Consider the following 144179-nt stretch of genomic DNA (forward strand, 5'->3'; position numbering starts at 1 on the left):
CGCAGCAGTTTGGCTCCTCCTGAAGGCCCTATAACTGTCCTGAGAAGTTGTTTGCATGCACTTGCTGCCTTGACACTTGTTGATGTACGTGTGCCCTGCTCGAGCAGTAAAGGGGAGATCACATGCAGAGATGATTTTCTGTAGCTTCTCAGTCCGAGTAAAAATAAAATATCCTTGTCATATAGGAACCAAGTCTCTGGCTGGAAATTTCTACAACAGAACCAATTAGTCATTTCTATAAATATATACAGAGCCAATGAAGGAACCAGATGTCGCAGTAACACAAGTCACTGTCCGTGGTGCTGAATTCTCTACTTGTTGGGCTGGTACTGAATGAATAGGATAACCGGCCAACGTGTTTGTGTGCTTACACTGATTATATATCAGGGGGGCAAATATTTATAACATTGAGGGGAAAAATTAAAAAATATATATATAGTAAGGACAATATAATCATGATTTAATGTATCCCTTCTGCTGTTTAAAAAGCACAATGTCTGAATGACAAATATGTATTACTCTGCACATTTTAATAATTTCATTAATATTATGCAGTTTACCTATTTGCTATAATCATTCTGCTTTAAAGCAATTTTTAAAACTAGCTGTGAAATTGATGCTGTTGTTCTGTCTGTTGTTGCCCTGGTGCCTTAAGATGTTAGACGTCTGTCTAAACATGCGTGAGGGGACAGATGCACTAATCCATGGAGGCCTCTGATCAGAATAACTCATCCCAATATTATATTGAGCGAGATGGTTAATTCCGTTTTAATCTAGACTGGGTTCAGAGCCTCCGTTCTGCCGTTGATCTTTTGCATGCCCGCTATTACATGTATTAGTTTACTCTAAATTTTGATCCCATGTCAAACTAAAGCAAATTAGGTCCAATTTTGTGTTACTAACGTAGCACCCCCTTGTAAACAGCTGGCCACACCTCCCCTTAAACTACAATTAAATGTGGTATTATGGAATATTATTCAGCACTATATAACATAGAATACAAGTATTATGATATTATTAAAAAGTATGTCAAATATCCATGATGTAATCATTACAATATAAACATTATAATGTAATCAACACAACGTAATCAACTGAGTATGTATTTGCACCTTTTGTTAGTCTGAGATTCTGTTAGCTACTTTATATTAGTCCTGAATCTATGAATATTCACTTTTATTAACGTATATTTTATCACAATGCTAAAGGACAAATATATTATCAACCTTTTAGTTAGACAATGTGTAAAAGGCTGAAACTGCCTAGGTTTACTACTAAAGGAAGGGATTCGCCTGAGTTCACCCGAAGTTCACGGCTGAGCATTTTTTTAAAAACCCAAGTGGAGCTGCTCCAGCCACCATTATGTTCAGCCGAGAGACCAAACGGTAAAAGAAATGATGGACAAACTTATCACCTAGGGGTGTGGATTAAGGGAAAAAACAATTATTGTGAATGGCTGAAGGAATGATGATGCTTAAGTTACGAGATATTGTTAAATGATAAGAACTTGTATAAAAATTGGTGTAAAACAGTACTGGACACACTTTTACGTGTCCAGCCTTGGTTGTAACTTCTTTGTTGCAATAAAGACTGAATTCTGGATACTGCACAAGCGGACTTCTGATTTGGCGGGGAAGGAGAAAAAACCACGACAGTATATCCGAACAAGGGGGAATTAGGGCCCTAAAATTGAATTACACAGGTTTTATTTTATAAAACTAGAAATCTTTATTAAATACATTTAAAAGAAGGTCAGACAGGTTAGTCATTCGGCAAATCAAAGGCATTAAACAAAACAAACATACAAGGGACTTGCCAAGCTACCAGGTCCAAGCCAGTTCAACCGCTAAGATGAAACAATACCGCGCGTGAACAAATGCAGGCGCTCAGACCGCTACACGCACAAAAATAAATAAAAAACCAAACCCAATGCACTGTGACCTCAAACGATAATGATCACACTAGTGAATATTAAAAAGAAACTGGCCTCAAGCTTCACCGCACATCAAAGTCACCATTCAGGGAATTTAGCGTTGAAGACACCCTGCGGTTAAACAGGCTTAGCACAACCGCAACTAGCTAAGTGAGAGGGAGGGGAGAGAGACAAACAAAAAGGAAAACCCCCCAACCCGTCGCTCACAACAACCCTAGTGCTTATAACATACAGCCCACAGGCTGGAGGGCCAAACAAATGCAACGATACTATAAAATTTCAAACCGCAAACATCACGCAGACATATACTATAGAGAGCAGCTAGCGCACGACACAAAACACTAAAGAAACACGGGAAAAAAAGAAAAGACAATGTAAAGTCCTCACCTTCCCCCCGTTAACAATGGGCACATACCTCTAAACATAACATCACTTGCTCACTAGTTTTTGGTTGCGTCAGTACGGAATAGTTTAACCTACATAGGTAAACATACCTGTTGCGATTTCTGTAGCCAGCGTTCGGTGGACGCCGCTTCAGTAATCTACGCCCCCTCTCCGTCAGCAAACACACTACACCGCGGAACGCTGGTCAAGAATAAGGGTCAATCAAAACAGCCTTCGCTACTTTCAAACGCGAGTGTAGTACATACATACACACACACACACACACATATATATATATATATATATATATATATATATATATATATATATATATATATATACACACACACACATCCGTGAGAGAAGAACAGGGAAACAGACAAATGCCTAACTAATTAACCAGCAGGAGAATGGAAGTGACAAAATAAACACCAAAATATCCCCCTGCTACACTCATTTTGAAGTAATTGTGCAACAATTTTTTTCCCAGTCGCCATGCTTCGTCTTGCTTGTGCAGGTTATGCTTGCATTGAACTTACTTTGTAGACAATAAGATCCTGTCGGCATGAACTCTCTACTGTGTGGTAATTTAGAGAAATTACGCACGTTCCTTATCCCATCTGAATCGGTGACACTAACGCCGTCGGAATGTGATTTAGCGCAGAGTTTAGAATATTTACGGTTTCCGGCCCATGAAGGCAGTTTGAAATAAAACAAAACAAATACGTTACATTTTCTGGATGCGCACATTCTTGCTCTTGGCAAAATGACACAGAGTATTGAGATAAAGGAGTGTTACTCGATGAGATTTCGAATCCATCGCTCGTTGAACCTGGAGAACATGGATCCAGAAGGTAATTAATGATTAAATAATAAAGTTGTAGTTACCGGTATGTGACAAACGAAATGAACGTCTGCATTGGCCTAATGTTTGTTAGTTGATAAGTAGCTGATAAGTAAAACCTTTGATTTTCGATGTAAAATCACCGACCGGTTGAATAGTTCAACTTTTATCTACAGAAACGAATGTATTTTGTACTGCAAAGGTATACACTGGAGTTTTAAAATGAGAAAATGTAACGATGCGATAGGAAATACCCTTCGGTGTACTCCCCTTCTGTCTCGATTTCTTGCTCACCGTGTTTAATAAGAAAATAAAAAGGAAGATGACTATTAGTGACAAAAGTGTAGGAATAAATGTTTCATAATGCATAATACAGACACATTTAATATTAATTCACTTGGATATTTGTGAGAGTAAGCGTATTCATGGATGTTGTCTTTTTAGCTTCATGGGTAATTCTCACAATTTCATTTATCCGACAATCTGAAGCCCGTAGACTCATTTTAAACTTATTTTGTAGTACAGTGTTTATTCCGTTATTGTCAGAGCCCATGTTCTTATATATATCTCTCTGTGTTCCATTTTGTTGCAGTTCATGAGTTTGTGGAGGATAAGTTCATCTCCATGCTGGTCGTGAACTTTGAGAGCAGCTCACTGACCATGGAGAACTTGCAGTCTCTGGCCCTCAGTGTCCCATCATTTTATTGGCGACTCACTGGGGAGCAGTTGGATCCCAGTCTATTGCGCATAACACCTGCACGGCTGCAAGTATTACATCATGGTGCAGAGACTGGTGTCCAGCATGGGAATGGAGAATCACCAGCTGAGGAGAATGCCCATTACGGACAGGGGCTGCCGTCACCCAGCTCTGCAAGGGAGGCTTCCCCTGCAGCTCCAGCATCCACGACTGAGGATGCTGATGGACTCCTCGAGGCTCTCCCCTTGCTCTGGGGTGAAGATGAGCCCTCATCTGTGGCTTCTGACACTCAGCCTGGAAATGAGGTTGAGTCAGAGCATGGTGAACCCTCCAGCTCCACCTTCTGGATCCCTGCGGGCCCTAACACCATGTGGCAGCAGGTTGAGATTGAAGGCCAGACCTTCCTGCGCAAGCTGGATGAGCTCAGCATTCCCGAGGGACTTTGGAGCATCACGGACTACGCTGATGATCACACCATGGTCATGTCCGTGCATGTCTCCGTGCGTGTGCACAGTTCTCTGCGAACATGGGTTGTGAGGCAGGAGGAGAGCCCTCCTCACATGCCCGTTGGCACCAGTCAGAGGAAGCGCAAGGCCAAGCCCGACGACACCAGCGGCTCCAGCTCACCACCGCCACGCAAGAGGCCCATGCGCTTATGATTGCATTCCACGTTTTTACGCTGTGAGTTACATTTACAATTTAATCAGTTACTTGATAAATGACAAAAAGTAGTTACTGCGGTATATATTCCATACATTTGCTGAACTGGAGTTTTGTGCGTCCTTAAGTAATAACTGTAAGCATTCTTTAAGTATGAAAGAGTTTCGGACATTGTCACCTGAAGGCCCAGTGTCCCCATAATTATAACTTTATACTATATTTCTGCATGACTGAGTATTCAATGAGTACCTGGTACTCACATCTCATATTTACCATTTATATCAGTCTCCAAAGTGCTTAGAGAGTTAAGGCTGGTCTTGGTTAGTTCTTAGTGATTGAGCTTTTATTCTTCTGTAATACTCCACAAGTCCCTCACTCTACTCAATCTCAGTACTCTTTGGTAGTGAATGAGTCATTGTCACTAACTGCAACAGTTTATGGATAATCAATGGCAAACATAATGCAGACATATGACATACAGTGTGGTGTTTGCAGTAAGTTGGGCTTAGTGGAAAAAGCCCAATTACTAACCCTGACTTCTACTTCGCAGGCGGCACCAAGTCAAGTCCCGGCGGGCACGCTGCCAGAAGTCAAGTCCCGGCGGGCAGGCGGCCCCAGGTCGCGTCCCGGCGGGCAGGCGGCCCCAGGTCGCGTCCCGGCGGGCAGGCGGCCCCAGGTCGCGTCCCGGCGGGCAGGCGGCCCGAGGTCGCGTCCCGGCGGGCAGGCGGCCCCAAGTCAAGTCCCGGCGTGCAGGCGGCCCCAAGTCAAGTCCCGGCGGGCAGGCGGCCCCAAGTCAAGTCCCGGCTGGCAGGCGGCCCCAAGTCAAGTCCCGGCGGGCAGGCGGCCCCAAGTCAAGTCCCGGCGGGCACGCTGCCAGAAGTCAAGTCCCGGCGGGCAGGCGGCCCCAAGTCAAGTCCCGGCGGGCAGGCGGCCCCAAGTCAAGTCCCGGCGGGCAGGCGGCCCCAAGTCAAGTCCCGGCGGGCAAGCAGCTCCACCCGGCGGGCACGCTGCCAGAAGTCAAGTCCCGGCGGGCAGGCGGCTCCACCCGGCGGGCACGCTGCCAGAAGTCAAGTCTCGGCGGGCAGACGGCCCCAGGTCGCGTCCCGGCGGGCAGGCGGCCACAGGTCGCGTCCCGGCGGGCAGGCGGCCCCAGGTCGCGTCCCGGCGGGCAGGCGGCCCCAGGTCGCGTCCCGGCGGGCAGGCGGCCCCAGGTCGCGTCCCGGCGGGCAGGCGGCCCGAGGTCGCGTCCCGGCGGGCAGGCGGCCCGAGGTCGCGTCCCGGCGGGCAGGCGGCCCCAAGTCAAGTCCCGGCGTGCAGGAGGCCCCAAGTCAAGTCCCGGCGGGCAGGCGGCCCCAAGTCAAGTCCCGGCGGGCAGGCGGCCCCAAGTCAAGTCCCGGCGGGCAGGCGGCCCCAAGTCAAGTCCCGGCGGACACGCTGCCAGAAGTCAAGTCCCGGCGGGCACGCTGCCAGAAGTCAAGTCCCGGCGGGCAGGCGGCCCCAAGTCAAGTCCCGGCGGGCACGCTGCCAGAAGTCAAGTCCCTGCGGGCAGGCGGCCCCAAGTGAAGTCCCGGCGGGCAAGCGGCTCCACCCGGCGGGCACGCTGCCAGAAGTCAAGTCCCGGCGGGCAGGCGGCCCCAAGTCAAGTCCCGGCGGGCAGGCGGCTCCACCCGGCGGGCAGGCTGCCAGAAGTCAAGTCCCGGCGGGCAAGCGGCTCCACCCAGCGGGCACACTGCCAGAAGTCAAGTCCCGGTGGGCACGCTGCCAGAAGTCAAGTCCCTGCGGGCAAGCGGCTCCACCCGGCGGGCACGCTGCCAGAAGTCAAGTCCCGGCGGGCAGGCGGCCCCAAGTCAAGTCCTGGCGGGCACGCTGCCAGAAGTCAAGTCCCTGCGGGCAAGCGGCTCCACCCGGCGGGCACGCTGCCAGAAGTCAAGTCCCGACGGGCAGGCGGCCCCAAGTCAAGTCCTGGCGGGCAGGCGGCCCCAAGTCAAGTCCCGGCGGGCAGGCGGCCCCAAGTCAAGTCCCGGCGGGCAGGCGGCTCCACCCGGCGGGCACGCTGCCTGAAGTCAAGTCCCGGCGGGCACGCTGCCACAAGTCAAGTCCCGGCGGGCAGGCGGCCCCAAGTCAAGTCCCGGTGGGCAGGCGGCCCCAAGTCAAGTCCCGGCGGGCAGGCGGCCAGAAGTCAAGTCCCGGCGGGCAGGCGGCCAGAAGTCAAGTCCCGGCGGGCACGCTGCCAGAAGTCAAGTCCCGGCGGGCACGCTGCCAGAAGTCAAGTCCCGGCGGGCACGCTGCCAGAAGTCAAGTCCCGGCGGGCAGGCGGCCCCAAGTCAAGTCCCGGTGGGCAGGCGGCCCCAAGTCAAGTCCCGGCGGGCAGGCGGCCCCAAGTCAAGTCCCGGCGGGCAAGCGGCTCCACCCAGCGGGCACACTGCCAGAAGTCAAGTCCCGGCGTGCAGGAGGCCCCAAGTCAAGTCCCGGCGGGCACGCTGCCAGAAGTCAAGTCCCGGCGTGCAGGCGGCCCCAAGTCAAGTCTCGGCGGGCAGGCGGCCCCAAGTCATGTCCCGGCGGGCAGGCGGCCCCAAGTCAAGTCCCGGCGGGCACGCTGCCAGAAGTCAAGTCCCGGCGGGCACGCTGCCAGAAGTCAAGTCCCGGCGTGCAGGCGGCCCCAAGTCAAGTCCCGGCGTGCAGGCGGCCCCAAGTCATGTCCCGGCGGGCAGGCGGCCCCAAGTCAAGTCCCGGCGGGCACGCTGCCAGAAGTCAAGTCCCGGGCGGGCACGCTGCCAGAAGTCAAGTCCCGGGCGGGCACGCTGCCAGAAGTCAAGTCCCGGGCGGGCAGGCTGCCAGAAGTCAAGTCCCGGGCGGGCAGGCTGCCAGAAGTCAAGTCCCGGGCGGGCAGGCTGCCAGAAGTCAAGTCCCGGGCGGGCAGGCTGCCAGAAGTCAAGTCCCGGGCGGGCAGGCTGCCAGAAGTCAAGTCCCGGGCGGGCAGGCTGCCAGAAGTCAAGTCCCGGGCGGGCAGGCTGCCAGAAGTCAAGTCCCGGGCGGGCAGGCTGCCAGAAGTCAAGTCCCGGGCGGGCAGGCTGCCAGAAGTCAAGTCCCGGGCGGGCAGGCTGCCAGAAGTCAAGTCCTGGCGGGTAGGCGGCTCCACCCGGCAGGCACGCTGCCAGAAGTCAAGTCCCGGCGTGCAGGGGGCCCCAAGTCAAGTCCCGGCGGGCAGGCGGCCCCAAGTCAAATCCCGGCGGGCACGCTGCCAGAAGTCAAGTCCCGGCGGGCAGGCGGCCCCAAGTCAAGTCCCGGCGGTCAAGCGGCTCCACCCGGCGGGCACGCTGCCAGAAGTCAAGTCCCGGCGGGCAGGAGGCCCCAAGTCAAGTCCCGGCGGGCATGCGGCCCCAAGTCAAGTCCCGGCGGGCAGACGGCCCCAAGTCAAGTCCCGGCGGGCACGCTGGCAGAAGTCAAGTCCCGGCGGGCAGGCGGCCCCAAGTCAAGTCCCGGCGGGCAGGCGGCCCCAAGTCAAGTCCCGGCGGGCAGGCGGCCCCAAGTCAAATCCCGGCGGGCACGCTGGCAGAAGTCAAGTCCCGGCGGGCACGCTGGCAGAAGTCAAGTCCCGGCGGGCACGCTGGCAGAAGTCAAGTCCCGGCGGGCACGCTGGCAGAAGTCAAGTCCCAGCGGGCACGCTGGCAGAAGTCAAGTCCCGGCGGGCAGGCGGCCCCAAGTCAAGTCCCGGCGGGCACGCTGCCAGAAGTCAAGTCCCGGCGGGCACGCTGCCAGAAGTCAAGTCCCGGCGGGCACGCTGCCAGAAGTCAAGTCCCGGCGGGCACGCTGCCAGAAGTCAAGTCCCGGCGGGCAGGCTGCCAGATGTCAAGTCCCGGCGGGCAGGCGGCCCCAAGTCAAGTCCCGGCGGGCAGGCGGCCCCAAGTCAAGTCCCGGCGGGCAGGCGGCCCCAAGTCAAGTCCCGGCGGGCAGGCGGCCCCAAGTCAAGTCCCGGCTGGCAGGCGGCCCCAAGTCAAGTCCCGGCTGGCAGGCGGCCCCAAGTCAAGTCCCGGCGGGCACGCTGCCAGAAGCCAAGTCCCGGCGGGCACGCTGCCAGACGTCAAGTCCCGGCGGGCAGGCGGCCCCAAGTCAAGTCCCGGCGGGCAGGCTGCCAGAAGTCAAGTCCCGGCGGGCACGCTGCCAGAAGTCAAGTCCTGGCGGGCACGCTGCCAGAAGTCAAGCCCCGGGCGGGCAGGCTGCCAGAAGTCAAGCCCCGGGCGGGCAGGCTGCCAGAAGTCAAGCCCCGGGCGGGCAGGCTGCCAGAAGTCAAGCCCCGGGCGGGCAGGCTGCCAGAAGTCAAGTCCCGGCGGGCAGGCGGCCCCAAGTCAAGTCCCGGGCGGGCAGGCTGCCAGAAGTCAAGTCCCGGGCGGGCAGGCTGCCAGAAGTCAAGTCCCGGCGGGCACGCTGCCAGAAGTCAAGTCCCGGCGGGCACGCTGCCAGAAGTCAAGTCCCGGCGGGCACGCTGCCAGAAGTCAAGTCCCGGCGGGCAGGCGGCCCCAAGTCAAGTCCCGGCGGGCAGGCGGCCCCAAGTCAAGTCCCGGCGGGCAGGCGGCCCCAAGTCAAGTCCCGGCGGGCACGCTGGCAGAAGTCAAGTCCCGGCGGGCACGCTGGCAGAAGTCAAGTCCCGGCGGGCACGCTGGCAGAAGTCAAGTCCCGGCGGGCACGCTGCCTGAAGTCAAGCCCCGGCGGGCACGCTGCCAGAAGTCAAGCCCCGGGCGGGCAGGCTGCCAGAAGTCAAGTCCCGGCGGGCACGCTGCCAGAAGCATTTCCAGATTTAGACGGGTTTCCTCCCCGGGTTTCATTTATATATTATTATCACTGGTGGTTTATGTTCATACTGTTGACATTAGAGCTGCAACTACCGACAATTTTTCTATGAATTAATCCATCGACTATTTAACCAATTGGTTGATTCACTTAACGCAGTAATTCACTTGTAACAGGCGGGAGCTGATATGCAGGTGAGGGGAGCCAGAGATATTAAACACGGTTTTTTAAATTCGCTTATGGGAGCACCACATGCAGCTGTTTTGGTAGATAATGGAAGCAGGAAGTACTTTTTGTAAACTAAAAATTTATTGTGGGTAAACTTGGTATAAAGATGGTGGAGTGACAGTACTTTTATGTTGATTTAATGCCTGACGAGTTTATTAGCTATAGTTTCAACTTTTAGTCCAGTTTTTTTTCATTAGTTTCCATCTTTCAGTTTTATTTAGCAGTAATATCACTGGTCCCAAACAATCCCAATGCATACACACACACATACTGGTACTGTCAATCAATGTATAATAAGTCCAGCTGTTTTAGGTGAACCCCATAATGTCCTGTAATAAAGCTTGTAATGAGATATCCCTCTTGTTTCTCCTTTGCAATGTGGTTATGTATAAAAACATTCAGGAAGGAATCTTATCTGTATTCTTCACCTGATGTGGGTGTCACTATTTCAGTGATGGGTCTTTATGGTAAATATTTAGGTGTTTGTCACAAATACAGATGGATAGATAATAATTACATTAATTATTTAGGTAATACACAGAAGAAATGTGATTGAAAGGAGATTAATGTGATGTAACATAGACCGCCAGGCGTAATGTTCTCGCTGTCTGTATGGGACCATGTTGTTCTTACAAGTGACCCCATAGAAGCACATCTCCAGGTTTTTAATGTTTACAGTCTTCATATCTAGATCAGCATCATTGCTTAATTTCAAAATTGCACGTAGGAGCTGCACAGTGGTTAGACCTGTTGCCTGACATATGTGGGAGGAAGGTTCAAGTCATGTCTGTGGATCTTGCATGTTCTCCAGGTGTCATGGGATTTCTTCCGGTTTCCCCCCACAGTCTAAAAATATTCCAAGGTTAACTGGAGTTGCCAAATTACCCATGTCTGAGTGGTGTGTATGCCCTGTAACAGGTTGGCACCCCATCCTGGGTTATTCCGTGCTTTGTGCTCATAGCTTCCATGATAGGCTCCAGACCCCTTGTTACCTTACACAGGAAGTTCACCATTCCTGTCCAAAGCTTTGAGGAAGTTACAGGATCCCCGCGGATCTTTGAAAAGTATCAAAGTCTGTTTTTCCCCCCCTTTTTTTTTTCCCACGCACGTCACTGCCTATAGCACAGGGGGCAGTGTGTACCCGATAGGCCTATATGCACGCCATAGAAAATGAAGATATAGTGCTGCATGTGCATAGCTGGTGTGTAGCAGGTTTCCCTTAAAATGGTAGAAATGGTAAATGCAAATGATAAGTACTGTGGCTTGTTGAAAAAGACGACTAATGTCTAAAAAGCACAATACAACCTTTGTAAAAAAGTTATCAAACTGGCAGCAATGGGCTCTAAAGCCATCGATGCACATATCAAGGGAGAGAAGCACAAATATTTTGTCAATAGTCGGACAACTGTCCCCATTCAGTTTTTTACCAGTATTGGCATTGCAAGCACAACCTCTACAGATAGGCCTACACCCGTTTTGGCAGTGTCTCCGGATCCCACAACAAGTAATGCCTTCAGTACATTCTCCTCAACCGACACTGAAAGCAGAAGTGCTATGGGCTTTGCCAAAACATTCACTTGTGGTAGGGATATAACCGCTTTTCTTGCATGATTCGGACTCGCTCCATATATTAAAAGGGAGCTTCGTTGTCATGTTTGACGTAAGTATGAACAGGACCATCAAAAGAAAACAACTGGATGTGCATGTCAGGTATTGGGTAAATTATGAGAATGGCTCTCGAGTGCAGTCCTGGTATCTGGGATCACAGTACATGAGCCACTCCACCGCTGAAGACTTACTGGAGAAGTTTAAGGTAAGCCATTCAATAACATTTAAACTCATTAACGAACCCACTCTGAGACGACGAGCGAAGGAGAAGAAAGAGCAGTTGGTGGTCTTAAATGCAGATACTGCATAGACAAACAGGCGCACACATACACAAGCATACGTTCCCACCCTCATGCACACATAAACAAATATTTACACATTCACCAAACATAGAGAGATGTACACATACTCTCACTCCCCATATATACTCTATGTGGACCCCTATTTTTTCCTCTGGCGAGGAGACCAGAAGACCACCCCGGACCCTGCAGCAGCCGAGAAGCCCACCAGCCCAGACCCCGACCGGACGGCCAGCTCTTCCTCTCAGCCCCCAGCTCCAAATGTCGAACAGAGAACGGGGGTGTGAAAAGACCCTATGCCCCCCCTTCGCCCACTCAGATGTGGTGTTGGTGCATGTTCTAAAGTGCTTTTAAAACGGGAAGGGCATGGCGCTAACTACCCCCTGCCAACCAACAGCTGGTGTTAGCTCAGCCCCCCCGGCCCAGCCGGAACCCCAGCCCGGAGGCAGAGCGCCCCCAGAACCCCAAGCCCGCCCCGGATTCACCAAGGAGCAGCGCTGCTGCCAGGCCGGTAACCTACGTCCGCCGGCACAGGCTCCCCCAGCAGCTCCGCCTGCAGCCACCAGAAGGACCCCACCCAAGAGCCACCAAAGCCCCACCCAGGCCAGGATCGCAGTCGCAGTGCCGAACCCCCCAGCAACCCACCCCCAGGGAACCCCCAGACGGCCCGAGACAATATGCCCCCCACGTACAACGACAATGACCAAAGCGGGACAGAACCGTGACCCCCCACCCCCACTAGGTGATGGAGCTGATCAAAGGAGCACAGAGAGATTGATCTAGTGTGGCAGCAGAAGCTGTATCAAGACTAATATGGTTCAACAAACTGTCTCTATATTGGTCGATATTAAAATTATTTTTATTTTTCCAGTTCATAAGGACAGTCTTCTAGGCAGTGCATAAGGCGGTGAAAGCCATGTGGATTGTGTTAAAATCTGTACTGACGCCATCTAGGTCACCCAACAAGCAGACTGAAGGAGAGGCTGGAATGGTACATTTCAGACATTTTAAGTCTTCACAGATCCTGCGCCAGAACATCTGAGTAGGTGGACAGAACCAAAAAGCATGGATGTAACTGTCAGGTGTATCGCCTTGACAGTGTGAGCAGATGTTAGAAGACGTAAAACCCATCCTGAACATCCGATGCCCTGTATAGTGCACTCTATGCAGGATTTTGTATTGTATTAACTGTAAACTGGAATTTCTAATCAGTTTAAAGGTTTTTAAACATATCTTAGACCAGAAATTGTGGTCCCAGCTGACTGATAGATCTGCCTCCCATTTTGCAATGATTCATCCATTTTAGAAAGTGTCCTGTATATTTTAGACAGTAATTTGGGGGGTTTTAGATTAAGGAATTCTGCCACACTTTGTGGTATTTGTAATTTGATTTGATTAGACCTTAATTTTTTTTTACTATAGATTTAACTTGTTGATATTCTAAAAATCTATTCTTGCTAATCCCATATCGTTTAACTAATATGTCAAAGGGAATAAAGTCTATTCCTTCAAATATATGTTCCAAGTATTTAATACCTTTACAACTCCAATCTGGGAAGTTTATCAATTATTGTTTAGTAGTACGTCAGGGTTGTTCCAGATGGGAGTACGCTTGCATGGGATTAATGAAGACTGAGTCATTTTTAGAAACTCCCAGCACGCTGTCAGAAAAGAGCTGATACTGATGCTTTTGAAGCATTCCTGTCGTTTTGATGTTTGAGCTAATGAATGGTAGATCCGAAATCTCTATCTTATTGCATAGTGCCTGTTCTACGTCTGGCCAAGGCTCATCTAAGAGGGTATGTTTTAACCACCCTGAGATGTTTTGGAGCCTGTTGGCTAAGAAATAGTGGTGAAAATTAGGCCGATCTATTCCTCCTTTGTCCTTAGTCCTTTGCAGTGTTTCTAAGCTAATACGTGGGGGTTTATCTTTCCAGAGGAATTTAGAGATGGCGGAGTCCAGAGATCTAAACCAGTCAGGTGATGGTTTACTCGGGATCGTTGCAAATAAATTATTAGTTCTTGGCAAAGCCATCATTTTTATTGAGGTGACCCTTCCCATAAGTTATATGGGTACGGACTTCCACCTGACCAGATCATCCGCTACTTTATTTAAAAGTGGGAAATGGTTTAGTTTAGTTAAATCTGCCAGCCTAGGTGTAACATTAATACCTAAATATTTTATATCTCCAGATGGCAGTGGAGTGGGAGAATTATTCTGGAAGGAGCAATTAATTGGAAGAACTGTAGATTTTAACCAATTTATCGAATAATCTGAGACTCTTGAGAAAGAGTTTATTAATGCAATCACCTCAGAAAGAGTGGTTTGTGAATGCTGGAGAAAAAGTAACACGTCATCCACATAAAGACTCACCTTATGTTCTACATTCCTGCGTTTAATGCCTTTAATCACTGTAGCCTGTCTAATTGCTGCTGCTAGTGGTTCAATAAAAATCGCAGACACTGAGGGGGATAGAGGACATCCCTGCCTGGTGCCCCTCTTCAGACTGACCAAACATCCTCCAGTTTCTTTCGTCCTGACACATGCCGTTGGGGAACGATGTAATATTTTTAACCAGTTTATGAAAGAGTTTCCGAAACCAAATTTGCATAAAGCTGCAAATAAAAAATTCCAGTTACTGTAACTCTATCGAATGCTTTTTCTGCATCTAGAGACAATATTGTAATTTGAAGGTTTTTATTGCATGAATAGTCTATGTCTAGATTAAGTAATCTACGTGTATTTGTTGATGAGTGCCTCCTTTTATGAAACCAGTTTGGTCAGGATGAATTATGAGAGGGGTTAACTTCTCTATTCTTTTTGAGAGAGCTTTGCAGATTATTTTAAGGTCAACGTTTATAAGGGATATTGGACGATAGCTGGTAGATACTGTAGGATCTTTGCCTGGTTTTAGCAAGAGACTAATGTTGCCAGAATTCATATTTGGTGGTAGCCGACCATTTTCCCTGGTTTCTTGCAACATTCTGCAGAATGTTGATGCCAGAATTGTCCAGAATTCTTTATAGAATTCTGCTGGAAATCCATCTGGACCTGGAGCCGTTTTATTGGGCATACCGTTCAGGGCTTCCTGGAGTTCACCTGGTGTCAGCGGAGAATCCAGTGCCATCGCTTGATTGTCTGATAATTTCAGAAGGGTTATACTATCAAGAAACTGATCAATTTCGTCTTTAGATGCGTTTATCTGTGGTGAATATAAAGATTTGTAAAAGTCCCTGAAAGTGCTGTTTTTTTCTGTCAGAGTCATATACTGTATCCCCATTTCAGTCTTTAACAGCACATATAGTTGTTTTTTCCATATTTATTTTTAACTGATTAGCTAAAAATGACCTGATTTGTTACCATGTTCATAATTTTGCCAGCGAAGTTTTTCTATTAATAATTTCATTTAAATCTAGTTTTGCTTTGCGTATTTTATTCAGCATTTCCTGTTCCTGGGATGATATGTAGGCTTCTTCTAAGGATTTGATGGTTTCTTCTAATTCCTGGATACACTTGTTTTCTCTTTTCTTTTTATGTGATGAGAATGAGATTATTTTACCTCTCATCACAGCTTTGCCTGCTTCCCAGACAACAGATGCTGATGTTCCAGGCAGGTCATTATAGTCTAAATATAAAGCCCACTCTTTTTTAAAATAGTTAATAAAATTTCCATCTTTAAGCAATGATGTATTAAATCTCCAGTTTCTGCTTGGTGGAATGGCCTTCTTATTTATTAGGGTTAAAGATACAGGAGCATGATCGCTGACAGCTATAGGGTGTATCTCTGTGTCTGAAATGTCACTCAGCAGAGAGCTACTGACTAGGAAATAATCCAGATGAGAGTAAGAGTGATGGACATGTGAGAAGAAAGTATATTCCCTACGGGTGGGGTGAAGAGAACGCCATGCATCGCAAAGTCCGTAGTCGCTCATGTGCTGTTTAACTATATTTGTGGATTCCCAATTGCGCTGAGCAGCTGTACTGAGCCTGTCCATTTCTTTATTTAGTCCAAAGTTGAGGTCGCCCCCAAGAACAAGTGCGCAATCCAGGTGTTCAGAGAGTGTGGTAAAGAAAACGTGGAAGAATGAGGGGTTATCAACATTTGGACCATATATACTAACAATACATAACTTTTTGTTAAGTATAGATAATTTAATGATTATAAATCTACCCTGTGGATCTATAATTGTGTTGAGTACTGTGAAATTGACATTTTTATGTATTAGAATGGGGAGGCATGGTGGTGCAGTGGTTAGCACTGTTGCTTCGCACCTCTGGGACCCGGGTTCGAGTCTCCGCCTGGGTCACATGTGTGTGGAGTGAGCATGTTCTCCCCATGTCGTCGTGGGGTTTCCTCCAGGTACTCCGGTTTCCCTCCACAGTCCAAAAACATGCTGAGGCTATTTGGAGTTGCTAAATTGCCCTTAGGGTGAGAGTGAATAGTGTGTGAGTGTGCCCTGTGATGGGCTGGCCCCCCATCCTGGGTTGTTCTCTGCCTCGAGCCCATTGCTTCCGGGACCGGCTACGGACCCCCCACGACCCAGTAGGATAAGCGCTTTGGAAAATGGATGGATGGATGTATTAGAATTGCTACCCGTCTTTGCCTAAAGTTATAGCAGGCTGAGAACACATTAGGAAACTCAGGTGTTTTAAGTTCATCATTTGGCAGGTCTATGAGTCTTTTGTAATAAAACAACGTCTGCCTGTAGTTTTTTTATATTTTTAACCTCTTCTCTCTGGAGCCAGCTCCATGCCCATTCCTTGAGACAATCCTTAGTGTGTCCTTAGACATGTGTGTGTAGCTAATGTAGCACATGCAAATGAATGAGGTTTGAGCGAGCTTGTACGGGCTTGTGTGTGCCCTATGTGTCTGTGTGCGCTATGAGGTCGGAGTGGTTGTGTTGACGCTGACTGCATATGTACGTGGTTGTGCTGTGCAGATGCGTGATGATTGAGGGTTTTGTGTGTGACAGAGTAGAAAAGCAGGTGATCGGTGCAGTGAAAGAAGGGGGAAGTGAGAGAGACATACAAAGGGGCAAGTTGGTGAGGGTATACGTGAGGACAAGAGAGAAGCGGAAACATTGTTAGCACTGTAGCGCTGCGGAGACTGACGGTAATGTATTTGATATGACATCATGTTCAATTAGCAGATTAACATGTATAAGCTAGAGAGATGTTAATGGAAGACGATTAGAGGAAATAAGAAAAATATATAACGGGTTCTTATCTGGACTGGTGTTAATATAACCAGGGAGTGGTACTGGGGTCGCGGTACAGCTGCCCATCCACGTACAGCTGGTCTACGGCGATGACAACTCGGGAGCCCTTCTAAATAAAGTTGCGTCGGATTGGGAGCAGAACTTTGCGTCGCTCCAGGATTTCTGGGGAACTGGTCGTTTACGCCAAAGTCCGTTCCTTTCAGCTCCCTGCCGTGGCTCTTCACCTGCTCCTGCTTAAAATATCCAAATTTAGCCACAATAGGACGCGGTCTCAGTGCACCAGGCCTCTTGGCTCCCAGCCGATGGACTCTCTCAAAGCAGATGTTTTTCACAGTGTCCTCCGAAAGTTTCAGGTGGTTCTTGATAAAGGTTTTGACGGTAATTCTGGGATGCCTGAAAACACCAGGCCTGTAGATCGATGAGTCTCTTATTTTTTTATTTTCTTCATTTAGATGGGTCACATTTTCAGTTAGACACTTAACCGAGTCCCGTAGTGAGGCGTTTTCAGCAGCGAGTGTTTCCACCTGCTGCTGGTTGAATTCCAAAGATTCCCTCAGGGATTTGAATTCCTGATGTAGAATCTCGAGCAGAGCCAACCTCGCGTCGAAACTGGACAATCGTTTGTCGATTGAATCCAAGATGTCGGCAAAGTCTTTACCAGTCGGCGATGCTGTGCCAGGGGAGTCTGCCGGGCAACTTCTTTTGGAGGACGGCGTCTCGCTTTTGGCTGGAGAAGATGCGTTTGCGTTCTTCTTCATGACTATAATGTTGAAGTACCAGTCGATATATTCCACAAGAGATTCCAAATTCCCCTCGCTGTTCATTCAGATTTTCCACCAAGTCTCCGGCATCTGACGTCACCTACAGCATTTCCGCCTCTGACGTGCCCTCCAATGTACTCATACTTGTACTTGCAAGATCTCAATTCTGCATTACAGTAGCGTACATTGTCCTGGAGGATATGGGTGTGAGGCAAGGAACAACCCAGCATGGGCCACCAACATATCGCAGGGCACAGATACCAGTCACACCTACAGGCAATTTGGTAACTCCAATTAGCCTCAGTATGTTTTTGGACTCGGGGGGGAACCCCACAACAACACAGGAAAAACATGCAAACTTCACACGCATGGTGTTATGGCCGCAACTCAAACCCAGCTCCCAGAAGTGTGAGGCAATAATGCTAACCATTGCACCACCATGCTGGAAATAAGTGGAAATCCAACAAGTGAAACTGATTTATTAGGGTTAAGCTAACAGACACCCAGAAAAATTAAAATGTAAATCACTGCAGTGCCGTGCAAACCTGTGTGAACAGCCAATCAGATCAGCCTGCTCTGTAGCATGTACCTCCCTGTTTCCGGTCCCTTTGTCAGTTTCTCACTGGCTGATTCAAAACAAGTGGAACCACTATGATGTTCAAACCCTTTGCTCTTCTCATTTTCATTAGTAAGCTCCTGATCACCGTAACCAGTCTGCATTTGAGACATTTTTCCCACACCCCACTCTCACAATAAGCTGATAATAATACTAATAATACTACTGTAATAATAGTATTACAGTTGACTTACTCTTTAAAGCCAGATGGCAGTGCTCTCATACTGATGAATGGTTGCGTAGCCAAGTGCTAGAAAGCAAACAAACTGATTCACCACTTACTCTCATGTACATCAATTAAAACTGTTTGCTCCAAGATAAAAGATAAAAATACAAAAGTAATTTTTGCTGTCTAACCTCTGTTTACTGCATGACATTTCTGATTAACTGATAAGTAGAAGATACGTTTAATCTGTTGCTTGGTGGTAAGATGTTTCCAAAAGGAGAACCACAAAGAGCACAGTCATTTTCAAGGTTATTTCTCACTGGTCAGTGTGAAAGGCTGCATCATTAATATAACGCCGGGCTCAACACAGTGACTGTGTGGAATTAAAATTGGACATCGGTAGGCCCGGGAGGTTGGCATATTGGAACTGTGTGTGTCTTTAGGCCTTAGGCAAGAAGAGATTGTTTTGAATACTGTGTGACCTCGCTTCGAGATAGCTGCCTGCAGTAAGTTCCGCAGACCCTGAGGAAAGCTCGGGCCTTGGAGAGGCAGACAGCGGAACAAAGGGGGGGGAGAAACCACCTGCAGGGAGAGATTCAAAGCTACCCCAACTGGTGCACAGCGAGTTATAGCTTTATAGAATAGTTGTGGCAAACAATATATAGCAAGCTATGCGGTAGTGCAAATGTATAAGTAATTGTTAATCATACTAATCATATGTTAACCATGTATTGGCAGTGATTCAATGACAATACGTCAATACGTTAATCATTAATCAAAGGACAACTGAGTATTTACAGTGATTCAATGTCATGTAATCAATATCTATATTCATATCTCCAGTAGGAGCCTAGCAGTCGAGACATGTTCTGGTAGACTGAGTAGAATGGGTGGACTTTACCTTGCCACCAAGGTGAACCAATAGAATTCGAGAATTGTGTTTGTTATACGTTTAAGCTTGGTTCATTGGTGTGTTGTGACCAATCAGGATTTAGACACTGTGAAGTGGGAGTTATGGTATATCAACTGGTTGCTCGGAGAGCTAAAAAAGATCTTGGTACCGAATGCCACAGTGTGATGAGAGCGCTTTGCTGAGTTGCTGAAATAAAAGAGGTTTTCCTTTACCTCATCAAACTGAGAGGTCCGACTTTTATAATAAGTATATATAAGTGTTATATTCTAAATTTTTCTACCACAACTGCGCCTGCGCTGCACTGTAGATCGCAAGCCAGGCTGCAGACCATCAGCCCTGAAAGTTAAAACAGGACTCGTATGTGTGTCGTGTGTTGTTTACAGTTTTTCTCAATTGCTTTGGCACATTTTTCGAAACAGTCTTAACATTCTCTAAACTGTGAGTGCAAATGTCACAACTGTTTGCAGGAACTTCAAAACTTTATAGCATGTCTGCAAAATGTAGTTACTCACCCAAAACATTTAATTCATGCTTCAAAACCTAGTTTTTGTGTCAATAATTTGGCCAAGGCCACCAAAATCTAAAGTATTTTTGTCATTGTGTGAGCCACACTGGTCAAAATGTTTAGTTGTTTTTTCACCACAACAGTGAACCATGAAAATTAAGGGTTTAAACAAAAATCTCATATTTGTTGAGAAAAGTCAATAGTATGTAGAAAAGAAAAGAAAAAATCTATGAACATTTGTATTTGTACAGTGTTTATTTTTGTACTTCACGTGTATATACACAATACAAGTGTATTACTGTACATGTAAAGTAACTGACAAGAGTAACAAGATTTCACTTTACATTTCATATTTGTGTATTACCACAAATACACAAAAACAACAAATAACATTCTTGGGGAAAAAAAAATATATATATATATTCTTGGTGGACATCTTGTCGCTCACGTTGGTCAGGCCAAAGATTTTCATCAACATCACATCTGATGTTTTCCATTGCCACACACCATGGAAAAAATCTCCTTGAATGCCGCACCCATCCCCTGCAATGGTCAGCTGTGATGTCATCACATGCAGTATTCATGGCATCCAACAAAGACATCTGATTTTGTGGTCTATGATCATACACTTTCCACCTCCATGCTGAAAAAAACTCTTCTATTGGATTTAGGAACGGAGAGTATGGTGGAAGGAATTCCACTGTTATCCTTTCATGTGCAGCAAACCAGTCACTAACACTGTTGGTTCGGTGGAAGCTGACATTATCCCAGACAACAACATAATTAGGCAAATGTGGTCTAACCAAACCTCTTTCTTGTTCTGGAATCAGGTCTCTGTAAAGTGCATTTAGGAAGGCCAGGAGAAGTTGGGTATTATAGGGCCCAATGTGTGGAATATGTGTGCACACACCGTTCTCTGAAATGGCAGCACACATTGTAATATTGGCCCCACGTTGGCCTGGTGTGTCAATTGTGGCTCGGTGTCCAATGAGATTGCGACCACGTCTCCGGCCTTTGGACAGATTAAACCCAGCCTCGTCCACAAAAACAAGAATGTGGGTCGTTTCATGTAGTTCTAACTCCATAATTCTCTATGAAGGAACACAGGAAAAAATGTAACAGTAAACGTATTTTCTTATGGGTTTCTGAAACTTACAGTAAAGTAATACAGGCATCTTAGAAATACAGGAAAACTCACTAAGTGCACACCAGTGGTTTACCTGGACATACTGGTACCGCGATGCCTTGACTCTTTCACTGTTCCTCTCAAATGGCACCTTATAGAGCTGTTTCATAGTCATCTGATGTCTTTCTAAAACTCTGTCTATGGTGGAAATGCTGACAGAATTAATATTTGCAAAGACCTCATTGTCATTTATGATTGCACTTTGGATCTCTCTTAGCCTGATGGAATTGTTGGCTATGACCATGTTGCAAATTTCTTGTTCTTGCAGTTGGTTAAATACTGCTGCTCTGCCACCAGCGCGAGGTTGTCGTGCAGTTCTATAGAATGAACAAATAGACTTGCATTTACCTTTACAATATTGTTGTTTATACTGTTAAAATACTTTACATACTGTAAAACAAAAAAATACATATGTACCTGTTTTCCCTACGAAAGGTTTGCACAATTGATGACACTGTGGACCTGTTTACATTAGGCTGTACTCTTCGACCAGCCTCTTCCATTGTAAAACCATGATTTATGACATGATCCACAAGTGTGGCTCTGATTTCATCAGAGACTCTGACTCTTCTATTTCCACTTCTTCCTCGATTATTTCTTCCTCTACCACCACCACGTATTCTTACACGCCTTCCAATTGCTCTTCCACGAGCATGTTGCTGCAGTTCAGCGTTGTGAACGTCCTCCATTCTCAAAACATTCTACAGCAGTGATTGTGCTGTGGGCAATCTACATATATATACTCCCAAAGTTGATTGGTTAAGTGGTTAAATGGTTGAGTCATATTAGAGGTACTTTGCAATTAGATTGCGATTGCAATTACAGGGCATGTGCCAATGTAGCAGACATTACAAACAATGTCAATGTTAGATATATTTTAGAATATACATTCATGTATACTAATTATGATAATTGAATAGATCGTTTTGAATGTGATGGCTTACACAATAAAAAATGTCTGAGAAGTTCTGAAGTGTTTGACAGTGTAAGTGAGAATCGAGTCATCAGTTTTGATCAACAAGCCATTTGCAATTATTTGTTGTCCAAACTGCAGACAGTTGTATGTACTCTTTGCACACATGTGCCAAAACATTTGCAATTTGCTCAAATCAATAAGAAATTCCAATCTGATGTGAAAAAGATGCGAATTGTTCAGAGATCTGAACTTAATGTTTTGGGAAATAAAAAAATCATTTGAGAACTGAGCCAAAGCAATTGAGAAAAACTGTAATAAAAATTTACAGGACAGAACATACAGTAGTGGATTCAGTTTCCTTTGCTCTTACACTCAGATAAGGTCAGTTGTCAAGTCAAGCTTTTTACAATTGAAGCAGTTGGCCAAAATAAAGCCAATTCTTTCTAGGCAGCACTTTGAGACAGTAATCCACTCTTTTGTCACTACTAGTCTGGACCACTGTAACGCCCTCTATGTTGGGGTTAGAGGCTCCACTATTGTTCACCTCCAGAAGGTTCAAAATGCTGCCGCACATGGAAATATGAGCATGTCTCCCCCATTTTAGCCTCACTCCACTGGCTGCCCGTACATTTTAGGATTCATTTTAAAATTCTGTTATTTGCTTTTAAAGCCCTCAGTGGTCTTGCTCCACCTGACCTCTGTGAGCTGCTTCACCCTTACACCCCCACCCGCTCTCTCAGGTCAGCTGATCAGCTGTTCCTGACAGTTCCTAAGACTCAGCATGAGCTTAGAGGGGATCGAGCTTTTGCAGTCGCAGCTCCTAAAATGTGGAATGACTTGCCTTTTCACATTAGGGAGGCCTCTTCTCTGTCCGTTTTTAAATCTCTTCTTAAAACTCATCCTTTCTCTTTGGCCTTTGGCATGTTGTGAGATGTTGACTTTAATAGTAAATTTTATTTTAATCTTAGCCTTTTCTTTATTAATTAATGTAATTTTTTGTTTTTATTTTATTAATGGCCTTTTACTCTCATTTAATTTGTGTTCTGGTTTTTATTAAATTTATTTTACTTCGTTTTTAAGTATGTGAATGTTTTTATTTATTCCTCTGTGCAGCACTTTGGTCCATATGATTGTTTAAAGTGCTTTTCAAATAAAGCTGGATTGCACTGGATTAGAAGATGGCTCAACAAATCTCTTTCACAGTATGTAAAATTCGACAGAGGGGCGCAAGGTGACCTTCTGTCAGGGGCCCAGAATTTTTAGCTACACCTCTGTGTTACTGTGTTGATTTTGTTCTGTTGGGTGTTGGGTTTTTTCCCCTAAATATACGCTGAAAACCAACCAATCTCTGAACACAGAACAACACAGACAGCTGTGATGACTTTTTACTTGCTGCAAGGGAAGTCCGGTCCTGACTTCGAGGTGTCAGCCTCTCAGTCGAACTCAGCCAACTTCGAAAGAGTAACTCCCCTCGCAGTATCTTTTATTGAGGTACACAAACAGGATATCTAAATAACATTTTGCATTGTTTATCACCATGTATGGGGTGGAAATATTCAAGCGACAGTTCTTAAGAAGGGTGATTGCTAAATTAAGATCAAGCTGCTGCAGGGTGTTATGTCTAAGAAATGGCATCTAGCAAAATGACAATAGTAAAAGTACATATTTCTCGAACAGTGGGTGTCAGCAAGAGCCGGCCCACTTATTCATTACATCATAGTGGGGGATCTCATTACAGTCAAGGTCCCACCCAGAACCCAGCAGGGGCCAGCCAAGGATCAGCCAAGGACCAGCCAAGGTCCCATCATGGAAACTGGGGAAAATTCAAGCGGCTACATCTGTATATATTTATAGAGATGACTAATTGGCTCTGTTGTAGAAATTTCCAGCCAGAGACTTGGTTCCTATATGACAAGGATATTTTATTTTTACTCGGACTGAGAGGCTACAGAAAATCATCTCTACATGTGATCTCCCCTTTACTGCTCGAGCAGAGCACATGTACATCAACAAGTGTCAAGGCAGTAAGTGCATACAAACAACTTCTCAGGACAGTTATAGGGCCTTCAGGAGGAACCAAACTGCTGCCTCATTCAGAGATACCATTGTCTAAGACTTGCACTAAAACATTCTGAGCACTTGGGCATATTTAAACAAAGTAGTATGGCACCTGTGTCAGAATCCATCCCTGCCTTGTCCTGTTCACATGTCACTGGCCATCCTATTCTCTCCTCTGTCTTGTACCCCTTAGCCCATAGTGTGTTTGCCTGCTCATAGGGCCACCATGTGGCTTAACGGGTCAAGTGGTTCCTGACTCCCCTTTTAGTTGTGGGTTTTGAGGATATCACAGGGTCTGTGTTTTCATGATTGTCCCCCAGGCCACCATGCAGCTCAGCCCAGGATTCTCCACCCATTCTACCTTTACTCCTTCAGCCGCATACACGAGTCAGGCCTAGGTTATTCAAATTTCTTCCTGCCAAATTTACTGGACAGGAAGTGGACACTGCAAATGAATCTGTGAATACTCCAATACCTACATCTTTACAAGTTACATTAAGGGGTTTGGTACAGTAAATGGTTGTGAGGTGGGATTTCTTCTTGATGTCTGTTTGTAGCCCGTCCACCAGCAGCTGCTGCTGTATTTATCACACCAAGCAGGGAACGTATATTGCTAAGTTTTTCTTAGTTCAATTACACTTGACTAAGCTAATTAAGCTGGCTATGTTATTTACATTCAGAAGGATGCCGCCATATTGGGTTATACACAGATGCCACAATAGCTCACACTCACATTCCCTCTTCATTATTTTTCTAAATACACTCTATCCTGCCTTGTCACCTGCAACAAGATCTCACTCCCTGTATCGAGTAAAGTCTTTCTAATGGTTGAGCAGATTTCTGCTTCTCTCCTAACCATGGACATCCAAAGTAAGATGAAGCAAAATGTTAGGGAATTTGACAACACATGGTTACTCTTTTGGTAACAGTGACTTTGGTTTTATTTTGATAGATGTAAACCACATAATATGGTCTTAACCTTGTTTTCTGTCCTAAAAGCAAACTTTTGTGTTACAGGAGAAAAGTGCACAGCTGCTCAGATCAACCCCAGCTAATCAGCGCATATGGGAATCTTTTCAAAATACCATGTGAGTCTAAATACCATCTAAAGTAATATAAGCTCTTTAGATGACGCTCAAATAATCAATTCCCATCAACTTGGTGTCAGAACACAAACTCGGTGGCAAAACAGTGAAGCACAACAGACTAAGTTGTGAAAATGAAATCTGCATGTGATGAAAGGGCATGTGACAGTATCTCGATGATTATAATATCAGATCAAACGGAGTCGGCGGTATGGCCACACTGCTGGTCCCATGTCAGTAGGGTATAGCACACCCCTGGGCCCGGATACCACTAGGATGTCACTGGTGTACCACTGTGCTGTCAGAGTGTGGTGTGTCACTCCACAGCGTTGGCAGGATTGCTCTTCTCCCTGCGGCGCCACCATACGCACACGACGGTCATCTGTGGTACTGCAGAACTGAGATGTATCGCTGAACATGGTAGGACGCCAGTCGTCATCAGTCCATGCCTCCCAGTGACTACACCACTCCAATCGCAACAGTTTCTGTGCTATTGTGAACGGCAGCCTATGCATGGGACGGTGAACCTATAGTCCAGCTGATGCCAGTCATCGCGACACGATGATATAGGGTGTTGTAGAGAGTCCAGTAGCTGTGTCCATATATCAGGCGCAGGTGTCATGGGGATCTGTGATGCTTGGAGCACAATCCGACGATCCTTCCTTGGCGTGGTCTGTCTTGGATGACCAGAAACTTCACGACGTGTGTGGATGCCTCACGTGCCCATTGGTTTCAATATCAGGCGACTGTGATATCCGCATGGCCCACATGCAGTTGCACCATATGACCACCTGGCTTCATGCAAACCCGCAATGCAACCCAATCAAACTCCGTCAAGTGCTGTTAACACTGTCTAATGTGACTACGAGGCATCCTGTGTCTGGTAATTAAACATGCCAACTCCTTGCAATTCTAATCATTTACATATCCATCACTGGTCTGCACGTGTACCAAATTACATCTAAATTGGATAGTTCTGGGTTTTCAACTTTTTTTTCCCTGAGTGTATATGCCCTTCACTGATGAGAAATTCATCAACATCTAAGTCCTACATTCATGTACAATGCATATTAAATGAATATTTTGTCACTATTAGTCTTGATGTATCATTCTTTGAATGCACTCAATTGAATCCTGGACAGTGGTTCCACATGGTAAAAAAATGAATATTCTGAAAAGGAAACATCCTTCTTCGGTTGATACATTCATTTTGTATTCTGAGAAGGTTTTTCCCTTGATTGCCTTGTACAGTATGTCTAGTGTGTTTTTTGGTATGAATGTGGCATTAATCATACAATGAAAAAAACACTGACTTGTAGTGAACATGTAAAACAACAACATGCAGTGTCATCTATCCATTTTTCAAACCGCTTATCCTATTGGGTCACGGGGGGTCCGGAGGCAGGGAACAACCCAGGATGGGGGGCCAGCCCATCGCAGGGCTCACTCACACATGCACACCTATGGTTAATTTAGCGACTCCAATTAGTCTCAGCATGTTTTTGGACTGTGGGGGGAAACCGGAGTACCTGGAGGAAACCCCACGACGACATGGGGAGAACATGCAAACTCCGCACACATGTGATCCAGGCGGAGACACGAACCCGGGTCCCAGAGGTGTGAGGCAACAGTGCTAACCACTGCACCACCACGCCGCCCCCATGCAGTGTCATATATAACTGAAATAAGAAATGCTGGATTGCCTGAGTTGCATGCGTGTGTGTTTTTTAATATGGGCAACATGGTTCCCTGAGATGCCTCAGTGTTGCTCACCTCCATCTCTAACACACAGCCTCAGAAATGATTTTAAAACTACTGAAAGAAATAATTGGCTACACTGCAGCTCCACTGTTTTGTTCGGCACCCCTGCATGTCCTGCATTGTGTGGGGAAAAAAGTTGAAGGCTGTGTTACATACTGTAACACAGCTAGAATGCAAAAACACTTTATACTTCACATAAGATGGTGGACCTTATTGACAAAGGCAAATTTGTGTTGACCCCAGCAAGGCAGCTAGCGTACTTTGCATTTCTCACTTACCCGGATGTGACAATAAAGCGCTCCACTACAGTAAACCCTGCAGACAGCATTCCCCTGGAGGATGAGGGGCAGCCACATGAGTGTGTGGCAGAGTCTTTGGTTTACACTAAACTGAGAGCAGACTTGTGAGAGCTCTCCCACTGAAAATAGCGAGATGGTTTTGTTTGTGGATGGCTCATGTTGGAGAGATGGGGATGCCTTGAAGGCTGGGTTTGCTGTAGTCCAGGCACAGGGTGATGATTTTCACACTCTCGTTTCAGAGCACAACCCTGTTCCGCTCAATTAGCGGAGATAAAGGCTTTGACTACAGCGTGCCGGCGAGGACAACATAAGACAGTTACTGTCTACACAGACTCTGCATACGCACACGATGTATGCCATCTGTTTGGAGCAGTCTGGAAGCAAAGGGGCTTTCGCAAAAGTGACGGCTCCCCCATTCAGCATTATAATCAGATTTTGGAGTTGCTACACACAATGATGCGTCCCAAGCGTTTGGCTATTGTTAAGTGTCAGGCCCACCGCAAAGGTCGTGATTTTGTTATTCAAGGAAATGCAGCCTCTGATGCGGCAGCCAGGGCAGCTGCGCAGGTGAGTACTGCTGATCTTTTACCTATGGTGAGTACAGAGCAGGTTTCTGATCTGGTGGCCCTGCAGGAGCGGGCGGGCCCCTATGAGGCCTCAGTGTGGCTAAAAAGGGGGGCCTCTAAGGATGCTAATGGTCTGTATCGCAACCATGAGGGACTTTTGGCTGCACCTCTGTCTCTGGTGAACATTTTGATAACGGATGCGCATGGTCTTGACCATTGCGCAAGGGGGGAGGAGTTAAGGAAAATAACACAACAAGCTGCAAGCAATGATGGATGCAAGGTTGTCAGAATGTGAATATGAGGTGTGCATTAAGAACAATGTACGCAAAGCAATCACGACCCCAGTAGGGCACATTCCAGTGCCTGAGGGACCGTTCAGACACTTGTGGTGGACTATGTGGACATGGGAAAAACAGCATATGGAAAGCGATATATGCTTGTGATTGTGGACAGGTTCAGCAGATGGGTGGAGACAATACCGTCCAAGGACATGGGGGCGATGACAGTGGTGAAATTCCTGATCAGAGAGTCCGAGGTTTAGGATACCAACTGAAATAAGCTCTGATAATGGAGCTGCCTTTGTTGGGAAAGTTAAAAGTTAGTGGTTTAACAGCTGAGAATAAAACAAAAGTTGGCATGTGTGTGTGGAATTAAAATTGGACATCGGTAGGCCCGGGAGGTTGGCATATTGGGACTGTGTGTGTCTTTAGGCCTTAGGCAAGAAGAGATTGTTTTGAATACTGTGTGACCTCGCTTCGAGATAGCTGCCTGTAGTAAGTTCCGCAGACCCTGAGGAAAGCTCGGGCCTTGGAGAGGCAGACAGCGGAACAAAGGGGGGGGAGAAACCACCTGCAGGGAGAGATTCGAAGCTGCCCCAACTGGTGCACAGCGAGTTATAGCTTTATAGAATAGTTGTGGCAAACAATATATAGCAAGCTATGCGGTAGTGCAAATGTATAAGTAATTGTTAATCATACAAATCATATGTTAACCATGTATTGGCAGTGATTCAATGACAATACGTCAATACGTTAATCATTAATCAAAGGACAACTGAGTATTTACAGTGATTCAATGTCATGTAATCAATATCTATATTCATATCTCCAGTAGGAGCCTAGCAGTCGAGACATGTTCTGGTAGACTGAGTAGAATGGGTGGACTTTACCTTGCCACCAAGGTGAACCAATAGAATTCGAAAATTGTGTTTGTTATACGTTTAAGCTTGGTTCATTGGTGTGTTGTGACCAATTAGGATTTAGACACCCTTACTGTGAAGTGGGAGTTATGGTATATCAACTGGTTGCTCGGAGAGCTAAAAAAGATCTTGGTACCGAATGCCAGAGTGTGATGAGAGCGCTTTGCTGAGTTGCTGAAATAAAAGAGATTTTCCTTTACCTCATCAAACTGAGAGGTCCGACTTTTATTCTAAGTATTATATTCTAAATTTTTCTACCACATGTGTATCACCCTCAGTTGCAGGGTATGGTGGAGAGAGTGAATGGCACACTTAAGCAGAAGCTGAATAAGATTTGCGCCACCATGAAAATGAACTGGGTGGATGCCCTGTCAACAGCCTTGATGGCATATCGGATGGAAACGCACAGGTGATGCATTTGTCTCCGCATGAAATGCTGACTGGGAGACCTATGCCTGGATCGACTTGAGGGGGCGTATAAGGGACCCAGCCTAGATCAGCTGGGGGATGAATTAAAGTTGTACATGAGGACTTTAACCAAAATACACAAAACTATTTCCAAACAGGAAAAGGAGAAAGCACAGAAAGAAGACACAGACCAGGAGGAGCCAGTCATCTTTCACGGAGATAAAGTCTACCTGCGAGTGTTCTGGTGAAAGTGGCACGAGCCCCGACGAAAGGGACCCTTCAAGGTGACACGAGCCACAGCAACAGCGGTGCAGGTAGAAGGGAGTAATACGTGGTACCATTTGAACCACTGCACTAGAGTACCGCACGAAAGACAGAGTCACTGAAAACTACACAGAGGATGCAGTTGCCCTTGACTCAGATGGCCCTGATGGAGCTCCCAGAGGAGCTCCACAGCTTGGGGTGGAGTCAGTTTCAGGATCAGAGCAGAGTGAGGGCCAAGAGGGAGCATCGCAAGCAGACCAGCCACTCCAGACAGGACACAAAGCTGTGGGTTCTGGTACGGCTGACAGCAACGATGTTAGTGATGCTAATGATTTATCAGGCCCTTCAGGTCTGGGTGCACAGCAGGACCACAGGTCAGGTGAGCACAGGACAACTGACTTCACTGACTCAGCCTGGTCCTTTGATGCTGAATAACCTCTCAGATTACAGTGAGCGAAAGCGGAGAGAAATGGGGGGAGATATGGGAGTGAGGAGAGTGAGCAAATTTTAGAAGGATGCCCAGGATGAAGTAGACCTGTATGGGTTAGCAAAACGTACACTTGGAAATTGGTGGTATAAATGGGCTAAGTATACCGCCACTTCATTAGGGCAGGAGGGGTGTGTGTTGTGTGCAAGTCCTGACCCTTCAGTTAGGGTTGTCCCGTTCCCATACACTAATAAACAGTGTGAAGAATGGGAAATGGAGAGGAGTATGAGATTCTGGAAGAGTCTGTGTCAGGAGGGGCAGGCCCCTAAGAAAGTGCAGGCCCACATCTAACCAGACGGAGCGCATACCGTACTGCCCATATCAGCGTCTGATATATCAGGGAAATACTAAATATGCATAGAGGGTGGAAAAGCATTGTGGGCAGTTTAAGCCCTGGGAAGGAGGTCAGCAAGATATTATGGCGAACAAATTGAGTTTTTTTACAGCAAATTTTCCTCTCTTCATGTTGTCCCTACTGCGCAGATTAATCGTCCCATGTGCCTGCCAGCAAATATTGCTCCTTTACCTGCCGAATGCTGCCTAATTTTAATGCTGCAATTGAAAGGCTTCAAACATGATATGGGTGTGTGGGTTCTTACTAAAAAGTTATAATTCAAGTAGCCTCAATAACAGTCCATTTTGATGGCAGGTACCTGAAAGTACAACTCTGGAGGACCTTGAGAAGTGAAAGACACCTCTGCTTGACTTCATGGCCAATGCAGGTTGTCTGAGGCCTATCCGGTCAATAAGAGACGGGAATCTGCTGGAACATGACATTGTCACGTTTCAGGTCATCCACAGGGGTCAGGGTCCATTTCAGAGGTATTCTGTGTTCTGTTTACATGTACGTTAGTTAGGATCAGAATTTTATCCTTTGACCAACATGGATCAAGTTGCTATTATTTCTTTGAATATAAACTAATAAAGTAACCAGTAACACATTGATAATTAATAAGTGAGTTATAAACACTGTCTACATTCTGCGCCACCTGTTCTGCTTTGAGCCAATCACAATTACTGCTGACCAGATGGAAGATCTTTTCAGCATTCATCTGTCTCCAGAAGGTAGCAACAAGAGAGTTGCTGAGGAAATAGACTCTCCAGAAGGTAATGACCATCTCCAGGATGCAGAAGGTACTTTAATTGACCGTATAGTGTAGAAGTAAATGTTGTTTTTGTAAAACAAAATATACCTGTATAACAAAAAACACTGTAGCTAAAGTTAAATCCTCTTACTGGACAATCACCTATTTTAAATCGCTCTTCAGTTTTATCCGTTTTCCAAACCTCTTATCCTTCTGGGTCACGGGGGTCGGGAGCCCATCCCAGAAGCAATGGGCACGAGGCAGGGAACAACCCTGAATGGGGTCAAGCCCATTGCAGGGCACACTCACACACCATTCACTCACACATGCACACTTACGGGCAATTTAGCAACTCCAATTAGTCTCAGCATGTTTTTAGACTGTGGGGGAGAACCGGAAAACCCAGAGGAAACCGCACGACGACATGGGGAGAACATGCAAACTCCACACACATCTGACCCAGGCGGAGACTTGAACCCGGGTCGCAGAGGTGTGAGGCAACAGTGCTAACCACTGCACCAGCATGTCGCCCCATCCTATTAAGCTTATTGTTCAGAATTAAAAATGGGGTTATTAAGAAAGAGTAGCCTCCTATAAAATAGCCCAGCACTCCTCCCTCCAGGCCAAGAATATTTTCTTTATGGTCCAGTTCAAAATAATGTCATCTGCAGAAATACGGAGCACATGTAATTTATCTGTATTTTAGATGGTAGACGAGTGGCTGGGTGACGTCGTGGCTGGATGACTTGCAGTGTAGCTTGTTATCTGTGCGTTCTGGGCAGGCTGCTGACTTCTGATTACTTTTGGCATTTGGTTCAATGTTACGTCATTTCCAGGTGTGTCGGTGCCCAGTATGAAGCTAATCGCCGCATTATAGTTATGAAAAGAAGACAGAATAGCAAAGAAATTGAGGCAGAATTAATTCAACAAAGTATTAAAAATATTACTCAAGTAGATGAATCGCTTCTTGAGACTGAAGGCGACTGTATTTGCATGAACGAGCGTCGAAAAGAAATGCATTATTGTCGCGTTTAAATGAAATAGTAGTAAGTGTCACATTTGCGACGTATTACAGGAGGATGTTAATCTTAACTTTGACTGTAAAATATCATAATAAACAAGAAATGTGAGTTTTTAGTCTGCTTAAACAAGACTACCGATGTTACAGCGAGCGGACGCTGCTGCCGCGCAGGAGAAGCGAAGCGACATTGCCTTTAAAATGAGAGATTACATTCCGTGGCAGGAGGACAGTTTACAGCACGACACCGGCATTAGGCAGCAGGATGGGTGGGTTAGGTGATCTCCCAGACTGAAAGGGATTCTGGGGACTCAGGGGACAGTGTCGCCCTGAGGGACTGAGGGCCACGTCAGAGGGGGCCTGCTGTAGAGGGGCCCAGACAAGGGATGGCTGATGTAGAGGAGCCAGGTGTGGAGGTGCCACATATTGAGGAACCCTGGTGATCACACTACAGGGGGCCAAATGTTGGTGGGCCAAGAGGAAGTGGCTGGGGAGTAGAAAGCATAGATGTCTTGGAGGTGGGTAGACTACAGAGATTTATGCACCCCGGGATTCCCTCAAGTGCCTCTCAGATCTAGGATGGCCAATACTCGGTCCTCCCCAGGAGTGAGAGGATGCAGACTGGCTCCCCCCAGCTCTCCTCACCGGCTCCCTCCAAAGAGCTGTAGCCCTCCTTTTGGTGATGTCGACATCGTCCCTGCACTTCCCCCTCACACCCTCTGCCATGCGGCAGCAGACATGGCCCACAGAATGTATCAATTTTCTTTGATCTCTTGCTATATATTTTCCTGACATATATTTGTCTTTTGCCAATGTGCATTATGATATAGGAAACGTACCCCAGAGCAGGACTTTAGACTAAACCATTTTCAGTAAGGATAGGTGTGCTTGGGGTGAAAACACTTTAAATGAACTGTTGAGATTGATTCATTTTATCTGTACTTTTTTGAATATGAAGAATTATTTTAGTGGATATCTCCCTATTTTAATGCTAGAGGGAGCCCCCCCCCCAAATTTATGCCTGACCCACAAACCCACACACTGTCCACAGATGAGAACAGCGCAGACCCTGCACAGTCAGGTTTGGCAACTCCTTCCAATTTTATAGCCCAAACCAGGAGTAAAAGATGCAGAAAATCAGACCCTTCATAGAAAAATTTATGTTCAACGACACTCCATAATGCTGCTTAAAATGAAGCAATGCATGCACAAGTTAAAGCTCTTTTCGTTTTAATGAATGAGGAAAGAAATAGTTTTGGATAAAGAAATGAATTAGTCTTATTTTTTTCATGTGAGCATCCTCCTGCAGCATTGAAATCCGGTAAAGTGGCTGATGGATGGACTTGTATTAAATTTGGGAGGGTCTGAATGAAGCTCATTACCCCAAATTTTCTTAAATTGGCTTATATATTTACAACATGGTGACTGCAACAATAATACACTCACGACTGTGGTGTTCTACCTAGAGCACCACTAGAGGGAGCTCACACATTCTGTCGTACTTGCCACAGTAACAACGGTGATGTATAGGAACAGAGTTAGAAGCCGGTAATTTATATATAAAAAATGTCATTTCATTAATCTGACTGGGTAGGTCCAGCTGTCAATCCCACCCAGGCCTATCCACAGCTCCGCCTCTGCGTCAGTCCATCTCTTTGCAGTCCAAGTTGTACATCTACCAAACTTGGCAACAAATTGAGAACCGTTCTGTTTCGGTGGTTGTATTTAAGGAATGTCACATTAGTAAACATCTGGACATCTGAAATGGGCAGAGACAAAATCGGCAGTACAGGCAGTCCAATGTCTTTGAAACTCCTTTTTCCTTCAGCACCCTCTTACTGCAAAACCTCAATCCAAAGTTCTCCATGTTGTTCATCTCTGTGAAACTGCAACAGGAGAGCTCTCTCCACTGGTGTTCTAATTCACCAAGGGAACAGGAAAGGCCCTCTTTTGGTAGACTGCCTACTGCAGGCTCTCTTTCCCGGGGATGAATCATCTCCAGCTTACTCAAGTGACTCTGGAAGTCGCATTAGATACTGTGTCCGGAAGCAGTCCATGCTGCGCTTAGGAATGATGTCTCTTCTAGTGTAGAACTGACTGTGGAATTTACTGTAAATTCCTAGCAAAAAAAAAGCTGCCAGAAAAGTATTGCAAAATTGCTGTTAATCACTGTAAAACCCCCAGCTCCATGGGTGTCCCTACAGGTGGCTGCCCTTTGCTGCCAGGTTTGCTGTTACCTTTGTCTGTGCCCGTGTGTCAAGTAGAGCAAGATGGGGTAGGTGAAAAGAGAATTTCCCCAAGGGGAGTAACAAAGCATCTTCATTTCATTTAGAAAATAATTACAAAATGTCTTTTACAGGTTTTGTCCTATGTAAATTACAGCAATTGTCTTTTTTAAACAGAAAAATAACATTAACTGTAATCTAGTTTAAAATATTATATTGTATTCTATTCAAAATATAGAAGTTACCTAGCAACTGGAATTGGCAATAAATGCTATTAATACTCCACAATACTGAATGTTGTTGTAGAATGCTTTCCAAGTTAATTTTTGTATTTTACATTTGCAGCTATGCAATCTATGCATATTGTTAAGTGGTTTAAATGAGACTAAGACGAAAATGACAGCCTGAGACAGAGACCCACACAGAACAAACTCACATTAACTGGAATGACATTAACTTGAAAATTTCAGGATAATCTTCACACCCGTTAACCACTTGATGGAATTCAACTTAGTCAGAGTTGCAACAAAGTCAAGTATTTTTAAAACTGACCATATTCTAGGCTTAAAGGCCCAATTTGAAATCAGGACTGGACATAGAAATCTATTCAGAACAACATTACATTGTTAGAATAATGTTATATTTTTTGCTGGTCTGTGTTAATGTAATGCAACAACTCTGGTCTAATACCTCCCTGTCACTTTAATGCTGGATGTGTGTGCAATTTATAACAAGTTAGGCAAGCCACGGATTCAACCATTAAACTGCATTTTCATTCCACATTTTTTGACAGTTCTGTCCAAAATCATATTCCACCAAATCAGCCGTTACAAATTCCAATAACTTCAACCTTCAAATGTATTAAAGTTGATCTTTTTCAGTGTGTTCCTAAATCTTACGGTATAAGCAAAAGGTATAAATAAAAGATTAAGAACAATTTCCATTTGAATAGTGGAGAAGAGTCCTCATCTTTTGTACATGTCTCATGCTCAGAGTCCATCAATCGCCTGAGGAGAGAGGAGACGTGAGGATTGACTGAGTTGTTCTTCTCAGGCATCGTCCCACTTCTTTGGCTTGCAGTCTTCATGCTGCTGGTTGGATTGATTCCAATGAAACAGTTTAAACCGCAAAATCACATTAATAAAACTTACGCTGACCCTCACTGAAGCGGCCTGGTATCTGTTTCATACCTCACTTTACAACACACAGGACTTTTTTTTTTAATTTAAAGGCACAAGTTATTTTACGTCATGGCCAACCCACGTTTGCTAGTTTAATGGCAGAAAAATAGTCAAAGCCAGGCGCCTGGTCCACAAGGGTGTACTCAGTCACTGCTGTTTTTATGGTGTAAACATGCTATAAACTAATTTTTTCAAACATTTTCTTTAAGAGCTAGGGGCGCTAGGTGGATTGCTATTATAATGATGGATTTGCCAGGCAGAAGAAAAGAATGCTTCTCTGCAGAGATACAAAAAATCTGCTTGTGCACAATGTGAAAGCGTGCGAGCAGACCATCTACAACAGCAGCAGGATTACACCAAAGTAGAGGTCTGCATTCCTGTGGAACCCACGGCAATAAAGTGCAGTGCAGGACAAACTTTCATTTTTGAATGCAGGAGCAGGAGGGAAGTGACTGATATGTTCGCAGGGAAAAAGAATGAAACAAGTGTTTTTTGTTATCAAACAATTTTTTATTTGCGTGAGTAAATACAAAATTACACAACAAAGTATAGCACGTTATCACAACATTACATTGTCTGAAAGCACTTTACAGCATCCCCACCCAAAGCCCCCAGTGAGTAAGCCATAGGCGACAGTGGCAAGGAAAAACTCCCTAGAAGGAAGAAACCTTGGGAGGCACCAGACTCAAAGGGGAAGCCCAAACCTCCAGGGGCCGGCAGGGAGAGTCAAAAACACACACACCAGATAACTGCAACAGGTTCTTCTACATATCCTATACAGGGGCATGGTACAGTGATGCAGTGGTTAAAACTGTTAACTCACACCTCTGGGGACATTCATCCATTTTCTGAAACCGCTTCTCCTGTTCAGCGTTGCTCCAGCTGACAGCTTAAGCAATTCATCTGTATCTGAATGAGGAAAAACAACATACAGGCAATACAATGGAGCTGTCAGTCACTCCTGGCACATGGAATACAGTTCTGCACTGACACCTCCGCAATGAACAATTGCATTATAGCATAGGAAACTAGTTAACTTTCACATAAAATTTAGATATAATCAAAACAGAAGCCTGGAACAATTTTAAATTTTACTAAATGGCAATATACTGATTTTAGTCACCAAACAAACTTTACAGGACTTGCTTCACTACTTTTATTCGTGTTTCTTACAATACATCTGCCCTCTCCTGGTCTGGTGGAATATCATTGCTGTAGGCAGCACCGAGCGAAACCACCCGCATCCGCAGTAGAATGCAACATGAAAGCGCACGCGGAAAAGTGAAATATCACCTAGACTTTGCGGCACAGGAAACTAGCCGACTTGCACATGAAATTTAAATTTAACCAACACAGCACCCCACAACAATGTTCACTTTATTTAAAAGAAATGAACTAATTTACTCACTAGCAAGCGCAATAATGTACTTAAACGCGGAAAAGTTAAATGTCAACTACACTTTGCGCATAAAATTTAAATATAATTAACATAGTAGCCCGGAACAAAATCACTTTATTTAAAAGCAATATACTGACTTTACTCATCAAACATATTTTAATATACATGCAAATTTGACAAATACTAAATAATAAGATAAATTATCCGATAAAATGGGAGCAGAATGGCAACCCACCTTGGTGCAGAAAACAAGTGAAGCCGCGTCTTTCAAACCGGCAGCGTCCCACGTGCCGAGGAGTCAAATGTAATCAAGCAACACGGCCCACACAATTAAATAATAACATCATAATAATTATAGCTCTTTTATAATTATTCTATACATTATTCTATAATTAGATGAACAGACTTTTATAAGTTAAGTTGTACACCGAGAACAGTATACAACAGCATAAGCATATAACCCTTAAAGGTTTATTAATTAAAAATAACACATTCATCCTGCTTAACATAAAACAATGACTTAAAGAGACTTAATTGTGAAATGAACGCTACTGTCCGAGGGTATTTATCTCCACAAATTGCTATGGAACATAATGTCTTAAATACTCAGATTTTCAGAATGACAGAATCTTAACATTTTAAATTTTGTTTTGCGATACCGATACGTAGTGATATTGGTATGTGGAACAACGTTAAACTGTAGTTAGATTAAGTGCGTATTCACAATTTACCCGTTTGCCTTTTATCGTGACTGAGCACGATCCCCCACCCCAGCTGGTCTGCACTCCCCACATTGCAATTAACGATCCAGACCTCAGCGCTTTTGTTACCGTGGGACTTTGTTGCGTTGAAGAAAACATTAAAATGAAGTCTGAGGAATGTTACATGACACAGCTAAAATGCAAAAACTCTCTCTGGTGTAATTCACTGCATAAAACCAATAGTCTTAAGTGTGGCGCCTTCTTCATAACACTCCCTGACTTTTGTATTCGTGACCATGAGATACGGTGGCCTTTTCTTCCTTCATTTGACTAGTGTTCCTCCCTTTCCTCCCAGCCTTGGTTGGTGGTTCAGGCAGCATCACCTTCTTTTAATAGACCCAGGTGTATCCATCCATCCATTTTCCAAACCACTAATCATACTGGGTCGTGGGGGGTCCGGAGCCTATCCCAGAAGCAATGGGCACGAGGCAGGGAACAACCCAGGATGGGGGGCCGGCCCATTGCAGGGCACACTCACACACCATTCACTCACACATGCACACCTAGGGGCAATTTAGCAACTCCAATTAGCCTCAGCATGTTTTTGGACTGTGGGGGGGAAACCGGAGTACCCGGAGAAAACCCCACGACGATATGGAGAGAACATGCAAACTCTGCACACATGTGACCCAGGCGGAGACTCGAACCCGGGTCCCAGAGGTGTGAGGCGACAGTGCTAACCACTGCACCACCATGCCGCCCCATTTATAATGATGTAAATTTAAAAAAATAATATATATATATATATATATATATATATATATATATATATATATATATATATATATATATATATATATATATATATATATATATATCATTAAAAACAAAATATAATCCTGATTTAATGTATCCCTTCTGCTCTTAAAAAAAAGCACAATATGTCTGAAAGACAAATATGTCTATTACTCTACATGTTTTAATAATTTTGTTAATATTACCTAATTTGCTTATCTTTTTTTCTGTAATCACTCTGCATTAAAGCAATTTTTAAAACTAGCTGTGATACTGATGATTCTGTTGTTATTCTGACTGTTGTTGCCCTGGTGCCTTAGGATACGTCTGTCTAAACATAATTGAGAGGATGGATGCATTATTCTATGGAGGCCTCTGAAGAGAATAAATGATCCCAATATTATATTGAGAGAGATGGTTAAATCAGAGCTGGATAAGATTTTAACAACTCTGAGCTATTAGTTAAGTTCTTCCCAAACGAGCTTGATGGGCCGAATGGGCTCCTCTAATTTGTAAATTTCTTATGTTCTAAGATATACAGTACTGTGCAAAAGTCTTAGGCAGTCCAAAGAAATGTTTAAAGCTGTTTATCTGGGTAGCAAGTGTACTTTGGCTTAGAACAAATAACACAATTTAACATTAGAACGTGTAAATTAAGAGGAACACAATAAAAACTATTAATAATTTCTTCTCTTTTCTAAAAAGATACTGATATCTAGTCGGATGGCTAGATGAACACCGCTTCAGTTCCCAAACTTCTCCTCAGGGGCACCTCAGCCGTTCCATGATTTTGACAGATTGACTAGCTGTATGAGGTGTGCTAGTGGCCAAGTCAAAAAATACATGGCTGCACTGGACGGTCGCTACAAATACTAGGATGATGTTAGCAGAGGTTCTGAAATGGCTAAGCTGAGACACTTTGACAGGCATAATATCATAGTTTTACACCAACACGAGGACAATCTAAACATCGTTTTCTTTGCCTGCCTAAGATTTTTGCACAGTGCTGTACATGGAAGTCTCAATTCAACCCTATCCTTTCCTAAGTGCCATACTTCTGTTGAAAAAAGAAAATTACAGATTGGAAACCTTTTAATAAAGAAACTGTGATAGAAAATTCTTGATTATGCTAATCAGTAATCAATAATGGAATATAGATGATTATGCAAAATGCATTACCTAATCAGTAATTAACAATTGAGTTTACAATGTGTTGTTGATTTACACATAGTGGTTGAAACAATGTAATTTACTTGTCATTAATTGAATGTATCAAACAAGAATGCAAATCTGCTTAAGTAAGAAATTTCTATTTTCTATAGAGGAACTAACATGTTTGCCATATATTGCTTGTTCAGCAAGAGGCCCAGGTCAAAGCAAAGGCATGACCTGAGAAGTAAGCTGTTGCAGAAGATATTATAAAATGAATGCATGGTATTGGATAATATAAAATGTAGAAAAAGAGAACAACGAGTCCTAGAATAATATAGCAAAAGGAAAAGTCCCAAATAGATAGACTTGTTCTAAGCTGATAGGTGGACCTTGAAAACGTAGAAGAAACTGGTATCTCCAAATGGCCAAACTTTCTTTGAACTGCCTGGACCTTGAAAGGCAGAAGTAACTGGAACGTCCAAAAATCCGATTTGTCCTTGATTTGTCAGATGACTGTCGCATTTTAGGCCATAAAAGATGTATGCATTTGTTGCTCGGGGAGCAGAACACAAGACGCATGCTTGCTGAGTGTCTGTTCCCTGTGAGCTCATCAAATAATAAAGTTCTGTCAAACACTTAAACATCGGACTTCGAGAAATTTCTTCCACAAAACACTCTGTTCTCGTTAACAATTTTTCAGTTATAAATTCCATATTATACACTTTCTTTCCTCTTTCTTTCCATTGTACTGTCGTGGGTGTCTGGGGTTTTAGCCAGGAGATCGTTATCATCCTCCTGGCAATTACAAGAAGAACTCTCTGTAATACAACCTTATTTTCATGCACTATATTCTGTGGCATAATTCTTAGTATGAAACGAGCTGGTTCAAGTGGTAATTTTATGTTCAAACATTTTTTTTATCTCTTCCTGTATATTTTGCCAGTACTCTGACAGTTTTGGACAATCCCAAAAAATGTGGGTGTGGTCTCCTACCAGGTCACAACCCCTCCAATAAACCCCTGATTAGAGGTGTTGCCAAACGTAGAGGTGAGAAGGGGAGTCTTAAAGTATCTCATCTTAACTTTCCAATCAAATTCCCTCCATGTAGGACTGTTTGTTATTCTGTGTCCTTCTTTACATGAATGAGTCCAATCTTCATCGTTAATGATAGTATTCATCTCTAGTTCCCATTTCTCTTTATTAACACTGTTGACTCTTTTTGTAATATTTTATAAATATATGATATAATGTTCTTTTAACCAATCCTTTAATTGTTAATATAAACAATATATTTGTTGACTGTAGGTATCTAAAACAGTTGGGCACTGGGAGGCCACATTTGTTTCTAAGATGTTCGAAGGACATTAGATCTCCTCCATTACACAACTGATCCAACTGGTTAAACCCTTTTCTCCCCATGTCTTAAACCCTGTATCTAATTTAGATGGTAGAAAATCAACATCATGTGCAATTTTTATTTTTGATGAAGGGCGTCCCAGCCTCTCTCTCACTTTTCAGAGTGTTTCCTATCCAAATGTTATTGATTTTATTTACTTTCCATGTATCTTGATTAAAAATAATTGCTATGTGTCACGCTGGCTCTCCGGGGTTAAAGCGGGCGAGCAGGCGAGCGGGCAGGAAACAAGCGAGGTAGCCAGAACTCAGGGAAAATGGGGGATTTATTTAAGGGAACTGGGGAAGGAGACATCAGACACTGACTAACATCAATGACAGACAAGGGGTTAATGCAAAACAGGGACTTAAATACACGGAACAAGGCAGCAGGAAACAAGACACGACTGGGCACAATCAGGGAATCACACGTGGGTAATTAGGGGGCGTGGCACACACGAGGAGCGGACGGAGCGGGCGTCACACTATGTCAAGCGGCAAATTTGGGCAGATTGTTCTGTTCCCACCCACTGACCCTCCCTGTCCTGGGTTATCCATACCACTACTGACATAAGTTGGGCTGCCAAGTAATAATTTTTTAAATTAGGTAAGTCCAGACCCTCATTCTCTTTTGGGTTTAATAGTCTTTTCAGTTCAATCCTGGGTCTTTTGTTTTGCCAGGTAAATTTGGATAACCATTTATTGAGCGTTTTGAATGTGGATATAGGGACCCCTATGGGCAGGGACTGGAACATAAAGAGAAGCCTAGGTAGTATGTGTCATGATCCGGCTCGTCGGCTCCTCGTGTGCCCCCTGATTACCCGCGTGTGCTTCCCTGATTGTTTCCAGCCTTGTCTGATTACTTTGCTTAGTCTTGTCCTGTTTTAAGTCCTGGTCTTGCCAGTTACCCTTGTCTGTCATTGTGGATTGTTGTTAGTCCCTGTCAAATTTTCCCGAAACCTCGTCCACTTAATAAATCCCCTTTATTCCCCGTACCTTGCCTGCCTTGCCAGTTTCCGGCACGATCGCCGCTACAGATATTTCCTGATCGTGACAGTATGTTCATTCTAATGCTCTCCACTCTACCCAATAAGGATAGAGGGAGGATTTCCCATCTTTGGAGATAATTCTTTATTTCACATAGTAATTTACCATAATTAGTCTTGTATAAGTATGATATACCAGGATCCCTAGGTATCTAAAGCCATAACTGTGGAATCGAAACTTAATATTTGAGAGCTTTAATGCAAAAACATTCTCTGTAGTATAAGTGTGGGTAGGTTACTGTAAAATTTGGACGAATCTTAAACTTAAAGCAACAGTAAGGTGTAGCGATCAGGGAGTTCAGTATAGGACTAAACATGCAAGGGAAGAAGTAGATAATTAGTGAAACTTTTGACTGGACTGGAGATCTGAGGAGTCATCTAAAGATATATGACACAGCAGATATTTTTGTCTGCTTTTCAGATGGTTGACGTGACATATTTTCCGACGTGCGCTCTCTGTCCGCTGGTGGGAGTGTGCTCACCTGTCTGCATCGGGGCGGAAGTCCGCCATGCGCAATACAGAGAGCAGAGGAGAATAGTAAATGAGCGACCGTGTAGAGACAAAAATGACAAGCTTTTGTGTAAATAAGATAAATAGCATAAGGCTATTTAGTTTGTTTAAGAAAAGGACAACGTATAGACTTATTCTATAGGAAAAGTAACCTTAAGAACATAAGAAATTTACAAACGAGAGGAAGCCATCCGGCCCATCAAGCACTTTTGGGGAAAACGTACCTAACAGCTCAGAGTTGGTAAAATCTTATCTAGCTCTGATTTAAAGAAACCCAGGGTTTTAGCTTGCGCTACACTAGTAGGAAGACTATCCCATACTCTAACTACACGCTGTGTAAAGAAGTGCTTCCTCAAATTCGCTTTAAAATGTTCTCCCGCTAAATTCCACTTGTGGCCACGAGTTGTAGTATGTCATGTCACCGCCATCCAGACCTGTTAGAATCTTATATACCTGGATCATGCCCCAACTTAGTCTCCTTTGCTCGAGGCTGAACAGATTCAGCTCAACTAACCTGTCCTCATAAGACATTCCTCTAAGACCAGGAATCATTCTCGTAGCCCTACGTTGCAACTTTTCCAAGGCAGCAATGTCCTTCTTAAGGTATGGTGACCAAACATGCACAAAATATTCTAGGTGGGGTCTTACCAGGGAATTATATAATCGTAGCATCACTTCCTTTGACTTAAACTCCACACACCTAGAGTTGTAACCCAACATTCTATTTAACTTTTTTATTGCTTCCCCACACTGGCGAGAGTGGGACATGGAAGCATCAACATACACACTGAGATCTTTCTCATAATCAGCTACCTTTATTTCAGTGGAACCCGTAAAATATCTGTACTGTATATTTCTGCTATATTTCTGGATGTGGCAGTGTGTGAGGAGATGGAGACTCTGATAAAGTATCATAAGGCTAATAAGAACACAGCAAGGCGTAACAAGAAAAGGAGTGAGCAACTGGAGGTTCTGAGGTTATAGCAAAGGGAGAGGCCTGGAGAAAAGAGCAGAAAGTGATGAGAGAGTGATGAGTGAGAATCAGGCAGGAGTCAAAGGTAAAACAGAGCAGGAGGAATTACGACTTCCTCAGTATCAGGGACTGTATCTGTTAGTAGAAGGGCCACCTCTGATATTTAAGGGCCACTTTCCAGTAATAGAGGGCAAGATAAAGTTCAGAGGGGAAGAAACAGAAGGATGAAGAAAGTTGTTTATATGGGTACAGGGAAGTGAGCGACCTGCGGCGGCAGACCGTGAAGGAAGGACTGCGAGGGAGTGATATAATAATAGAAGGCCAGGCATGTGGGTTTAAGAAAAAGGGGAGTGATATAAAGGTGGGGTACGGAGCAAGTGGTAGGGCTGCAGAAGGGCTGATGCATCTGATGGACAGCCCTAACTCCCCATGTAGAGGATGGAGTCAGTTTCAGGAGAAGGAGATAGAAACGGATAGTGAGGAAGGAGTAGAGGAGGATAATGCAGATCATAGAACAGTGGGAAGCAGGAGGGCTGTGAGACCCCCGATAGGGACACTCTGATGCTCCCCCTGGTGGTGAAAGGAGCACAGACACAGTATGTGCCATGGGCAGAACAGTCCTGGCAGACGGAGCTTGAAAATGGATGAAAGTATTTGAGGAGGAAACTATGGGACGGCTCTTGGTGATGGGGGATATAAAAGCGGTTCAGGCTTGTGTCCTGGGGGTAGACGGAATGGAGAGAATGCTGGCAGTGGTGACAGGGACTCCGTGATTGAGTGTGGCTGAAATGAAGGTGGAGCCCGTAAAGGAGGGGGAGAGCCCAGCTGCCTATCTGCAAGCCCAAGAAAAGCGGTGGAGCAGTGAGGCAGAGCAGGACCTACAGGATTTGGTGTTCAGCGGTCTGTACCGGAGGGCTCTGCAGGACACGCTCCCGAAGCCAGTGAGAAGCAGGCTAAGGCAAGTGGTGGGACTTATTACTATTCCTGAGGAGCAGCTGATCCACGCTATTGACTTGTACAGAGAGGAGGAGGACTCTGCTGAAGAGCATGAGAGGGAGCTGACGAAGAAATTGAGTCAGTCACTGCCAAAAAAACAAGGCCACTAATTGGCCTCCGGTCCCTAATTAGAACAGAGTGAGTAGATACAATGGATGGGGGTTTCCTCAGAGGGCACCCATTTACTCACAAATTTGATGATCCTAGACCCCTGGGAGACTGGGAAACAGGCTGATTCAGCTGGTGTGCTGGAGCTGTGATCAGCATAGACACACCTGTCCAACCTGCATGTTCCAGAATCTTCTTTAGTAGATGTTCAGATAGGGGCCAAAAATGTAAATATGTCTAAACTAACATCAGAGCATATCCCAGTGAATTTGTTAGGCAGAGATGCTGTGTGTCAGCTGCAGATAGACATAAAATGTACGAAGGGGGAGTAGAGGTACTCAGTGGACAGTTCACCCTTCTGCAACAAAGGTTGTTGTCCAGCAGGGATAGTATAGCTTATACGGATTAGAAGAAGTTATTGGAAAGGTTTGGGAAATCCTAGAATAGTGGGGACCATTTATACAGGAACAATATAGCAATGTGCTAAATTGGAAATAGGATAAATACAGTTGTTAGTTGTGATGGGAGATTTCAGTGATCCTGGAGTGAGGGATGAGTGGGATCGGCTGATAGATCCGCTGCCTGACCGAGAGAAAGACGGGATGCGCATGACGGCAGACTGGATAATATTAGGCCCTGAGGGAGTAGCCATTCAGATATGGAGGACGAGAGTAGTGGGAGAATGGTACAACACACCAGAGGAGGAGCCCCCCTTAGCAGTGGCTTTTAATCAGCCCACGCTGGATCTGGGAGAAATGATGGGGCGAGCAAAGCAGGTGGTTTGGGTGCCGACAGAACATGGAGGAGTGCAGGCAGCAGCAGGAGAGAAGCTGGTAAGGAGTCAGTCGAGTGCAGAGAGTGTAGGAGATTTCAGAGGTTTGTGGTTGTGGAGCATGATAGGAGTGCAGTGTGAAGGGAAATAAAGGACAGAGGAATGTTGGCAGGAGATGGAAGTGCCTGAGGAGGTGTGGTTCCGCTTTGGAACCCCGCCCCTCCCATCTGTGGTCAACCTTCCCCTTCTCAGTCTCTTATTTCTGGCCAGACGCGAGATCTTCATGGTTTATGCAGCGTGCAAGCGTTTTTCCCCTCCTTGTGTTCCTGTCTTCCTGTGTACCGATCTCTGCTTCGCCTCCTTGGCTCCGAGTCATGCCTGGCGCGCTTACTGCCATCTACGATCAGCCGACCTGGATTACCGACAGCGTCTGCCGTTTCAGCCCTCTGACAGCCGACGCCGGACCCCCGGTTACATAGGATGGATGGATGGATTCGAGCTTGTATTTGAAATAGAAACATCGCAGCGGTTCTCAGGCAACAGCTGGACATATTTATTTTTCAGCTTGGAGTTGTCTGGCTTTAAACGATTACATTGAAGCAGAGGTACTTGTTTTTGGTAAAAGCAAGAAATATAAGTTTTGTGTGTCTGTACTCTGGTCTTTACTCCCTGCACACATTGATGGCACGGAAGGACAGTCACTGCAGTCACCTATTCTCACAGACTGACTTTCTCCTTTAAGTGCTGATAATGCAGAAGAAGATGGATCATTGGCTTGCTTGCTTAATAACCACAAGCACCCATATTACAGAATGAATGAGACTGAAGTGGATGGAAGGCCACATCATTCTGTCTGCAGTGAAAGAAATAATAGGAGTTGGAATTGATTATGATTATGGAGAAAATGGCTGGCTATGGTGAGAAAGCTGTGGAAATTTGTGCCAATTCACATCGGTGAGGGCATAAAGGGTAATTTCTTTCAGTATGGGACGAATTCGCATATTTGTGCGAGGAAGGTAACAAAAGTTCACTAAAGTACACAATATTAAATTTGAATGTCTTTAATTAAAATGTTATGTACAGTATAACACTGCACCTTTTAACACTTTGCATGTCTGGCAGTGAAGGTCACATTCAGTTTGCTGAATGTATTCTCTGTCTTAAATGGTCGGTCTATTTTTCCTTCTGCTGGATGATGTACCCAATTTTCTAATAAACAAAGAGTATAATGAACAAGTTGATGTTCTGTGTGTCTGATACCTGTACGTGTTTGGCAAAGCAGTATATAGTTACTGCCTACATTTTTGGCTGTGCATGTGTGATTTTGATGGGAATATTATATTTTTATATCTGTGTGTAGATTTTTTCAGCAATAATTGAGTTTATCCTTCTGTACAGTATTTAAGGTTTTGGTAATTCATGATTTATTTGTATTTGTGCAGTGTGCAGTTACCAGGTTATAAATAAACAAATAAATAAATGTGACATCAGAAGAGATGTACAATCACAGTAAAATGTGTGAAAGTAATGGAATGTGAAAATTGTTTGTGCGTATAAGTCTCCACATGTATAAAACGGTTGTATACCATAAGGAAAAGGAGCAATGGATGAATTACATAAAGTGCTTACTGTCCAAAACGAAAATGAGTCATGTTTGGCGTAACATAAATATTCAGAATTCAAGAATTATATGTCTTTGGAATCAAGAGAACTATCAGCTAACTTCACCAAGTCACCATATGGATGCAAAATCAAAGATTTCTGCCTGGCACTAAGCATGTATTCCTCTGTCACGTCACCGGTGGGAAGTAGGACCCAAATGCAAGCTGTAGGGCAGAATCCCCTTCGTGGGGAGTTTTATTGACCACCAGGTTTGGGCACAGAGACGCAAACAGACAAGGACAACTGGAGAAGATAGGACTGGGCACTTTACCAGACTAAGGAATGGGAAAACACAAGGAAGCTGATAGTGACTGACAGAAGGGGAGGAACATGGGGTGAGACTAATAGACACCAAGCGTGGCTCATCAGGGAGGAGAACTGGAGGGTAAGGTTGACTAAATGGGCAAGACATGACAGTAAACGCCCCCCTCCCAATCCTGTGCCCTCCGGGTACAAGGGCATCATTAAGGGGACACACAGACCAGGGCAAAACCAAGGACAACAGGGGAGACTAACCCCCAGGACACAACTCATGACAGGCCAGGTAATCCAACAGGGATGCTGACTATGGACCAAAAGACAGACAGTGGGTGTCAGTGGGTAAGTGGGAACAAAGGACACAGTAGAAGGAGACAAAAGGGAGGGATTGGGCATCAAAAGGACCAAAGACGACACAGGGACAGACAAGGCAGGACACAACCAGACAAGAGAGGCAAGCAACGGAACCAGTGCAACAATAATATGGCCAGGAGAGGGGAACCTAAAGCGGGAAGCAAGAGTGACTGGAGTGGGGGCTGGAACAGTGAAATCAGGCTAAGAGGTGAAACCAGGGAGAGCCACGGGGAAGCAAGACTACAGACCAAAGACTGAGGTATTAGGAGGGGCAAGACACTAGGTAGCATGGGAGGTAAAGTGAACAGTTCAGGGCCTCTGATGGGCTCCGGGGTGCCGCAGAAGGGTCACGGCCAGGGGGGCCTTTGGAATCCTGTCTGGGTCTGTAGAAACTCTACTCGTCTGTGGCAGCCGAGGGAAGAACAGCATCGGTAGACGGCGAGGGGTTGGCAGAGTCGGAGGGTGTCGAGGGGCAGGCAGGACAGGAACTGGACCAAACCAGGGACCCTGCAAAACAAAAACACAGGCCAGTACCAGCGCCATGAGGAGACCGGAGGTGGTTCCTTTTGGGAACCATTGGATGGGATAACCTGAAAGACCATCTTGGACCAAGCCTGGATCAGGAGGCAGGTCTGGGTAGCATAACCTCGTTTTTTCCTCCTGGACCTCAGCCCACGACTGGATTTCCGTTGACCCTGCCGTTGTCGCGGCGATAGCCTCCTCGGCTGGGGAAACTTTGGCCACGGGGCTGACACCACGGAGTGGGACTCAGGGCAAGACCTGGAGGCTCCCACTCCATGTCCTCCGGGGGAATGTCCTCCAGGTCAGCCCCCTCTGGGCTGGCATTGTCCGGAGAGTCTGATGACAGGCTGGTGATGCCTTAATCCAGGCTGGCTGTGCCTTAATCCATACTAAATGTAATTAAACATAATGAAATTTAAAAGAATAAAATGGTAATTAGAGGAAAATTTAACGTGTAAGTTTTAAAAAATGGGCTTTTCCTTTTATCCAGATGTCTGCAAGCGCTGTGACTCTGTGATGAATGGTGACGTATGAGATCCTGAGACTGGGCGACGCTTCCAAGGATGGGTGGCAGGTGGCATTTCCCAGGAATTACAGGCTGGAGATGCCTGAGGAGCTCTCCTGGAGGGAAGACAGAAAGAGAAGAAGGGAACAAGCAGAGGCTGTGGGGAGAAAAAGACTGCAGAACCAGTTAAAGTTGTACAGCTGGATGGTACAAATGCCCTCAAGTCTTGGTCCACGAGGGTTCCTGTTTTTAATTTACAAAAAAACAATAAATTAATTTAAAATAAATCTTAAGGCTTATCATTTACATCTGTCTAGTAGTTAAAACACATACAATCGATTAACTTACCTGGTGATTTTGGAACTTCCGACTCCAAAGCAAAATAATACAGATTACAAGTAAATGCATCATTCTACTTGGGGAAAAGGGATAAATTAAATAAAGGGTTAACTTTGGAATCTAAATCAAAAACAGCAATATCATATCAAGGGTCTTCAATACCTTTTTCCTGTGTCTGCTCCCTTTACATGTAGATACTGATATAAACACGTACCTATAAAATATATTATGTTTAGTTTATAAGCTTATTTCATTATAACAAACAAGCACAATCCATAAGTGCACTAGGCCTAACACATGGTTCAGAAGCCTCCTACCCCACCTTACACCAGCCACATGGACACCATCTGTCCAACTGGGCAACCTCAGCGTCTTGTGCCTCCTGAAACGCCACCTCAGTTTCTTCTTCTTCCTCACATCCTTCTTCCTGAATGGTTTCCAGCCATGATCTGCCTCCTTGTGACACAATAGATCCCAAAGCATTCCCTCTACTTTTCTCTCCTTCTCCCTTAACCTCCTCCACATTCACTCCTACCTCACATCCATTCTCCTCACCTCCATTTACCATATGCATTCCATTCATACCAGCCTCCGCCCCCTCCATCTCACCATTGGAGGCCCCTTTCTGATACCTCCACATTTTCCCAAGTAGCCCTTCCCAATCCCTCCTTATCCCCCCCAACCTGGACAGTGGGGGTGTCAACAACAACAACAAATTTATTTTTATATAGCGCATTATCACAACATTACATTGTCTCAAAGCGCTTTACAGTATCCTCACCCAAAGCCCCCAGTGAGTAAGCCATAGGCGACAGTGGCAAGGAAAAACTCCCTAGAAGGAAGAAACCTTGAGAGGGACCAGACTCAAAGGGGAAGCCCATCCTCCAGGGGCCGGCAGGGATAGTCAAATAGAGAGAGGAGAGCAAGGAAGATAAGCCAATGCCGAAGCCGAGTCTTCTTCCAATTGTCAGGCAACCAGAGGTAAGGCAGCGGGTCATACACGGAAGAACAGAACGGCGAGCTGGATGCAGGGACGTCACTGGTGGTGGTCGGGTGTGCTGGATATCTTGATAGATTGAGGTCTCCAGGCATCACCCCCAGGAGGAGTAGGGGAAATAAAATGTACAATTAGGCATAGTAGAGGAGGCTATTGGCAGTGCTAAAAGCTAGGTGAGTACAATATGAAGTGCAATCTGCAAGCTCCGGCAGATATGGCTATGGCAGCATCAGTAGGAGGGAGAGGCAAGTGGGAATGCCGGCATGGGGAGTCCCTGAAATGTCAGCACTCCAGTTCCACAAGAGATTGCAAAGCTAGAGTGACAGCACTGACAATCCAGTTCATCCAAAGCCAATGGCACCGATCCCCACCCAGCTCTACACCTCACACTACAGGTCTGACTGGGAGTGAAGAGTTAGCTAGGGCTAGAACTAGTGTCCCTATACGCTAAACTAAACAGGTGTGTTTTTAGTCTGGACTTGAATATTGAGAGTGAACCTGAAACCCGCACATCCGGTGGAAGACCATTCCACAGCAGAGGAGCTTTGTAGGAGAAAGCTCTGCAGCCTGCCGTAGCTCTTTCTACCCTAGGCACTAACAGATATCCCATGGCTTGAGAGCGAAGCAAGCGTGGAGGGTTGTATGTGGTCAGCAGTTCACTAAGGTATTCTGGTGCAAGGCCATTTAGTGCTTTATAAGTTAATAGCAGTATTTTATAGTCAATTCGAGACTTAACTGGCAGCCAATGAAGAGAGGATAAGACCGGTGTAATATGATCAAATTTTTTAGTGTTTGTTAGAACTCTGGCTGCAGCATTCTGTACCATCTGAAGTTTATGCAAGGATCCAGACGAGCAACCCGATAGGAGGGCATTACAGTAATCCAGTCTGGAACTTACGAAGGCATGTATTAGTTTTTCTGCATCATTAAGTGAGAGCATCTTACGAAGCTTGGCTATGTTCCGTAGATGATAAAATGCAGTTCTAGTAATACTTCTTATGTGAGCATCAAAGCATAGATCTGAATCGACAAGAACGCCAAGATTTCTAACTACCATGTTAGGTTGTGTAGGAAGGTTACCAACGTTGAGGTGGCGGAACTTATTTCTAGCAGCCTTGGGACCAATTACCAGAACTTCTGTTTTGCGTGAGCACTCCTCCACACTGTCTCCCCAGTCGATCACCTTGTCACACAGGTTCCAGGCATCCCAGTACTGGGTGTTGATCCAGGCAACCGCTGTCTGAATTTGCTTTCTGAGGAGTAAATGATAGATAGTTAACCAGATATTTACAGTGATAATTAAATGAATAAAGACCAGACAGATCTTCAACCATACAGAAAATACAGTTGCTATAATTATTATAATCATGGGCGTAAACTTTACTTCTGTCATTATTATTGTAGCATGGAGACTGTGTCATTATGCTTATTTTCAAAGTTTTTCTCAGGTTCAGTGACAAAGCAGATTTTTCTTCAAAACTATTTATTGCATTTTTTGTTATGTTGTTTACGGTCAAGCCATCAACATTCAATAAAATTTAAACATGACTATTATTGTGAAAAAGATATAAAAAAAGTAATGTTTTGTATCAAAATCAACAATTAAATAATCAATTTACAGTAACTGTTCTATGCAAAAAAAAAAACATCTGCAATTTAAAGCAAACTTACATTAATGAATAGACACTAAACAAAAGTACCAAATGTGTTTTTCCTGGTATCACTGGGCCCCACACTCTTACCATATGTTGTTTATGTTAAAGTTGTCCAGCTCGTCTTTCTGCATATTGCAGACTAATAGACTGTGAAGTCTGTCTTGACCCATAGTAGCCCTTAGCTATGTTTTTAGTCTGCGCAATGCACTGAAGCTCCTCTCAGCTTCACATGAGGACACTGGAACCACCAACAAAATTCTGACAAGGACCTCAATCTGGTCAAACAAGCCTGAAGGGCCAGTGCTTTGGACAGGATCTTAGTCCGTATTCAATAAGCCTTTAGGTGAAAGGAGGTGTAAGAATGAGGATCTTTCCCCTTTTTTAGCATGAGAAATATTAGCTTGGGCAAGAGGTTCAGGTTGTTGAACATGTCCAATAGGAGAGAGGACAACTGGGGCCATAACTTTTTATAGAACTCTGAAGGAAAGCCATCGGGTCTGGGACATTAACCACTTTGCGAAGCAGCCGCCATGGTGGTCAGTTCAGTTACAGTGATAGTGACATCTAAATCATTCACAGCCACACATTCCTATGAAGGAATGGCTAAATCCCTAAAGAAACTATTGAACTCTAGACAACAAGTGAGAGGAGAAAAGCTTGAATGCATTATTCATTTCTAGAGGATTTGCTCGTAATAATGAGACCTTGTTTGCATCAGTAGTTCAGCAGTATGTTGAGACACTAGAAATTCATACTCTGCTTGTATCGTTAGGTGCTCCTTATAAACATCAGCAGATGGGGAGAAACATATCAATTGTCAAGATCTGCTTCACGCTGTGTTAAATATGCCATCTTCTCCTTCCACAGCTCTCTATTATTGCTTACATATCAGATAATCTGCCCACTGGTATCAGTCTGCAAGGTTTCCAGCGATATGGAAACAAATACATCTGGAGATTTATTTAAAGAAAGAAAATTGGCAATTTGTTGTGAAATAAAATCAACAAAGAAAGCAACTGAGTGTTGAACCGTCAAGGACACCATGTTCTAACAAAATTTTCGAGGAGACTGGAGCATGATCTGAGAAAGCTATTTTATCATAGCTACTTAGATATTGAGCAAGAAGTCTTATCAACTAAGAAATAGTCAATTTGGGTAAACGTGTGATGAATCTGAGAGAAAAAAACTATACTCTTTTCGAGTGGGATTAAAGAATTGTGAAAACACCTGACACATTAAATTCTTTGGTAAAAGAATTTATCATTTCGACAGATTTTGAAGGCAGAGCTATCTTGGGGGATGGATGATCTAATTTTGGATTAAAGCGACAATTTAAATCACTCCCCAAGATAAGGTGATATTTAGAGGTATCAGGTACCAGTGAGAACAGACGCTTAAAGAAAATATCATCGCAATTAGGAGCACATGCGTTAACCAATAGTACAGGTGTAATGAACAATAAACTAGTAATTATGACAGATCTCCCATTTGGATCGGGAATCCACATCAGATATGCAAAGAACAAAGGGAATAGATGTATGCAACAATATTGCTACGTCCCTTGCTCTACAGCAGAAAGACTGTAGAATGATAGATGTGATCTGCCCATCCACACCTGTCGTCTGATGGTTTAAAATGAGTTTCTTGAAAGAGCATCATACGAGCCCTTCAGTGATAAAGGTATTGCAGTATTTCACAGTGTTTGATAGGATTATTAAGGCTGTTATAGTTAAAACTAAGCAATTTACAATAGTATCCCCCTACACCTCCCTGGTGAGTCCCAGGTTAATCATTACTAAGGCGTACTCCTAACTGAAGTCTGCTATGAAAATTTGGGTTGAAGGCTGTGGCGCAATATGTTAGACTGACTGAAATAAAGCAGAGAAAACGTAATATAAAGAAGTAAGGAAAATTAAAGGTTAAAATGCACGGTAATTTCTTGTCATATCGCCGCAAATGCACATAAAGTACGTACGAATTCACACTGTTACAACAACCGATTGCTGCACATATCGCTTTTAAAGGTGAATGCGTACTTGCTTACCAGTTATATCCATCCCTGCGTATATAGCTAACAGAATGTCAAACACCATTGCTGTGCTCTAGAACTTGCAAAGTAACTTGCTTGCCTGCTAGTGGCACTCCAGTACATTTCTAAAAGCCTGCTCAGGCAGTGCCATCTTGTGGTTTGTCATATGTAGAAGCCTCAACAAGCCAAAAATCAGCTACTTTTTTTTCCAAAGGACAAAATTAATTTGTATCAGCTAAATGTATGAGTTTTTATAGCCACCGAGCTTATCTTATTGGAAGACAAAGCAGGACATTCACGTATCATGTAATTAATTTAAGAAAGCGGTATTTTGCCTCATTACGCGTGTATTTAAGCTGCAGTGTGGTGGAAGCTTATTACCTTTGAATAACATTCCTTTAAATATTATGCCTCAGCTCCATTTGCTTGAATAAAATAACGCTTCCTATTGTACTGAACATTCGCTATACAATTTGTTTTTATGAAACTTTCTTTAACATTTAAAAGAAACGTAGAACTTTCTACATCTGAACTACATAGCACGTCTTCGACATTCCCCGGTTAAATGGACGTTACGCAAGAGTTATGACGTAATACGCACGTAGCGTAATACAACTCATTAGCCAATTTCAACGTACGTACTATTACATTAATGTTAAGCGGACAGTGGGAGTAGTTTCCATAGAAACAACGTAAATATTCTTTACCGTTTGCAGCACAGCAAACTCTACGAATGAAAATGGCGCTCAATTGAGCAGTTTGTTAGCTCTCCAAAATTTCCTTTTATTCTTCAAATTATATTATGCTACTTTGATTATTTACTCTTTTATACTATACTAATGTAGTACATGTCGATAAAATTATTGCATGTTTTTAATGTCATTAAAACTTGTGGTCTTTATTTTTATTGGGGGTGCTCTTATATCGAAGTGATGATGATAGACAGCTATTTGGTTAGTAAAATCTTCCCAAACTTCAAAAAATGTCACTGATCCCTAAAACGGCGGTGTAATTTGCCGGGGTGTCCACGATAAAATATGCGGAATGGTGGGAGATTGGCTATGCGAACGGAAATCCGGCACTAAACAATACAGACAGTTTTCTTTTTAATACGGCGCGAACCCGTAATAAACAGGACGGTAGGCACAGCCCGCCCCCCCCCCTGAGCACTGAGCGCGGACTGTACCGGTACACTGACCGGGGGCTGGGAACCCTTACGGTAATGGATGGTAAAATGTTTACCTAAAATGTTTAAGTAATTTGGGGCATTGCTTTCGTAATAAGGTAAATGCTTCAAGCTGACTATTGCATTTTTAAAAAAACAATGTTGCACAGAATTTAAAAAATACTCTTAGTTTCATCAGTGTTAACACAGTTCTCAGTAGCATTCATCTGGGTTTTCACTTGTGGAGCGCTGTTGTTTCCTATTCCATGTTAGTTATAATCGCCAGCACAGTTTTTTTTTTTTTCTGTAAACCCCACAATTTCCATTTTCCAAACCGCTTATCTTACTGGGTCTCGGGGTGTCCGGAGCCTATCCTGAAAGCAATAAACCCCACAATTATTCATTATAATCCATCCATCCATCCACTTTCCAAACCGCTTATCCTACGGAAGCAATAAACCCCACAATTACTCATTATAATCATGGGCGTAAATCGCGGAGGGGACGGAGGGAACATGCCCCCCCACCCCCATCCGAGAGTTGTCCCCCCCCCAATAAATTATTTAAAAAAACGCACTCTCTATTATGAAAAATATATATACGTATACCTAAAATAATTGTGTAAGTAGAAAATAAAACAAACCCAAATAATGCATTTAGAAACAGTTGCGTCCCCCCCCATTCCTCACAGTGGTTTGGCCCGCTGCCTGCTTTCTCAGTTCATCTCACCTACTCTACACACACGAGTCAGGTGTGTGGCTGCGGATCTATTAACGTTGAATTCCAGTAAGTAGGGTATTTTATTCACTTTAAATAAAGAGATTATCTTTAATGTAGTTAATGCATACTCATTCATAAATTAGTTTCGGCAAAAAAGCTGATTACCGATGTAATTTCCCATGAATTTGATATATTAGCGACTAAAATATTACTTGTGTAGTTAACGTTCGCTTGTTTACAATAACTTGTTCCATAGTGCACTGCAACTAACGCGCCAAAGCAGTTTCCAATGCATTGTTTTATTTGTGACGACCTGGCATAATATTAACTTAACATTAACGGCCACAGTTAGCATATTGTTTAGCTGTGCATTTACTAAATGAGCACTGTGCTACGTCCAAACTGACCCCACTGTATTTTTTTGTATAATCAGTTTCTATTCTGTTCTTAAGTGTCTTAATTCATTTTAAATACAAATTGAAACTTTTTTTAATTCCTTGTTTTTATTGTTGTGATTATTTTATGTTAGTTTTACTTTCTTTGTGTAAAGCACTTTGAATTACCATTGTGTATGAAATGTGCTACAGCATAAACTCGCCTTGCCTTGCAGTGTCATAGACTAGGTAAAATGACAGAGAAAAGGAAAATGGACATAGGAACATTTTTCAGTGCACCTAAACGCCAAGTAACGAAACGAAAAGTTCACATATTATGGCAATTTGGCTTTAAGAATGGGTACTTATGACTACTAATGTCACAATATCAATCGCAGGCAAAGGAGACAGAAATTATTGAGGGACAGGTAGAGCAGGGTCATTCAGATGTACAGTGTCAGGTAAGTGTGTTGTGCTTTTATTGAAGGGATAAGGACAGAATTTTTTTTTGGATGAACAATTTCTTTAATGTTTTCTGAGTTGTGGCTGTTCAGTAGATGAACATCACAGGCTCACCAATTTACAGTATGATCTGTCAATTTAACAAGTGTAATGTAAACAAGTTGAGTATTATGAGTATGGAAAACATCTTTTCCTGCATTATTTCTGCTTTAGGAGTCAGTCTGTTCTGAGACAGTGAGAGTAGAGGAAGGGGCAGATTCAGAACCAGGGAGGGAGCCGGAGACAGCAGAACAAAGAGATGATATTGCCAGCAGCAGCACAGGGAGCACAGTTTTTAGTTTAGATCTCAGTGCCTGCACAACTACCTCCCCAGTGTATCGAAAAACAAATGTTTTCAAAGAAGTCATTGACATTTCAAGAGAAATCGTATCAAGACTTTCCATGGCTAAATTACAGTCCATCAGTGTAAGGGGTGTTATGTTTTTACTTCAGCAAAGGTGTTTCAAACCAGTCCTCTTTAGGTCATAGACCTGATGCCGCTTTCGTTAGTACAGGCTTTAGAAATTGGAAGAAAGCCACTGAAAAATGTACAGCACACCAGACCTCTCAAGCCCACCAACATTATGTGACTGTCACTTAGGGGTGGGAATCTTTAGGTACTTTGCGATCCGATCCAATTACGATTCTGGGATCCACGATCCGATTCCAAAACGATTCTTCATATACAGTACATTTTTTTTGCAAATATGCTTAATTCAAATTTAAAATTATATGTTTTTTGTTCATAGTTAGAATCTCTGTTTGACAGTATTTCAATTTTAAAAATGACAAAGTGGAATAAAGACTTGTATTGCTTTTATTTTAACAATTATATTCAGGATGAGCAATTACTAAGGACGATTGTAACAACAAATGGGTTGTTTTCAGTTTGTTTAGAACCTTTTAACAAAGGAAGGAATGTCTTTTATTTATTTTTGTTTAGAACCTTTAGAATTATCTTCAGAGCTGCAATGAATTATCTTTCAATCAGACTGCAAAAAATATCAACATACAAATTAAATAACTTAAATATCCAACATCTCACTATAGTTTATCTATTGTCGATAAGAGCAGTTGATAAGAGACTTCTTGCTCAATATCTGAGTAGCTATGATAAAATAGCTTTCTCAGATCATGCTCCAGTCTCCTCGAAAATTTTGTTAGAACATGGTGTCCTTGACGGTTCAACACTCAGATGCTTTCGTTGTTGATTTTATTTCACAACAAATTGCCAATTTTCTTTCTTTAAATAAATCTCCAGATGTATTTGTTTCCATATCGCTGGAAACCTTGCAGACCGATACTAGTGGGCAGATTATCTGATATGTAAGCAATAATAGAGAGCTGTGGAAGGAGAAGATGGCATATTTAACACAGCGTGAAGCAGATCTTGACAATTGATATGTTTCTCCCCATCTGCTGATGTTTATAAGGAGCACCTAACGATACAAGCAGAGTATGAATTTCTAGTGTCTCAACATACTGCTGAACTACTGATGCAAACAAGGTCTCATTATTACGAGCAAATCCTCTAGAAATGAATAATGCATTCAAGCTTTTCTCCTCTCACTTGTTGTCTAGAGTTCAATAGTTTCTTTAGGGATTTAGCCATTCCTTCATAGGAATGTGTGGCTGTGAATGATTTAGATGTCACTATCACTCTCACTGTAACTGAACTGACCACCATGGCGGCTGCTTCGCAAAGTGGTTAATGTCCCAGACCCGATGGCTTTCCTTCAGAGTTCTATAAAAAGTTATGGCCCCAGTTGTCCTCTCTCCTATTGGACATGTTCAACAACCTGAACCTCTTGCCCAAGCTAATATTTCTCATGCTTAAAAAGGGGAAAGATCCTCATTCTTACACCTCCTTTCACCTAAAGGCTTATTGAATACGGACTAAGATCCTGTCCAAAGCACTGGCCCTTCAGGCTTGTTTAACCAGATTGAGGTCCTTGTCAGAATTTTGTTGGTGGTTCCAGTGTCCTCATGTGAAGCTGAGAGGAGCTTCAGTGCATTGCGCAGACTAAAGACGTGGCTAAGGGCTACTATGGGCCACGATGGACTTAACAGTCTGTTAGTCTGAATATGCAGAAAGATGAGCTGGACAACTTTAACATAAACAACATATGCCAGGAGTTTGTGGGGCCCCGTGATACCAGGAAAAACACATTTGGTACTTTTGTTTAGTGTCCATTCATTAATGTAAGTTTGCTTTAAATTGCAGATGTTTTTTTTTTTTTGCATAGAACAGTTACTGTAAATTGGTTATTTAATTGTTGATTTTGATGCAAAACATTACTTATGTGATATCTTTTTCACAATAATAGTCATGTTTAAATTTTATTGTATGTTGATGGCTTGACCGTAAACAACATAACAAAAAATGCAATAAATAGTTTTGAAGAAAAATCTGCTTTGTCATTTAACCTGAGAAAAACTTTGAAAATAAGCATAATGACACAGTCTCCCTGCTACAATAGTAATGACAGAAGTAATGTTTTTCACTGTGAGGACAAATCTTCATAAGTACAATTTGACTGTATTATTTGTGTCCCCTTCAAAAATTGCTTATGAGAAATGTTATATTTATTGTCCCCCCCTACTGTTAAATGAAATTTACTCCCATGATTATAATAATTATAGCAACTGTTTTTTTTATGGTTGAAGATCTGTCTGGTCTTTATTCATTTAATTATCACTGTAAATAGTTGGTTAACTATCATTTACTCCTCAGAAAGCAAATTCAGACAGCGGTTGCCTGGATCAACACCCAGTACTGGGATGCCTGGAACCTGTGTGACAAGGTGATCGACTGGGGAGACAGTGTGGAGGAGTGCTCACGAGCGACACCCCCACTGTCCAGGTTGGGGGGGATAAGGAGGGATTGGGAAGGGCTACTTGGGAAAATGTGGAGGTATCAGAAAGGGGCGTCCAATGGTGAGATGGAGGGGGCGGAGGCTGGTATGAATGGAATGCATATGGTAAATGGAGGTGAGGAGAATGGATGTGAGGTAGGAGTGAATGTGGAGGAGGTTAAGGGAGAAGGAGAGAAAAGTAGAGGGAATGCTTTGGGATCTATTGTGTCACAAGGAGGCAGATCATGGCTGGAAACCATTCAGGAAGAAGGATGTGAGGAAGAAGAAGAAACTGAGGTGGCGTTTCAGGAGGCACAAGACGCTGAGGTTGCCCAGTTGGACAGATGGTGTCCATGTGGCTGGTGTAAGGTGGGGTAGGAGGCTTCTGAACCATGTGTTAGGCCTAGTGCACTTATGGATTGTGCTTGTTTGTTATAATGAAATAAGCTTATAAACTAAACATAATATATTTTATAGGTACGTGTTTATATCAGTATCTACATGTAAAGGGAGCAGACACAGGAAAAAGGTATTGAAGACCCTTGATATGATATTGCTGTTTTTGATTTAGATTCCAAAGTTAACCCTTTATTTAATTTATCCCTTTTCCCCAAGTAGAATGATGCATTTACTTGTAATCTGTATTATTTTGCTTTGGAGTCGGAAGTTCCAAAATCACCAGGTAAGTTAATCGATTGTATGTGTTTTAACTACTAGACAGATGTAAATGATAAGCCTTAAGATTTATTTTAAATTAATTTATTGTTTTTTTGTAAATTAAAAACAGGAACCCTCGTGGACCAAGACTTGAGGGCATTTGTACCATCCAGCTGTACAACTTTAACTGGTTCTGCAGTCTTTTTCTCCCCACAGCCTCTGCTTGTTCCCTTCTTCTCTTTCTGTCTTCCCTCCAGGAGAGCTCCTCAGGCATCTCCAGCCTGTAATTCCTGGGAAATGCCACCTGCCACCCATCCTTGGAAGCGTCGCCCAGTCTCAGGATCTCATACGTCACCATTCATCACAGAGTCACAGCGCTTGCAGACATCTGGATAAAAGGAAAAGCCCATTTTTTAAAACTTACACGTTAAATTTTCCTCTAATTACCATTTTATTCTTTTAAATTTCATTATGTTTAATTACATTTAGTATGGATTAAGGCACAGCCAGCCTGGATTAAGGCATCACCAGCCTGTCATCAGACTCTCCGGACAATGCCAGCCCAGAGGGGGCTGACCTGGAGGACATTCCCCCGGAGGACATGGAGTGGGAGCCTCCAGGTCTTGCCCTGAGTCCCACTCCGTGGTGTCAGCCCCGTGGCCAAAGTTTCCCCAGCCGAGGAGGCTATCGCCGCGACAACGGCAGGGTCAACGGAAATCCAGTCGTGGGCTGAGGTCCAGGAGGAAAAAACGAGGTTATGCTACCCAGACCTGCCTCCTGATCCAGGCTTGGTCCAAGATGGTCTTTCAGGTTATCCCATCCAATGGTTCCCAAAAGGAACCACCTCCGGTCTCCTCATGGCGCTGGTACTGGCCTGTGTTTTTGTTTTGCAGGGTCCCTGGTTTGGTCCAGTTCCTGTCCTGCCTGCCCCTCGACACCCTCCGACTCTGCCAACCCCTCGCCGTCTACCGATGCTGTTCTTCCCTCGGCTGCCACAGACGAGTAGAGTTTCTACAGACCCAGACAGGATTCCAAAGGCCCCCCTGGCCGTGACCCTTCTGCGGCACCCCGGAGCCCATCAGAGGCCCTGAACTGTTCACTTTACCTCCCATGCTACCTAGTGTCTTGCCCCTCCTAATACCTCAGTCTTTGGTCTGTAGTCTTGCTTCCCCGTGGCTCTCCCTGGTTTCACCTCTTAGCCTGATTTCACTGTTCCAGCCCCCACTCCAGTCACTCTTGCTTCCCGCTTTAGGTTCCCCTCTCCTGGCCATATTATTGTTGCACTGGTTCCGTTGCTTGCCTCTCTTGTCTGGTTGTGTCCTGCCTTGTCTGTCCCTGTGTCGTCTTTGGTCCTTTTGATGCCCAATCCCTCCCTTTTGTCTCCTTCTACTGTGTCCTTTGTTCCCACTTACCCACTGACACCCACTGTCTGTCTTTTGGTCCATAGTCAGCATCCCTGTTGGATTACCTGGCCTGTCATGAGTTGTGTCCTGGGGGTTAGTCTCCCCTGTTGTCCTTGGTTTTGCCCTGGTCTGTGTGTCCCCTTAATGATGCCCTTGTACCCGGAGGGCACAGGATTGGGAGGGGGGCGTTTACTGTCATGTCTTGCCCATTTAGTCAACCTTACCCTCCAGTTCTCCTCCCTGATGAGCCACGCTTGGTGTCTATTAGTCTCACCCCATGTTCCTCCCCTTCTGTCAGTCACTATCAGCTTCCTTGTGTTTTCCCATTCCTTAGTCTGGTAAAGTGCCCAGTCCTATCTTCTCCAGTTGTCCTTGTCTGTTTGCGTCTCTGTGCCCAAACCTGGTGGTCAATAAAACTCCCCACGAAGGGGATTCTGCCCTACAGCTTGCATTTGGGTCCTACTTCCCACCGGTGACGTGACAGAGGAATACATGCTTAGTGCCAGGCAGAAATCTTTGATTTTGCATCCATATGGTGACTTGGTGAAGTTAGCTGATAGTTCTCTTGATTCCAAAGACATATAATTCTTGAATTCTGAATATTTATGTTACGCCAAACATGACTCATTTTCGTTTTGGACAGTAAGCACTTTATGTAATTCATCCATTGCTCCTTTTCCTTATGGTATACAACCGTTTTATACATGTGGAGACTTATACGCACAAACAATTTTCACATTCCATTACTTTCACACATTTTACTGTGATTGTACATCTCTTCTGATGTCACATTTATTTATTTGTTTATTTATAACCTGGTAACTGCACACTGCACAAATACAAATAAATCATGAATTACCAAAACCTTAAATACTGTACAGAAGGATAAACTCAATTATTGCTGAAAAAATCTACACACAGATATAAAAATATAATATTCCCATCAAAATCACACATGCACAGCCAAAAATGTAGGCAGTAACTATATACTGCTTTGCCAAACACGTACAGGTATCAGACACACAGAACATCAACTTGTTCATTATACTCTTTGTTTATTAGAAAATTGGGTACATCATCCAGCAGAAGGAAAAATAGACCGACCATTTAAGACAGAGAATACATTCAGCAAACTGAATGTGACCTTCACTGCCAGACATGCAAAGTGTTAAAAGGTGCAGTGTTATACTGTACATAACATTTTAATTAAAGACATTCAAATTTAATATTGTGTACTTTAGTGAACTTTTGTTACCTTCCTCGCACAAATATGCGAATTCGTCCCATACTGAAAGAAATTACCCTTTATGCCCTCACCGATGTGAATTGGCACAAATTTCCACAGCTTTCTCACCATAGCCAGCCATTTTCTCCATAATCATAATCAATTCCAACTCCTATTATTTCTTTCACTGCAGACAGAATGATGTGGCCTTCCATCCACTTCAGTCTCATTCATTCTGTAATATGGGTGCTTGTGGTTATTAAGCAAGCAAGCCAATGATCCATCTTCTTCTGCATTATCAGCACTTAAAGGAGAAAGTCAGTCTGTGAGAATAGGTGACTGCAGTGACTGTCCTTCCGTGCCATCAATGTGTGCAGGGAGTAAAGACCAGAGTACAGACACACAAAACTTATATTTCTTGCTTTTACCAAAAACAAGTACCTCTGCTTCAATGTAATCGTTTAAAGCCAGACAACTCCAAGCTGAAAAATAAATATGTCCAGCTGTTGCCTGAGAACCGCTGCGATGTTTCTATTTCAAATACAAGCTCGAATCCATCCATCCATCCTATGTAACCGGGGGTCCGGCGTCGGCTGTCAGAGGGCTGAAACGGCAGACGCTGTCGGTAATCCAGGTCGGCTGATCGTAGATGGCAGTAAGCGCGCCAGGCATGACTCGGAGCCAAGGAGGCGAAGCAGAGATCGGTACACAGGAAGACAGGAACACAAGGAGGGGAAAAACGCTTGCACGCTGCATAAACCATGAAGATCTCGCGTCTGGCCAGAAATAAGAGACTGAGAAGGGGAAGGTTGACCACAGATGGGAGGGGCGGGGTTCCAAAGCGGAACCACACCTCCTCAGGCACTTCCATCTCCTGCCAACATTCCTCTGTCCTTTATTTCCCTTCACACTGCACTCCTATCATGCTCCACAACCACAAACCTCTGAAATCTCCTACACTCTCTGCACTCGACTGACTCCTTACCAGCTTCTCTCCTGCTGCTGCCTGCACTCCTCCATGTTCTGTCGGCACCCAAACCACCTGCTTTGCTCGCCCCATCATTTCTCCCAGATCCAGCGTGGGCTGATTAAAAGCCACTGCTAAGGGGGGCTCCTCCTCTGGTGTATTGTACCATTCTCCCACTACTCCCATCCTCCGTATCTGAATGGCTACTCCCTCAGGGCCTAATATTATCCAGTCTGCCGTCATGCGCATCCCGTCTTTCTCTCGGTCAGGCAGCGGATCTATCAGCCGATCCCACTCATCCCTCACTCCAGGATCACTGAAATCTCCCATCACAACTAACAACTGTATTTATCCTATTTCCAATTTAGCACATTGCTATATTGTTCCTGTATAAATGGTCCCCACTATTCTAGGATTTCCCAAACCTTTCCAATAACTTCTTCTAATCCGTATAAGCTATACTATCCCTGCTGGACAACAACCTTTGTTGCAGAAGGGTGAACTGTCCACTGAGTACCTCTACTCCCCCTTCGTACATTTTATGTCTATCTGCAGCTGACACACAGCATCTCTGCCTAACAAATTCACTGGGATATGCTCTGATGTTAGTTTAGACATATTTACATTTTTGGCCCCTATCTGAACATCTACTAAAGAAGATTCTGGAACATGCAGGTTGGACAGGTGTGTCTATGCTGATCACAGCTCCAGCACACCAGCTGAATCAGCCTGTTTCCCAGTCTCCCAGGGGTCTAGGATCATCAAATTTGTGAGTAAATGGGTGCCCTCTGAGGAAACCCCCATCCATTGTATCTACTCACTCTGTTCTAATTAGGGACCGGAGGCCAATTAGTGGCCTTGTTTTTTTGGCAGTGACTGACTCAATTTCTTCGTCAGCTCCCTCTCATGCTCTTCAGCAGAGTCCTCCTCCTCTCTGTACAAGTCAATAGCGTGGATCAGCTGCTCCTCAGGAATAGTAATAAGTCCCACCACTTGCCTTAGCCTGCTTCTCACTGGCTTCGGGAGCGTGTCCTGCAGAGCCCTCCGGTACAGACCGCTGAACACCAAATCCTGTAGGTCCTGCTCTGCCTCACTGCTCCACCGCTTTTCTTGGGCTTGCAGATAGGCAGCTGGGCTCTCCCCCTCCTTTACGGGCTCCACCTTCATTTCAGCCACACTCAATCACGGAGTCCCTGTCACCACTGCCAGCATTCTCTCCATTCCGTCTACCCCCAGGACACAAGCCTGAACCGCTTTTATATCCCCCATCACCAAGAGCCGTCCCATAGTTTCCTCCTCAAATACTTTCATCCATTTTCAAGCTCCGTCTGCCAGGACTGTTCTGCCCATGGCACATACTGTGTCTGTGCTCCTTTCACCACCAGGGGGAGCATCAGAGTGTCCCTATCGGGGGTCTCACAGCCCTCCTGCTTCCCACTGTTCTATGATCTGCATTATCCTCCTCTACTCCTTCCTCACTATCCGTTTCTATCTCCTTCTCCTGAAACTGACTCCATCCTCTACATGGGGAGTTAGGGCTGTCCATCAGATGCATCAGCCCTTCTGCAGCCCTACCACTTGCTCCGTACCCCACCTTTATATCACTCCCCTTTTTCTTAAACCCACATGCCTGGCCTTCTATTATTATATCACTCCCTCGCAGTCCTTCCTTCACGGTCTGCCGCCGCAGGTCGCTCACTTCCCTGTACCCATATAAACAACTTTCTTCATCCTTCTGTTTCTTCCCCTCTGAACTTTATCTTGCCCTCTATTACTGGAAAGTGGCCCTTAAATATCAGAGGTGGCCCTTCTACTAACAGATACAGTCCCTGATACTGAGGAAGTCGTAATTCCTCCTGCTCTGTTTTACCTTTGACTCCTGCCTGATTCTCACTCATCACTCTCTCATCACTTTCTGCTCTTTTCTCCAGGCCTCTCCCTTTGCTATAACCTCAGAACCTCCAGTTGCTCACTCCTTTTCTTGTTACGCCTTGCTGTGTTCTTATTAGCCTTATGATACTTTATCAGAGTCTCCATCTCCTCACACACTGCCACATCCAGAAATATAGCAGAAATATACAGTACAGATATTTTACGGGTTCCACTGAAATAAAGGTAGCTGATTATGAGAAAGATCTCAGTGTGTATGTTGATGCTTCCATGTCCCACTCTCGCCAGTGTGGGGAAGCAATAAAAAAGTTAAATAGAATGTTGGGTTACAACTCTAGGTGTGTGGAGTTTAAGTCAAAGGAAGTGATGCTACGATTATATAATTCCCTGGTAAGACCCCACCTAGAATATTTTGTGCATGTTTGGTCACCATACCTTAAGAAGGACATTGCTGCCTTGGAAAAGTTGCAACGTAGGGCTACGAGAATGATTCCTGGTCTTAGAGGAATGTCTTATGAGGACAGGTTAGTTGAGCTGAATCTGTTCAGCCTCGAGCAAAGGAGACTAAGTTGGGGCATGATCCAGGTATATAAGATTCTAACAGGTCTGGATGGCGGTGACATGACATACTACAACTCGTGGCCACAAGTGGAATTTAGCGGGAGAACATTTTAAAGCGAATTTGAGGAAGCACTTCTTTACACAGCGTGTAGTTAGAGTATGGGATAGTCTTCCTACTAGTGTAGCGCAAGCTAAAACCCTGGGTTTCTTTAAATCAGAGCTAGATAAGATTTTACCAACTCTGAGCTGTTAGGTACGTTTTCCCCAAAAGTGCTTGATGGGCCGGATGGCTTCCTCTCGTTTGTAAATTTCTTATGTTCTTAAGGTTACTTTTCCTATAGAATAAGTCTATACGTTGTCCTTTTCTTAAACAAACTAAATAGCCTTATGCTATTTATCTTATTTACACAAAAGCTTGTCATTTTTGTCTCTACACGGTCGCTCATTTACTATTCTCCTCTGCTCTCTGTATTGCGCATGGCGGACTTCCGCCCCGATGCAGACAGGTGAGCACACTCCCACCAGCGGACAGAGAGCGCACGTCGGAAAATATGTCACGTCAACCATCTGAAAAGCAGACAAAAATATCTGCTGTGTCATATATCTTTAGATGACTCCTCAGATCTCCAGTCCAGTCAAAAGTTTCACTAATTATCTACTTCTTCCCTTGCATATTTAGTCCTATACTGAACTCCCTGATCGCTACACCTTACTGTTGCTTTAAGTTTAAGATTCGTCCAAATTTTACAGTAACCTACCCACACTTATACTACAGAGAATGTTTTTGCATTAAAGCTCTCAAATATTAAGTTTCGATTCCACAGTTATGGCTTTAGATACCTAGGGATCCTGGTATATCATACTTATACAAGACTAATTATGGTAAATTACTATGTGAAATAAAGAATTATCTCCAAAGATGGGAAATCCTCCCTCTATCCTTATTGGGTAGAGTGGAGAGCATTAGAATGAACATACTGTCACGATCAGGAAATATCTGTAGCGGCGATCGTGCCGGAAACTGGCAAGGCAGGCAAGGTACGGGGAATAAAGGGGATTTATTAAGTGGACGAGGTTTCGGGAAAATTTGACAGGGACTAACAACAATCCACAATGACAGACAAGGGTAACTGGCAAGACCAGGACTTAAAACAGGACAAGACTAAGCAAAGTAATCAGACAAGGCTGGAAACAATCAGGGAAGCACACGCGGGTAATCAGGGGGCACACGAGGAGCCGACGAGCCGGATCATGACACATACTACCTAGGCTTCTCTTTATGTTCCAGTCCCTGCCCATAGGGGTCCCTATATCCACATTCAAAACGCTCAATAAATGGTTATCCAAATTTACCTGGCAAAACAAAAGACCCAGGATTGAACTGAAAAGACTATTAAACCCAAAAGAGAATGAGGGTCTGGACTTACCTAATTTAAAAAATTATTACTTGGCAGCCCAACTTATGTCAGTAGTGGTATGGATAACCCAGGACAGGGAGGGTCAGTGGGTGGGAACAGAACAATCTGCCCAAATTTGCCGCTTGACATAGTGTGACGCCCGCTCCGTCCGCTCCTCGTGTGTGCCACGCCCCCTAATTACCCACGTGTGATTCCCTGATTGTGCCCAGTCGTGTCTTGTTTCCTGCTGCCTTGTTCCGTGTATTTAAGTCCCTGTTTTGCATTAACCCCTTGTCTGTCATTGATGTTAGTCAGTGTCTGATGTCTCCTTCCCCAGTTCCCTTAAATAAATCCCCCATTTTCCCTGAGTTCTGGCTACCTCGCTTGTTTCCTGCCCGCTCGCCTGCTCGCCCGCTTTAACCCCGGAGAGCCAGCGTGACACATAGCAATTATTTTTAATCAAGATACATGGAAAGTAAATAAAATCAATAACATTTTGATAGGAAACACTCTGAAAAGTGAGAGAGAGGCTGGGACGCCCTTCATCAAAAATAAAAATTGCACATGATGTTGATTTTCTACCATCTAAATTAGATACAGGGTTTAAGACATGGGGAGAAAAGGGTTTAACCAGTTGGATCAGTTGTGTAATGGAGGAGATCTAATGTCCTTCGAACATCTTAGAAACAAATGTGGCCTCCCAGTGCCCAACTGTTTTAGATACCTACAGTCAACAAATATATTGTTTATATTAACAATTAAAGGATTGGTTAAAAGAACATTATATCATATATTTATAAAATATTACAAAAAGAGTCAACAGTGTTAATAAAGAGAAATGGGAACTAGAGATGAATACTATCATTAACGATGAAGATTGGACTCATTCATGTAAAGAAGGACACAGAATAACAAACAGTCCTACATGGAGGGAATTTGATTGGAAAGTTAAGATGAGATACTTTAAGACTCCCCTTCTCACCTCTACGTTTGGCAACACCTCTAATCAGGGGTTTATTGGAGGGGTTGTGACCTGGTAGGAGACCACACCCACATTTTTTGGGATTGTCCAAAACTGTCAGAGTACTGGCAAAATATACAGGAAGAGATAAAAAAAATGTTTGAACATAAAATTACCACTTGAACCAGCTCGTTTCATACTAAGAATTATGCCACAGAATATAGTGCATGAAAATAAGGTTGTATTACAGAGAGTTCTTCTTGTAATTGCCAGGAGGATGATAACGATCTCCTGGCTAAAACCCCAGCCACCCACGACAGTACAATGGAAAGAAAGAGGAAAGAAAGTGTATAATATGGAATTTATAACTGAAAAATTGTTAACGAGAACAGAGTGTTTTGTGGAAGAAATTTCTCGAAGTCCGATGTTTAAGTGTTTGACAGAACTTTATTATTTGATGAGCTCACAGGGAACAGACACTCAGCAAGCATGCGTCTTGTGTTCTGCTCCCCGAGCAACAAATGCATACATCTTTTATGGCCTAAAATGCGACAGTCATCTGACAAATCAAGGACAAATCGGATTTTTGGACGTTCCAGTTACTTCTGCCTTTCAAGGTCCAGGCAGTTCAAAGAAAGTTTGGCCATTTGGAGATACCAGTTTCTTCTACGTTTTCAAGGTCCACCTATCAGCTTAGAACAAGTCTATCTATTTGGGACTTTTCCTTTTGCTATATTATTCTAGGACTCGTTGTTCTCTTTTTCTACATTTTATATTATCCAATACCATGCATTCATTTTATAATATCTTCTGCAACAGCTTACTTCTCAGGTCATGCCTTTGCTTTGACCTGGGCCTCTTGCTGAACAAGCAATATATGGCAAACATGTTAGTTCCTCTATAGAAAATAGAAATTTCTTACTTAAGCAGATTTGCATTCTTGTTTGATACATTCAATTAATGACAAGTAAATTACATTGTTTCAACCACTATGTGTAAATCAACAACACATTGTAAACTCAATTGTTAATTACTGATTAGGTAATGCATTTTGCATAATCATCTATATTCCATTATTGATTACTGATTAGCATAATCAAGAATTTTCTATCACAGTTTCTTTATTAAAAGGTTTCCAATCTGTAATTTTCTTTTTTCAACAGAAGTATGGCACTTAGGAAAGGATAGGGTTGAATTGAGACTTCCATGTACAGCACTGTGCAAAAATCTTAGGCAGGCAAAGAAAACGATGTTTAGATTGTCCTCGTGTTGGTGTAAAACTATGATATTATGCCTGTCAAAGTGTCTCAGCTTAGCCATTTCAGAACCTCTGCTAACATCATCCTAGTATTTGTAGCGACCGTCCAGTGCAGCCATGTATTTTTTGACTTGGCCACTAGCACACCTCATACAGCTAGTCAATCTGTCAAAATCATGGAACGGCTGAGGTGCCCCTGAGGAGAAGTTTGGGAACTGAAGCGGTGTTCATCTAGCCATCCGACTAGATATCAGTATCTTTTTAGAAAAGAGAAGAAATTATTAATAGTTTTTATTGTGTTCCTCTTAATTTACACGTTCTAATGTTAAATTGTGTTATTTGTTCTAAGCCAAAGTACACTTGCTACCCAGATAAACAGCTTTAAACATTTCTTTGGACTGCCTAAGACTTTTGCACAGTACTGTATATCTTAGAACATAAGAAATTTACAAATTAGAGGAGCCCATTCGGCCCATCAAGCTCGTTTGGGAAGAACTTAACTAATAGCTCAGAGTTGTTAAAATCTTATCCAGCTCTGATTTAACCATCTCTCTCAATATAATATTGGGATCATTTATTCTCTTCAGAGGCCTCCATAGAATAATGCATCCATCCTCTCAATTATGTTTAGACAGACGTATCCTAAGGCACCAGGGCAACAACAGTCAGAATAACAACACAATCATCAGTATCACAGCTAGTTTTAAAAATTGCTTTAATGCAGAGTGATTACAGAAAAAAAGATAAGCAAATTAGGTAATATTAACAAAATTATTAAAACATGTAGAGTAATAGACATATTTGTCTTTCAGACATATTGTGCTTTTTTTTAAGAGCAGAAGGGATACATTAAATCAGGATTATATTTTGTTTTTAATGATATATATATATATATATATATATATATATATATATATATATATATATATATATATATATATATATATATATATATATATATATAATTTTTTTAAATTTACATCATTATAAATGGGGCGGCATGGTGGTGCAGTGGTTAGCACTGTCGCCTCACACCTCTGGGACCCGGGTTCGAGTCTCCGCCTGGGTCACATGTGTGCAGAGTTTGCATGTTCTCTCCATATCGTCGTGGGGTTTTCTCCGGGTACTCCGGTTTCCCCCCCACAGTCCAAAAACATGCTGAGGCTAATTGGAGTTGCTAAATTGCCCCTAGGTGTGCATGTGTGAGTGAATGGTGTGTGAGTGTGCCCTGCAATGGGCCGGCCCCCCATCCTGGGTTGTTCCCTGCCTCGTGCCCATTGCTTCTGGGATAGGCTCCGGACCCCCCACGACCCAGTATGATTAGTGGTTTGGAAAATGGATGGATGGATACACCTGGGTCTATTAAAAGAAGGTGATGCTGCCTGAACCACCAACCAAGGCTGGGAGGAAAGGGAGGAACACTAGTCAAATGAAGGAAGAAAAGGCCACCGTATCTCATGGTCACGAATACAAAAGTCAGGGAGTGTTATGAAGAAGGCACCACACTTAAGACTATTGGTTTTATGCAGTGAATTACACCAGAGAGAGTTTTTGCATTTTAGCTGTGTCATGTAACATTCCTCAGACTTCATTTTAATGTTTTCTTCAACGCAACAAAGTCCCACGGTAACAAAAGCGCTGAGGTCTGGATCGTTAATTGCAATGTGGGGAGTGCAGACCAGCTGGGGTGGGGGATCGTGCTCAGTCACGATAAAAGGCAAACGGGTAAATTGTGAATACGCACTTAATCTAACTACAGTTTAACGTTGTTCCACATACCAATATCACTACGTATCGGTATCGCAAAACAAAATTTAAAATGTTAAGATTCTGTCATTCTGAAAATCTGAGTATTTAAGACATTATGTTCCATAGCAATTTGTGGAGATAAATACCCTCGGACAGTAGCGTTCATTTCACAATTAAGTCTCTTTAAGTCATTGTTTTATGTTAAGCAGGATGAATGTGTTATTTTTAATTAATAAACCTTTAAGGGTTATATGCTTATGCTGTTGTATACTGTTCTCGGTGTACAACTTAACTTATAAAAGTCTGTTCATCTAATTATAGAATAATGTATAGAATAATTATAAAAGAGCTATAATTATTATGATGTTATTATTTAATTGTGTGGGCCGTGTTGCTTGATTACATTTGACTCCTCGGCACGTGGGACGCTGCCGGTTTGAAAGACGCGGCTTCACTTGTTTTCTGCACCAAGGTGGGTTGCCATTCTGCTCCCATTTTATCGGATAATTTATCTTATTATTTAGTATTTGTCAAATTTGCATGTATATTAAAATATGTTTGATGAGTAAAGTCAGTATATTGCTTTTAAATAAAGTGATTTTGTTCCGGGCTACTATGTTAATTATATTTAAATTTTATGCGCAAAGTGTAGTTGACATTTAACTTTTCCGCGTTTAAGTACATTATTGCGCTTGCTAGTGAGTAAATTAGTTCATTTCTTTTAAATAAAGTGAACATTGTTGTGGGGTGCTGTGTTGGTTAAATTTAAATTTCATGTGCAAGTCGGCTAGTTTCCTGTGCCGCAAAGTCTAGGTGATATTTCACTTTTCCGCGTGCGCTTTCATGTTGCATTCTACTGCGGATGCGGGTGGTTTCGCTCGGTGCTGCCTACAGCAATGATATTCCACCAGACCAGGAGAGGGCAGATGTATTGTAAGAAACACGAATAAAAGTAGTGAAGCAAGTCCTGTAAAGTTTGTTTGGTGACTAAAATCAGTATATTGCCATTTAGTAAAATTTAAAATTGTTCCAGGCTTCTGTTTTGATTATATCTAAATTTTATGTGAAAGTTAACTAGTTTCCTATGCTATAATGCAATTGTTCATTGCGGAGGTGTCAGTGCAGAACTGTATTCCATGTGCCAGGAGTGACTGACAGCTCCATTGTATTGCCTGTATGTTGTTTTTCCTCATTCAGATACAGATGAATTGCAAAAGCTGTCAGCTGGAGCAACGCTGAACAGGAGAAGCGGTTTCAGAAAATGGATGAATGTCCCCAGAGGTGTGAGTTAACAGTTTTAACCACTGCATCACTGTACCATGCCCCTGTATAGGATATGTAGAAGAACCTGTTGCAGTTATCTGGTGTGTGTGTTTTTGACTCTCCCTGCCGGCCCCTGGAGGTTTGGGCTTCCCCTTTGAGTCTGGTGCCTCCCAAGGTTTCTTCCTTCTAGGGAGTTTTTCCTTGCCACTGTCGCCTATGGCTTACTCACTGGGGGCTTTGGGTGGGGATGCTGTAAAGTGCTTTCAGACAATGTAATGTTGTGATAACGTGCTATACTTTGTTGTGTAATTTTGTATTTACTCACGCAAATAAAAAATTGTTTGATAACAAAAAACACTTGTTTCATTCTTTTTCCCTGCGAACATATCAGTCACTTCCCTCCTGCTCCTGCATTCAAAAATGAAAGTTTGTCCTGCACTGCACTTTATTGCCGTGGGTTCCACAGGAATGCAGACCTCTACTTTGGTGTAATCCTGCTGCTGTTGTAGATGGTCTGCTCGCACGCTTTCACATTGTGCACAAGCAGATTTTTTGTATCTCTGCAGAGAAGCATTCTTTTCTTCTGCCTGGCAAATCCATCATTATAATAGCAATCCACCTAGCGCCCCTAGCTCTTAAAGAAAATGTTTGAAAAAATTAGTTTATAGCATGTTTACACCATAAAAACAGCAGTGACTGAGTACACCCTTGTGGACCAGGCGCCTGGCTTTGACTATTTTTCTGCCATTAAACTAGCAAACGTGGGTTGGCCATGACGTAAAATAACTTGTGCCTTTAAATTAAAAAAAAAAGTCCTGTGTGTTGTAAAGTGAGGTATGAAACAGATACCAGGCCGCTTCAGTGAGGGTCAGCGTAAGTTTTATTATTGTGATTTTGCGGTTTAAACTGTTTCATTGGAATCAATCCAACCAGCAGCATGAAGACTGCAAGCCAAAGAAGTGGGACGATGCCTGAGAAGAACAACTCAGTCAATCCTCACGTCTCCTCTCTCCTCAGGCGATTGATGGACTCTGAGCATGAGACATGTACAAAAGATGAGGACTCTTCTCCACTATTCAAATGGAAATTGTTCTTAATCTTTTATTTATACCTTTTGCTTATACCGTAAGATTTAGGAACACACTGAAAAAGATCAACTTTAATACATTTGAAGGTTGAAGTTATTGGAATTTGTAACGGCTGATTTGGTGGAATATGATTTTAGACAGAACTGTCAAAAAATGTGGAATGAAAATGCAGTTTAATGGTTGAATCCGTGGCTTGCCTAACTTGTTATAAATTGCACACACATCCAGCATTAAAGTGACAGGGAGGTATTAGACCAGAGTTGTTGCATTACATTAACACAGACCAGCAAAAAATATAACATTATTCTAACATTAATGTAATGTTGTTCTGAATAGATTTCTATGTCCAGTCCTGATTTCAAATTGGGCCTTTAAGCCTAGAATATGGTCAGTTTTAAAAATACTTGACTTTGTTGCAACTCTGACTAAGTTGAATTCCATCAAGTGGTTAACGGGTGTGAAGATTATCCTGAAATTTTCAAGTTAATGTCATTCCAGTTAATGTGAGTTTGTTCTGTGTGGGTCTCTGTCTCAGGCTGTCATTTTCGTCTTAGTCTCATTTAAACCACTTAACAATATGCATAGATTGCATAGCTGCAAATGTAAAATACAAAAATTAACTTGGAAAGCATTCTACAACAACATTCAGTATTGTGGAGTATTAATAGCATTTATTGCCAATTCCAGTTGCTAGGTAACTTCTATATTTTGAATAGAATACAATATAATATTTTAAACTAGATTACAGTTAATTGTTATTTTTCTGTTTAAAAAAGACAATTGCTGTAATTTACATAGGACAAAACCTGTAAAAGACATTTTGTAATTATTTTCTAAATGAAATGAAGATGCTTTGTTACTCCCCTTGGGGAAATTCTCTTTTCACCTACCCCATCTTGCTCTACTTGACACACGGGCACAGACAAAGGTAACAGCAAACCTGGCAGCAAAGGGCAGCCACCTGTAGGGACACCCATGGAGCTGGGGGTTTTACAGTGATTAACAGCAATTTTGCAATACTTTTCTGGCAGCTTTTTTTTTTGCTAGGAATTTACAGTAAATTCCACAGTCAGTTCTACACTAGAAGAGACATCATTCCTAAGCGCAGCATGGACTGCTTCCGGACACAGTATCTAATGCGACTTCCAGAGTCACTTGAGTAAGCTGGAGATGATTCATCCCCGGGAAAGAGAGCCTGCAGTAGGCAGTCTACCAAAAGAGGGCCTTTCCTGTTCCCTTGGTGAATTAGAACACCAGTGGAGAGAGCTCTCCTGTTGCAGTTTCACAGAGATGAACAACATGGAGAACTTTGGATTGAGGTTTTGCAGTAAGAGGGTGCTGAAGGAAAAAGGAGTTTCAAAGACATTGGACTGCCTGTACTGCCGATTTTGTCTCTGCCCATTTCAGATGTCCAGATGTTTACTAATGTGACATTCCTTAAATACAACCACCGAAACAGAACGGTTCTCAATTTGTTGCCAAGTTTGGTAGATGTACAACTTGGACTGCAAAGAGATGGACTGACGCAGAGGCGGAGCTGTGGATAGGCCTGGGTGGGATTGACAGCTGGACCTACCCAGTCAGATTAATGAAATGACATTTTTTATATATAAATTACCGGCTTCTAACTCTGTTCCTATACATCACTGTTGTTACTGTGGCAAGTACGACAGAATGTGTGAGCTCCCTCTAGTGGTGCTCTAGGTAGAACACCAGTCGTGAGTGTATTATTGTTGCAGTCACCATGTTGTAAATATATAAGCCAATTTAAGAAAATTTGGGGTAATGAGCTTCATTCAGACCCTCCCAAATTTAATACAAGTCCATCCATCAGCCACTTTACCGGATTTCAATGCTGCAGGAGGATGCTCACATGAAAAAAATAAGACTAATTCATTTCTTTATCCAAAACTATTTCTTTCCTCATTCATTAAAACGAAAAGAGCTTTAACTTGTGCATGCATTGCTTCATTTTAAGCAGCATTATGGAGTGTCGTTGAACATAAATTTTTCTATGAAGGGTCTGATTTTCTGCATCTTTTACTCCTGGTTTGGGCTATAAAATTGGAAGGAGTTGCCAAACCTGACTGTGCAGGGTCTGCGCTGTTCTCATCTGTGGACAGTGTGTGGGTTTGTGGGTCAGGCATAAATTTGGGGGGGGGGCTCCCTCTAGCATTAAAATAGGGAGATATCCACTAAAATAATTCTTCATATTCAAAAAAGTACAGATAAAATGAATCAATCTCAACAGTTCATTTAAAGTGTTTTCACCCCAAGCACACCTATCCTTACTGAAAATGGTTTAGTCTAAAGTCCTGCTCTGGGGTACGTTTCCTATATCATAATGCACATTGGCAAAAGACAAATATATGTCAGGAAACTATATAGCAAGAGATCAAAGAAAATTGATACATTCTGTGGGCCATGTCTGCTGCCGCATGGCAGAGGGTGTGAGGGGGAAGTGCAGGGACGATGTCAGCATCACCAAAAGGAGGGCTACAGCTCTTTGGAGGGAGCCGGTGAGGAGAGCTGGGGGGAGCCAGTCTGCATCCTCTCACTCCTGGGGAGGACCGAGTATTGGCCATCCTAGATCTGAGAGGCACTTGAGGGAATCCCGGGGTGCATAAATCTCTGTAGTCTACCCACCTCCAAGACATCTATGCTTTCTACTCCCCAGCCACTTCCTCTTGGCCCACCAACATTTGGCCCCCTGTAGTGTGATCACCAGGGTTCCTCAATATGTGGCACCTCCACACCTGGCTCCTCTACATCAGCCATCCCTTGTCTGGGCCCCTCTACAGCAGGCCCCCTCTGACGTGGCCCTCAGTCCCTCAGGGCGACACTGTCCCCTGAGTCCCCAGAATCCCTTTCAGTCTGGGAGATCACCTAACCCACCCATCCTGCTGCCTAATGCCGGTGTCGTGCTGTAAACTGTCCTCCTGCCACGGAATGTAATCTCTCATTTTAAAGGCAATGTCGCTTCGCTTCTCCTGCGCGGCAGCAGCGTCCGCTCGCTGTAACATCGGTAGTCTTGTTTAAGCAGACTAAAAACTCACATTTCTTGTTTATTATGATATTTTACAGTCAAAGTTAAGATTAACATCCTCCTGTAATACGTCGCAAATGTGACACTTACTACTATTTCATTTAAACGCGACAATAATGCATTTCTTTTCGACGCTCGTTCATGCAAATACAGTCGCCTTCAGTCTCAAGAAGCGATTCATCTACTTGAGTAATATTTTTAATACTTTGTTGAATTAATTCTGCCTCAATTTCTTTGCTATTCTGTCTTCTTTTCATAACTATAATGCGGCGATTAGCTTCATACTGGGCACCGACACACCTGGAAATGACGTAACATTGAACCAAATGCCAAAAGTAATCAGAAGTCAGCAGCCTGCCCAGAACGCACAGATAACAAGCTACACTGCAAGTCATCCAGCCACGACGTCACCCAGCCACTCGTCTACCATCTAAAATACAGATAAATTACATGTGCTCCGTATTTCTGCAGATGACATTATTTTGAACTGGACCATAAAGAAAATATTCTTGGCCTGGAGGGAGGAGTGCTGGGCTATTTTATAGGAGGCTACTCTTTCTTAATAACCCCATTTTTAATTCTGAACAATAAGCTTAATAGGATGGGGCGACATGCTGGTGCAGTGGTTAGCACTGTTGCCTCACACCTCTGCGACCCGGGTTCAAGTCTCCGCCTGGGTCAGATGTGTGTGGAGTTTGCATGTTCTCCCCATGTCGTCGTGCGGTTTCCTCTGGGTTTTCCGGTTCTCCCCCACAGTCTAAAAACATGCTGAGACTAATTGGAGTTGCTAAATTGCCCGTAAGTGTGCATGTGTGAGTGAATGGTGTGTGAGTGTGCCCTGCAATGGGCTTGACCCCATTCAGGGTTGTTCCCTGCCTCGTGCCCATTGCTTCTGGGATGGGCTCCCGACCCCCGTGACCCAGAAGGATAAGAGGTTTGGAAAACGGATAAAACTGAAGAGCGATTTAAAATAGGTGATTGTCCAGTAAGAGGATTTAACTTTAGCTACAGTGTTTTTTGTTATACAGGTATATTTTGTTTTACAAAAACAACATTTACTTCTACACTATACGGTCAATTAAAGTACCTTCTGCATCCTGGAGATGGTCATTACCTTCTGGAGAGTCTATTTCCTCAGCAACTCTCTTGTTGCTACCTTCTGGAGACAGATGAATGCTGAAAAGATCTTCCATCTGGTCAGCAGTAATTGTGATTGGCTCAAAGCAGAACAGGTGGCGCAGAATGTAGACAGTGTTTATAACTCACTTATTAATTATCAATGTGTTACTGGTTACTTTATTAGTTTATATTCAAAGAAATAATAGCAACTTGATCCATGTTGGTCAAAGGATAAAATTCTGATCCTAACTAACGTACATGTAAACAGAACACAGAATACCTCTGAAATGGACCCTGACCCCTGTGGATGACCTGAAACGTGACAATGTCATGTTCCAGCAGATTCCCGTCTCTTATTGACCGGATAGGCCTCAGACAACCTGCATTGGCCATGAAGTCAAGCAGAGGTGTCTTTCACTTCTCAAGGTCCTCCAGAGTTGTACTTTCAGGTACCTGCCATCAAAATGGACTGTTATTGAGGCTACTTGAATTATAACTTTTTAGTAAGAACCCACACACCCATATCATGTTTGAAGCCTTTCAATTGCAGCATTAAAATTAGGCAGCATTCGGCAGGTAAAGGAGCAATATTTGCTGGCAGGCACATGGGACGATTAATCTGCGCAGTAGGGACAACATGAAGAGAGGAAAATTTGCTGTAAAAAAACTCAATTTGTTCGCCATAATATCTTGCTGACCTCCTTCCCAGGGCTTAAACTGCCCACAATGCTTTTCCACCCTCTATGCATATTTAGTATTTCCCTGATATATCAGACGCTGATATGGGCAGTACGGTATGCGCTCCGTCTGGTTAGATGTGGGCCTGCACTTTCTTAGGGGCCTGCCCCTCCTGACACAGACTCTTCCAGAATCTCATACTCCTCTCCATTTCCCATTCTTCACACTGTTTATTAGTGTATGGGAACGGGACAACCCTAACTGAAGGGTCAGGACTTGCACACAACACACACCCCTCCTGCCCTAATGAAGTGGCGGTATACTTAGCCCATTTATACCACCAATTTCCAAGTGTACGTTTTGCTAACCCATACAGGTCTACTTCATCCTGGGCATCCTTCTAAAATTTGCTCACTCTCCTCACTCCCATATCTCCCCCCATTTCTCTCCGCTTTCGCTCACTGTAATCTGAGAGGTTATTCAGCATCAAAGGACCAGGCTGAGTCAGTGAAGTCAGTTGTCCTGTGCTCACCTGACCTGTGGTCCTGCTGTGCACCCAGACCTGAAGGGCCTGATAAATCATTAGCATCACTAACATCGTTGCTGTCAGCCGTACCAGAACCCACAGCTTCGTGTCCTGTCTGGAGTGGCTGGTCTGCTTGCGATGCTCCCTCTTGGCCCTCACTCTGCTCTGATCCTGAAACTGACTCCACCCCAAGCTGTGGAGCTCCTCTGGGAGCTCCATCAGGGCCATCTGAGTCAAGGGCAACTGCATCCTCTGTGTAGTTTTCAGTGACTCTGTCTTTCGTGCGGTACTCTAGTGCAGTGGTTCAAATGGTACCACGTATTACTCCCTTCTACCTGCACCGCTGTTGCTGTGGCTCGTGTCACCTTGAAGGGTCCCTTTCGTCGGGGCTCGTGCCACTTTCACCAGAACACTCGCAGGTAGACTTTATCTCCGTGAAAGATGACTGGCTCCTCCTGGTCTGTGTCTTCTTTCTGTGCTTTCTCCTTTTCCTGTTTGGAAATAGTTTTGTGTATTTTGGTTAAAGTCCTCATGTACAACTTTAATTCATCCCCCAGCTGATCTAGGCTGGGTCCCTTATACGCCCCCTCAAGTCGATCCAGGCATAGGTCTCCCAGTCAGCATTTCATGCGGAGACAAATGCATCACCTGTGCGTTTCCATCCGATATGCCATCAAGGCTGTTGACAGGGCATCCACCCAGTTCATTTTCATGGTGGCGCAAATCTTATTCAGCTTCTGCTTAAGTGTGCCATTCACTCTCTCCACCATACCCTGCAACTGAGGGTGATACACATGTGGTAGAAAAATTTTGAATATAATACTTAGAATAAAAGTCGGACCTCTCAGTTTGATGAGGTAAAGGAAAATCTCTTTTATTTCAGCAACTCAGCAAAGCGCTCTCATCACACTCTGGCATTCGGTACCAAGATCTTTTTTAGCTCTCCGAGCAACCAGTTGATATACCATAACTCCCACTTCACAGTAAGGGTGTCTAAATCCTGATTGGTCACAACACACCAATGAACCAAGCTTAAACGTATAACAAACACAATTTTCGAATTCTATTGGTTCACCTTGGTGGCAAGGTAAAGTCCACCCATTCTACTCAGTCTACCAGAACATGTCTCGACTGCTAGGCTCCTACTGGAGATATGAATATAGATATTGATTACATGACATTGAATCACTGTAAATACTCAGTTGTCCTTTGATTAATGATTAACGTATTGACGTATTGTCATTGAATCACTGCCAATACATGGTTAACATATGATTAGTATGATTAACAATTACTTATACATTTGCACTACCGCATAGCTTGCTATATATTGTTTGCCACAACTATTCTATAAAGCTATAACTCGCTGTGCACCAGTTGGGGCAGCTTCGAATCTCTCCCTGCAGGTGGTTTCTCCCCCCCCTTTGTTCCGCTGTCTGCCTCTCCAAGGCCCGAGCTTTCCTCAGGGTCTGCGGAACTTACTGCAGGCAGCTATCTCGAAGCGAGGTCACACAGTATTCAAAACAATCTCTTCTTGCCTAAGGCCTAAAGACACACACAGTCCCAATATGCCAACCTCCCGGGCCTACCGATGTCCAATTTTAATTCCACACACACATGCCAACTTTTGTTTTATTCTCAGCTGTTAAACCACTAACTTTTAACTTTCCCAACAAAGGCAGCTCCATTATCAGAGCTTATTTCAGTTGGTATCCTAAACCTCGGACTCTCTGATCAGGAATTTCACCACTGTCATCGCCCCCATGTCCTTGGACGGTATTGTCTCCACCCATCTGCTGAACCTGTCCACAATCACAAGCATATATCGCTTTCCATATGCTGTTTTTCCCATGTCCACATAGTCCACCACAAGTGTCTGAACGGTCCCTCAGGCACTGGAATGTGCCCTACTGGGGTCGTGATTGCTTTGCGTACATTGTTCTTAATGCACACCTCATATTCACATTCTGACAACCTTGCATCCATCATTGCTTGCAGCTTGTTGTGTTATTTTCCTTAACTCCTCCCCCCTTGCGCAATGGTCAAGACCATGCGCATCCGTTATCAAAATGTTCACCAGAGACAGAGGTGCAGCCAAAAGTCCCTCATGGTTGCGATACAGACCATTAGCATCCTTAGAGGCCCCCCTTTTTAGCCACACTGAGGCCTCATAGGGGCCCGCCCGCTCCTGCAGGGCCACCAGATCAGAAACCTGCTCTGTACTCACCATAGGTAAAAGATCAGCAGTACTCACCTGCGCAGCTGCCCTGGCTGCCGCATCAGAGGCTGCATTTCCTTGAATAACAAAATCACGACCTTTGCGGTGGGCCTGACACTTAACAATAGCCAAACGCTTGGGACGCATCATTGTGTGTAGCAACTCCAAAATCTGATTATAATGCTGAATGGGGGAGCCGTCACTTTTGCGAAAGCCCCTTTGCTTCCAGACTGCTCCAAACAGATGGCATACATCGTGTGCGTATGCAGAGTCTGTGTAGATAGTAACTGTCTTATGTTGTCCTCGCCGGCACGCTGTAGTCAAAGCCTTTATCTCCGCTAATTGAGCGGAACAGGGTTGTGCTCTGAAACGAGAGTGTGAAAATCATCACCCTGTGCCTGGACTACAGCAAACCCAGCCTTCAAGGCATCCCCATCTCTCCAACATGAGCCATCCACAAACAAAACCATCTCGCTATTTTCAGTGGGAGAGCTCTCACAAGTCTGCTCTCAGTTTAGTGTAAACCAAAGACTCTGCCACACACTCATGTGGCTGCCCCTCATCCTCCAGGGGAATGCTGTCTGCAGGGTTTACTGTAGTGGAGCGCTTTATTGTCACATCCGGGTAAGTGAGAAATGCAAAGTACGCTAGCTGCCTTGCTGGGGTCAACACAAATTTGTCTTTGTCAATAAGGTCCACCATCTTATGTGAAGTATAAAGTGTTTTTGCATTCTAGCTGTGTTACAGTATGTAACACAGCCTTCAACTTTTTTCCCCACACAATGCAGGACATGCAGGGGTGCCGAACAAAACAGTGGAGCTGCAGTGTAGCCAATTATTTCTTTCAGTAGTTTTAAAATCATTTCTGAGGCTGTGTGTTAGAGATGGAGGTGAGCAACACTGAGGCATCTCAGGGAACCATGTTGCCCATATTAAAAAACACACACGCATGCAACTCAGGAAATCCAGCATTTCTTATTTCAGTTATATATGACACTGCATGGGGGCGGCGTGGTGGTGCAGTGGTTAGCACTGTTGCCTCACACCTCTGGGACCCGGGTTCGTGTCTCCGCCTGGATCACATGTGTGCGGAGTTTGCATGTTCTCCCCATGTCGTCGTGGGGTTTCCTCCAGGTACTCCGGTTTCCCCCCACAGTCCAAAAACATGCTGAGACTAATTGGAGTCGCTAAATTAACCATAGGTGTGCATGTGTGAGTGAGCCCTGCGATGGGCTGGCCCCCCATCCTGGGTTGTTCCCTGCCTCCGGACCCCCCGTGACCCAATAGGATAAGCGGTTTGAAAAATGGATAGATGACACTGCATGTTGTTGTTTTACATGTTCACTACAAGTCAGTGTTTTTTTCATTGTATGATTAATGCCACATTCATACCAAAAAACACACTAGACATACTGTACAAGGCAATCAAGGGAAAAACCTTCTCAGAATACAAAATGAATGTATCAACCGAAGAAGGATGTTTCCTTTTCAGAATATTCATTTTTTTACCATGTGGAACCACTGTCCAGGATTCAATTGAGTGCATTCAAAGAATGATACATCAAGACTAATAGTGACAAAATATTCATTTAATATGCATTGTACATGAATGTAGGACTTAGATGTTGATGAATTTCTCATCAGTGAAGGGCATATACACTCAGGGAAAAAAAAGTTGAAAACCCAGAACTATCCAATTTAGATGTAATTTGGTACACGTGCAGACCAGTGATGGATATGTAAATGATTAGAATTGCAAGGAGTTGGCATGTTTAATTACCAGACACAGGATGCCTCGTAGTCACATTAGACAGTGTTAACAGCACTTGACGGAGTTTGATTGGGTTGCATTGCGGGTTTGCATGAAGCCAGGTGGTCATATGGTGCAACTGCATGTGGGCCATGCGGATATCACAGTCGCCTGATATTGAAACCAATGGGCACGTGAGGCATCCACACACGTCGTGAAGTTTCTGGTCATCCAAGACAGACCACGCCAAGGAAGGATCGTCGGATTGTGCTCCAAGCATCACAGATCCCCATGACACCTGCGCCTGATATATGGACACAGCTACTGGACTCTCTACAACACCCTATATCATCGTGTCGCGATGACTGGCATCAGCTGGACTATAGGTTCACCGTCCCATGCATAGGCTGCCGTTCACAATAGCACAGAAACTGTTGCGATTGGAGTGGTGTAGTCACTGGGAGGCATGGACTGATGACGACTGGCGTCCTACCATGTTCAGCGATACATCTCAGTTCTGCAGTACCACAGATGACCGTCGTGTGCGTATGGTGGCGCCGCAGGGAGAAGAGCAATCCTGCCAACGCTGTGGAGTGACACACCACACTCTGACAGCACAGTGGTACACCAGTGACATCCTAGTGGTATCCGGGCCCAGGGGTGTGCTATACCCTACTGACATGGGACCAGCAGTGTGGCCATACCGCCAACTCCGTTTGATCTGATATTATAATCATCGAGATACTGTCACATGCCCTTTCATCACATGCAGATTTCATTTTCACAACTTAGTCTGTTGTGCTTCACTGTTTTGCCACCGAGTTTGTGTTCTGACACCAAGTTGATGGGAATTGATTATTTGAGCGTCATCTAAAGAGCTTATATTACTTTAGATGGTATTTAGACTCACATGGTATTTTGAAAAGATTCCCATATGCGCTGATTAGCTGGGGTTGATCTGAGCAGCTGTGCACTTTTCTCCTGTAACACAAAAGTTTGCTTTTAGGACAGAAAACAAGGTTAAGACCATATTATGTGGTTTACATCTATCAAAATAAAACCAAAGTCACTGTTACCAAAAGAGTAACCATGTGTTGTCAAATTCCCTAACATTTTGCTTCATCTTACTTTGGATGTCCATGGTTAGGAGAGAAGCAGAAATCTGCTCAACCATTAGAAAGACTTTACTCGATACAGGGAGTGAGATCTTGTTGCAGGTGACAAGGCAGGATAGAGTGTATTTAGAAAAATAATGAAGAGGGAATGTGAGTGTGAGCTATTGTGGCATCTGTGTATAACCCAATATGGCGGCATCCTTCTGAATGTAAATAACATAGCCAGCTTAATTAGCTTAGTCAAGTGTAATTGAACTAAGAAAAACTTAGCAATATACGTTCCCTGCTTGGTGTGATAAATACAGCAGCAGCTGCTGGTGGACGGGCTACAAACAGACATCAAGAAGAAATCCCACCTCACAACCATTTACTGTACCAAACCCCTTAATGTAACTTGTAAAGATGTAGGTATTGGAGTATTCACAGATTCATTTGCAGTGTCCACTTCCTGTCCAGTAAATTTGGCAGGAAGAAATTTGAATAACCTAGGCCTGACTCGTGTATGCGGCTGAAGGAGTAAAGGTAGAATGGGTGGAGAATCCTGGGCTGAGCTGCATGGTGGCCTGGGGGACAATCATGAAAACACAGACCCTGTGATATCCTCAAAACCCACAACTAAAAGGGGAGTCAGGAACCACTTGACCCGTTAAGCCACATGGTGGCCCTATGAGCAGGCAAACACACTATGGGCTAAGGGGTACAAGACAGAGGAGAGAATAGGATGGCCAGTGACATGTGAACAGGACAAGGCAGGGATGGATTCTGACACAGGTGCCATACTACTTTGTTTAAATATGCCCAAGTGCTCAGAATGTTTTAGTGCAAGTCTTAGACAATGGTATCTCTGAATGAGGCAGCAGTTTGGTTCCTCCTGAAGGCCCTATAACTGTCCTGAGAAGTTGTTTGTATGCACTTACTGCCTTGACACTTGTTGATGTACATGTGCTCTGCTCGAGCAGTAAAGGGGAGATCACATGTAGAGATGATTTTCTGTAGCCTCTCAGTCCGAGTAAAAATAAAATATCCTTGTCATATAGGAACCAAGTCTCTGGCTGGAAATTTCTACAACAGAGCCAATTAGTCATCTCTATAAATATATACAGATGTAGCCGCTTGAATTTTCCCCAGTTTCCATGATGGGACCTTGGCTGGTCCTTGGCTGATCCTTGGCTGGCCCCTGCTGGGTTCTGGGTGGGACCTTGACTGTAATGAGATCCCCCACTATGATGTAATGAATAAGTGGGCCGGCTCTTGCTGACACCCACTGTTCGAGAAATATGTACTTTTACTATTGTCATTTTGCTAGATGCCATTTCTTAGACATAACACCCTGCAGCAGCTTGATCTTAATTTAGCAATCACCCTTCTTAAGAACTGTCGCTTGAATATTTCCACCCCATACATGGTGATAAACAATGCAAAATGTTATTTAGATATCCTGTTTGTGTACCTCAATAAAAGATACTGCGAGGGGAGTTACTCTTTCGAAGTTGGCTGAGTTCGACTGAGAGGCTGACACCTCGAAGTCAGGACCGGACTTCCCTTGCAGCAAGTAAAAAGTCATCACAGCTGTCTGTGTTGTTCTGTGTTCAGAGATTGGTTGGTTTTCAGCGTATATTTAGGGGAAAAAACCCAACACCCAACAGAACAAAATCAACACAGTAACACAGAGGTGTAGCTAAAAATTCTGGGCCCCTGACAGAAGGTCACCTTGCGCCCCTCTGTCGAATTTTACATACTGTGAAAGAGATTTGTTGAGCCATCTTCTAATCCAGTGCAATCCAGCTTTATTTGAAAAGCACTTTAAACAATCATATGGACCAAAGTGCTGCACAGAGGAATAAATAAAAACATTCACATACTTAAAAACGAAGTAAAATAAATTTAATAAAAACCAGAACACAAATTAAATGAGAGTAAAAGGCCATTAATAAAATAAAAACAAAAAATTACATTAATTAATAAAGAAAAGGCTAAGATTAAAATAAAATTTACTATTAAAGTCAACATCTCACAACATGCCAAAGGCCAAAGAGAAAGGATGAGTTTTAAGAAGAGATTTAAAAACGGACAGAGAAGAGGCCTCCCTAATGTGAAAAGGCAAGTCATTCCACATTTTAGGAGCTGCGACTGCAAAAGCTCGATCCCCTCTAAGCTCATGCTGAGTCTTAGGAACTGTCAGGAACAGCTGATCAGCTGACCTGAGAGAGCGGGTGGGGGTGTAAGGGTGAAGCAGCTCACAGAGGTCAGGTGGAGCAAGACCACTGAGGGCTTTAAAAGCAAATAACAGAATTTTAAAATGAATCCTAAAATGTACGGGCAGCCAGTGGAGTGAGGCTAAAATGGGGGAGACATGCTCATATTTCCATGTGCGGCAGCATTTTGAACCTTCTGGAGGTGAACAATAGTGGAGCCTCTAACCCCAACATAGAGGGCGTTACAGTGGTCCAGACTAGTAGTGACAAAAGAGTGGATTACTGTCTCAAAGTGCTGCCTAGAAAGAATTGGCTTTATTTTGGCCAACTGCTTCAATTGTAAAAAGCTTGACTTGACAACTGACCTTATCTGAGTGTAAGAGCAAAGGAAACTGAATCCACTACTGTATGTTCTGTCCTGTAAATTTTTATTACAGTTTTTCTCAATTGCTTTGGCTCAGTTCTCAAATGATTTTTTTATTTCCCAAAACATTAAGTTCAGATCTCTGAACAATTCGCATCTTTTTCACATCAGATTGGAATTTCTTATTGATTTGAGCAAATTGCAAATGTTTTGGCACATGTGTGCAAAGAGTACATACAACTGTCTGCAGTTTGGACAACAAATAATTGCAAATGGCTTGTTGATCAAAACTGATGACTCGATTCTCACTTACACTGTCAAACACTTCAGAACTTCTCAGACATTTTTTATTGTGTAAGCCATCACATTCAAAACGATCTATTCAATTATCATAATTAGTATACATGAATGTATATTCTAAAATATATCTAACATTGACATTGTTTGTAATGTCTGCTACATTGGCACATGCCCTGTAATTGCAATCGCAATCTAATTGCAAAGTACCTCTAATATGACTCAACCATTTAACCACTTAACCAATCAACTTTGGGAGTATATATATGTAGATTGCCCACAGCACAATCACTGCTGTAGAATGTTTTGAGAATGGAGGACGTTCACAACGCTGAACTGCAGCAACATGCTCGTGGAAGAGCAATTGGAAGGCGTGTAAGAATACGTGGTGGTGGTAGAGGAAGAAATAATCGAGGAAGAGGTGGAAATAGAAGAGTCAGAGTCTCTGATGAAATCAGAGCCACACTTGTGGATCATGTCATAAATCATGGTTTTACAATGGAAGAGGCTGGTCGAAGAGTACAGCCTAATGTAAACAGGTCCACAGTGTCATCAATTGTGCAAACCTTTCGTAGGGAAAACAGGTACATATGTATTTTTTTGTTTTACAGTATGTAAAGTATTTTAACAGTATAAACAACAATATTGTAAAGGTAAATGCAAGTCTATTTGTTCATTCTATAGAACTGCACGACAACCTCGCGCTGGTGGCAGAGCAGCAGTATTTAACCAACTGCAAGAACAAGAAATTTGCAACATGGTCATAGCCAACAATTCCATCAGGCTAAGAGAGATCCAAAGTGCAATCATAAATGACAATGAGGTCTTTGCAAATATTAATTCTGTCAGCATTTCCACCATAGACAGAGTTTTAGAAAGACATCAGATGACTATGAAACAGCTCTATAAGGTGCCATTTGAGAGGAACAGTGAAAGAGTCAAGGCATCGCGGTACCAGTATGTCCAGGTAAACCACTGGTGTGCACTTAGTGAGTTTTCCTGTATTTCTAAGATGCCTGTATTACTTTACTGTAAGTTTCAGAAACCCATAAGAAAATACGTTTACTGTTACATTTTTTCCTGTGTTCCTTCATAGAGAATTATGGAGTTAGAACTACATGAAACGACCCACATTCTTGTTTTTGTGGACGAGGCTGGGTTTAATCTGTCCAAAGGCCGGAGACGTGGTCGCAATCTCATTGGACACCGAGCCACAATTGACACACCAGGCCAACGTGGGGCCAATATTACAATGTGTGCTGCCATTTCAGAGAACGGTGTGTGCACACATATTCCACACATTGGGCCCTATAATACCCAACTTCTCCTGGCCTTCCTAAATGCACTTTACAGAGACCTGATTCCAGAACAAGAAAGAGGTTTGGTTAGACCACATTTGCCTAATTATGTTGTTGTCTGGGATAATGTCAGCTTCCACCGAACCAACAGTGTTAGTGACTGGTTTGCTGCACATGAAAGGATAACAGTGGAATTCCTTCCACCATACTCTCCGTTCCTAAATCCAATAGAAGAGTTTTTTTCAGCATGGAGGTGGAAAGTGTATGATCATAGACCACAAAATCAGATGTCTTTGTTGGATGCCATGAATACTGCATGTGATGACATCACAGCTGACCATTGCAGGGGATGGGTGCGGCATTCAAGGAGATTTTTTCCACGGTGTGTGGCAATGGAAAACATCAGATGTGATGTTGATGAAAATCTTTGGCCTGACCAACGTGAGCGACAAGATGTCCACCAAGAATATATATATATATTTTTTTTTCCCCAAGAATGTTATTTGTTGTTTTTGTGTATTTGTGGTAATACACAAATATGAAATGTAAAGTGAAATCTTGTTACTCTTGTCAGTTACTTTACATGTACAGTAATACACTTGTATTGTGTATATACACGTGAAGTACAAAAATAAACACTGTACAAATACAAATGTTCATAGATTTTTTCTTTTCTTTTCTACATACTATTGACTTTTCTCAACAAATATGAGATTTTTGTTTAAACCCTTAATTTTCATGGTTCACTGTTGTGGTGAAAAAACAACTAAACATTTTGACCAGTGTGGCTCACACAATGACAAAAATACTTTAGATTTTGGTGGCCTTGGCCAAATTATTGACACAAAAACTAGGTTTTGAAGCATGAATTAAATGTTTTGGGTGAGTAACTACATTTTGCAGACATGCTATAAAGTTTTGAAGTTCCTGCAAACAGTTGTGACATTTGCACTCACAGTTTAGAGAATGTTAAGACTGTTTCGAAAAATGTGCCAAAGCAATTGAGAAAAACTGTAAACAACACACGACACACATACGAGTCCTGTTTTAACTTTCAGGGCTGATGGTCTGCAGCCTGGCTTGCGATCTACAGTGCAGCGCAGGCGCAGTTGTGGTAGAAAAATTTAGAATATAACACTTATATATACTTATTATAAAAGTCGGACCTCTCAGTTTGATGAGGTAAAGGAAAACCTCTTTTATTTCAGCAACTCAGCAAAGCGCTCTCATCACACTGTGGCATTCGGTACCAAGATCTTTTTTAGCTCTCCGAGCAACCAGTTGATATACCATAACTCCCACTTCACAGTAAGTGTCTAAATCCTGATTGGTCACAACACACCAATGAACCAAGCTTAAACGTATAACAAACACAATTCTCGAATTCTATTGGTTCACCTTGGTGGCAAGGTAAAGTCCACCCATTCTACTCAGTCTACCAGAACATGTCTCGACTGCTAGGCTCCTACTGGAGATATGAATATAGATATTGATTACATGACATTGAATCACTGTAAATACTCAGTTGTCCTTTGATTAATGATTAACGTATTGACGTATTGTCATTGAATCACTGCCAATACATGGTTAACATATGATTAGTATGATTAACAATTACTTATACATTTGCACTACCGCATAGCTTGCTATATATTGTTTGCCACAACTATTCTATAAAGCTATAACTCGCTGTGCACCAGTTGGGGCAGCTTCGAATCTCTCCCTGCAGGTGGTTTCTCCCCCCCCTTTGTTCCGCTGTCTGCCTCTCCAAGGCCCGAGCTTTCCTCAGGGTCTGCGGAACTTACTGCAGGCAGCTATCTCGAAGCGAGGTAACACAGTATTCAAAACAATCTCTTCTTGCCTAAGGCCTAAAGACACACACAGTTCCAATATGCCAACCTCCCGGGCCTACCGATGTCCAATTTTAATTCCACACAGTCACTGTGTTGAGCCCGGCGTTATATTAATGATGCAGCCTTTCACACTGACCAGTGAGAAATAACCTTGAAAATGACTGTGCTCTTTGTGGTTCTCCTTTTGGAAACATCTTACCACCAAGCAACAGATTAAACGTATCTTCTACTTATCAGTTAATCAGAAATGTCATGCAGTAAACAGAGGTTAGACAGCAAAAATTACTTTTGTATTTTTATCTTTTATCTTGGAGCAAACAGTTTTAATTGATGTACATGAGAGTAAGTGGTGAATCAGTTTGTTTGCTTTCTAGCACTTGGCTACGCAACCATTCATCAGTATGAGAGCACTGCCATCTGGCTTTAAAGAGTAAGTCAACTGTAATACTATTATTACAGTAGTATTATTAGTATTATTATCAGCTTATTGTGAGAGTGGGGTGTGGGAAAAATGTCTCAAATGCAGACTGGTTACGGTGATCAGGAGCTTACTAATGAAAATGAGAAGAGCAAAGGGTTTGAACATCATAGTGGTTCCACTTGTTTTGAATCAGCCAGTGAGAAACTGACAAAGGGACCGGAAACAGGGAGGTACATGCTACAGAGCAGGCTGATCTGATTGGCTGTTCACACAGGTTTGCACGGCACTGCAGTGATTTACATTTTAATTTTTCTGGGTGTCTGTTAGCTTAACCCTAATAAATCAGTTTCACTTGTTGGATTTCCACTTATTTCCAGCATGGTGGTGCAATGGTTAGCATTATTGCCTCACACTTCTGGGAGCTGGGTTTGAGTTGCGGCCATAACACCATGCGTGTGAAGTTTGCATGTTTTTCCTGTGTTGTTGTGGGGTTCCCCCCCGAGTCCAAAAACATACTGAGGCTAATTGGAGTTACCAAATTGCCTGTAGGTGTGACTGGTATCTGTGCCCTGCGATATGTTGGTGGCCCATGCTGGGTTGTTCCTTGCCTCACACCCATATCCTCCAGGACAATGTACGCTACTGTAATGCAGAATTGAGATCTTGCAAGTACAAGTATGAGTACATTGGAGGGCACGTCAGAGGCGGAAATGCTGTAGGTGACGTCAGATGCCGGAGACTTGGTGGAAAATCTGAATGAACAGCGAGGGGAATTTGGAATCTCTTGTGGAATATATCGACTGGTACTTCAACATTATAGTCATGAAGAAGAACGCAAACGCATCTTCTCCAGCCAAAAGCGAGACGCCGTCCTCCAAAAGAAGTTGCCCGGCAGACTCCCCTGGCACAGCATCGCCGACTGGTAAAGACTTTGCCGACATCTTGGATTCAATCGACAAACGATTGTCCAGTTTCGACGCGAGGTTGGCTCTGCTCGAGATTCTACATCAGGAATTCAAATCCCTGAGGGAATCTTTGGAATTCAACCAGCAGCAGGTGGAAACACTCGCTGCTGAAAACGCCTCACTACGGGACTCGGTTAAGTGTCTAACTGAAAATGTGACCCATCTAAATGAAGAAAATAAAAAAATAAGAGACTCATCGATCTACAGGCCTGGTGTTTTCAGGCATCCCAGAATTACCGTCAAAACCTTTATCAAGAACCACCTGAAACTTTCGGAGGACACTGTGAAAAACATCTGCTTTGAGAGAGTCCATCGGCTGGGAGCCAAGAGGCCTGGTGCACTGAGACCGCATCCTATTGTGGCTAAATTTGGATATTTTAAGCAGGAGCAGGTGAAGAGCCACGGCAGGGAGCTGAAAGGAACGGACTTTGGCGTAAACGACCAGTTCCCCAGAAATCCTGGAGCGACGCAAAGTTCTGCTCCCAATCCGACGCAACTTTATTTAGAAGGGCTGCCGAGTTGTCATCGCCGTAGACCAGCTGTACGTGGATGGGCAGCTGTACCGCGACCCCAGTACCACTCCCTGGTTATATTAACACCAGTCCAGATAAGAACCCGTTATATATTTTTCTTATTTCCTCTAATCGTCTTCCATTAACATCTCTCTAGCTTATACATGTTAATCTGCTAATTGAACATGATGTCATATCAAATACATTACCGTCAGTCTCCGCAGCGCTACAGTGCTAACAATGTTTCCGCTTCTCTCTTGTCCTCACGTATACCCTCACCAACTTGCCCCTTTGTATGTCTCTCTCACTTCCCCCTTCTTTCACTGCACCGATCACCTGCTTTTCTACTCTGTCACACACAAAACCCTCAATCATCACGCATCTGCACAGCACAACCACGTACATATGCAGTCAGCGTCAACACAACCACTCCGACCTCATAGCGCACACAGACACATAGGGCACACACAAGCCCGTACAAGCTCGCTCAAACCTCATTCATTTGCATGTGCTACATTAGCTACACACACATGTCTAAGGACACACTAAGGATTGTCTCAAGGAATGGGCATGGAGCTGGCTCCAGAGAGAAGAGGTTAAAAATATAAAAAAACTACAGGCAGACGTTGTTTTATTACAAAAGACTCATAGACCTGCCAAATGATGAACTTAAAACACCTGAGTTTCCTAATGTGTTCTCAGCCTGCTATAACTTTAGGCAAAGACGGGTAGCAATTCTAATACATCCATCCATCCATTTTCCAAAGCGCTTATCCTACTGGGTCGTGGGGGGTCCGTAGCCGGTCCCGGAAGCAATGGGCTCGAGGCAGAGAACAACCCAGGATGGGGGGCCAGCCCATCACAGGGCACACTCACACACTATTCACTCTCACCCTAAGGGCAATTTAGCAACTCCAAATAGCCTCAGCATGTTTTTGGACTGTGGAGGGAAACCGGAGTACCTGGAGGAAACCCCACGACGACATGGGGAGAACATGCTCACTCCACACACATGTGACCCAGGCGGAGACTCGAACCCGGGTCCCAGAGGTGCGAAGCAACAGTGCTAACCACTGCACCACCATGCCTCCCCATTCTAATACATAAAAATGTCAATTTCACAGTACTCAACACAATTATAGATCCACAGGGTAGATTTATAATCATTAAATTATCTATACTTAACAAAAAGTTATGTATTGTTAGTATATATGGTCCAAATGTTGATAACCCCTCATTCTTCCACGTTTTCTTTACCACACTCTCTGAACACCTGGATTGCGCACTTGTTCTTGGGGGCGACCTCAACTTTGGACTAAATAAAGAAATGGACAGGCTCAGTACAGCTGCTCAGCGCAATTGGGAATCCACAAATATAGTTAAACAGCACATGAGCGACTACGGACTTTGCGATGCATGGCGTTCTCTTCACCCCACCCGTAGGGAATATACTTTCTTCTCACATGTCCATCACTCTTACTCTCATCTGGATTATTTCCTAGTCAGTAGCTCTCTGCTGAGTGACATTTCAGACACAGAGATACACCCTATAGCTGTCAGCGATCATGCTCCTGTATCTTTAACCCTAATAAATAAGAAGGCCATTCCACCAAGCAGAAACTGGAGATTTAATACATCATTGCTTAAAGATGGAAATTTTATTAACTATTTTAAAAAAGAGTGGGCTTTATATTTAGACTATAATGACCTGCCTGGAACATCAGCATCTGTTGTCTGGGAAGCAGGCAAAGCTGTGATGAGAGGTAAAATAATCTCATTCTCATCACATAAAAAGAAAAGAGAAAACAAGTGTATCCAGGAATTAGAAGAAACCATCAAATCCTTAGAAGAAGCCTACATATCATCCCAGGAACAGGAAATGCTGAATAAAATACGCAAAGCAAAACTAGATTTAAATGAAATTATTAATAGAAAAACTTCGCTGGCAAAATTATGAACATGGTAACAAATCAGGTCATTTTTAGCTAATCAGTTAAAAATAAATATGGAAAAAACAACTATATGTGCTGTTAAAGACTGAAATGGGGATACAGTATATGACTCTGACAGAAAAAAACAGCACTTTCAGGGACTTTTACAAATCTTTATATTCACCACAGATAAACGCATCTAAAGACGAAATTGATCAGTTTCTTGATAGTATAACCCTTCTGAAATTATCAGACAATCAAGCGATGGCACTGGATTCTCCGCTGACACCAGGTGAACTCCAGGAAGCCCTGAACGGTATGCCCAATAAAACGGCTCCAGGTCCAGATGGATTTCCAGCAGAATTCTATAAAGAATTCTGGACAATTCTGGCATCAACATTCTGCAGAATGTTGCAAGAAACCAGGGAAAATGGTCGGCTACCACCAAATATGAATTCTGGCAACATTAGTCTCTTGCTAAAACCAGGCAAAGATCCTACAGTATCTACCAGCTATCGTCCAATATCCCTTATAAACGTTGACCTTAAAATAATCTGCAAAGCTCTCTCAAAAAGAATAGAGAAGTTAACCCCTCTCATAATTCATCCTGACCAAACTGGTTTCATAAAAGGAGGCACTCATCAACAAATACACGTAGATTACTTAATCTAGACATAGACTATTCATGCAATAAAAACCTTCAAATTACAATATTGTCTCTAGATGCAGAAAAAGCATTCGATAGAGTTACAGTAACTGGAATTTTTTATTTGCAGCTTTATGCAAATTTGGTTTCGGAAACTCTTTCATAAACTGGTTAAAAATATTACATCGTTCCCCAACGGCATGTGTCAGGACGAAAGAAACTGGAGGATGTTTGGTCAGTCTGAAGAGGGGCACCAGGCAGGGATGTCCTCTATCCCCCTCAGTGTCTGCGATTTTTATTGAACCACTAGCAGCAGCAATTAGACAGGCTACAGTGATTAAAGGCATTAAACGCAGGAATGTAGAACATAAGGTGAGTCTTTATGTGGATGACGTGTTACTTTTTCTCCAGCATTCACAAACCACTCTTTCTGAGGTGATTGCATTAATAAAATCTTTCTCAAGAGTCTCAGATTATTCGATAAATTGGTTAAAATCTACAGTTCTTCCAATTAATTGCTCCTTCCAGAATAATTCTCCCACTCCACTGCCATCTGGAGATATAAAATATTTAGGTATTAATGTTACACCTAGGCTGGCAGATTTAACTAAACTAAACCATTTCCCACTTTTAAATAAAGTAGCGGATGATCTGGTCAGGTGGAAGTCCGTACCCATATAACTTATGGGAAGGGTCACCTCAATAAAAATGATGGCTTTGCCAAGAACTAATAATTTATTTGCAACGATCCCGAGTAAACCATCACCTGACTGGTTTAGATCTCTGGACTCCGCCATCTCTAAATTCCTCTGGAAAGATAAACCCCCACGTATTAGCTTAGAAACACTGCAAAGGACTAAGGACAAAGGAGGAATAGATCGGCCTAATTTTCACCACTATTTCTTAGCCAACAGGCTCCAAAACATCTCAGGGTGGTTAAAACATACCCTCTTAGATGAGCCTTGGCCAGACGTAGAACAGGCACTATGCAATAAGATAGAGATTTCGGATCTACCATTCATTAGCTCAAACATCAAAACGACAGGAATGCTTCAAAAGCATCAGTATCAGCTCTTTTCTGACAGCGTGCTGGGAGTTTCTAAAAATGACTCAGTCTTCATTAATCCCATGCAAGCGTACTCCCATCTGGAACAACCCTGACGTACTACTAAACAATAATTGATAAACTTCCCAGATTGGAGTTGTAAAGGTATTAAATACTTGGAACATATATTTGAAGGAATAGACTTTATTCCCTTTGACATATTAGTTAAACGATATGGGATTAGCAAGAATAGATTTTTAGAATATCAACAAGTTAAATCTATAGTAAAAAAAAATTAAGGTCTAATCAAATCAAATTACAAATACCACAAAGTGTGGCAGAATTCCTTAATCTAAAACCCCCCAAATTACTGTCTAAAATATACAGGACACTTTCTAAAATGGATGAATCATTGCAAAATGGGAGGCAGATCTATCAGTCAGCTGGGACCACAATTTCTGGTCTAAGATATGTTTAAAAACCTTTAAACTGATTAGAAATTCCAGTTTACAGTTAATACAATACAAAATCCTGCATAGAGTGCACTATACAGGGCATCGGATGTTCAGGATGGGTTTTACGTCTTCTAACATCTGCTCACACTGTCAAGGCGATACACCTGACAGTTACATCCATGCTTTTTGGTTCTGTCCACCTACTCAGATGTTCTGGCGCAGGATCTGTGAAGACTTAAAATGTCTGAAATGTACCATTCCAGCCTCTCCTTCAGTCTGCTTGTTGGGTGACCTAGATGGCGTCAGTACAGATTTTAACACAATCCACATGGCTTTCACCGCCTTATGCACTGCCTAGAAGACTGTCCTTATGAACTGGAAAAATAAAAATAATTTTAATATCGACCAATATAGAGACAGTTTGTTGAACCATATTAGTCTTGATACAGCTTCTGCTGCCACACTAGATCAATCTCTCTGTGCTCCTTTGATCAGCTCCATCACCTAGTGGGGGTGGGGGGTCACGGTTCTGTCCCGCTTTGGTCATTGTCGTTGTACGTGGGGGGCATATTGTCTCGGGCCGTCTGGGGGTTCCCTGGGGGTGGGTTGCTGGGGGGTTCGGCACTGCGACTGCGATCCTGGCCTGGGTGGGGCTTTGGTGGCTCTTGGGTGGGGTCCTTCTGGTGGCTGCAGGCGGAGCTGCTGGGGGAGCCTGTGCCGGCGGACGTAGGTTACCGGCCTGGCAGCAGCGCTGCTCCTTGGTGAATCCGGGGCGGGCTTGGGGTTCTGGGGGCGCTCTGCCTCCGGGCTGGGGTTCCGGCTGGGCCGGGGGGGCTGAGCTAACACCAGCTGTTGGTTGGCAGGGGGTAGTTAGCGCCATGCCCTTCCCGTTTTAAAAGCACTTTAGAACATGCACCAACACCACATCTGAGTGGGCGAAGGGGGGGCATAGGGTCTTTTCACACCCCCGTTCTCTGTTCGACATTTGGAGCTGGGGGCTGAGAGGAAGAGCTGGCCGTCCGGTCGGGGTCTGGGCTGGTGGGCTTCTCGGCTGCTGCAGGGTCCGGGGTGGTCTTCTGGTCTCCTCGCCAGAGGAAAAAATAGGGGTCCACATAGAGTATATATGGGGAGTGAGAGTATGTGTACATCTCTCTATGTTGGGTGAATGTGTAAATATTTGTTTATGTGTGCATGAGGGTGGGAACGTATGCTTGTGTATGTGTGCGCCTGTTTGTCTATGCAGTATCTGCATTTAAGACCACCAACTGCTCTTTCTTCTCCTTCGCTCGTCGTCTCAGAGTGGGTTCGTTAATGAGTTTAAATGTTATTGAATGGCTTACCTTAAACTTCTCCAGTAAGTCTTCAGCGGTGGAGTGGCTCATGTACTGTGATCCCAGATACCAGGACTGCACTCGAGAGCCATTCTCATAATTTACCCAATACCTGACATGCACATCCAGTTGTTTTCTTTTGATGGTCCTGTTCATACTTACGTCAAACATGACAACGAAGCTCCCTTTTAATATATGGAGCGAGTCCGAATCATGCAAGAAAAGCGGTTATATCCCTACCACAAGTGAATGTTTTGGCAAAGCCCATAGCACTTCTGCTTTCAGTGTCGGTTGAGGAGAATGTACTGAAGGCATTACTTGTTGTGGGATCCGGAGACACTGCCAAAACGGGTGTAGGCCTATCTGTAGAGGTTGTGCTTGCAATGCCAATACTGGTAAAAAACTGAATGGGGACAGTTGTCCGACTATTGACAAAATATTTGTGCTTCTCTCCCTTGATATGTGCATCGATGGCTTTAGAGCCCATTGCTGCCAGTTTGATAACTTTTTTACAAAGGTTGTATTGTGCTTTTTAGACATTAGTCGTCTTTTTCAACAAGCCACAGTACTTATCATTTGCATTTACCATTTCTACCATTTTAAGGGAAACCTGCTACACACCAGCTATGCACATGCAGCACTATATCTTCATTTTCTATGGCGTGCATATAGGCCTATCGGGTACACACTGCCCCCTGTGCTATAGGCAGTGACGTGCGTGGGAAAAAAAAAAGGGGGGGAAAAACAGACTTTGATACTTTTCAAAGATCCGCGGGGATCCTGTAACTTCCTCAAAGCTTTGGACAGGAATGGTGAACTTCCTGTGTAAGGTAACAAGGGGTCTGGAGCCTATCATGGAAGCTATGAGCACAAAGCACGGAATAACCCAGGATGGGGTGCCAACCTGTTACAGGGCATACACACCACTCAGACATGGGTAATTTGGCAACTCCAGTTAACCTTGGAATATTTTTAGACTGTGGGGGGAAACCGGAAGAAATCCCATGACACCTGGAGAACATGCAAGATCCACAGACATGACTTGAACCTTCCTCCCACATATGTCAGGCAACAGGTCTAACCACTGTGCAGCTCCTACGTGCAATTTTGAAATTAAGCAATGATGCTGATCTAGATATGAAGACTGTAAACATTAAAAACCTGGAGATGTGCTTCTATGGGGTCACTTGTAAGAACAACATGGTCCCATACAGACAGCGAGAACATTACGCCTGGCGGTCTATGTTACATCACATTAATCTCCTTTCAATCACATTTCTTCTGTGTATTACCTAAATAATTAATGTAATTATTATCTATCCATCTGTATTTGTGACAAACACCTAAATATTTACCATAAAGACCCATCACTGAAATAGTGACACCCACATCAGGTGAAGAATACAGATAAGATTCCTTCCTGAATGTTTTTATACATAACCACATTGCAAAGGAGAAACAAGAGGGATATCTCATTACAAGCTTTATTACAGGACATTATGGGGTTCACCTAAAACAGCTGGACTTATTATACATTGATTGACAGTACCAGTATGTGTGTGTGTATGCATTGGGATTGTTTGGGACCAGTGATATTACTGCTAAATAAAACTGAAAGATGGAAACTAATGAAAAAAAACTGGACTAAAAGTTGAAACTATAGCTAATAAACTCGTCAGGCATTAAATCAACATAAAAGTACTGTCACTCCACCATCTTTATACCAAGTTTACCCACAATAAATTTTTAGTTTACAAAAAGTACTTCCTGCTTCCATTATCTACCAAAACAGCTGCATGTGGTGCTCCCATAAGCGAATTTAAAAAACCGTGTTTAATATCTCTGGCTCCCCTCACCTGCATATCAGCTCCCGCCTGTTACAAGTGAATTACTGCGTTAAGTGAATCAACCAATTGGTTAAATAGTCGATGGATTAATTCATAGAAAAATTGTCGGTAGTTGCAGCTCTAATGTCAACAGTATGAACATAAACCACCAGTGATAATAATATATAAATGAAACCCGGGGAGGAAACCCGTCTAAATCTGGAAATGCTTCTGGCAGCGTGCCCGCCAGGACTTGACTTCTGGCAGCCTGCCCGCCCGGGGCTTGACTTCTGGCAGCGTGCCCGCCGGGGCTTGACTTCAGGCAGCGTGCCCGCCGGGACTTGACTTCTGCCAGCGTGCCCGCCGGGACTTGACTTCTGCCAGCGTGCCCGCCGGGACTTGACTTCTGCCAGCGTGCCCGCCGGGACTTGACTTGGGGCCGCCTGCCCGCCGGGACTTGACTTGGGGCCGCCTGCCCGCCGGGACTTGACTTGGGGCCGCCTGCCCGCCGGGACTTGACTTCTGGCAGCGTGCCCGCCGGGACTTGACTTCTGGCAGCGTGCCCGCCGGGACTTGACTTCTGGCAGCCTGCCCGCCCGGGACTTGACTTCTGGCAGCCTGCCCGCCCGGGACTTGACTTGGGGCCGCCTGCCCGCCGGGACTTGACTTCTGGCAGCCTGCCCGCTCGGGGCTTGACTTCTGGCAGCCTGCCCGCCCGGGGCTTGACTTCTGGCAGCCTGCCCGCCCGGGGCTTGACTTCTGGCAGCCTGCCCGCCCGGGGCTTGACTTCTGGCAGCCTGCCCGCCCGGGGCTTGACTTCTGGCAGCCTGCCCGCCGGGACTTGACTTCTGGCAGCGTGCCCGCCGGGACTTGACTTCTGGCAGCGTGCCCGCCGGGACTTGACTTCTGGCAGCGTGCCCGCCGGGACTTGACTTCTGGCAGCGTGCCCGCCGGGACTTGACTTCTGGCAGCGTGCCCGCCGGGACTTGACTTGGGGCCGCCTGCCCGCCGGGACTTGACGTCTGGCAGCGTGCCCGCCGGGACTTGGCTTCTGGCAGCGTGCCCGCCGGGACTTGACTTGGGGCCGCCTGCCAGCCGGGACTTGACTTGGGGCCGCCTGCCAGCCGGGACTTGACTTGGGGCCGCCTGCCAGCCGGGACTTGACTTGGGGCCTCCTGCCCGCCGGGACTTGACTTGGGGCCGCCTGCCCGCCGGGACTTGACTTGGGGCCGCCTGCCCGCCGGGACTTGACTTGGGGCCGCCTGCCCGCAGGGACTTGACATCTGGCAGCGTGCCCGCCGGGACTTGACTTCTGGCAGCGTGCCCGCCGGGACTTGACTTCTGGCAGCGTGCCCGGCGGGACTTGACTTCTGGCAGCGTGCCCGCCGGGACTTGACTTCTGGCAGCGTGCCCGCCGGGACTTGACTTGGGGCCGCCTGCCCGCCGGGACTTGACTTCTGCCAGCGTGCCCGCCGGGACTTGACTTCTGCCAGCGTGCCCGCCGGGACTTGACTTCTGCCAGCGTGCCCGCCGGGACTTGACTTCTGCCAGCGTGCCCGCCGGGACTTGACTTCTGCCAGCGTGCCCGCCGGGACTTGACTTCTGCCAGCGTGCCCGCCGGGACTTGACTTCTGCCAGCGTGCCCGCCGGGATTTGACTTGGGGCCGCCTGCCCGCCGGGACTTGACTTGGGGCCGCCTGCCCGCCGGGACTTGACTTGGGGCCGCCTGCCCGCCGGGACTTGACTTCTGCCAGCGTGCCCGCCGGGACTTGACTTGGGGCCGTCTGCCCGCCGGGACTTGACTTGGGGCCGCATGCCCGCCGGGACTTGACTTGGGGCCTCCTGCCCGCCGGGACTTGACTTCTGGCAGCGTGCCCGCCGGGTGGAGCCGCTTGACCGCCGGGACTTGACTTGGGGCCGCCTGCCCGCCGGGACTTGACTTCTGGCAGCGTGCCCGCCGGGATTTGACTTGGGGCCGCCTGCCCGCCGGGACTTGACTTGGGGCCCCCTGCACGCCGGGACTTGACTTCTGGCAGCGTGCCTGCCGGGTGGAGCCGCCTACCCGCCGGGACTTGACTTCTGGCAGCCTGCCCGCCCGGGACTTGACTTCTGGCAGCCTGCCCGCCCGGGACTTGACTTCTGGCAGCCTGCCCGCCCGGGACTTGACTTCTGGCAGCCTGCCCGCCCAGGACTTGACTTCTGGCAGCGTGCCCGCCCGGGACTTGACTTCTGGCAGCGTGCCCGCCCGGGACTTGACTTCTGGCAGCGTGCCCGCCGGGACTTGACTTCTGGCAGCGTGCCCGCCGGGACTTGACTTGGGGCCGCCTGCCCGCCGGGACATGACTTGGGGCCGCCTGCACGCCGGGACTTGACTTGGGGCCGCCTGCACGCCGGGACTTGAGTTCTGGCAGCGTGCCCGCCGGGACTTGACTTCTGGCAGCGTGCCCGCCGGGACTTGACTTGGGGCCGCCTGCCCGCCGGGACATGACTTGGGGCCGCCTGCCCGCCGAGACTTGACTTGGGGCCGCCTGCACGCCGGGACTTGACTTCTGGCAGCGTGCCCGCCGGGACTTGACTTGGGGCCTCCTGCACGCCGGGACTTGACTTCTGGCAGTGTGCCCGCTGGGTGGAGCCGCTTGCCCGCCGGGACTTGACTTGGGGCCGCCTGCCCGCCGGGACTTGACTTGGGGCCGCCTGCCCGCCGGGACTTGACTTGGGGCCGCCTGCCCGCCGGGACTTGACTTCTGGCAGCGTGCCCGCCGGGACTTGACTTCTGGCAGCGTGCCCGCCGGGACTTGACTTCTGGCAGCGTGCCCGCCGGGACTTGACTTCTGGCCGCCTGCCCGCCGGGACTTGACTTCTGGCCGCCTGCCCGCCGGGACTTGACTTGGGGCCGCCTGCCCGCCGGGACTTGACTTGGGGCCGCCTGCCCGCCGGGACTTGACTTGTGGCAGCGTGCCCGCCGGGACTTGACTTCTGGCAGCGTGCCCGCCGGGTGGAGCCGCCTGCCCGCCGGGACTTGACTTGGGGCCGCCTGCCCGCCGGGACTTGACTTGGGGCCGCCTGCCCGCCAGGACTTGACTTGGGGCCGCCTGCCCGCCGGGACTTGACTTCTGGCAGCGTGCCCGCCGGGTGGAGCCGCTTGCCCGCAGGGACTTGACTTCTGGCAGCGTGCCCGCCAGGACTTGACTTGGGGCCGCCTGCCCGCCGGGACTTGACTTCTGGCAGCGTGCCCGCCGGGTGGAGCCGCTTGCCCGCAGGGACTTGACTTCTGGCAGCGTGCCCACCGGGACTTGACTTCTGGCAGTGTGCCCGCTGGGTGGAGCCGCTTGCCCGCCGGGACTTGACTTCTGGCAGCCTGCCCGCCGGGTGGAGCCGCCTGCCCGCCGGGACTTGACTTGGGGCCGCCTGCCCGCCGGGACTTGACTTCTGGCAGCGTGCCCGCCGGGTGGAGCCGCTTGCCCGCCGGGACTTCACTTGGGGCCGCCTGCCCGCAGGGACTTGACTTCTGGCAGCGTGCCCGCCGGGACTTGACTTGGGGCCGCCTGCCCGCCGGGACTTGACTTGGGGCCGCCTGCCCGCCGGGACTTGACTTCTGGCAGCGTGCCCGCCGGGACTTGACTTCTGGCAGCGTGTCCGCCGGGACTTGACTTGGGGCCGCCTGCCCGCCGGGACTTGACTTGGGGCCGTCTGCCCGCCGGGACTTGACTTGGGGCCGCCTGCCCGCCGGGACTTGACTTCTGCCAGCGTGCCCGCCGGGATTTGACTTGGGGCCGCCTGCCCGCCGGGACTTGACTTGGGGCCGCCTGCCCGCCGGGACTTGACTTGGGGCCGCCTGCCCGCCGGGACTTGACTTCTGCCAGCGTGCCCGCCGGGACTTGACTTGGGGCCGTCTGCCCGCCGGGACTTGACTTGGGGCCGCATGCCCGCCGGGACTTGACTTGGGGCCTCCTGCCCGCCGGGACTTGACTTCTGGCAGCGTGCCCGCCGGGTGGAGCCGCTTGACCGCCGGGACTTGACTTGGGGCCGCCTGCCCGCCGGGACTTGACTTCTGGCAGCGTGCCCGCCGGGATTTGACTTGGGGCCGCCTGCCCGCCGGGACTTGACTTGGGGCCCCCTGCACGCCGGGACTTGACTTCTGGCAGCGTGCCTGCCGGGTGGAGCCGCCTACCCGCCGGGACTTGACTTCTGGCAGCCTGCCCGCCCGGGACTTGACTTCTGGCAGCCTGCCCGCCCGGGACTTGACTTCTGGCAGCCTGCCCGCCCGGGACTTGACTTCTGGCAGCCTGCCCGCCCGGGACTTGACTTCTGGCAGCGTGCCCGCCCGGGACTTGACTTCTGGCAGCGTGCCCGCCCGGGACTTGACTTCTGGCAGCGTGCCCGCCGGGACTTGACTTCTGGCAGCGTGCCCGCCGGGACTTGACTTGGGGCCGCCTGCCCGCCGGGACATGACTTGGGGCCGCCTGCACGCCGGGACTTGACTTGGGGCCGCCTGCACGCCGGGACTTGAGTTCTGGCAGCGTGCCCGCCGGGACTTGACTTCTGGCAGCGTGCCCGCCGGGACTTGACTTGGGGCCGCCTGCCCGCCGGGACATGACTTGGGGCCGCCTGCCCGCCGAGACTTGACTTGGGGCCGCCTGCACGCCGGGACTTGACTTCTGGCAGCGTGCCCGCCGGGACTTGACTTGGGGCCTCCTGCACGCCGGGACTTGACTTCTGGCAGTGTGCCCGCTGGGTGGAGCCGCTTGCCCGCCGGGACTTGACTTGGGGCCGCCTGCCCGCCGGGACTTGACTTCTGGCAGCGTGCCCGCCGGGACTTGACTTCTGGCAGCGTGCCCGCCGGGACTTGACTTCTGGCAGCGTGCCCGCCGGGACTTGACTTCTGGCAGCGTGCCCGCCGGGACTTGACTTCTGGCCGCCTGCCCGCCGGGACTTGACTTCTGGCCGCCTGCCCGCCGGGACTTGACTTGGGGCCGCCTGCCCGCCGGGACTTGACTTGGGGCCGCCTGCCCGCCGGGACTTGACTTGTGGCAGCGTGCCCGCCGGGACTTGACTTCTGGCAGCGTGCCCGCCGGGTGGAGCCGCCTGCCCGCCGGGACTTGACTTGGGGCCGCCTGCCCGCCGGGACTTGACTTGGGGCCGCCTGCCCGCCAGGACTTGACTTGGGGCCGCCTGCCCGCCGGGACTTGACTTCTGGCAGCGTGCCCGCCGGGTGGAGCCGCTTGCCCGCAGGGACTTGACTTCTGGCAGCGTGCCCGCCAGGACTTGACTTGGGGCCGCCTGCCCGCCGGGACTTGACTTCTGGCAGCGTGCCCGCCGGGTGGAGCCGCTTGCCCGCAGGGACTTGACTTCTGGCAGCGTGCCCACCGGGACTTGACTTCTGGCAGTGTGCCCGCTGGGTGGAGCCGCTTGCCCGCCGGGACTTGACTTCTGGCAGCCTGCCCGCCGGGTGGAGCCGCCTGCCCGCCGGGACTTGACTTGGGGCCGCCTGCCCGCCGGGACTTGACTTCTGGCAGCGTGCCCGCCGGGTGGAGCCGCTTGCCCGCCGGGACTTCACTTGGGGCCGCCTGCCCGCAGGGACTTGACTTCTGGCAGCGTGCCCGCCGGGACTTGACTTGGGGCCGCCTGCCCGCCGGGACTTGACTTGGGGCCGCCTGCCCGCCGGGACTTGACTTCTGGCAGCGTGCCCGCCGGGACTTGACTTCTGGCAGCGTGTCCGCCGGGACTTGACTTGGGGCCGCCTGCCCGCCGGGACTTGACTTGGGGCCGCCTGCCCGCCGGGACTTGACTTGGGGCCTCCTGCACGCCGGGACTTGACTTGGGGCCGCCTGCCCGCCGGGACGCGACCTCGGGCCGCCTGCCCGCCGGGACGCGACCTCGGGCCGCCTGCCCGCCGGGACGCGACCTGGGGCCGCCTGCCCGCCGGGACGCGACCTGGGGCCGCCTGCCCGCCGGGACGCGACCTGGGGCCGCCTGCCCGCCGGGACGCGACCTGGGGCCGCCTGCCCGCCGGGACTTGACTTCTGGCAGCGTGCCCGCCGGGTGGAGCCGCCTGCCCGCCGGGACTTGACTTGGGGCCGCCTGCCCGCCGGGACTTGACTTCTGGCAGCGTGCCCGCCGGGTGGAGCCGCTTGCCCGCCGGGACTTGACTTGGGGCCGCCTGCCCGCCGGGACTTGACTTGGGGCCGCCTGCCCGCCGGGACTTGACTTGGGGCCGCCTGCCCGCCGGGACTTGACTTCTGGCAGCGTGCCCGCCGGGACTTGACTTGGGGCCGCCTGCCCTCCGGGACTTGACTTGGGGCCGCCTGCCAGCCGGGACTTGACTTGGGGCCGCCTGCCCGCCGGGACTTGACTTGGGGCCGCCTGCACGCCGGGACTTGACTTGGGGCCGCCTGCCCGCCGGGACGCGACCTCGGGCCGCCTGCCCGCCGGGACGCGACCTGGGGCCGCCTGCCCGCCGGGACGCGACCTGGGGCCGCCTGCCCGCCGGGACGCGACCTGGGGCCGCCTGCCCGCCGGGACGCGACCTGGGGCCGCCTGCCCGCCGGGACGCGACCTGGGGCCGCCTGCCCGCCGGGACTTGACTTCTGGCAGCGTGCCCGCCGGGACTTGACTTGGTGCCGCCTGCGAAGTAGAAGTCAGGGTTAGTAATTGGGCTTTTTCCACTAAGCCCAACTTACTGCAAACACCACACTGTATGTCATATGTCTGCATTATGTTTGCCATTGATTATCCATAAACTGTTGCAGTTAGTGACAATGACTCATTCACTACCAAAGAGTACTGAGATTGAGTAGAGTGAGGGACTTGGGGAGTATTACAGAAGAATAAAAGCTCAATCACTAAGAACTAACCAAGACCAGCCTTAACTCTCTAAGCACTTTGGAGACTGATATAAATGGTAAATATGAGATGTGAGTACCAGGTACTCATTGAATACTCAGTCATGCAGAAATATAGTATAAAGTTATAATTATGGGGACACTGGGCCTTCAGGTGACAATGTCCGAAACTCTTTCATACTTAAAGAATGCTTACAGTTATTACTTAAGGACGCACAAAACTCCAGTTCAGCAAATGTATGGAATATATACCGCAGTAACTACTTTTTGTCATTTATCAAGTAACTGATTAAATTGTAAATGTAACTCACAGCGTAAAAACGTGGAATGCAATCATAAGCGCATGGGCCTCTTGCGTGGCGGTGGTGAGCTGGAGCCGCTGGTGTCGTCGGGCTTGGCCTTGCGCTTCCTCTGACTGGTGCCAACGGGCATGTGAGGAGGGCTCTCCTCCTGCCTCACAACCCATGTTCGCAGAGAACTGTGCACACGCACGGAGACATGCACGGACATGACCATGGTGTGATCATCAGCGTAGTCCGTGATGCTCCAAAGTCCCTCGGGAATGCTGAGCTCATCCAGCTTGCGCAGGAAGGTCTGGCCTTCAATCTCAACCTGCTGCCACATGGTGTTAGGGCCCGCAGGGATCCAGAAGGTGGAGCTGGAGGGTTCACCATGCTCTGACTCAACCTCATTTCCAGGCTGAGTGTCAGAAGCCACAGATGAGGGCTCATCTTCACCCCAGAGCAAGGGGAGAGCCTCGAGGAGTCCATCAGCATCCTCAGTCGTGGATGCTGGAGCTGCAGGGGAAGCCTCCCTTGCAGAGCTGGGTGACGGCAGCCCCTGTCCGTAATGGGCATTCTCCTCAGCTGGTGATTCTCCATTCCCATGCTGGACACCAGTCTCTGCACCATGATGTAATACTTGCAGCCGTGCAGGTGTTATGCGCAATAGACTGGGATCCAACTGCTCCCCAGTGAGTCGCCAATAAAATGATGGGACACTGAGGGCCAGAGACTGCAAGTTCTCCATGGTCAGTGAGCTGCTCTCAAAGTTCACGACCAGCATGGAGATGAACTTATCCTCCACAAACTCATGAACTGCAACAAAATGGAACACAGAGAGATATATATAAGAACATGGGCTCTGACAATAACGGAATAAACACTGTACTACAAAATAAGTTTAAAATGAGTCTACGGGCTTCAGATTGTCGGATAAATGAAATTGTGAGAATTACCCATGAAGCTAAAAAGACAACATCCATGAATACGCTTACTCTCACAAATATCCAAGTGAATTAATATTAAATGTGTCTGTATTATGCATTATGAAACATTTATTCCTACACTTTTGTCACTAATAGTCATCTTCCTTTTTATTTTCTTATTAAACACGGTGAGCAAGAAATCGAGACAGAAGGGGAGTACACCGAAGGGTATTTCCTATCGCATCGTTACATTTTCTCATTTTAAAACTCCAGTGTATACCTTTGCAGTACAAAATACATTCGTTTCTGTAGATAAAAGTTGAACTATTCAACCGGTCGGTGATTTTACATCGAAAATCAAAGGTTTTACTTATCAGCTACTTATCAACTAACAAACATTAGGCCAATGCAGACGTTCATTTCGTTTGTCACATACCGGTAACTACAACTTTATTATTTAATCATTAATTACCTTCTGGATCCATGTTCTCCAGGTTCAACGAGCGATGGATTCGAAATCTCATCGAGTAACACTCCTTTATCTCAATACTCTGTGTCATTTTGCCAAGAGCAAGAATGTGCGCATCCAGAAAATGTAACGTATTTGTTTTGTTTTATTTCAAACTGCCTTCATGGGCCGGAAACCGTAAATATTCTAAACTCTGCGCTAAATCACATTCCGACGGCGTTAGTGTCACCGATTCAGATGGGATAAGGAACGTGCGTAATTTCTCTAAATTACCACACAGTAGAGAGTTCATGCCGACAGGATCTTATTGTCTACAAAGTAAGTTCAATGCAAGCATAACCTGCACAAGCAAGACGAAGCATGGCGACTGGGAAAAAAATTGTTGCACAATTACTTCAAAATGAGTGTAGCAGGGGGATATTTTGGTGTTTATTTTGTCACTTCCATTCTCCTGCTGGTTAATTAGTTAGGCATTTGTCTGTTTCCCTGTTCTTCTCTCACGGATGTGTGTGTGTGTATATATATATATATATATATATATGTGTGTGTGTGTGTATGTACTACACTCGCGTTTGAAAGTAGCGAAGGCTGTTTTGATTGACCCTTATTCTTGACCAGCGTTCCGCGGTGTAGTGTGTTTGCTGACGGAGAGGGGGCGTAGATTACTGAAGCGGCGTCCACCGAACGCTGGCTACAGAAATCGCAACAGGTATGTTTACCTATGTAGGTTAAACTATTCCGTACTGACGCAACCAAAAACTAGTGAGCAAGTGATGTTATGTTTAGAGGTATGTGCCCATTGTTAACGGGGGGAAGGTGAGGACTTTACATTGTCTTTTCTTTTTTTCCCGTGTTTCTTTAGTGTTTTGTGTCGTGCGCTAGCTGCTCTCTATAGTATATGTCTGCGTGATGTTTGCGGTTTGAAATTTTATAGTATCGTTGCATTTGTTTGGCCCTCCAGCCTGTGGGCTGTATGTTATAAGCACTAGGGTTGTTGTGAGCGACGGGTTGGGGGGTTTTCCTTTTTGTTTGTCTCTCTCCCCTCCCTCTCACTTAGCTAGTTGCGGTTGTGCTAAGCCTGTTTAACCGCAGGGTGTCTTCAACGCTAAATTCCCTGAATGGTGACTTTGATGTGCGGTGAAGCTTGAGGCCAGTTTCTTTTTAATATTCACTAGTGTGATCATTATCGTTTGAGGTCACAGTGCATTGGGTTTGGTTTTTTATTTATTTTTGTGCGTGTAGCGGTCTGAGCGCCTGCATTTGTTCACGCGCGGTATTGTTTCATCTTAGCGGTTGAACTGGCTTGGACCTGGTAGCTTGGCAAGTCCCTTGTATGTTTGTTTTGTTTAATGCCTTTGATTTGCCGAATGACTAACCTGTCTGACCTTCTTTTAAATGTATTTAATAAAGATTTCTAGTTTTATAAAATAAAACCTGTGTAATTCAATTTTAGGGCCCTAATTCCCCCTTGTTCGGATATACTGTCGTGGTTTTTTCTCCTTCCCCGCCAAATCAGAAGTCCGCTTGTGCAGTATCCAGAATTCAGTCTTTATTGCAACAAAGAAGTTACAACCAAGGCTGGACACGTAAAAGTGTGTCCAGTACTGTTTTACACCAATTTTTATACAAGTTCTTATCATTTAACAATATCTCGTAACTTAAGCATCATCATTCCTTCAGCCATTCACAATAATTGTTTTTTCCCTTAATCCACACCCCTAGGTGATAAGTTTGTCCATCATTTCTTTTACCGTTTGGTCTCTCGGCTGAACATAATGGTGGCTGGAGCAGCTCCACTTGGGTTTTTAAAAAAATGCTCAGCCGTGAACTTCGGGTGAACTCAGGCGAATCCCTTCCTTTAGTAGTAAACCTAGGCAGTTTCAGCCTTTTACACATTGTCTAACTAAAAGGTTGATAATATATTTGTCCTTTAGCATTGTGATAAAATATACGTTAATAAAAGTGAATATTCATAGATTCAGGACTAATATAAAGTAGCTAACAGAATCTCAGACTAACAAAAGGTGCAAATACATACTCAGTTGATTACGTTGTGTTGATTACATTATAATGTTTATATTGTAATGATTACATCATGGATATTTGACATACTTTTTAATAATATCATAATACTTGTATTCTATGTTATATAGTGCTGAATAATATTCCATAATACCACATTTAATTGTAGTTTAAGGGGAGGTGTGGCCAGCTGTTTACAAGGGGGTGCTACGTTAGTAACACAAAATTGGACCTAATTTGCTTTAGTTTGACATGGGATCAAAATTTAGAGTAAACTAATACATGTAATAGCGGGCATGCAAAAGATCAACGGCAGAACGGAGGCTCTGAACCCAGTCTAGATTAAAACGGAATTAACCATCTCGCTCAATATAATATTGGGATGAGTTATTCTGATCAGAGGCCTCCATGGATTAGTGCATCTGTCCCCTCACGCATGTTTAGACAGACGTCTAACATCTTAAGGCACCAGGGCAACAACAGACAGAACAACAGCATCAATTTCACAGCTAGTTTTAAAAATTGCTTTAAAGCAGAATGATTATAGCAAATAGGTAAACTGCATAATATTAATGAAATTATTAAAATGTGCAGAGTAATACATATTTGTCATTCAGACATTGTGCTTTTTAAACAGCAGAAGGGATACATTAAATCATGATTATATTGTCCTTACTATATATATTTTTTAATTTTTCCCCTCAATGTTATAAATATTTGCCCCCCTGATATATAATCAGTGTAAGCACACAAACACGTTGGCCGGTTATCCTATTCATTCAGTACCAGCCCAACAAGTAGAGAATTCAGCACCACGGACAGTGACTTGTGTTACTGCGACATCTGGTTCCTTCATTGGCTCTGTATATATTTATAGAAATGACTAATTGGTTCTGTTGTAGAAATTTCCAGCCAGAGACTTGGTTCCTATATGACAAGGATATTTTATTTTTACTCGGACTGAGAAGCTACAGAAAATCATCTCTGCATGTGATCTCCCCTTTACTGCTCGAGCAGGGCACACGTACATCAACAAGTGTCAAGGCAGCAAGTGCATGCAAACAACTTCTCAGGACAGTTATAGGGCCTTCAGGAGGAGCCAAACTGCTGCGTCATTCAGTGATACCTTGTCTAAGGCACTAAAACATTCTAAGCACTTGGGCATATTTAAACAAAGTAGTATGGCACCTGTGTCAGAATCCATCCCTGCCTTGTCCTGTTCACATGTCACTGGCCATCCTATTCTCTCCTCTGTCTTCTACCCCTTAGCCCGTAGTGTGTTTGCCTGCTCATAGGGCCACCATGTGGCTTAACGGGCCAAGTGGTTGGCCACCGTTCCTGACTACCCTTTTGGTTGTGGGTTTTGAGGATATCAGAGGGTCTGTGTTTTAATGATTGTCCCCCAGGCCACCATGCAGCTCAGCCCAGGATTCTCCACCCATTCTACCTTTACTCCTTCAGCCGCATACATGAGTCAGACCTATAGGTTATTCAAATTTCGTCCTGTCAAATTTACTGGACAGGAAGTGGACACTGCAAATGAATCTGTGAATACTCCAATACCTACATCTTCACAAGTTACATTAATGGGTTTGGTACAGTAAATGGCTGTGAGGTGGGATTTCTTCTTGATGTCTGTTTGTAGCCCGTCCACCAGCAGCTGCTGCTGTATTTATCACACCAAGCAGGGAAAGTATATTGCTAAATTTTCCTTAGTTCAATTACGCTTGATTAAGCTAATTAAGCCGGCTATGTTATTTACATTCAGAAGGATGCCGCCATATTGGGTTATACACAGATGCCACGATAGCTCACACTCACATTCCCTCTTCATTATTTTTCTAAACACACTCCATCCTGCCTTGTCACCTGCAACAAGATCTCACTCCCTGTATCAAGTAAAGTCTTTCTAATGATTGAGCAGATTTCTGCTTCTCTCCTAACCATGGGCATCCAAAGTAAGATGAAGCAAAATGTTAGGAAATTTGACAACACATGGTTACTCTTTTGGTAACAGTGACCTTGGTTTTATTTTGATAGATGTAAACCACATAATTTGGTCTTAACCTTGTTTTCTGTCCTAAAAGCAAACTTTTGTGTTACAGGAGAAATGTGCACAGCTGCTCGGATCAACCCCAGCTAATCAGCGCATATGGGAATCTTTTCAAAATACCATGTGAGTCTTATGCAATTTACCCAGGTAATATAAGCTCTTTAGATGACGCTCAAATAATCATTTCCCATCAACTTAGTGTCAGAACACAAACTCGGTGGCAAAAAAAGTGAAGCACAACAGACTAAGTTGTGAAAATGAAATCTGCATGTGATGAAAGGGCATGTGACTGTATCACGATGATTATAATATCAGAGCATACGGACCACGGAGTTGGTGGTATGGCCACACTGCTGGTCCCATGTCAGTAGGGTATAGCACACCCTTGGGCCCGGATACCACTAGGATGTCACTGGTGTACCACTGTGCCGTCAGAGTGTGGTGTGTCACTCCACAGCGTTGGCAGGATTGCTCTTCTCCCTGCGGCGCCACCATACGCACACGACGGTCATCTGTGGTACTGCAGAACTGAGATGTATCGCTGAACATGGTAGGACGCCAGTCGTCATCAGTCCATGCCTCCCAGTGACTACACCACTCCAATCGCAACAGTTTCTGTGCTATTGTGAACGGCAGCCTATGCATGGGACGGTGAACCCGTAGTCCAGCTGATGCCAGTCATCGCGACACGATGATATAGGGTGTTGTAGAGAGTCCAGTAGCTGTGTCCATATATCAGGCGCAGGTGTCATGGGGATCTGTGATGCTTGGAGCACAATCCGACGATCCTTCCTTGGCGTGGTCTGTCTTGGATGACCAGAAACTTCACGACGTGTGTGGATGCCTCACGTGCCCATTGGTTTCAATATCAGGCCACTGTGATATCCGCATGGCCCACATGCAATTGCACCATATGACCACCTGGCTTCATGCAAACCCGCAATGCAACCCTATCAAACTCCGTCAAGTGCCGGTAACCCTAATGTGACTACGAGGCATCCTGTGTCTGGTGATTAAACATGCCAACTCCTTGCAATTCTAATCATTTACATATCCATCACTGGTCTGCACGTGTACCAAATTACATCTAAATTGGAGAGTTCTGGGTTTTCAACTTGTATATGCCCTTCACTGATGAGAAATTCATCAACATCTAAGTCCTACATTCATGTACAATGCATATTAAATTAATATTTTGTCACTATTAGTCTTGATGTATCATTCTTTGAATGCACTCAATTGAATCATGGACAGTGGTTCCACATGGAAAAAAATGAATATTCTGAAAAGGAAACGTCCTTCTTCGGTTGATACATTCACTTTGTTTTCGGAGAAGGTTTTTCCCTTGACTGCCTTGTACAGTACGTCTAGTGTGTTTTTTTGGTATGAATGTGGCATTAATCATACAATGAAAAAAACACTGACTTGTAGTGAACATGTAAAACAACAACATGCAGTGTCATCCATCCATCCATTTTCCAAACCGCTTATCCTATTGGGTCGCGGGGGGTCCGGAGGCAGGGAACAACCCAGGATGGGGGGCCAGCCCATCGCAGGACTCAATCACACACCATTCACTCACACATGCACACCTATGGGCAATTTAGCGACTCCAATTAGCCTCAGCATGTTTTTGGACTGTGGGGGGAAACCGGAGTACCCGGAGGAAACCCCACGACGACATGGGGAGAACATGCAAACTCCGCACACATGTGACCCAGGCGGAGACTCGAACCCGGGTCCCAGAGGTGTGAGGCAACAGTGCTAACCACTGCACCACCCCGCCGCTCCTCATGCAGTGTCATATATAACTGAAATAAGAAATGCTGGATTGCCTGAGTTGCATGCGTGTGTGTTTTTTAATATGGGCAACATGGTTCCCTGAGATGCCTCAGTGTTGCTCACCTCCATCTCTAACACACAGCCACACAAATGATTTTAAAACTACTGAAAGAAATAATTGGCTACACTGCAGCTCCACTGTTTTGTTTGGCACCCCTGCATGTTCTGCATTGCGTGGGGAAAAAAGTTGAAGGCTGTGTTACATACTGTAACACAGCTAGAATGCAAAAACACTTTATACTTCACATAAGGTGGTGGACGTTATTGACAAAGGCAAATTTGTGTTGACCCCAGCAAGGCAGCTAGCGTACTTTGCATTTCTCTCTTACCCGGATGTGACAATAAAGTGCTGCACTACAGTAAACCCTGCAGACACACATGAGTGTGTGGCAGAGTCTTTGGTTTACACTAAACTGAGAGCAGACTTGGAGAGCTCTCCCATTGAAAATAGCGAGATGGTTTTGTTTGTGGATGGCTCATGTTGGAGAGATGGGGATGCCTTGAAGGCTGGGTTTGCTGTAGTCCAGGCACAGGGTGATGATTTTCACACTCTCGTTTCAGAGCACAACCCTGTTCTGGTCAATTAGCAGAGATAAAGGCTTTGACTACAGCGTGCCGGCGAGGACAACATAAGACAGTTACTATCTACACAGACTCTGCATACACACATGATGTATGCCATCAGTTTGGAGCAGTCTGGAAGCAAAGGGGGTTTCGCAAAAGTGACGGCTCCCCCATTCAGCATTATAATCAGATTTTGTAGTTGCTACACACAATGATGCGTCCCAAGCGTTTGGCTATTGTTAAGTGTCAGGCCCACCGCAAAGGTCGTGATTTTGTTATTCAAGGAAATGCAGTCTCTGATGCGGCAGCCAGGCCAACATTTTGATAACGGATGCGCATGGTCTTGACCATTGCACAAGGGGGGTGGTGTTACAGAAAATTACAGAACAAGGTTTCTGGACACCATAGCTGCAAGCAATGACGGATGCAAGGTTGTCAGAATATGAGGTGTGCATTAAGAACAATTTACGCAAAGCAATCACGGCCCCAGTAGGGCACATTCCAGTGCCTGAGGGACCGTTCAGACACTTGGTGATGGACTATGTGGACATGGGAAAAACAGCATATGGAAAGCGATATATGCTTGTGATTGTGGACAGGTTCAGCAGATGGGTGGAGACAATACCGTCCAAGGACATGGGGGCGATGACAGTGGTGAAATTCCTGATCAGAGAGTCCGAGGTTTGGGATACCAACTGAAATAAGCTCTGATAATGGAGCTGCCTTTGTGGGGAAAGTTAAAAGTTAGTGGTTTAACAGCTGAGAATAAAACAAAAGTTGGCATGTGTGTATCACCCTCAGATGCAGGGTATGGTGGAGAGAGTGAATGGCACACTTAAGCAGAAGCTGAATAAAATTTGCGCCGCCATGAAAATGAACTGGGTGGATGCCCTGTCAACAGCCTTGATGACATATCGGATGGAAACGCACAGGTGATGCATTTGTCTCCGCATGAAATGCTGACAGGGAGACCTATGCCTGGATCGACTTGGAGGGGGCGTATAAGGGACCCAGCCTAGATCAGCTGGGGGATGAATTAAAGTTGTACATGAGGACTTTAACCAAAATACACAAAACTATTTCCAAACAGGAAAAGGAGAAAGCACAGAAAGAAGACACAGACCAGGAGGAGCCAGTCATCTTTCCAGGAGATAAAGTCTACCTGCGAGTGTTCCGGTGAAAGTGGCACTAGCCCCGACGAGAGGGACCCTTCAAGGTGACACGAGCCACAGCAACAGCGGTGCAGGTAGAAGGGAGTAATATGTGGTACCATTTGAACCACTGCACTAGAGTACCGCACGAAAGACAGAGTCACTGAAAACAACACAGAGGATGCAGTTGCCCTTGACTCAGATGGCCCTGATGGAGCTCCCAGAGGAGCTCCACAGCTTGGGGTGGAGTCAGTTTCAGGATCAGAGCAGAGTGAGGGTCAAGAGGGAGCATCGCAAGCAGACCAGCCACTCCAGACAGGACACGAAGCTGTGGGTTCTGGTACGGCTGACAGCAACGATGTTAGTGATGCTAATGATTTATCAGGCCCTTCAGGTCTGGGTGCACAGCAGGACCACAGGTCAGGTGAGCACAGGACAACTGACTTCACTGACTCAGCCTGGTCCTTTGATGCTGAATAACCTCTCAGATTACAGTGAGCGAAAGCGGAGAGAAATGGGGGGAGATATGGGAGTGAGGAGAGTGAGTAAATTTTAGAAGGATGCCCAGGATGAAGTAGACCTGTATGGGTTAGCAAAACGTACACTTGGAAATTGGTGATATAAATGGGCTAAGTATACCGCCACTTCATTAGGGCAGGAGGGGTGTGTGTTGTGTGCAAGTCCTGACCCTTCAGTTAGGGTTGTCCCGTTCCCATACACTAATAAACAGTGTGAAGAATGGGAAATGGAGAGGATTATGAGATTCTGGAAGAGTCTGTGTCAGGAGGGGCAGGCCCCTAAGAAAGTGCAGGCCCACATCTAACCAGACGGAGCGCATACCGTACTGCCCATATCAGCGTCTGATATATCAGGGAAATACTAAATATGCATAGAGGGTGGAAAAGCATTGTGGGCAGTTTAAGCCCTGGGAAGGAGGTCAGCAAGATATTATGGCGAACAAATTGAGTTTTTTTACAGCAAATTTTCCTCTCTTCATGTTGTCCCTACTGCGCAGATTAATCGTCCCATGTGCCTGCCAGCAAATATTGCTCCTTTACCTGCCGAATGCTGCCTAATTTTAATGCTGCAATTGAAAGGCTTCAAACATGATATGGGTGTGTGGGTTCTTACTAAAAAGTTATAATTCAAGTAGCCTCAATAACAGTCCATTTTGATGGCAGGTACCTGAAAGTACAACTCTGGAGGACCTTGAGAAGTGAAAGACACCTCTGCTTGACTTCATGGCCAATGCAGGTTGTCTGAGGCCTATCCGGTCAATAAGAGACGGGAATCTGCTGGAACATGACATTGTCACGTTTCAGGTCATCCACAGGGGTCAGGGTCCATTTCAGAGGTATTCTGTGTTCTGTTTACATGTACGTTAGTTAGGATCAGAATTTTATCCTTTGACCATCATGGTTCAAGTTGCTATTATTTCTTTGAATATAAACTAATAAAGTAACCAGTAACACATTGATAATTAATAAGCGAGTTATAAACACTGTCTACATTCTGCGCCACCTGTTCTGCTTTGAGACAATCACAATGACTGCTGACCAGATGGAAGATCTTTTCAGCATTCATCTGTCTCCAGAAGGTAGCAACAAGAGAGTTGCTGAGGAAATAGACTCTCCAGAAGGTAATGACCATCTCCAGGATGCAGAAGGTACTTTAATTGACCGTATAGTGTAGAAGTAAATGTTGTTTTTGTAAAACAAAATATACCTGTATAACAAAAAACACTGTAGCTAAAGGTAAATCCTCTTACTGGACAATCACCTATTTTAAATCGCTCTTCAGTTTTATCCGTTTTCCAAACCTCTTATCCTTCTGGGTCACGGGGGTCGGGAGCCCATCCCAGAAGCAATGGGCACGAGGCAGGGAACAACCCTGAATGGGGTCAAGCCCATTGCAGGGCACACTCACACACCATTCACTCACACACGCACACTTACGGGCAATTTAGCAACTCCAATTAGTCTCAGCATGTTTTTAGACTGTGGGGGAGAACCGGAAAACCCAGAGGAAACCGCACGACGACATGGGGAGAACATGCAAACTCCACACACATCTGACCCAGGCGGAGACTTGAACCCGGGTCCCAGAGGTGTGACGCAACAGTGCTAACCACTGCACCAGCATGTCGCCCCATCCTATTAAGCTTATTGTTCAGAATTAAAAATGGGGTTATTAAGAAAGAGTAGCCTCCTATAAAATAGCCCAGCACTCCTCCCTCCAGGCCAAGAATATTTTCTTTATGGTCCAGTTCAAAATAATGTCATCTGCAGAAATACGGAGCACTTGTAATTTATCTGTATTTTAGATGGTAGACGAGTGGCTGGGTGACGTCGTGGCTGGACGACTTGCAGTGTAGCTTGTTATCTGTGCGTTCTGGACAGGCTGCTGACTTCTGATTACTTTTGGCATTTGGTTCAATGTTACGTCATTTCCAGGTGTGTCGGTGCCCAGTATGAAGCTAATCGCCGCATTATAGTTATGAAAAGAAGACAGAATAGCAAAGAAATTGAGGCAGAATTAATTCAACAAAGTATTAAAAATATTACTCAAGTAGATGAATCGCTTCTTGAGACTGAAGGCGACTGTATTTGCACGAACGAGCGTCGAAAAGAAATGCATTATTGTCGCGCAGGAGAACAAGACAACCGATGTTACAGCGAGCGGACGCTGCTGCCGCGCAGGAGAAGCGAAGCGACATTGCCTTTAAAATGAGAGATTACATTCCGTGGCAGGGGGACAGTTTACAGCACGACACCGGCATTAGGCAGCAGGATGGGTGGGTTAGGTGATCTCCCAGACTGAAAGGGATTCTGGGGACTCAGGGGACAGTGTCGCCCTGAGGGACTGAGGGCCACGTCAGAGGGGGCCTGCTGTAGAGGGGCCCAGACAAGGGATGGCTGATGTAGAGGAGCCAGGTGTGGAGGTGCCACATATTGAGGAACCCTGGTGATCACACTACAGGGGGCCAAATGTTGGTGGGCCAAGAGGAAGTGGCTGGGGAGTAGAAAGCATAGATGTCTTGGAGGTGGGTAGACTACAGAGATTTATGCACCCCGGGATTCCCTCAAGTGCCTCTCAGATCTAGGATGGCCAATACTCGGTCCTCCCCAGGAGTGAGAGGATGCAGACTGGCTCCCCCCAGCTCTCCTCACCGGCTCCCTCCAAAGAGCTGTAGCCCTCCTTTTGGTGATGCCGACATCGTCCCTGCACTTCCCCCTCACACCCTCTGCCATGCGGCAGCAGACATGGCCCACAGAATGTATCAATTTTCTTTGATCTCTTGCTATATAGTTTCCTGACATATATTTGTCTTTTGCCAATGTGCATTATGATATAGGAAACGTACCCCAGAGCAGGACTTTAGACTAAACCATTTTCAGTAAGGATAGGTGTGCTTGGGGTGAAAACACTTTAAATGAACTGTTGAGATTGATTCATTTTATCTGTACTTTTTTGAATATGAAGAATTATTTTAGTGGATATCTCCCTATTTTAATGCTAGAGGGAGCCCCCCCCCCCAAATTTATGCCTGACCCACAAACCCACACACTGTCCACAGATGAGAACAGCGCAGACCCTGCACAGTCAGGTTTGGCAACTCCTTCCAATTTTATAGCCCAAACCAGGAGTAAAAGATGCAGAAAATCAGACCCTTCATAGAAAAATTTATGTTCAACGACACTCCATAATGCTGCTTAAAATGAAGCAATGCACGCACAAGTTAAAGCTCTTTTCGTTTTAATGAATGAGGAGTTTTGGATAAAGAAATGAATTAGGCTTATTTTTTTCATGTGAGCATCCTCCTGCAGCATTTAAATACGGTAAAGTGGCTGATGGATGGACTTGTATTAAATTTGGGAGGGTCTGAATGAAGCTCATTACCCCAAATTTTCTTAAATTGGCTTATATATTTACAACATGGTGACTGCAACAATAATACACCCACGACTGTGGTGTTCTACCTAGAGCACCACTAGAGGGAGCTCACACATTCTGTCGTACTTGCCACAGTAACAACAGTGATGTATAGGAACAGAGTTAGAAGCCGGTAATTTATATATAAAAAATGTCATTTCATTAATCTGACTGGGTAGGTCCAGCTGTCAATCCCACCCAGGCCTATCCTCAGCTCCGCCTCTGCGTCAGTCCATCTCTTTGCAGTCCAAGTTGTACATCTACCAAACTTGGCAACAAATTTGCAACGGTTCTGTTTCGGTGGTTGTATTTAAGGAATGTCACATTAGTAAACATCTGGACATCTGAAATGGGCAGAGACAAAATCGGCAGTACAGGCAGACCAATGTCTTTGAAACTCCTTTTTCCTTCAGCACCCTCTTACTGCAAAACCTCAATCCAAAGTTCTCCATGTTGTTCATCTCTGTGAAACTGCAACAGGAGAGCTCTCTCCACTGGTGTTCTAATTCACCAAGGGAACAGGAAAGGCCCTCTTTTGGTAGACTGCCTACTGCAGGCTCTCTTTCCCGGGGATGAATTATCTCCAGCTTACTCAAGTGACTCTGGAAGTCGCATTAGATACTGTGTCCAGAAGCAGTCCATGCTGCGCTTAGGAATGATGTCTCTTCTAGTGTAGAACTGACTGTGGAATTTACTGTAAATACCTAGCAAAAAAAAAAGCTGCCAGAAAAGTATTGCAAAATTGCTGTTAATCACTGTAAAACCCCCAGCTCCATGGGTGTCCCTACAGGTGGCTGCCCTTTGCTGCCAGGTTTGCTGTTACCTTTGTCTGTGCCCGTGTGTCAAGTAGAGCAAGATGGGGTAGGTGAAAAGAGAATTTCCCCAAGGGGAGTAACAAAGCATCTTCATTTCATTTAGAAAATAATTACAAAATGTCTTTTACAGGTTTTGTCCTATGTAAATTACAGCAATTGTCTTTTTTAAACAGAAAAATAACAATTAACTGTAATCTAGTTTAAAATATTATATTGTATTCTATTCAAAATATAGAAGTTACCTAGCAACTGGAATTGGCAATAAATGCTATTAATACTCCACAATACTGAATGTTGTTGTAGAATGCTTTCCAAGTTAATTTTTGTATTTTACATTTGCAGCTATGCAATCTATGCATATTGTTAAGTGGTTTAAATGAAACTAAGACGAAAATAACAGCCTGAGACAGAGACCCACACAGAACAAACTCACATTAACTGGAATGACATTAACTTGAAAATTTCAGGATAATCTTCACACCCGTTAACCACTTGATGGAATTCAACTTAGTCAGAGTTGCAACAAAGTCAAGTATTTTTAAAACTGACCATATTCTAGGCTTAAAGGCCCAATTTGAAATCAGGACTGGACATAGAAATCTATTCAGAACAACATTACATTAATGTTAGAATAATGTTATATTTTTTGCTGGTCTGTGTTAATGTAATGCAACAACTCTGGTCTAATACCTCCCTGTCACTTTAATGCTGGATGTGTGTGCAATTTATAACAAGTTAGGCAAGCCACGGATTCAACCATTAAACTGCATTTTCATTCCACATTTTTTGACAGTTCTGTCCAAAATCATATTCCACCAAATCAGCCGTTACAAATTCCAATAACTTCAACCTTCAAATGTATTAAAGTTGATCTTTTTCAGTGTGTTCCTAAATCTTACGGTATAAGCAAAAGGTATAAATAAAAGATTAAGAACAATTTCCATTTGAATAGTGGAGAAGAGTCCTCATCTTTTGTACATGTCTCATGCTCAGAGTCCATCAATCGCCTGAGGAGAGAGGAGACGTGAGGATTGACTGAGTTGTTCTTCTCAGGCATCGTCCCACTTCTTTGGCTTGCAGTCTTCATGCTGCTGGTTGGATTGATTCCAATGAAACAGTTTAAACCACAAAATCACATGAATAAAACTTACGCTGACCCTCACTGAAGCGGCCTGGTATCTGTTTCATACCTCACTTTACAACACACAGGACTTTTTTTTAAATTTAAAGGCACAAGTTATTTTACGTCATGGCCAACCCACGTTTGCTAGTTTAATGGCAGAAAAATAGTCAAAGCCAGGCGCCTGGTCCACAAGGGTTGTACTCAGTCACTGCTGTTTTTATGGTGTAAACATGCTATAAACTAATTTTTTCAAACATTTTCTTTAAGAGCTAGGGGCGCTAGGTGGATTGCTATTATAATGATGGATTTGCCAGGCAGAAGAAAAGAATGCTTCTCTGCAGAGATACAAAAAATCTGCTTGTGCACAATGTGAAAGCGTGCGAGCAGACCATCTACAACAGCAGCAGGATTACACCAAAGTAGAGGTCTGCATTCCTGTGGAACCCACGGCAATAAAGTGCAGTGCAGGACAAACTTTCATTTTTGAATGCAGGAGCAGGAGGGAAGTGACTGATATGTTCGCAGGGAAAAAGAATGAAACAAGTGTTTTTTGTCATCAAACAATTTTTTATTTGCGTGAGTAAATACAAAATTACACAGCAAAGTATAGCACGTTATCACAACATTACATTGTGTGAAAGCGCTTTACAGCATCCCCACCCAAAGCCCCCAGTGAGTAAGCCATAGGCGACAGTGGCAAGGAAAAACTCCCTAGAAGGAAGAAACCTTGGGAGGCACCAGACTCAAAGGGGAAGCCCAAACCTCCAGGGGCCGGCAGGGATAGTCAAAAACACACACACCAGATAACTGCAACAGGTTCTTCTACATATCCTATACATGGGCATGGTACAGTGATGCAGTGGTTAAAACTGTTAACTCACACCTCTGGGGACATTCATCCATTTTCTGAAACCGCTTCTCCTGTTCAGCGTTGCTCCAGCTGACAGCTTAAGCAATTCATCTGTATCTGAATGAGGAAAAACAACATACAGGCAATACAATGGAGCTGTCAGTCACTCCTGGCACATGGAATACAGTTCTGCACTGACACCTCCGCAATGAACAATTGCATTATAGCATAGGAAACTAGTTAACTTTCACATAAAATTTAGATATAATCAAAACAGAAGCCTGGAACAATTTTAAATTTTACTAAATGGCAATATACTGATTTTGGTCACCAAACAAACTTTACAGGACTTGCTTCACTACTTTTATTTGTGTTTCTTACAATACATCTGCCCTCTCCTGGTCTGGTGGAATATCATTGCTGTAGGCAGCACCGAGCGAAACCACCCGCATCCGCAGTAGAATGCAACATGAAAGCGCACGCGGAAAAGTGAAATATCACCTAGACTTTGCGGCACAGGAAACTAGCCGACTTGCACATGAAATTTAAATTTAACCAACACAGCACCCCACAACAATGTTCACTTTATTTAAAAGAAATGAACTAATTTACTCACTAGCAAGCGCAATAATGTACTTAAACGCAGGAAAGCGCACGCGGAAAAGTTAAATGTCAACTACACTTTGCGCATAAAATTTAAATATAATTAACATAGTAGCCCAGAACAAAATCACTTTATTTAAAAGCAATATACTGACTTTACTCATCAAACATATTTTAATATACATGCAAATTTGACAAATACTAAATAATAAGATAAATTATCCGATAAAATGGGAGCAGAATGGCAACCCACCTTGGTGCAGAAAACAAGTGAAGCCGCGTCTTTCAAACCGGCAGCGTCCCACGTGCCGAGGAGTCAAATGTAATCAAGCAACACGGCCCACACACATTAAATAATAACATCATAATAATTATAGTTCTTGTATAATTATTCTCTATATTATTCTATAATAAGATTTTAAAACAGACTTTTATAAGTTAAGTTGTATACCGAGAACAGTATGCGACAGCATAAGCATATAACTCTTAAGGGTTTATTAATTAAAAATCACACATTCATCCTGCTTAACATAAAACAATGACTTAAAGAGACTTAATTGTGAAATGAACGCTACTGTCCGAGGGTATTTATCTCCACAAATTGCTATGGAACATAATGTCTTAAATACTCAGATTTTCAGAATGACAGAATCTTAACATTTTAAATTTTGTTTTGCGATACCGATACGTAGTGATATTGGTATGTGGAACAACGTTAAACTGTAGTTAGATTAAGTGCGTATTCACAATTTACCCGTTTGCCTTTTATCGTGACTGAGCACGATCCCCCACCCCAGCTGGTCTGCACTCCCCACATTGCAATTAACGATCCAGACCTCAGCGCTTTTGTTACCGTGGGACTTTGTTGCGTTGAAGAAAACATTAAAATGAAGTCTGAGGAATGTTACATGACACAGCTAAAATGCAAAAACTCTCTCTGGTGTAATTCACTGCATAAAACCAATAGTCTTAAGTGTGGTGCCTTCTTCATAACACTCCCTGACTTTTGTATTCGTGACCATGAGATACGGTGGCCTTTTCTTCCTTCATTTGACTAGTGTTCCTCCCTTTCCTCCCAGCCTTGGTTGGTGGTTCAGGCAGCATCACCTTCTTTTAATAGACCCAGGTGTATCCATCCATCCATTTTCCAAACCACTAATCATACTGGGTCGTGGGGGGTCCGGAGCCTATCCCAGAAGCAATGGGCACGAGGCAGGGAACAACCCAGGATGGGGGGCCAGCCCATTGCAGGGCACACTCACACACCATTCACTCACACATGCACACCTAGGGGCAATTTAGCAACTCCAATTAGCCTCAGCATGTTTTTGGACTGTGGGGGGGAAACCGGAGTACCCGGAGAAAACCCCACGACGATATGGAGAGAACATGCAAACTCCACACACATGTGATCCAGGCAGAGACTCGAACCTGGGTCACCCAGGTGTCATTTATTTTGAAATTCGGTTCAAGTGCAGAAAATGTTCTAGCAGAAGTCTTGGACAATCTCTGAATTACACAGAAATCTGACTTCTTCTGAAGCTGTGAGAAATTGTTCTTCTGTAATTGTTGCATTGATATTTGTTGATGTGCGTGTGCCCTCCTTGAGCAGTAAAGGGGAGATCACATGCAGAGCTGATTTTCTGTAGTTTCTTAGTCTAAATAAAAATAAAATATTCTCTTCATATAGGCTGGACATTTCTAGAAAAGAGCCAATTAGTTATTTCTAGAAAAATATATGGAGCCAATGAAAGGACCTGACGTCATAGTAGCACAGATCACTGTCCGTGGTGCTGAATTTTCTACTTGTTGGGTTGGCGCTGAACAAATAGGATAACCGGCCACCGTGTCTGTGTGCCTCCACTGATTGGCCCCCTGACATATAATTATTTTTAAGACTGAAGGGGAGAAAGATCATACAGGAAATTAGTTAACAGTAATTAGCAATCACTTATAGTTCTCATTTATAATGATGTAAATTTAAAAAAATTATATATATATATATATATATATATATATATATATATATATATATATCATTAAAAACAAAATATAATCCTGATTTAATGTATCCCTTCTGCTCTTAAAAAAGCACAATATGTCTGAAAGACAAATATGTCTATTACTCTACATGTTTTAATAATTTTGTTAATATTACCTAATTTGCTTATCTTTTTTTCTGTAATCACTCTGCATTAAAGCAATTTTTAAAACTAGCTGTGAAATTGATGATTCTGTTGTTATTCTGACTGTTGTTGCCCTGGTGCCTTAGGATACGTCTGTCTAAACATAATTGAGAGGATGGATGCATTATTCTATGGAGGCCTCTGAAGAGAATAAATGATCCCAATATTATATTGAGAGAGATGGTTAAATCAGAGCTGGATAAGATTTTAACAACTCTGAGCTATTAGTTAAGTTCTTCCCAAACGAGCTTGATGGGCCGAATGGGCTCCTCTAATTTGTAAATTTCTTATGTTCTAAGATATACAGTACTGTGCAAAAGTCTTAGGCAGTCCAAAGAAATGTTTAAAGCTGTTTATCTGGGTAGCAAGTGTACTTTGGCTTAGAACAAATAACACAATTTAACATTAGAACGTGTAAATTAAGAGGAACACAATAAAAACTATTAATAATTTCTTCTCTTTTCTAAAAAGATACTGATATCTAGTCGGATGGCTAGATGAACACCGCTTCAGTTCCCAAACTTCTCCTCAGGGGCACCTCAGCCGTTCCATGATTTTGACAGATTGACTAGCTGTATGAGGTGTGCTAGTGGCCAAGTCAAAAAATACATGGCTGCACTGGACGGTCGCTACAAATACTAGGATGATGTTAGCAGAGGTTCTGAAATGGCTAAGCTGAGACACTTTGACAGGCATAATATCATAGTTTTACACCAACACGAGGACAATCTAAACATCGTTTTCTTTGCCTGCCTAAGATTTTTGCACAGTGCTGTACATGGAAGTCTCAATTCAACCCTATCCTTTCCTAAGTGCCACACTTCTGTTGAAAAAAGAAAATTACAGATTGGAAACCTTTTAATAAAGAAACTGTGATAGAAAATTCTTGATTATGCTAATCAGTAATCAATAATGGAATGTAGATGATTATGCAAAATGCATTACCTAATCAGTAATTAACAATTGAGTTTACAATGTGTTGTTGATTTACACATAGTGGTTGAAACAATGTAATTTACTTGTCATTAATTGAATGTATCAAACAAGAATGCAAATCTGCTTAAGTAAGAAATTTCTATTTTCTATAGAGGAACTAACATGTTTGCCATATATTGCTTGATCAGCAAGAGGCCCAGGTCAAAGCAAAGGCTTGACCTGAGAAGTAAGCTGTTGCAGAAGATATTATAAAATGAATGCATGGTATTGGATAATATAAAATGTAGAAAAAGAGAACAACGAGTCCTAGAATAATATAGCAAAAGGAAAAGTCCCAAATAGATAGACTTGTTCTAAGCTGATAGGTGGACCTTGAAAACGTAGAAGAAACTGGTATCTCCAAATGGCCAAACTTTCTTTGTACTGCCTGGACCTTGAAAGGCAGAAGTAACTGGAACGTCCAAAAATCCGATTTGTCCTTGATTTGTCAGATGACTGTCGCATTTTAGGCCATAAAAGATGTATGCATTTGTTGCTCGGGGAGCAGAACACAAGACGCATGCTTGCTGAGTGTCTGTTCCCTGTGAGCTCATCAAATAATAAAGTTCTGTCAAACACTTAAACATCGGACTTCGAGAAATTTCTTCCACAAAACACTCTGTTCTCGTTAACAATTTTTCAGTTATAAATTCCATATTATACACTTTCTTTCCTCTTTCTTTCCATTGTACTGTCGTGGGTGTCTGGGGTTTTAGCCAGGAGATCGTTATCATCCTCCTGGCAATTACAAGAAGAACTCTCTGTAATACAACCTTATTTTCATGCACTATATTCTGTGGCATAATTCCTAGTATGAAACGAGCTGGTTCAAGTGGTAATTTTATGTTCAAACATTTATTTTTTATCTCTTCCTGTATATTTTGCCAGTACTCTGACAATTCTGGATAATCCCAAAAAATGTGGGTGTGGTCTCCTACCAGGTCACAACCCCTCCAATAAACCCCTGATTTGAGGTGTTACCAAACGTAGAGGTGAGAAGGGGAGTCTTAAAGTATCTCATCTTAACTTTCCAATCAAATTCCCACCATGTAGGACTGTTTGTTATTCTGTGTCCTTCTTTACATGAATGAGTCCAATCTTCATCGTTAATGATAGTATTCATCTCTAGTTCTCATTTCTCTTTATTAACACTGTTGACTCCTTTTGCAATATTTTATAAATATATGATATAATGTTCTTTTTAACCAATCCTTTAATTGTTCATATAAACAATATATTTGTTGACTGTAGGTATCTAAAACAATCGGGCACTGGGAGGCCACATTTATTTCTAAGATGTTCGAAGGACATTAGATCTCCTCCATCACACAACTGATCCAACTGGTTAAACCTCTTTTCTCCCCATGTCTTAAACCCTGTATCTAATTTAGATGGTAGAAAAAATCAACATTCTGTGCAATTTTCATTGATCTTGATATTGATGAAGGGCGTCCCAGCCTCTCTCTCACTTTTCAGAGCGTTTCCTATCCAAATGTTATTGATTTTATTTACTTTCCGTGTATCTTGATTAAAAATAATTGCTATGTCCAGCGGCAAATTTGGGCAGATACTCTGTTCCATTACCACCCACTGACCCTCCCTGTCCTGGGTAATCCATACCACTACTGATATAAGTTGGGCTGCCAAGTAATATTTTTTTTAATTAGGCAAGTCAGGACCCGCATTCTCTTTTGGGTTTAATAGTCTTTTCAGTTCAATCCTGGGTCTTTTGTTTTGCCAGGTAAATTTGGATAACCATTTATTGAGCGTTTTGAATGTAGATATAGGGACCCCTATGGGCAGGGACTGGAACATAAAGAGAAGCCTAGGTGGTATGTTCATTCTAATGCTCTCCACTCTCCCCAATAAGGATAGAGGGAGGATTTCCCATCTTTGAGATAATTCTTTATTTCACATAGTAATTTACCATAATTAGTTTTGTATAAGTATGATATACCAGGATCCCTCGGTATCTAAAGCCATAACTGTGGAATCAAATTTAGTATTTGCGAGCTTTAATGCAAAAAACATTCTCTGTAATATAAGTGTGGGTAGGTTACTGTAAAATTTGGACAAATCTTAAACTTAAGATGTGTAAGGTGTAGTGAACAGGGAGTTCAGTATAGGACTAAACATGCAAGGGAAGAAGTAGATAATTAGTGAAACTTTTGACCGGACTGGAGATCTGAGGAGTCATACACAGATAAATGGCACAGCAGATATTTTTGTCTGCTTTTGAGATGGTTGACGTGACATATTTTCCGACGCGCGCTCTCTGTCCGCTGGTGGGAGTGTGCTCACCTGTCTGCATCGGGGCGGAAGTCCGCCATGCGCAATACAGAGAGCAGAGGAGAATTGTAAATACGCGACTGTGTAGACGAGACAAAAATGACAAGCATTTGTGTAAATAAGATAAATAGCATAAGGCTATTTCATTTGTTTAATAAAAGTACAATGTATAGACTTGTTCTATAGGAAAAGTAACCTTAAGAACATAAGAAATTTACTAACGAGAGGAAGCCATCCGGCCCATCAAGCACTTTTGGGAAAAACTTACCTAACAGCTCAGAGTTGGTAAAATCTTATCTAGCTCTGATTTAAAGAAACCCAGGGTTTTAGCTTGCGCTACACTAGTAGGAAGACTATTCCATACTCTAACTACACGCTGTGTAAAGAAGTGCTTCCTCAAATTCGTTTTAAAATGTTCTCCCGCTAAATTCTACTTGTGGCCACGAGTTCTAGTATGTCATGTCACTCACCATCCAGACCTGTTAGAATCTTATATAACTGGCTCATGCCCCCACTTAGTCTGAACAGATTCAGCTCAACTAACCTGTCCTCATAAGACATTCCGCTAAGACTGGGAATCATTCTCGTAGCCCTACGTTGCACCTTTTCCAAGGCAGCAATGTCCATCTTAAGGTATGGTGACCAAACCTGCACACAATATTCTAGGTGGGGTCTTACCAAGGAATTATACAATCATAGCATCACTTCCTTTGACTTAAACTCCACACACCTAGAGATGTAACCCAACATTCTATTTGCCTTTTTTATTGCTTCCCCACACTGGCGAGAGTGGGACATGGAAGCATCAACATACACACCGAGGTCTTTCTCATAATCAGCTACCTTTATTTCAGTGGAACCCATAAAATATCTGTACTTTATATTTCTGCCATATTTCTGGATGTGGCAGTGTGTGAGGAGATGGAGACTCTGATAAAGTATCATAAGGCTAATAAGAACACAGAAAGGTGTAACAAGAAAAGGAGTGAGCAACTGGAGGTTCTGAGGTTATGGCAAAGGGAGAGGCCTGGAGAAAAGAGCAGAAAGTGATGAGAGAGTGATGAGTGAGAATCAGGCAGGAGTCAAAGGTGAAACAGAGCAGGAGGAGTTACGACTTCCTCTGTATCAGGGACTGTATCTGTTAGTAGAAGGGCCACCTCTGATATTTAAGGGCCACTTTCCAGTAATAGAGGGCAAGGTAAAGTTCAGAGGGGAAGAAACAGAAGGATGAAGAAAGTTGTTTATATGGGTACAGGGAAGTGAGCGACCAGCGGCGGCAGACCGTGAAGGAAGGACTGCGAAGGAGTGATATAAAAATAGAAGGCCAGGCATGTGGGTTTAAGAAAAAAGGGGGTGATATAAAGGTGGGGTGCGGAGCAAGTGGTAGGGCTGCAGAAGGGCTGATGCATCTGATGGACAGCCCTAACCCTCCATGTAGAGGATGGAGTCAGTTTCAGGAGAAGGAGATAGAAACGGATAGTGAGGAAGGAGTAGAGGAGGATAATGCAGATCATAGAACAGTGGGAAGCAGGAGGGCTGTGAGACCCCCGATAGGGACACTCTGATGCTCCCCCTGGTGGCGAAAGGAGCACAGACACAGTATGTACCATGGGCAGAACAGTCCTGGCAGACGGAGCTTGAAAATGGATGAAAGTATTTGAGGAGGAAACTATGGGACGGCTCTTGGTGATGGGGGACATAAAAGCGGTTCAGGCTTGTGTCCTGGGGGTAGACGGAATGGAGAGAATGCTGGCAGTGGTGACAGGGACTAGGTGTGGCTGAAATGAAGGAGGAGCCCGTAAAGGAGGGGGAGAGCCCAGCTGCCTATCTGCAAGCCCAAGAAAAGCGGTGGAGCACTGAGACAGAGCAGGACCTACAGGATTCGGTGTTCAGAGGTCTGTACCGGAGGGCACTGCAGGACACGCTCCTGAAGCCAGTGAGAAGCAGGCTAAGGCAAGTGGTGGCGCTTATTACTATTCCTGAGAAGCAGCTGATCCACGCTATTGACTTGTACAGAGAGGAGGAGGACTCTGCTGAAGAGCATGAGAGGGAGCTGACGAAGAAATTGAGTCAGTCACCGCCAAAAAAACAAGGCCACTAATTGGCCTCCGGTTCCTAATTAGAACAGGTGAGTAGATACAATGGATGGGGGTTTCCTCAGAGGGTACCCATTTACTCACAAATTTGATGATCCTAGACCCTGGGGAGACTGGGGAACAGGCTGATTCAGCTGGTGTGCTGGAGCTGTGATCAGCATAGACACACCTGTCCAACCTGCATGTTCCAGAATCTTGCATGACAACAGACTGGATAATATTAGGCCCTGAGGGAGTAGCCATTCAGATACGGAGGACTGGTGGGAATGGTACAACACACCAGAGGAGGAGCCCCCCTTAGCAGTGGCTTTTAATCAGCCCACGCTAAATCTGGGAGAAATGATGGGGCGAGCAAAGCAGGTGGTTTGGGTGCCGACAGAACATGAAGGAGTGCAGGCAGCGGCAGGAGAGAAGCTGGTAAGGAGTCAGTCGAGTGCAGAGAGTGTAGGAGATTTCAGAGGTTTGTGGTTGTGGAGCATGATTGGAGTGCAGTGTGAAGGGAAATAAAGGACAGAGGAATATTGGCAGGAGATGGAAGTGCCTGAGGAGGTGTGGTTCCGCTTTGGAACCCCGCCCCTCCCATCTGTGGTCAACCTTCCCCTTCTCAGTCTCTTATTTCTGGCCAGACGTGAGATCTTCGTGGTTTATGCAGCGTGCAAGCGTTTTTCCCCTCCTTGTGTTCCTGTCTTCCTGTGTACCGATCTCTGCTTCACCTCCTTGGCTCCGAATCATGCCTGGCGCGCTTACTGCCAGCTACGATCAGCCGACCTGGATTACCGACAGCGTCTGCCGTTTCAGCCCTCTGACAGCCGACGCCGGACCCCCGGTTACATAGGATGGATGGATGGATTCGAGCTTGTATTTGAAATAGAAATATCGCAGCAGTTCTCAGGCAAGAGCTGGACATATTTATTTTTCAGCTTGTTTTTGGTAAAAGCAAGAAATATAAGCTTTGTGCGTCTGTACTCTGGTCTTACTCCCTGCACACACTGATGGCACGGAAGGACAGTCACTGCAGTCACCTATTCTCACACTAACTTTCTCCTTTAAGTGCTGATACTGCAGAAGAAGATGGATCATTTGCTTGCTTGCTTAATAACCACAAGCACCCATATTGCAGAATGAATGAGACTGAAGTGGATGGAAGGCCACGTCATTCTGTCTGCAGTGAAAGAAATAATAGGAGTTGGAATTGATTATGATTATGGAGAAAATGGCTGGCTATGGTGAGAAAGCTGTGGAAATTTGTGCCAATTCACATCGGTGAGGGCATAAAGGGTAATTTCTTTCAGTATGGGACGAATTCACATATTTGTGCGAGGAAGGTAACAAAAGTTCACTAAAGTACACAATATTAAATTTGAATATCTTTAATTAAAATGTTATGTACAGTATAACACTGCACCTTTTAACACTTTGCATGTCTGGCAGTGAAGGTCACATTCAGTTTGCTGAATGTATTCTCAGTTTTAAATGGTCGGCCTATTTTTCCTTCTGCTGGATGATGTACCCAGTTATCTTATAACCAAAGAGTATAATGAACAAGTTGATGTTCTCTGTGTCTGATACCTGTACCTGTTTGGCAAAGCAGTATATAGTTACTGCCTACATTTTTGGCTGTGCATGTGTGATTTTGATGGGAATATTATATTTTTATATCTGTGTGTAGATTTTTTCAGCAATAATTGAGTTTATCCTTCTGTACAGTATTTAAGGTTTTGGTAATTCATCATTTATTTGTATTTGTGCAGTGTGCAGTTACCAGGTTATAAATAAACAAATAAATAAATGTGACATCAGAAGAGATGTACAATGACAGTAAAATGTGTGAAAGTAATGGAATGTGAAAAATGTGTGTGAGTCTCCACATGTATAAAGCGGCTGTATACCATAAGGAAAAGGAGCAATGGATGAATTACATAAAGTGCTTACTGTCCAAAACGACAATGAGTCATGTTCGGCGTAACATAAATATTCAGTGAGTTAACCCTTCGAACTCGACAAACGCAAGATGCGTTTTTCGCACCTATTAATCTGAAGCTCTTAACTTTGGATATGCATAATGCACAGACAAGAATCATGTCTTTGGAATCAAGAGAACTATCAGCTAACTTCACCAAGTCACCATATGGATGCAAAATCAAAGATTTCTGCCTGGCACTAAGCATGTATTCCTCTGTCACGTCACCGGTGGGAAGTAGGACCCAAATGCAAGCTGTAGGGCAGAATCCCCTTCGTGGGGTTTTATTGACAGGCAGGTTTGGGCACAGAGACGCAAACAGACAAGGACACAACTGGAGAAGATAGGACTGGGCACTTTACCAGACTAAGGAATGGGAAAACACAAGGAAGCTGATAGTGACTGACAGAAGGGGAGGAACATGGGATGAGACTAATAGACACCAAGCGTGGCTCATCAGGGAGGAGAACTGGAGGGTAAGGTTGATTAAATGGGCAAGATATGACAGTAAACGCCCCCCTCCCAATCCTGTGCCCTCCGGGTACAAGGGCATCATTGAGGGGACACACAGACCAGGGCAAAACCAAGGACAACAGGGGAGACTAACCCCCAGGACACAAATCATGACAGGCCAGGTAATCCAACAGGGATGCTGACTATGGACCAAAAGACAGACAGTGGGTGTCAGTGGGTAAGTGGGAACAAAGGACACAGTAGAAGGAGACAAAAGGGAGGGATTGGGCATCAAAAGGACCAAAGACGACACAGGGACAGACAAGGCAGGACACAACCAGACAAGACAGGCAAGCAACGGAACCAGTGCAACAATAATATGGCCAGGAGAGGGGAACCTAAAGCGGGAAGCAAGAGTGACTGGAGTGGGGGCTGGAACAGTGAAATCAGGCTAAGAGGTGAAACCAGGGAGAGCCACGGGGAAGCAAGACTACAGACCAAAGACTGAGGTATTAGGAGGGGCAAGACACTAGGTAGCATGGGAGGTAAAGTGAACAGTTCAGGGCCTCTGATGGGCTCCGGGGTGCCGCAGAAGGGTCACGGCCAGGGGGGCCTTTGGAATCCTGTCTGGGTCTGTAGAAGCTCTACTCGTCTGCGGCAGCCGAGGGAAGAACAGCATCGGTAGACGGCGAGGGGTTGGCAGAGTCGGAGGGTGTCGAGGGGCAGGCAGGACAGGAACTGGACCAAACCAGGGACCTTGCAAAACAAAAGCACAGGCCAGTATCAGAGCCATAAGGAGACCGGAGGTGGTTCCTTTTGGGAACCATTGGATGGGATACCCTGAAAGACCATCATGGACCAAGCCTGGATCAGGAGGCAGGTCTGGGTAGCATACCCTCGTTTTTTCCTCCCGGAGCTGAGCCCACGACTGGATTTCTGTTGACCCTGCCGTTGTCGCGGCGATAGCCTCCTCGGCTGGGGAAACTTTGGCCACGGGGCTGACACCACGGAGTGGGACTCAGGTCAAGACCTGGAGGCTCCCACTCCATGTCCTCCGGGGGAATGTCCTCCAGGTCAGCCCCCTCTGGGCTGGCATTGTCCGGAGAGTCTGATGCCAGGCTGGTGATGCCTTAATCCAGGCTGGCTGTGCCTTAATCCATACTAAATGTAATTAAACATAATGAAATTTAAAAGAATAAAATGGTAATTAGAGGAAAATTTAACGTGTAAGTTTTAAAAAAATGGGCTTTTCCTTTTATCCAGATGTCTGCAAGCGCTGTGACTGTGATGAATGGTGACGCATGAGATCCTGAGAATGGGCGACGCTTCCAAGGATGGGTGGCAGGTGGCATTTCCCAGGAATTACAGGCAGGAGATGCCTGAGGAGCTCTCCTGGAGGGAAGACAGAAAGAGAAGAAGGGAACAAGCAGAGGCTGTGGGGAGAAAAAGGCTGCAGAACCAGTTAAAGTTGTACAGGTGGATTGTACAAATGCCCTCAAGTCTTGGTCCACGAGGGTACCCGTTTTTAATTTACAAAAAAACAATACATTTTTAATAAATCTTAAGGCTTATCATTAACATCTTTCTAGTAGTTAAAACACATACAATCGATTAACTTACCTGGTGATTTTGGAACTTCCGACTCCAAAGCAAAATGTAAAGTAAATGCAGCGTTCTACTTGGGGAAAAGGGATAAATTAAAGGGTTAACTTTGGAATCTAAAACAAAAACAGCAATATCATATCAAGGGTCTTCAATACCTTTTTCCTGTGTCTGCTCCCTTTACATGTAGATACTGAATGTGAAAAAGGCAAGAGCTGGACAGGCCCTGCCTTATTGAGTTGAGGGAATGCAAACAACCCCGCATGCGAGTGGGGAGAAACCAGGCACAAACGCAGTAGGCCTCAGAACAAAGGTAGCTTTATTTCATGGGGCCTTTCCAGCCTCACCTCAAGCTGTTACCCCTCTCTCTTGGCCTTGACATGCCTATAATCCACACAGGCCACAGCATGACAAAAACAACAAAAATAAATAAATAAATAAAAAACAAACAACAATTAGACCAAAAGAAAGACCACCAACCACCCTTTTTACTCTAATCCCCTGCCCTTATATACGGCTTCCCATTAAACTAATTGGGACAGCCCAACGACAAGGGGAAACCAGTTGGAGTTTCATGTACTAACAACATACATTACAACACATACATTTAACATGGAACACATCATAATAGCTGGCCCTTAAGCATTACCGTCCCCTGCTCTTTCACACAGAACATCCCACCTCACACAACAAAAGCAAGAACAAACAACCTTTCTCACCTATTTCCCCCCCCCCCCCCTTTTGTGCCAAACCTTCACCTTCCCCTGTTCCACCCTGGGCTATAAGGGAACCTTCCCCAGACGGCGCGCGCTTCCGCAGGGAACCCATATGCCGAGGGACCAGAGGAAACAGCAACCGGGGTGGAAGTTGGTGAGAGACTTCTGCTGATTTACCCAAGTTCTCCCTTTACCATGGCCGATGGATAAAACTAGAACAGTGGGTACCTCACAGCTCTAAGTTATTGCCTTGAATAAAGAAAGAAATAAACCAAACAGCACACTAAGCATGGACTATTATTTTGTGGTGCGCAGGGGATGATGGGATGTGTAGTCCGCCAATTCAATAAACTTCAACACACAATACACTACCATAAACCACTAACATCTGACTCCTTGACCCCCCAAATGCTACTACCAACCCAAGTCATAGAGAAACCCCTTCCCTTTTTACACTGATATAAACACGTACCTATAAAATATATTATGTTTAGTTTATAAGCTTATTTCATTACAACAAACAAGCACAATCCATAAGTGCACTAGGCCTAACACATGGTTCAGAAGCCTCCTACCCCACCTTACACCAGCCACATGGACACCATCTGTCCAACCTCAGCGTCTTGTGCCTCCTGAAACGCCACCTCAGTTTCTTCTTCTTCCTCACATCCTTCTTCCTGAATGGTTTCCAGCCATGATCTGCCTCCTTGTGACACAATAGATCCAAAAGCATTCCCTCTACTTTTCTCTCCTTCTCCCTTAACCTCCTCCACATTCACTCCTACCTCACATCCATTCTCCTCACCTCCATTTACCATATGCATTCCATTCATACCAGCCTCCGCCCCCTCCATCTCACCATTGGACGCCCCTTTCTGATACCTCCACATTTTCCCAAGTAGCCCTTCCCAATCCCTCCTTATCCCCCCCAACCTGGACAGTGGGGGTGTCGCTCGTGAGCACTCCTCCACACCGTCTCCCCAGTCGATCACCTCGTCACACAGGTTCCAGGCATCCCAGTACTGGGTGTTGATCCAGGCAACCGCTGTCTGAATTTGCTTTCTGAGGAGTAAATGATAGATAGTTAACCAACTATTTACAGTGATAATTAAATGAATAAAGACCAGACAGATCTTCAACCATACAGAAAATACAGTTGCTATAATTATTATAATCATGGGCGTAAACTTTACTTCTGTCATTATTATTGTAGCATGGAGACTGTGTCATTATGCTTATTTTCAAAGTTTTTCTCAGGTTCAGTGACAAAGCAGATTTTTCTTCAAAACTATTTATTGCATTTTTTGTTATGTTGTTTACGGTCAAGCCATCAACATTCAATAAAATTTAAACATGACTATTATTGTGAAAAAGATATAAAAAAAGTAATGTTTTGTATCAAAATCAACAATTAAATAATCAATTTACAGTAACTGTTCTATGCAAAAAAAAAAACATCTGCAATTTAAAGCAAACTTACATTAATGAATAGACACTAAACAAAAGTACCAAATGTGTTTTTCCTGGTATCACTGGGCCCCACACTCTTACCATATGTTGTTTATGTTAAAGTTGTCCAGCTCGTCTTTCTGCATATTGCAGACTAATAGACTGTGAAGTCTGTCTTGACCCATAGTAGCCCTTAGCCATGTTTTTAGTCTGCGCAATGCACTGAAGCTCCTCTCAGCTTCACATGAGGACACTGGAACCACCAACAAAATTCTGACAAGGACCTCAATCTGGTCAAACAAGCCTGAAGGGCCAGTGCTTTGGACAGGATCTTAGTCCGTATTCAATAAGCCTTTAGGTGAAAGGAGGTGTAAGAATGAGGATCTTTCCCCTTTTTTAGCATGAGAAATATTAGCTTGGGCAAGAGGTTCAGGTTGTTGAACATGTCCAATAGGAGAGAGGACAACTGGGGCCATAACTTTTTATAGAACTCTGAAGGAAAGCCATCGGGTCTGGGACATTAACCACTTTGCGAAGCAGCCGCCATGGTGGTCAGTTCAGTTACAGTGATAGTGACATCTAAATCATTCACAGCCACACATTCCTATGAAGGAATGGCTAAATCCCTAAAGAAACTATTGAACTCTAGACAACAAGTGAGAGGAGAAAAGCTTGAATGCATTATTCATTTCTAGAGGATTTGCTCGTAATAATGAGACCTTGTTTGCATCAGTAGTTCAGCAGTATGTTGAGACACTAGAAATTCATACTCTGCTTGTATCGTTAGGTGCTCCTTATAAACATCAGCAGATGGGGAGAAACATATCAATTGTCAAGATCTGCTTCACGCTGTGTTAAATATGCCATCTTCTCCTTCCACAGCTCTCTATTATTGCTTACATATCAGATAATCTGCCCACTGGTATCAGTCTGCAAGGTTTCCAGCGATATGGAAACAAATACATCTGGAGATTTATTTAAAGAAAGAAAATTGGCAATTTGTTGTGAAATAAAATCAACAAAGAAAGCAACTGAGTGTTGAACCGTCAAGGACACCATGTTCTAACAAAATTTTCGAGGAGACTGGGGAATGATCTGAGAAAGCTATTTTATCATAGCTACTTAGATATTGAGCAAGAAGTCTTATCAACTAAGAAATAGTCAATTTGGGTAAACGTGTGATGAATCTGAGAGAAAAAAACTATACTCTTTTCGAGTGGGATTAAAGAATTGTGAAAACACCTGACACATTAAATTCTTTGGTAAAAGAATTTATCATTTCGACAGATTTTGAAGGCAGAGCTATCTTGGGGGATGGATGATCTAATTTTGGATTAAAGCGACAATTTAAATCACTCCCCAAGATAAGGTGATATTTAGAGGTATCAGGTACCAGTGAGAACAGACGCTTAAAGAAAATATCATCGCAATTAGGAGCACATGCGTTAACCAATAGTACAGGTGTAATGAACAATAAACTAGTAATTATGACAGATCTCCCATTTGGATCGGGAATCCACATCAGATATGCAAAGAACAAAGGGAATAGATGTATGCAACAATATTGCTACGTCCCTTGCTCTACAGCAGAAAGACTGTAGAATGATAGATGTGATCTGCCCATCCACACCTGTCGTCTGATGGTTTAAAATGAGTTTCTTGAAAGAGCATCATACGAGCCCTTCAGTGATAAAGGTATTGCAGTATTTCACAGTGTTTGATAGGATTATTAAGGCTGTTATAGTTAAAACTAAGCAATTTACAATAGTATCCCCCTACACCTCCCTGGTGAGTCCCAGGTTAATCATTACTAAGGCGTACTCCTAACTGAAGTCTGCTATGAAAATTTGGGTTGAAGGCTGTGGCGCAATATGTTAGACTGACTGAAATAAAGCAGAGAAAACGTAATATAAAGAAGTAAGGAAAATTAAAGGTTAAAATGCACGGTAATTTCTTGTCATATCGCCGCAAATGCACATAAAGTACGTACGAATTCACACTGTTACAACAACCGATTGCTGCACATATCGCTTTTAAAGGTGAATGCGTACTTGCTTACCAGTTATATCCATCCCTGCGTATATAGCTAACAGAATGTCAAACACCATTGCTGTGCTCTAGAACTTGCAAAGTAACTTGCTTGCCTGCTAGTGGCACTCCAGTACATTTCTAAAAGCCTGCTCAGGCAGTGCCATCTTGTGGTTTGTCATATGTAGAAGCCTCAACAAGCCAAAAATCAGCTACTTTTTTTTCCAAAGGACAAAATTAATTTGTATCAGCTAAATGTATGAGTTTTTATAGCCACCGAGCTTATCTTATTGGAAGACAAAGCAGGACATTCACGTATCATGTAATTAATTTAAGAAAGCGTGTATTTAAGCTGCAGTGTGGTGGAAGCTTATTACCTTTGAATAACATTCCTTTAAATATTATGCCTCAGCTCCATTTGCTTGAATAAAATAACGCTTCCTATTGTACTGAACATTCGCTATACAATTTGTTTTTATGAAACTTTCTTTAACATTTAAAAGAAACGTAGAACTTTCTACATCTGAACTACATAGCACGTCTTCGACATTCCCCGGTTAAATGGACGTTACGCAAGAGTTATGACGTAATACGCACGTAGCGTAATACAACTCATTAGCCAATTTCAACGTACGTACTATTACATTAATGTTAAGCGGACAGTGGGAGTAGTTTCCATAGAAACAACGTAAATATTCTTTACCGTTTGCAGCACAGCAAACTCTACGAATGAAAATGGCGCTCAATTGAGCAGTTTGTTAGCTCTCCAAAATTTCCTTTTATTCTTCAAATTATATTATGCTACTTTGATTATTTACTCTTTTATACTATACTAATGTAGTACATGTCGATAAAATTATTGCATGTTTTTAATGTCATTAAAACTTGTGGTCTTTATTTTTATTGGGGGTGCTCTTATATCGAAGTGATGATGATAGACAGCTATTTGGTTAGTAAAATCTTCCCAAACTTCAAAAAATGTCACTGATCCCTAAAACGGCGGTGTAATTTGCCGGGGTGTCCACGATAAAATATGCGGAATGGTGGGAGATTGGCTATGCGAACGGAAATCCGGCACTAAACAATACAGACAGTTTTCTTTTTAATACGGCGCGAACCCGTAATAAACAGGACGGTAGGCACAGCCCGCCCCCCCCCCGAGCACTGAGCGCGGACTGTACCGGTACACTGACCGGGGGCTGGGAACCCTTACGGTAATGGATGGTAAAATGTTTACCTAAAATGTTTAAGTAATTTGGGGCATTGCTTTCGTAATAAGGTAAATGCTTCAAGCTGACTATTGCATTTTTAAAAAAACAATGTTGCACAGAATTTAAAAAATACTCTTAGTTTCATCAGTGTTAACACAGTTCTCAGTAGCATTCATCTGGGTTTTCACTTGTGGAGCGCTGTTGTTTCCTATTCCATGTTAGTTATAATCGCCAGCACAGTTTTTTTTTCTGTAAACCCCACAATTTCCATTTTCCAAACCGCTTATCTTACTGGGTCTCGGGGTGTCCGGAGCCTATCCTGAAAGCAATAAACCCCACAATTATTCATTATAATCCATCCATCCATCCACTTTCCAAACCGCTTATCCTACGGAAGCAATAAACCCCACAATTACTCATTATAATCATGGGCGTAAATCGCGGAGGGGACGGAGGGAACATGCCCCCCCACCCCCATCCGAGAGTTGTCCCCCCCCCAATAAATTATTTAAAAAAACGCACTCTCTATTATGAAAAATATATATACGTATACCTAAAATAATTGTGTAAGTAGAAAATAAAACAAACCCAAATAATGCATTTAGAAACAGTTGCGTCCCCCCCCATTCCTCACAGTGGTTTGGCCCGCTGCCTGCTTTCTCAGTTCATCTCACCTACTCTACACACACGAGTCAGGTGTGTGGCTGCGGATCTATTAACGTTGAATTCCAGTAAGTAGGGTATTTTATTCACTTTAAATAAAGAGATTATCTTTAATGTAGTTAATGCATACTCATTCATAAATTAGTTTCGGCAAAAAAGCTGATTACCGATGTAATTTCCCATGAATTTGATATATTAGCGACTAAAATATTACTTGTGTAGTTAACGTTCGCTTGTTTACAATAACTTGTTCCATAGTGCACTGCAACTAACGCGCCAAAGCAGTTTCCAATGCATTGTTTTATTTGTGACGACCTGGCATAATATTAACTTAACATTAACGGCCACAGTTAGCATATTGTTTAGCTGTGCATTTACTAAATGAGCACTGTGCTACGTCCAAACTGACCCCACTGTATTTTTTTGTATAATCAGTTTCTATTCTGTTCTTAAGTGTCTTAATTCATTTTAAATACAAATTGAAACTTTTTTTAATTCCTTGTTTTTATTGTTGTGATTATTTTATGTTAGTTTTACTTTCTTTGTGTAAAGCACTTTGAATTACCATTGTGTATGAAATGTGCTACAGCATAAACTCGCCTTGCCTTGCAGTGTCATAGACTAGGTAAAATGACAGAGAAAAGGAAAATGGACATAGGAACATTTTTCAGTGCACCTAAACGCCAAGTAACGAAACGAAAAGTTCACATATTATGGCAATTTGGCTTTAAGAATGGGTACTTATGACTACTAATGTCACAATATCAATCGCAGGCAAAGGAGACAGAAATTATTGAGGGACAGGTAGAGCAGGGTCATTCAGATGTACAGTGTCAGGTAAGTGTGTTGTGCTTTTATTGAAGGGATAAGGACAGAATTTTTTTTTGGATGAACAATTTCTTTAATGTTTTCTGAGTTGTGGCTGTTCAGTAGATGAACATCACAGGCTCACCAATTTACAGTATGATCTGTCAATTTAACAAGTGTAATGTAAACAAGTTGAGTATTATGAGTATGGAAAACATCTTTTCCTGCATTATTTCTGCTTTAGGAGTCAGTCTGTTCTGAGACAGTGAGAGTAGAGGAAGGGGCAGATTCAGAACCAGGGAGGGAGCCGGAGACAGCAGAACAAAGAGATGATATTGCCAGCAGCAGCACAGGGAGCACAGTTTTTAGTTTAGATCTCAGTGCCTGCACAACTACCTCCCTAGTGTATCGAAAAACAAATGTTTTCAAAGAAGTCATTGACATTTCAAGAGAAATCGTATCAAGACTTTCCATGGCTAAATTACAGTCCATCAGTGTAAGGGGTGTTATGTTTTTACTTCAGCAAAGGTGTTTCAAACCAGTCCTCTTTAGGTCATAGACCTGATGCCGCTTTCGTTAGTACAGGCTTTAGAAATTGGAAGAAAGCCACTGAAAAATGTACAGCACACCAGACCTCTCAAGCCCACCAACATTATGTGACTGTCACTTAGGGGTGGGAATCTTTAGGTACTTTGCGATCCGATCCAATTACGATTCTGGGATCCACGATCCGATTCCAAAACGATTCTTCATATACAGTACATTTTTTTTGCAAATATGCTTAATTCAAATTTAAAATTATATGTTTTTTGTTCATAGTTAGAATCTCTGTTTGACAGTATTTCAATTTTAAAAATGACAAAGTGGAATAAAGACTTGTATTGCTTTTATTTTAACAATTATATTCAGGATGAGCAATTACTAAGGACGATTGTAACAACAAATGGGTTGTTTTCAGTTTGTTTAGAACCTTTTAACAAAGGAAGGAATGTCTTTTATTTATTTTTGTTTAGAACCTTTAGAATTATCTTCAGAGCTGCAATGAATTATCTTTCAATCAGACTGCAAAAAATATCAACATACAAATTAAATAACTTAAATATCCAACATCTCACTATAGTTTATCTATTGTCGATAAGAGCAGTTGATAAGAGACTTCTTGCTCAATATCTGAGTAGCTATGATAAAATAGCTTTCTCAGATCATGCTCCAGTCTCCTCGAAAATTTTGTTAGAACATGGTGTCCTTGACGGTTCAACACTCAGTTGCTTTCGTTGTTGATTTTATTTCACAACAAATTGCCAATTTTCTTTCTTTAAATAAATCTCCAGATGTATTTGTTTCCATATCGCTGGAAACCTTGCAGACCGATACTAGTGGGCAGATTATCTGATATGTAAGCAATGATAGAGAGCTGTGGAAGGAGAAGATGGCATATTTAACACAGCGTGAAGCAGATCTTGACAATTGATATGTTTCTCCCCATCTGCTGATGTTTATAAGGAGCATCTAACGATACAAGCAGAATATGAATTTCTAGTGTCTCAACATACTGCTGAACTACTGATGCAAACAAGGTCTCATTATTACGAGCAAATCCTCTAGAAATGAATAATGCATTCAAGCTTTTCTCCTCTCACTTGTTGTCTAGAGTTCAATAGTTTCTTTAGGGATTTAGCCATTCCTTCATAGGAATGTGTGGCTGTGAATGATTTAGATGTCACTATCACTCTCACTGTAACTGAACTGACCACCATGGCGGCTGCTTCGCAAAGTGGTTAATGTCCCAGACCCGATGGCTTTCCTTCAGAGTTCTATAAAAAGTTATGGCCCCAGTTGTCCTCTCTCCTATTGGACATGTTCAACAACCTGAACCTCTTGCCCAAGCTAATATTTCTCATGCTTAAAAAGGGGAAAGATCCTCATTCTTACACCTCCTTTCACCTAAAGGCTTATTGAATACGGACTAAGATCCTGTCCAAAGCACTGGCCCTTCAGGCTTGTTTAACCAGATTGAGGTCCTTGTCAGAATTTTGTTGGTGGTTCCAGTGTCCTCATGTGAAGCTGAGAGGAGCTTCAGTGCATTGCGCAGACTAAAGACGTGGCTAAGGGCTACTATGGGCCACGATGGACTTAACAGTCTGTTAGTCTGAATATGCAGAAAGATGAGCTGGACAACTTTAACATAAACAACATATGCCAGGAGTTTGTGGGGCCCCGTGATACCAGGAAAAACACATTTGGTACTTTTGTTTAGTGTCCATTCATTAATGTAAGTTTGCTTTAAATTGCAGATGTTTTTTTTTTTTTGCATAGAACAGTTACTGTAAATTGGTTATTTAATTGTTGATTTTGATGCAAAACATTGCTTATGTGATATCTTTTTCACAATAATAGTCATGTTTAAATTTTATTGTATGTTGATGGCTTGACCGTAAACAACATAACAAAAAATGCAATAAATAGTTTTGAAGAAAAATCTGCTTTGTCATTTAACCTGAGAAAAACTTTGAAAATAAGCATAATGACACAGTCTCCCTGCTACAATAGTAATGACAGAAGTAATGTTTTTCACTGTGAGGACAAATCTTCATAAGTACAATTTGACTGTATTATTTGTGTCCCCTTCAAAAATTGCTTATGAGAAATGTTATATTTATTGTCCCCCCCTACTGTTAAATGAAATTTACTCCCATGATTATAATAATTATAGCAACTGTTTTTTTATGGTTGAAGATCTGTCTGGTCTTTATTCATTTAATTATCACTGTAAATAGTTGGTTAACTATCTATCATTTACTCCTCAGAAAGCAAATTCAGACAGCGGTTGCCTGGATCAACACCCAGTACTGGGATGCCTGGAACCTGTGTGACGAGGTGATCGACTGGGGAGACGGTGTGGAGGAGTGCTCACGAGCGACACCCCCACTGTCCAGGTTGGGGGGGATAAGGAGGGATTGGGAAGGGCTACTTGGGAAAATGTGGAGGTATCAGAAAGGGGCGTCCAATGGTGAGATGGAGGGGGCGGAGGCTGGTATGAATGGAATGCATATGGTAAATGGAGGTGAGGAGAATGGATGTGAGGTAGGAGTGAATGTGGAGGAGGTTAAGGGAGAAGGA

The sequence above is a fragment of the Brienomyrus brachyistius genome, unplaced genomic scaffold (assembly GCF_023856365.1).
Source record: "Brienomyrus brachyistius isolate T26 unplaced genomic scaffold, BBRACH_0.4 scaffold91, whole genome shotgun sequence".
NCBI lineage: Eukaryota > Metazoa > Chordata > Actinopteri > Osteoglossiformes > Mormyridae > Brienomyrus > Brienomyrus brachyistius.